Here is a 133,056-nt window from a genome sequence, read left to right as displayed (position 1 = left end):
GAAAAGATACTGACCTCTCTCCTTCAGCTGCAATTTAGCTTGTCCTGGAAAAAAAAAAATAACAAGGAGGAAAAAAGAAAAACAACTCACAAGTGAGATCTGCCTCCTTCCCTGCCGGCCTCCCGCCTCCCCCCGCCCCAAGTTCGCACTGTCATCTGAACAAACTGCTACGCCGATCTCAGAAGGTGAATAATTCTCAATTAACTAAGTAACTAACTTTCTTTGTGCCATCTTGAGTCACTCACTTAACTAAATCTTAAGCCTTCGAGACCCTTCATTATTGCCTTCCCCCGCCACACTATTTTCAAAGTTCAATAGCAAGGCAACAAAAAACACTACTGCAAAATAAGAGTCTCTTTTAAAATTAAAGAACTGGTCATTTGCATCGGAAGAAGTTATTCTTCCCCCTCCTCTCCCCCCGCCCCACCCCCCTTTGAATTATTTGGGAAAAAGAAAAAAAAAAAAAAAAAAAAACAACAACAACAAAAAAAAACCCACCCCACAACCCCCCCCCGCAGTCCGTGTCAGGATCAGTGCCACGGATGCTCTGCGGGGTGCGAAGCTACTGTGACCAAGTGAGTAGGCGCTGTATCAGGTGTGCTGTTGAGCTGTGCGACTCGGGGCATCCCGCAGCGCCGGGAGGTTGCTGCTGCCCATCCCGCAGCGCTCGGCCCCGCAGCTCCCCGAGCACGGGCGGCCGAGGGGGCGCGGGGCGGGGAGGGGCGAGGCGGCCGCCCCGCGGGGCCAGGGCCGAGGCCGGGACCGCCGAGGCTCCTGGCCCCGCCGGCAGCCCGGGTCGGCCCGCGACCCGCTCTTATTTTGGTTGGGAGCGAGGAGCGCTGCCGGCTGGAGCCGGGAGAGCGAAGGGAGGCGAACTGTGCTCCTCTGTTTGGTTTAGGGTCGGGTTTTTTTCTTTCCCTTTCCCTCCTCTCTCTCTCTCCCCTTCCCTCCTCACTATAGCAACCAACGCCAGCCTGACAAAAATGCACCCTCTGTGGACAATGGCCCAGCCTTCCTGCTCGCCTCACTCCTCTTCTTCCTCGCCAAGCGAAAGAAAGTTTCCAGCCCCCCCCCGCCTGTTCTCGCCTCTCCTCCCACGGCAGGCTCCTGCTCAAATCCTGGCATGGAGCGGCCGGGTCGCGCTCAGCCCCGCCGGGACCAGGCCGACCCCCACGTGGGAGGCTGGGGATGGGGGGGACACACAAGTCGCCCCCCAGCCGGGGCCCCAGTTCCCTGAGCCGCCCTGGCAGCGGGCTGGCAGAGCGCTCCTGGGCCACCGCCAGCCCCGTGCCCGTGTGCGGGGCCGCCCTGCGCGGCCGGGGCCGGAGCGGTGCCGCCCTCTGTCCCGGCGGTGCTCAGCTCCCGGCACCCTGGCTCGCCTTTTTTTCTGGCGAAATACAGCATCCCCATCCTGGAGCACTCCGCGCCAGGGTGACGAAGCTGGGCAGCGGCGACCGAGAGCCCTCTGAGAAGGCTCTTCTCAGGGAGATGAACGGCAATCATACCCAAAAGTGCCCTGAAGACTGTAAGGAAGGAGGAAGGATCATGTCACCCAGTGAAGCAGGGACACCATTTATCTGAGCTCTTCCCGGGGGTGTCTGCTTGTGTCCATCAGGCGTGAGCACTGACAAGACGAACAAAAAAGCAATTGTTAGATTTGTCAGAGAAAGCTTGGCACTTTTCTTTCGCCTTTTTTTTTTTTTTTTTTTTCTCCCCCTAAAATCTGTTGCTGTGTTTTGTCCTGCACAAATCTCGGGACAGTGCAGGCTTTGGAAAGTCCTTTCTGAGGCCGCTTTCCCGAGCCCTAGAGACTGGATCGCCTCCCCTCTCTCCTTCCAATTCACCTGCTTTTCACGCCAACAGAAACGCCCCTCCAGCTCCAGCGCTGGGCGGTCATTTCCCAGCCAGGCTTTTGAACACTAAATTGCAAACTCCGCTGCACCAATCGCATCTGGGTCTGTCTCTGAGAATTCAATAAACAAGCTGTATTAACTCCAACCAGAATTTATCTCACGGAGTGATGGAATTCGTCTTTTTCTTTTTTTTTTTTTCTTCTTCTGCTTCTTTTTCCCCCAAGGCCTCATATTCACCACTCAAAATTTAGCAGCCTGCCTTTGATAAATTACTCAAAGTAATCCCTGCAACAGCTAAGTCTGACTGGTTGACGTTGTGTTAGAAGTCTTCATAGCGGTATCTGTCTATAAAATATTCACTTGCGGACTACAAAGGGTGGATCATTTTTAATGACAAGATTCAGAACCGGAGGATGAAGGGAAAAGATTAATATCCGTGAATTCAAATAATTTAATTTCAAATACCGAACTTAGAACATTATATCCCACTAGTTTAAACAGTGATGCTGATAAAATAGCAGAGTCTCAGAAGAATGAAGAGGCTGGAAGAATAGAGTTGCGGGGAATGTTGGAAATGAGCATTAATACAAACTTTACGGGAACTTTTTTCCTTTTTTTTTTTTTTTTTTTTTTTTTTTTTTTTTTTTTTTTTTTTTTTTTTTTTTTTTTTTTTTTTTTTTTTTTTATTCTACACCTTTCTGCTCTCTATCTTCTGGGATAATCAGTATTCTATCAGGGCGAAAATATATATAATATTACGTGTGTATATCTACATACGCAGGGAGGGAGATTTTCTTTTCTCTAGAGATAGGTGGAGAAATCTATTTAGATGGTGGATTTTAATTTCAATGGGTAATTTGAGCTTGTGCAATCAAAGTTATCAATTTCTGTCCTTTTTGTTTAGATTTCTTAGTTAAATGTGTTTGTTATATCTACCCCGAGGAGAAGCAACTTGAAAGTGTAGCTTTTGAGTCATCTTATAAATACATCCCTGAGGCTGCGGTTCTTGCCGCTTTAAGCAGTTTTCATTAAAGCAGCCAGCTGCCTCTTTGTGTAGATTGGATTTTTTTAAAGCAATCACTTGTGAAGCCCCGGCCTCAGTTTTGTCTCTCCGCAGGCCCTTAAAGTTGAAGTTTCATTCATGTCTTGGGTCTCTCCGCCGAATCAGACTCCTTGGAGCAACACTGGAAAGAGCCACACGAAAGCGCAGGCTTGAATACCTCATAGAGAAAGGTTAAAAAGGAAGCAGAGATCAAAACAATCCCATCTCACAAAAGGTGCATTAAATGCGCCCCAGCAATAAGCACAAATCTTCCAAGTTGGCCTTTAAAGCGAGCACCAGGAGTCTCACGTTTATTGCACCCAGCAATTCTCTGAGCGACTCGCCGCGTCTTTGCACTCCTGGCACATTTCCTCCTAAAACAACATCTAATGGGAAGATAATAGAGACGCGGAAAGGAGGCGCGGGGATTTCTCCCCCTCCTCCTTTCCTTTTAGCTGCGTGAGTCTGTCTCAAGGTTTGGAGACCAGAGTTCAAAAAAAAAGCTTTTCACCTCTAAACACGACAGGCATATGCAAACACATATTCCCCACCCTACAACCGCACATCCAAACGCAGGCAGGAGCGTGCGTTTGGGGAGTGCTCCCCCGGCCCCAGGAGCCGGGGAGGCTGACGACCGGCGGCTGGAAGCCGAGGCTCGCTGGGAACGAGCTGTGCTCTTGTTTTCCTGCTGGAAATGCAGCTTTCTCTCCGGCACGCACGGAGTTGAAACACCAGGGAGCCCAACATCTCGTCAGTCGGAGCCCGCCGCGGCAGCTGGGGGCGGGCGGTGGGCAGGAGACCCCCAAGTGGGGAGATGGGGAGGCTGGCAGGGGGCGGCCGGAGGGCTCCCGCAACCCGCCCGCGTCCTTCTGCATGCACCTGATGTGTATGCAGCACCTCGCCTCCCAGCCAGGAGTCAGCTCCAGTTAAGTGGCGCTCTATGTATTTTATAGCGAATATTCTCGAGTAGCTGCACTGCAATGAAGGAGATATCAAGGAGGCCTGTCAGTTCAAAGCTTTTGGGGTTGTTTGAAAATCTCCGTCACGTCAAAGTAAGCAGCCCTAGTATTTGAACAGCTGCTTTGAACAGTGAAAAGGGCTGAGCTGAATCAAAACACTGCAGTGTCTGCCCAAGACACCGCATCACCTTCAACCTGCTTTTATACGAGCAGAGAAAAGGAAAGAAAGGCTGGTGAGACCTTTAATCCCGCGGGGTCAGCTCCGCCAGAAAGGGGCCACATGACTGTCTCTTTTACATCCCGAGCGGCCCGGACCTGAGCGGCGGCCGGAGCCGGAGCCCGCGGCGGGCAGCGGCGCGGCGGCAAGAGCGGCGGTCGGGCGCTCGCTTCCCGCTCCCCGGCGCTCCGCTCCACGGGGGGAGACGGGAGCGGAGGATGCTTAAGGAGCGGTATTAATGACAGAGCTAACAATGATGGGGAGGACGAGGAGGAGGAGTCTGCGGCGGCTCTGAATGCACCGGCCGCGCTCCTCGCTGCTCCCAGCTGCGTCTCCATAGGCGTGCGCTCCGCCGGGGAGGGGACAGGAGGGACGGCGGGGGGCTCTGCCGGGGGGCTGGGGTTTTGTCCGCCTCCTAAGGCCGTAGCGCTACTTCGGTAACTGTGATTACCGTTAGCCCGTGAGATCCGCCGCTGGGGCGGTGGGGGTGAGAGGCACGCAGGTCTCTGACCATAGGCATCGCCTGCCAGGAGGCCAGGCGGGACAGAGGGCCGGGGAGGAAGGAAAGGGGGGTCAGGAAACGCACGACCGGGGCAAAGCTGGAGGGGTTTTCCCCTCAGAAAAAAAAAAAAAAAAAAAAAAAAAAGTATTGGTTGGATCTCGCTGACACCCGTGTCCCGTCTCCTCGTCGCGGCGAGCCCCGGGAAGAGCGGTGCCGCCGGCACTCCACGGGGACCAGTGGTGCGTGGGACACGCCGTGGGGCTGGGGCACAAGGGAGGTCTCTCGGACGACCACCGGGGTAGGTCCTTGCTGGAGGAGCACTGCACGCTGAAGGCACCCACGTGAAAACCTCGCTCTGAAAATGACGCGTGGCATGGCCCCTCGTGTCTCGTCCACGCACGAACTTTTGGCAGCAGACCTGGAGGCGGGCTTGCAGGAAAACCGCCCCTGGCAGAGCCCTGGCGGCCCCAGGAGCGAGGCGGGAGGGCTGGCCCAGACGCAGAGAGCGGGGTGGCTCTTCCAGGACGGTCCCCGCGATGCCTTGGCAGAAGCCTGCTGTGGACTTGCCCTGTTGTTTTGTTTCAACTCACTGGTCTACACCTAATTGGGAGGAGAGAGACGAGAAAATGAGCATCAAATTATAAAATTCCTGGGTGCCCAGTTGTTTACACACGGGAAACAAAAGGCAGAGCTTCACTTCAGAGGCACTGACTTCCTTCTCCGCGACACTCGCAGAACAGGCAGTATTGTTCTTCCTTTCGCCTGCACCTCGAATAAAGCGGGGGCGGGGGGGGGGATAAAACCCTTAGGAAGAATCTTCACTCTTTCATGGACAAAGTTTGTGCCCCTCTCCTCCTCTCCTCCCTCCTTCCTTTCCCTCCCTACCCCCGGCAGAAGGAGCTCTTGATACGCCGCTAAACTAACGAAACGAGGTAACTCCTGCTGCGCCCCTTGTCTCAGGGCACTGGATATCCTGTTTATGCTGCTGCTGTGTATATGTTTATGTGCAGGAGCCCATCCCCCCGCTCCTCCACACCCCCACGCAGAGGAATATTTCCAGGCAAGGAGCCTTTCCAGTGCTCACGTTAAATACGATGATTTATAAACAACTCGCAGAAGAAAGCTGTTTCTTGTTAGTAGTAATAAATTCCCCGGTCCGCCCTATTGTGTTATTTCGATGAAGATAGCGGGAGCCTGCGACGCGCACCTACCCCCGTGAGCAGTTTATTTTCGAGACAAAGCTATGGCTTTCAGCTCAAAAATGGGCAGCGAACTCTTTTCGCGGCGGCCAGCCGGGCACTGCTCATTCCTAGGAAATCCGGATCCAGTTCCAGGGTCTCTTTACTTCCTGTCCGGGCCGCAACTTCTTTTTTTTTTTTTTTTTTTTTTTTTTTTTTTTTTTTTTTTTTTTTTTTTTTTTTTTTTTTTTTTTTTTTTTTTTTTTTTTTTTTTTTCCTTTTTCCTCTATCCCCTTCTTTTTTCCTAATTTTTTTTGCTTTTTCCACCACCCATTCACACCCAGTCTTCCGCACCAACGCAGAGTCGCCAGCGCCGCCGAGGCGGTCCCGCAGGCATCCCGTCCCCGAGGGACGGGACAAGCAGAACAATACCCTCCACCGCAGTCCCCGAGGTGCGAAGCCTCGATACCCCCGGAGAAGCGGGGCGCTCCGGCGAGCGCTGGGTGCCGGGAGGACAGGGCCGGAGGGCAGGGAGGGGGCCGCCCTGTCCCGGCTCCCCGTCCCCGGGGGCGCGGCGCTCCCCGGCCCCTCCGGAGTGGCTGGCTCCGAGGCGGCGCTGAGAAAGTTGGGGGCGGGCAAGCGGGTACCCCCCCGCATCCGCGCCGCCCGCTCCGGGGCGGCGCGGCGGGGCCGCGCTCCGCGCAGAGACCCGCGGTGGGGTGAGAGCAACAGGAGCCGGCGGGCGGACCGGCGGCGGCGGCAGCATCCTCCCGCCGGCAGGGCGGGGCGGGGCGGGGCCGTGGCGGCGCGCCCCCTGCCCTGCCCTCGGTGCGCTCCCCCCGCCCCCGGCCCCGCTCCCCGCGCCCCGTTCCCCCTCGGAGTTGGGCTCCGGGGGGCGTGTCGGGGGCGTGGCCGGGGGCGTGGTCCCGCGGGCGGGCCGCGCCAATGGCGCGCGGCGGCGGCGGCGGTCGGCGGGAGCGGCGCGTCCGTCAGGGCGCGGGGAGCCAATGGCGCGCGGCGGCGGGGCGGGGCGGCCGCGCGTGCCTTCGCAGTGGGCCCCGCCGCGCGGGCCGGGGGGGCGCGGGCGCCGCGCGGCGCCCGAGGCGAAAAAGTAGCTGTCAAATGCGCGGCGCCTTTAACCGGCGCGATCAGTGCGGCTCGGCGAGTCATGGCGACCGCAGCCTCCAACCACTACAGCCTGCTCGCCTCCGGCTCCCCCATGGTGCACGCCGAGCCGCCCGGCGGCATGCAGCCCGGCGGCGGCTACCGCGACGCCGGCGCCCTGGTGCAGGCGGACTACGCGCTGCAGAGCAACGGGCACCCGCTGAGCCACGCTCACCAGTGGATCGCGGCGCTGTCCCACGGCGGCCCCGGCGGTGGCGGCGGCGGCGGCGGCGGCGGGGGCGGCGGCGGCGGCGGCGGCGGCGAGGCGCCCTGGTCGGCGGGCGCGCTGGGCCAGCCCGACATCAAGCCGGCGGTGGTGCAGGCGGGCGGGCGCGGCGACGAGCTGCCGCCGCCGCCGCAGCACCCGCCGCCGGGGCGGGCGCCGCACCTGGTGCACCACGGCGGCGGCGGCGGAGGGCACCACGCGGCGGCGGCGGCGGCGGCGGCGGCGGCGGCGTGGCGGGCGGGCGGCGCGGCGCACCTGCCGCCCGGCATGGCCGCGGCCAACGGCGCGCAGGCGGGGCTGCTCTACTCGCAGCCGCCCGGCTTCAGCGTCAACGGGATGCTCGGCGCCGGGCAGCCCGGGCTGCACCACCACGGCCTGCGCGACGCCCACGAGGAGCCGCCGCCGGGGCCGCCGCACCACGGCCCCGAGCACCCGCCGCCGCCCCACGGCCCCCACCCCGGGGCGGCCGGGCCGGCGCCGTCCGCCGCCGCCGCCGCGCCCCCCGGGCCGCCACCGCACCACGACCCGCACTCCGACGAGGACACGCCGACCTCGGACGACCTGGAGCAGTTCGCCAAGCAGTTCAAGCAGCGGCGCATCAAACTGGGATTTACCCAAGCGGACGTGGGGCTGGCGCTGGGCACCCTCTACGGCAACGTCTTCTCGCAGACCACCATCTGCCGCTTCGAGGCCCTGCAGCTCAGCTTCAAGAACATGTGCAAGCTGAAGCCTTTGTTGAACAAGTGGTTGGAGGAAGCGGACTCCTCCTCGGGCAGCCCCACCAGCATAGACAAGATCGCGGCGCAGGGCCGCAAGCGGAAAAAGCGCACCTCCATCGAGGTGAGCGTCAAGGGCGCGCTGGAGAGCCACTTCCTCAAGTGCCCCAAGCCCTCCGCCCAGGAGATCACCTCGCTCGCGGACAGCCTACAGCTGGAGAAGGAGGTGGTGAGAGTGTGGTTTTGTAACAGGAGACAGAAAGAGAAGCGCATGACTCCCCCGGGAGGGACGCTGCCGGGCGCCGAGGACGTGTACGGGGCCAGCAGGGACACGCCGCCGCACCACGGGGTGCAGACCCCCGTGCAGTGAACTCGCGGCGGGGGCGCCCGGCCCCTCCTCCTCCTCCTCCTCCTCTCCTCCTCCTCTTCTCCTTCCCCCAACTTTTGATTGTCCTCCTTTTTTGTTGTTGTTGTTGTTTTTCTTTTTTTTTTTTTGATTATTTTATTTTCTCCTATCTTTAAAAAAGACAAAAAATCAAAAAAAAGAAACCCAAACAAAAAACGCGAAAAAATAGAAAAGAAAACAAAAAGCGAGCGAGCGAGAGGGCGAGCGCCAATCACAGCGGACAGACAGACAGACAGACAAAGCACCTGCACCACACTGTCCCCTTAGACGGTAGCAGGTGCGATGCTGTGTTTTGACCTTTCCAGACGAGTGCCCGTGCACCGGAGTGGAGTGAGTACCGCGCACGGGCAGGCAGGCGGGGCACCGGCAGGGCAGCGGCAGGTACCGGCAGGGCAGCGGCAGGTACAGGCAGGGCAGGGGCAGGCACCGGCAGGGCAGGCGCAAGGCGAAGCGGTTCGCACAAAACTCTCGCTTGCTGGCAAAAACATACGGCGCTGCCCTGCCGGGGAGGGGCGGAGGGGAAGGGGGGATGCAGCCACCTCGAGTCCCCTCTGCAGCCCCCTTCCGCCACACAAAGGCAGACTGCATTGTGGAATGTCGCTCGGTGTTGGCACATGCTGCTGTGTTTATTTTCTGTGGATCCCCTATATGAATATATGGGGAAAAAAAAAAAAAGGAAGAGAACAGAAAAGCTATCCCTTTTGATGTAGACAGTATTTAACCTTACCAATTTGCACTGCAAGAAAATCGAAGTTTACATAAACAAACTCTTTATTTTTTCTTTTTTTCCCCTTCCTTTCCGACCTTAATTTTGCAAATGACTTGCATTTTCCACGGTGAGCATTAGTCAACCAGTGACCGATCTACGATATGTTAATGTGTTTTAGCCTTTGCTTTATGTGTATATGTGAACTTTTGTTATAAACAAGTCTTCTTAAATACGTGTAACGCTTATTTTCTCCTTTTACTGAGGCAAAAAGAATTAGTATATGTGTATGTATGTATGCATATGCATGTGATGTGTGCGTAGACTTACATATATACACATATGTAATTTCTATATAAACAGATATATTTGCACCTCAGCTTCTGTTCTCCAGAGACGCGACTCTCGTAATTGCTTAATATATGCCTTCAGTGGCAAGAGTCGAGTTTGGAGAAGGGAGAATAAATGCAAATCAACAAAGTAAACTTCATTTTCAGGCAGTGTGTCCAGGGGCCGAGGCGCAGCCAGAAGGGGAGTAAAAAAAATATGTGCAATCCTTCCAGATTGTGTCAGTGTGGATGATCAAGGCCCAGTGTGGGGAAGGCAGAGAGGGAACTACATGTTTCCAGGGTTTTCCCAGAGAAAGTGGCACTTCCTTGAGAGGGAAAGGGGATTATTTCGTTTCCCCATCACCGCCCCCTCAGCGCCCTTTCCTTCCCCTCCTCCCCCCGCAGCTCCCGTGCGTTCGTGCCTTTGGCATCCCCAGTCTCACAGCCCGGGTAACCGGGGCTGATATCAGCCTCCAAACTTTCTTTCATTGAGCAGTTTCGCATTAAGGCAGAGCCAGGGAGAGCCTGAGGAGCTGCTGGGCCCGAGGTGGGGGTCAGGTGCTTACAACTGCCTGTAAACACACGCTGCCCCCTCCTCTCCGCAGAGACCGTGTGCGTTTCTTTCCCACTTTTAATTTTCGTATTTATTTTATTTTCTATTCGTATCCAGCCCTTCTCCCTCCCCATCCTCCCCTTGTCCTTTGGTCAGATTGTGGTATAATTTATTGAAGGAAAGGACCAGTTATAACTTGGGCAGCCTTGTGTCTTTCACTGGGGAATGAAATGAAGTGGGGAAAAAAAATGCCATTTTTCAATCCGTGTTTTTTTCCACCCCTTTGTTAATAGTTTTAAAGTGCATTTCGTGACATTATCTTAATGGGAAATGGTTAGCTTCCCCCAAAAAAAAAAAAAAAGAGAAAAACCCACGGGGACAAAAGGAAAAAAAAAAGGAAAAAAAAGGAAAACAAAAAGCTCTGAAGGGAAGCAGAGGAGCGGGACCTTGGAGCAGCGCATGTATGTGCGTGTGTCTGCGTGCGTGTTTGTGTACTTATGCACACACACAGCTATGCATATACATTAGAGGAACTTTAAACTATGATAGTTATAAATTCATAAAGGGATCGTTTAGTCAGCACAAATGGGTGCTATAGAGACAAAGCATTTTTATAATCTAAAAGTTTACTTAGTTGAGTGTTGGACAATTATGGAGAAAAAACAGTAAAGCATTCTCTCGCAGAACTCTCCTATAAATATTGCATTCAGTAGCTAAGGCTTTAGAATATGTTTCTCATTGTCTTTCAAAACGCCTGTGACATTGGGTTTTCTTTCCTTCTTTCTTTCTCTCTTTCTTGCTTTCTTTCTCTTTTTCTTCTTGGTAAGACAGATGATGATTTCTAAGAGGCACACATGCATTAGCCTTTTTCCTGGTTTTCCAACAATTGTTACAAAGATACGGGCACCAAGCTTTTCTCTTTTCTTTCTTTCTTTCTTTTTTTTTCTTTTTTTTTTTTTTTTTTTTTTTTTTTTTTTTTTTTTTTTTTTTTTTTTTTTTTTTTTTTTTTTTTTTTTTTTTTTTTTTTTTTTTTTTTTTTTTTTTTTTTTTTTGTTGTTGTTGTTGTTGAGCTGCTTGTTATTTAAAGTGTTGAGGACTAGCACCTAGTGAAGTGAATCAGATCAGGGCAGATCCAGTGGTAAAGGGAGGAAATGAACTTTCAGACACTTATTAATATGTGCGTAAGGTCAGAAAACGGAGTCAAGAGGATGTTTGAAAAAACCTCAAACTCCAAATAGGTTTACTAAAAAAAAAGTTACCACGCAAACCTTACCACTATGTATATATGTTTAATATTTGTCCTTTGAAATGCAGAAATAGTTTCAATGTTTTCTTTGTCTATTTTTCTTTTTTTTTTTTTTTTAAATGCTACCCAGGGAAATATTTTCATATCATTTTTAAGTGGCCTGCCTCAATGTATATTTATTTCTTTTAAAGCAAACAGGTTCTGGAAACTGTTTTTCTGTAGCTTTAAATGAGTAGGTGAACAAAATCTATATGGGATGTAATTTTTTTTGGTTCAGTCTCTTTAAAAATACTTTGTTTTGGTACATTTGGATGTGCTTGTGGGGAAAAATAAAAACGCAGAGATCCTTATATATTTATGTTAAAGTAATATTTTATTATCTACATAAAACAGAAATGCACAATACCTTCATAGTTTCTTCTAATTATTGAAATATCGTTATTTTATTTTTAAAGATAGCACAGATTTGCATAGTTCTTAAGATTTGAAGGGAGAAGACCCCAGTACTTATACTGAGTTGAGTTCTGTGTAAAAGCACCGCCATTCCTTTATATTTCATGGAATTTTTGGAATAAATTTGATGCCTATACTGAGAGGTTCCATGCTCATAACTTTCAGGGTCTAGAAGGAGAGCCTCGGGAGCTGTGTTCATTGTGTCTCTCCGCAGATGAACCTCAGCCGTGTGTTTTGGAGCATTGATTTCTGTGCGAGTAGGGGTGTCCTGCCTTTGATGCTGGTGGGTAGATCTGCTCCTCAAGTTGGTTGCATATTCTGGCGGAAGGCATGGAGGAGAAGAGACTCGATTCTTCTCGGTCTCCTTGATAATTTAAGGTCTAACTCTTAAAAAAAAAAAAAAAAAAGAAAAAAAAAAAGGAAAAAAAAAGAGAGAGAGAAAGAAAAAGAAAAAAAGGAGAGAGAAAAAGAAAAAAGAAAAACAAAAAGGCGGGGCTTAATGATGGTAGTACCATTTGCAGGAGGAAGAATGCGGCTGCCCAGCGGGGCTGCGCACCCCCGGGCCGAGCCGGGCCCCGGCCCCTGCGGCGACGGCCCCGAGCCGACAGGGCCGGGGCTCTCACGTTATGGGCGGCTGCGGCTCCGTGTGTGTAACGACCCGGTCGGTTTTTCCCGGAGGGGTCCCAGCTGGGCACCCGCGGGACTTGCGCGCTGGCAAGTGACATCCAACAGGGCAGTGTTCGCATACGCGGTGGAGTGTTCAGGTCCTTTTTGGCTGGCTCAGTTTCTTAAGTGCGATATCCTGCTCTTCTCCTCCCCCCCACCCCGTTCACGATAGTTTCTAGGCTTATTAGATTTAATCATCTTTTCTAACTTCTAGTCAATATTACACTCATCCTGAACAGATTCAGCTAAATGATCTTATCAATAGTTTCGAAGAGAAGTGACAGAAAGAAGAAGTGTTTTGTGACCGCAGACGTGCTGACGGGTAAAATGTTGAAGCCGGGTATGGATTTAAAAGTCCTTGGTCAATAGCCCGCGGAACGGGCTGCGGAAAGCGAGCAGCCTCTGCCCTCTGCAGGACACTCGGGTGGGCGCCCAGGGAATATTTCGCCTTTGACGATAGGGGCCCGCTATCGGGGAGCGCTCCCGTGTCGGGTGGACAGAAGGTGACTTGGATGCATGGTGATGGCTGCCGAGAGCCGGTGGCGGGACGGCGTGACCGGCCGCTGCTTGAGGCCGAGCCGCTCCCGGCGGAGGCCCCCGGGCTGCTCCTCCGGGGCTCTTTGCCCGGCAAGGGGCTGACCTTATGCGAGCGACTTCGCTCACCCTTCTGGACTGGTCGTGGGGAGGTCGACCGATGCGGGCGATCATTCTTCCTGTTTCCTTCAGTCTCTCTTTTAAGGGAAAGGAGGTGGAAATGGAGCAGCCATAGGATACTCCTTCTGCAGGTGGATGTCAGGGTGCGCGGTCGCTTCCCGGACTCCCCTGCTCTCATCCCCATCAGGGACACTGTCATAGGTCAGATGTCAACAACAAAAGCCCTACTTCCTCGGTTCGCGCTCTCTTGTGGAGGCCGAAACTGTAGGGCGGAAGGAGACTGTGTATTCCCAAACATTTTAGTTGTGATTGTCTCCCACCCTGTCCCCGGCTCCGCAGGGACGAGAGGCAGTGGTAGGTGCTGCCCTGCCCGCTCCCGCCGCCTCCCAGCCCCGCCGTCTTTCCCGAGGGTGAGCAATGGGGGCCGGGGTTTGGAAAGAGAGAAGCAGGAGAAGGGGAAATAATGCGGCAAATCCCCCCCCGGGCTGCGGGGCAGGCCGGAGTGTTGTCTGGTCAGGCGATTCTCGGGCTGGACAGTTTGTGAGAGCCCCGGCGGGGGCAGAGGCCCCAGTTGGCCTCGGCTCCGCCCCGTCGTCTCTATCTTTCTCTCTTTCTCCCTCGGGTTTTGTTGACGACAGTTCGGGGTCCCCGCAGCGACCCCTTCTCCAGTGCCCGGTCCTGCGAGCGAGCTTCTGGCCCGCGCCGGGACGCGGGGGTGCGGCGGAGCGGGCCCGGTTGCCTGCGCCTTCCCGGCCTCCAGCCCCGCCTTGGACCCGACCCTAGCCTGGGACTGCCCCCTCCTCCGGCTGATTCAGTGGAGGAAAACCCCCTCCCGCGGCTGCCTACCCTTGTCCACCGGGCGGCCCCAGGCCCCGGGGTTGTCCCAAGCCGCGTTGTTAGAGGTTAGGCGGCTCTTTGTTGTGGTGCCGTCGGTGTCGGGGAAAGAGGACGGGTGACCCTCCCTGGGAAGGTCTCCGGTGGGCGTTGAGGCGGGGGGACGGTGGGGAGAGCAGTCACCGGCGGGTGGGCGCTCTGGATTTAGTCCGACTGAAGCCTCTGGGCTTAGATACAGCAGTGGGACAGGGTGGCGGGCACGGGGAGTCCCTCCAGCTGGAGCCTGGGCAGCGCCTTGCGGGGCAGGGGCTAAGGAAAGAAAATGCCCGCGGCTTCTTTGCTGTGGACGGGGCAGCGGCGGCCTTCTGCTGCCTCCAGATCGGAGGCTGGGCGTTGGGGTCTGTCTTGGGAATCGTGGCTCTTCCGCCTCCCCTGCCTCTGCCAGGGGTTGTCTATTTATTGTGCGTTTCGGAAGGGTCAGGGCCTGGGCTGCCTCTCCGTCTTTTATCTCGAGACGGAAAAGATAAAAAGCAAATTTTCAGAGTTGCAGACCTTAAGTTGGCAATCTGGGCTCGGATCATGGCGAGGTTGCCGTCGGGGATGTAGGAAGATGCTCTGCAAAAGCGAGTTTCCCCCTGGCCCGGACAGGCGGTGCTGGGAAAATTAGGCTCTGGGGAAAACTAGTTTGAGCAAACCCAAGGAGTGCTGTAGCGGAAACGGTAAAACAAAAAGCAAGAACTCTTCCTCAGACGCGACTTCTCATCAAATCATAAACCAAACAAATGGGCTTTTCGGCAGGCAAGTCCCAGCTACAGCTAGTGGATTCTCATGCCGCAGCCGGTCTCAGCCTGTGGCCTGACCCGCGTTGTGAATCTCTTCCCTCGAACCGTATATCCCTCTCTGCAAACTCCCTGTAAATACCTCCGATATTCGGCCAAATGTCCTCTGTATGCCGAGGTTTCACACAGGGCCCACGGGGCCGGGGAGGCCGCCTGTGCCGGTGGGGAGCCCCTTTCCCTCGCAAACCCTTTTCCCGCAGCGGCCCACCGCCCGCACCAGAGCCGAGCCTGTCCGCGGGACGCAGGCGTCGGATCTTGCCCTCCCGTCGGTGGGCAAGGAGAGGCATGAGGCGAGGGCAGCAGCGAAGGAGCGGCCGAAACTCTGCCCGCACTGCCAGGAGGGGCGGTGGGCGGGCGCTGAGCCCCTGCCCGGGGTCTGGATGGCTGGAGAGGTGGCGCCGGGTCCCCTTCGCCCCAGAGAGGTGCCGGGTTGGTCGGTGTCTGCCTGGCCCCGTCCGGGGCGGGAGGTCTGCCTCCCTCAGAGAGTGGGTGTGCAGGGTGTGCGGGGCCAGCCGGGGGGCCCCATCGCTCCCACGGCGGGGCCGGGGTGGTGCGGGCCGTCCCGGCTCGGGGCTCCCGCTTACCGGCTGCAGCTCTCCCGGCGGCCTCACAACGTCTCACCCTGCCGGGCTGAGCTGTACCGCTCCCTGTGTCCCCAGGCCTGACCGCACAGATGTCATTTTTAAGGATTAAAAGGAGAGCAGGCCGGTAGGAAATTGGCGGCTGGTGTTTCTCCCCTTCCTCCTTGCACGGCGGTAAATCCTGGCAGGAAAACACGGGCTCTTAAAAGTGATGATGGGACCGCTCTCCCCCTCCTCTTCCCTATCCCATCTCCTCCTGTCCCGGGACTTGTAAGAGGCGCTCGTCTAAAAGTTAGGACTTGTTTTTAGCCAGCCTGACTCATTCATTAATTCTCTTTCCCTCCTTGATTCATTCATGTCTACAGTCATTCATTGCCAAGTCCATGGAGGCATCAGCTCCTTGGTCAGTAGGGGAGACGTACAAACAAGGATGGTGCTATTTATTTCCCTCTGCCTGTGGATTTCTAAGACGTTCAAGCAGGCACAATCATTAAACTAATTTGTATTTGATTGTTTGGGCGGACGGGGGTGAATTTTATTGCACTAAGCATTCAAGCACGCACGCATCGCTGATTACCAGTATACATTAAATAAAGTTGTTTGTACACATTGTCTTACCACATATAGGCAGTCTTATTATTCTAATTACTCTAATTAGTGCATTGAAATGTTTTCTACTTGATTTGAGGAGACAGTGATTAGTTCTATTACTTCTTTTAACTCTTATTTCATGGAAAACTGTTGATGCATGTTCCAATTACCTTGTTTTTCTCTTTAATATAGCGCTGGCCAAAATTATTATGAAACTATACCGTTGGTGGGTAGAAGCATACATCTATTTTTCCTTTTTAAAAGAGCTTCTATTTTTTTTATATATATATAAATCCCACCATCAGAGAGAAAACCCCTCCACTCCCAAAGCGTTCACAAATAATTATTTCTAGCCAAAGCAGTGTGTTGCTTCTTTACAATTTCTTCTGCTAGTGCTTTAGTACTTTACGCTTGTAACATTAACACTTCCTAATTTTTTTCTTAAAAAAAAAAAAAAAAAAAAAAAAAAAGGAGTCTAATGTATACTTCATGCAAAGCTATTTCATAAGTTTTAAATTACGGTTACTATTAATTGATAGGATCAGTTCATCAAACATGTTACTTCTATAGGGAATTGTAATTAAAGCCTTAATCTCGTTTGAGACTTAGTTTTATCTTAAACACTTTCTTGAGGGATTTCCCCTCCTTTTTCCCAGGCGGTTGCTGCTTGAAGCACGGTGGGGGTGCGGACGAGGACCCAGACCCCACCAGAACAGGGAGGTTATTTTGTTATCAAAATAGCCATCTTCACTATTGAACCAACAGAGGTTTTACGTCGAGTTTTGGGATGTGTGTGTGTGTGTTGGCCTTTTGTGTTGATGTGGCGTCCACTTAAACCTAGCCAGTGACAAAGTGGGCGGCGGGGACGGAATCTCGCCTTCCTTTCACGTTACAGAACAGGGATACTGGCTGTTTCTCGGTCATAAAAACACTGTTTTTATTGTTGGTGTCTTCCCCCCCCTCTTCCCGTTAGTTTGTTAAATAAATACGAAGGGATGGAGGAGGGGGAACAAGAAACGCAAACTATCTCTTAAATTCTTAGAAGTCCAGGTCTGGAGGGAAATCTATGGAGTTACATAGGTAAATACTGGGCCTAGGCTGCTTATACTTTTAATATTTAAACGGGGATTACAGGGGATCTAAAGACGCCTTCCTAACCTTTGCCAATTGCCTGTGCGAGGAGAAATCCCGCAAGATGCACAAAGGGGCGAGACGATTTCCCACCGCCTCTGACAAACGACTCCGCCGCTGGGGTGGGTGAGGACCGACTGTCCCCCCAGGGCGGGGTTGGCGGGGGACGGACAGCGGTGAGGTTTTCGGGGGTTGTTTGAAAGCGTGGTCCCTGTTCCTCCTTCCCGCAGAGCACCGTCTGGCCCCGCCGCGCGCTGCGGTCGCGGCGCTGGCGGCGCTCCGGTCCCGGGAATTCGCCGCCGGCCGGGCCGGGACCGGAGCCGGGGCCGCGCGTGGAGTGCGGGCGCCCCCCAGCGGCCGCTCCCGCCGCAGCCGCGGGGACTCCCTCGGGAAGGGCTGAGGAGCATCCAGCGAGAGCCTCCCCTCCGCTCCGAGACCCCCCGCTCTCCTTGGACGCACGGGGCTGGGCTCCGGGACACCTGTCCGAGAGGTCGCTGGAGCCCGAGGTGCCTCTGGGCGAGGGAAAAGAAAGTCGTGAGTACGCTCGTTGTCTTCCCCTCGGTTTCTACTTTTTCTTTATTATTATTTTTTTTTTAATATATACACAGCAACAACAAAGTCCCGTGTTAAACATGCTGCTTCTCCCGCCGTCTGGATGGGATTAAAAGAAAGAAAGAAAAAAAACAAAACAAAAACAAGAAAAAAAACCAAAAAAAACCGACCACCAAGAAAAACCACGGTTTATTCTCAAGCCCCAGAAAATCGGAGGCGAAGATGTTATTCGGCTCCACTCCTCCTCCCGCTGAGGAGTTGTCCTGTCCCTCAGACTGGCAATCCCTCTTCCAGCTCCGGCGTGTTGGATAACGGGACCAAGCCATGCCACTTCTCCTCCGCGGCGTGGAAGAGGCCCCGCGTGGTGCCACCCGTGGAGGGGGACAGTTGTGGGGCTCGGCTGTTCTGACCCCGCTGAGTGGGCGCGGTGTCGCTCCTGCTGCTGCCCTCAAGCTTGCCGCGGGGTGTGAGCCCAGCGCCTCTGGGAGCTGTTCCCCACCCGCCGCGCAGCGCCCGGTAAGCGAGGGCACAGCCAGGGCAGCGGGAGTGGAGCAGGTCCCGGAGGGCTCTGAGCGTTTCCCACCTCTGCAAGCACCTTCCCCACCCGGCTCCCTTCTGGGAAGGCAGGGGTGCCCAAATCCCACCGTTTCACCACATGGCTTCTCTTCTTGCTGAATCAAACCATGCCACATGCCAGACTGGCATCACCATGGGCCTCCAAAGAAAACCCACCACCACCCCAAAAACACTTCTCAGTTGGACGAATTCCCCATTTTTCAGGAAGAGAGGACTAGAGGCAGCCCTGGTCTCCTGCAGGGCCTTTTGGTACTGGCTGGGTGCTCTATCTTTTCACCCAACACCATGACACCCTCCCCAGGCCGCCTGGCAGCTGTCAGGGGTTCCGCTGTGTGGGACCCAGGCCCCCGCAGCAGCATGGCCTGGTGAGACTGTACAGGTTTACATCTTGTGTTTATTTCAGTGCTGCTGGTTTTGTAATTACCACTTGCCACGCTGCGTATGTAGGTGATGAAAATGTTAAAATATTGTGAATATCAAGAACCCAAGCCATTCAGACATTCTGCTACAGCAGACTTCATTGCACTGAAAACTGATAAGTGACATATCACGATCTCAGAGTCTCTTGTTAACTCAATAAGCAAATTGAGCTGAAACAAAACAAAACAAAACACCCAAGACAGATTAAGTTTTAGGAAGAAATAAGCATTCTGCACAGAGCTAATCACACTACAGGCAGGCAATACTGTAGCACTGAGCAGACATGAGAGAAAATAACCTGTTTTCCAGCTGAACATCAATGCTGGACCTGTTCAGATAACAGAAACGAGATGCTACGGAAACGAGCTTTAGCTACAGACGAAGCCTGTGTCCATCCGACCTGCGGCAATAGTTTTGTTTTCAGTAGGCAGAAAGCCATGACAAAGGTTCTGCCTGTAAATGGAAAAGCTGGCTTTGTTCCAGGCACCTTTCCTAAACCAGTAGATAGGTTAGGACTGATTTATTTGCTAATAGGTCTAAGGAGATGGAGAATATTGGCCTTTTGCATACTAAGTTTGCATACACCCTCAGTGTACAATTCATATCCCAAACTAGAAGTTTTTAATTTTAGGAAGAATCAAGGCCTTGAACTTAAAAGCAGTCCCTCATCAAAATCGTGCAGGTCTGGCTCTTTGAATTGTGCAAGAATGAGGACGGACAACCTAGCCTGTCCACAGGCCTTGTGTAGCCAACCAAAGGAGATGGGTGTTTCAAGAGGACCTGCAGAGGGGCCTCTGGTCCCTTTGGCTTCAGTGCTGACTACTTTTCAGCTGACCATTCAGAAATAAAGGCCCACCAACAGCAGCAGCAAGGCCACTTTAGGTTTTATATCTATAGAAGTAGGTCAGATTTCACTTCCCTTCACTGCCACACACTCTACCCACAAAGCTGAAATCAATCTCCCTCTTCCCTGCCTGGTCCAGCACCTTGACTCCTGCATTCCTGTCACTACATCTCCAGTGAAAGGGCAGAAGAGGGCTCACCCTGAGAATCAACACATAACCTGGCAGCTATGCCTCAGCTACACCTTCAATTAATTCCCCTTGGCCTGAATCCAAGACTTCCCACATCCTAGAACTGCTCTACTGCCAGACTTGGACCTAACACTTACCAGGGCAAATAAGGTTAGATGCAGTAGGCTCCTATTAGTCCTAAACACAGAGCCTGAACAGCCACACGTTGTTAAAGGCAGAGGGAAGCCCCTTCATTTAAAGGTGACAAACACCTTCTAGTTAAGGCCAAACTCAGCAGTGACCAGAGAGTCTGGGATAAGGACACACTGTTCATCCCAAATACAGTAGTTTCCTTCTTGATCCTTCTACAACAGACCTCTTGTGCTAAACCAACAGCTGCCCAAACTGTTAACATTTATTATTGGAAACTGGTACTAGAAAAGAGAACGTGGATTGACAATCACATCTTTCTGTCGTGTTCAGTGCAGTTTTTAAATATTAGACTATTTAATGTCTATTTTCTTAGTTTTTTAAAAAATATTTCACCTGTGATGGACTTTGATTGAGCCCTGAGCTTGTAGCCAGTTAACAAGGCTAAAATCCAAGCATGATTTATCTTTTTCACAAAGAAACTATGCAGACTGTATCACTGGGCTCTAACTGCACTTAAAAAACCTACTGGCCTGAAGTTTGAACTTAAATTGTTTGTGCATTTGCATTCAGAGGGATAGACGTGACCTTGTAACAAAAATGCTGCTGCACTTATTTTAACTCCTGAAGATATGTGGCAGTTCAAAACTGCCTGGTCACTGCATCAGGGCATTTTTTTATTTCTGGCTATACAAAACTGTGAGGGAAAGCATTGTGTTAAAATCTGTTTGTAATAATAAATGCCTACATTGTATATAATGACATTTGATTTTACCAGTGAATAAACAATTGCAGCGTGCATGGTATCAGATCTACAGCATTCTGTTTAAATTTCAATCAAGACTGCCAATTGCATTGTAAAGTAAGAGGCGAGTTTGCATTTTTGAATGTTTTCACAACACTAAGCTTTCCCCCATCCTTCTGGACATATAACAAGTAAAACTATCTGAGTATGGAGAACACATAACTACTTTTACTTGCCCAAAAAATGCATGCCTGCCAAATAATAATGTAATAAAGTTTAGTACAAGTTCTCAGGCATTAAAGTCTGGAAATACAGAAATAATTTGAAATCTGGCTTTACCTGTGTGTTTTCGAACTGTTTGCATTATCAGAAGTGCCACACAGAGAAAGACACCTGACGTGCTTCAGATTTTTGTGTGAATTTTCCACACCATGAAACGGGTATTGGTCAGACACAAGGGCTGTCAGAATGATGTCCAAAACCTGTACTTAGCGTGTTTCAAAAGTCAGCTACATTTTGTTCAAGAGGCACAGAAGTCAAGTCCAGTCTCATCCTTACACTTCTGGATAACTGGAAGCATCAGCAGCTGTAAGTTGGTGCTAAAAGACAGTTTTAGCATGTTTGGAATGATACTGGCCTGAGGCAAAGTTGTGCTACAAAAGCTGAACACTTCAGGAGGTGCCGGGGATTAAAAGTCTTATTAAAAGTTTCTTTAGAGATGTAAGAAAACAACTCAAAGGTCTATATTTGTTTTAGCTAATTGTCTTGAACAATTAACAGTATCAGCCGAATCTAACATTTATAAAAGCTGTCTAGAAGAAAATAGGCACTGATTAAACCAATACCAATTTTGGAACCAATAAAAACACTTCAGATAATTCAGAAAAAAAAAAAAAAGGAGGACAAACTCTAGCAAAGCAGTTGCTCATTTTCAATTCAATACTTTGGTTGTTCTTGAGAAGTGGAGTCCAGTTGATCACTCGTCCTCTTCTGGTTCCCATTTTCAAAGCTGCAGAACTCTTAACATCTTTGCTAAATTCCAAGTTTATCGCATTACTTAAGTTCCACAACATTTAAAAGCAACTGTACCACTCTAATGAAAGGGTTTAAGAAATACCTTATGATAATAAAATTTGTGCTAGAGTAGGAAATTATTCTTAAAAGAAACTCAGCCACTATATTTTTCTTGGAGGTCTCTCTTGGTACATTGTAATCTCCATATTCTGCTTTATATCCCATCTGTCTATATACATCTGTCGTCTCTTGCTCTGTACCTAGACCACAAACAGTTTCAGCCAGCAAAACATCTATTTTTTGTAATGTACCTTGTATAATGTGCTTTCATAGGGCTATAGTAAGCTATATATTAAACAATAATAAACTTTTCTAATAATAAAAATTTTAAAAAGCTAGCTCACGAATTTGTATTGAAAAACATCCAGGGTGACTTATTTCAAAATGAACTGAGATAAAAATATGACAAACTGTTCCTCTGAATGCATCATATTGTATTTTATTTTGTTGGGGTTTTTTAAATGAATGCACAAAAGGTCAATGGATTTAGACAAATAATTTATTTTTGTTTTATTTATTCATTATTTTATGTACATTTGGCATTTTGCAATACTGTCAAAGGGAAACAAATTAAGTGCAAAGCAAGATAACTATTATAGGTTGAATATATTTTAACACATTTCTGTCATTGCTGAATTAGGAGACACTGACAACTCAGTGAGGACATTAATTTAAACTTCTTTATACATTTTAAATGATCCAACATGTCAACAGAAAAACAGCTTTAATTGACTAAACTGAAGTAATTGGTTAACTTTTTCAAGATAAAAAGTATCTTTGAGTTAGCAATATAAGGCATTAGATAATTTCTCCATAATAATTTAAATCCTTCATAAATATAGGGCTAACATCTCTGTTTTGTATACGTGTGTGTTCAAGTAAACCCCTACCTTATACCACAGAAACATGAGTCAAAGGTATTGAGATGAGGAGGAGCCAGGTATCCATGCCTGGGCTTCGTCTGCATACGCACAGACACCTTTGGGTTTACAAACCGCCCGCTCGCCCGCTTGGTTTTGCTAACCACTGCTTTCACCATACTTTAAATATGCTCTTATCAGCCTTTCTAATCTAAACCTCTCAACATCTGCTTCTCAAAGGATTTTTGTTAGGCAATTTGCTGAAGTCAGTTAGGACCTGCATGTTCTCATATATTCACAGCAGCATTTTATACTTTAGGGCTTGAACCACTATTATGAGGTGCAAATAAACAACCTCCCTTTGGACATTTTTGTGGCACAGTACTGAGATGAACTACGTAAAAGTTAAGGAGCTCTGGATCACGATGAAGAGTGGCTATCCTCCTTTATGCTAATTTGAATTAAAACATTTGCATAACCAACATACTCCCACCTGCTCCTTGTTATTCTTTTAATTGAAGATAAATGCCCCCTTTCTTCGTCAGGCTTTAATTACCCAAATTGGGAGGGGGGAAAAAAAAACCAACTACTAGAAAAAAAAAAAAAAGGTTTTCTAGTTTTAGCCAAGATATTTTGTAGGGAGCAATCAGATACAGTTCAACAACTAGAGCAAAGAAAGTTGTGGCCTTTGGTGGAAGCACGTGAAGCTAGGGGACTAATTGGGAGCACTGAAGGGTAAGCAACCTCTTACTCTGAATCCACTCATACTGACTTCCAACAGAAATTTTATATGGCCTACATGGACCCCTGGTTTTCCAGAGGTCAATTCAAGACACCAGTTTAAGATTAGTCTCCTAGGGTCTTGTCACTGGGTAGCTAGGTTCTTCTACAGGGTAATTCAGATCAGGAGATCATTTTCCTAACTTTAGTACCTACTCTGGATATTTAAAATTCAGTGATATAAATATCCTCCAGCTACAGAAAATGTGCTTAGAGGCAATTATCCCTTTTGTCCTTCTCAACTTCTTACTCCAAAAAGGCATAATTTGTTTCTGGTGATTACTAGCATAGCATGCACAGCACACCTATTTACAAACAGTGTCCAGAACTATTCCCTCTATTGCTGCTCTTTCACCTTTTAAAGCAATTAGTCTCTTTAAAAGGTAACGCAGTAGGAGTTTCCTGTTACATTACTCAAACTCCTATTGTTCCGGCAGAAAATGGGGCATACTATTAAATCATAAGTACAATGTAAGTATTTTGTTGCTGGTTAATTGATGGGAAGCAGGGAGAGACCTACTATTTTTAAATTAACACAGGTGCTGCGTTTAGGTATTTAAATCTGAAGGTCTGGAGACACGATTCCTTCTCATACACACATAGAAATAAATGTGAGCAGGAAATTTCCCCAGGCAATTCAAGCACCTCACTTACAAACATCAGGCCAATCTCCACAACCCCCAACTCCATTATCTGCCTGGTAAGGACATGAATGCAAAACACCACAAGATGCTAAAGGACTGCAGTGGCTTTATGCCCACTAGGTAGATTCAATATGATCACCATCACACAGATTTCACTGAGATGGCTCAGGGGCAGCTGTAATTGTAGGCATAAGTTAAATCAGAAGGTGCAAGATTCCCATGTGAACACATCAATTCATGGTTGTTTTAATTCACCTTCAGTAACTACTACAAAACAACTTTAAGTATAGACTAGCCATTAGTTTCCAAATCACAACCAAACCAGGTATTTTTAATTCACCTCTATTACTTTCAGAACAGTGTATCTGTGGCACTGCTGTGAAGAAAATAAATCTAGAGCAACCAAGGTGTGACAGAAGGAACCCATCTCCTGATGGTGAGCAGAGGGCTGTACTACCCAGCAGCTCTTGTCAGTAGTAAAATAATAAATAAATACACAAAAGATGGAAATTCACCACAATTATACCCAGGATCTCCCTAAAATGCTCAGACAGCTCAGTGTTACGTAAACTTGATCCTCTTTTTCACCTGAATTTAAACATTCGTGTTTAACACTACGAACAGTTAACTGCTGTACTCAGTTTGCAACAGAGTAAGCAGGAATAACTGGCATCTCAACCATGGTAATATATATAAACAAATACATATAAACAAATACTAAAGATACTCAGACTAAACTGTTCCTAATGTATTACATAAACTCAGTTTCTAAACAGAAACTATTGTCAGTACCCGAGAATAGGGTTATTTATCTTAGTCCTTGGTGTAGCTTTCAGACTTTGGAGTGATCACACTCCTGTAAACTAATTGTGTGTTTTGTATCTTATAGAACTGTATGTTGAAAACGATACCAAAATTTTACTTCAATAAGTCACATTTAGATTTTCCTTAAACAGTGAAAAATGTTACTTGTCTTAAAATTACAAAAAAGGAAATTAACAAGATTCTTGTGGCTGTTCTTAACATCACAAGTTCCTTAAGATATCCATTCTTCCTTTTCCCCCTCCTCCCTGCCTTCTTCAGCAATCAGTACACTGAAGCAAACAAAAACATGTCTCGAATCACAGAATGGCAGAATGGATGAGGTTGGAAAGGGACCTCTGGAGGTCAACTAGCCCAGCCTCCAACTGCTCAAGCAGGGCCACCTAGAGTCAGTTGCCACGATGATGAGTATATCCAAAGATGGAGACTCCACAACCTCTGTGGGCAACCTGTGCCAAGGCCTGGTCACCCTTAGCACAAAATGTGTCATCTTGTGTTAAGTTAGAGCCTTCTGTATTTCAGTTTGTGCCCATTGCCTCTTGTCCTGTGCATGGGCATCACTGAGAAGAATCTGGCTGTCTCTTCTTCATTCCCTGCCCTCCATCAGGTATTCCCACATATTAATCAGATTTCCCATGGGCCTCCTCTTCTCTAGAGCCTTCACTTTTAACATATTTACATCCAAACTGCAGTTTATTTGTCCTCAGAAAAGGACCAACAGCAAAAAACCTAAGCAATTAAGCACCTGGGTGCACACGCAAAAAATAATCTCAGATTCTAACAAAAAATGTGGCTGGGCAGTGGTAGGCAAAGGAAAAAATATTTTTATGTAGTTCATAAAAATGAAATGAAGAGACATCATGAATTACTGCACAAATATGTACACAAAAGGTCAATATAAGGGCCTTGAAATGCTAGATCTTGACTTAAAAGTATGAGCATGTGATATTATGTGGGAAGCTACGTTTCTGGGAGAGAAAACAGCTGATCTGGAGCAAGGCACTTACTTTCCTCACATCTATAAATAGCTCTGGCCACCCTTACACTAGTTTCCAGATAAATCTTTCTTTCTTTTCTCAACTTTCTTGACATTTGCATCACTTCAGTAACCAATGAAAATGAGTTTTCAAATAGTTGAGGGTATTTTTATTTGTTTATTTTTAGAAAAGGTGAACGAAACATGCCAGAGAAAAACTTCATTCCTCACAATGGATCCCTTTCAATTTAGGACATCTGCCCCAACTGTGTCATTTATCATTCTTAAGTGAAAACAAGACAGGGAGAACTCCATCAAAAGTAACAGTGCTTAGTCCATTAGCTGAAAAGCAAAATCTCACCACTGCCTGCTAGTACGGAGGCTGAATCTTCTTAAAAAGAGACACCTCCTGCTGATGCCCTTCTTTGAAACTTATGAGGATCTGTAACACTCAAGACTCATTTCTCAGCCCTTCCTAATGTCAGCTACCACAATTTGTCCCATGCCTGGGAATATTTAATAAAGAGCACCTTCTAGCATTTCATTTTCAAGTCAGAAATCTAAAAATCACAGAAATCACCACCTCAGTGAAGGACAAATGTCTTCATGTCTAACACAGCAAATTCAGATGCACTAAACCAGGATTCTTTAAGTAATTTCAAAGCTACAACTTATAGAATCATTATGAAAGATGAATAATGAATATATAAATCAATACATATAAAGTCGCTCCCATAGTTCTCATAATAAAATGCTACATTTTATCTATTTTTTTAAAATTTAATAGTCCTGCAGATATAAATGGGAAATATATCCCATAAGATGCAATAAGTACATACAGTAAGAAGCAGGACTCTACACACAATTTTTGCAAATGCACAGTGGGTAACATTTCTGATGACAGTAGAGCAATTAAACTACTCAGTCTTAATTATAGCAATATGAAAGATTACCAAAATAGTGGTAATATATCAGTTACATTTGCCTGTTACATTCATGCATTTACAGAACTTTACATATAGACAGTTAGATACATGAGATTTCAGAAGTGAGAACGGGGACTCATTTCTTAAAAAAAAAGAAACAAAACCCGACCAAAAAAAAAACCCAAAAGACATACCACAGGCATTGGCAAGGGGCAGAAGAAGATCCTGGCATTTAGAAACTTCTCAAGTTGTCAGAATTTCTTTAATTTGCTTCTTTCTGGATGGAATTTGAAAGGTTTTAAAGTTTGGGGATGGATGTTGTTTCAGTCTTGTTTTTCAAGACAGGTAGTACAGCACTGGATAGAATTAATCTCAGTTTAGTAGCTAACCTGAGCTAAATCACAGCTTCCACAGTCTCCAGAGAGGCTCTCCAGAACATGATTCATTCTACTTTCCTTAAATATCTATCTTAGGAGGTGATTAATAACTCTCCAGGGATGCCCAGATTCCTCTCTTGAAGGAGATGCCTAACTTTCAGGGAGCTAACGTTCAGTGAGATAAATTCTACTCACTGTGTACCATGATTACTGGACATCTTGTATCTGGAAAAGTTACTGTAAGAGCTCTAATGAAAGAATCAGACAGAAAATGCTAGTTTTTTAGTGGGTTTTGTTAGTTGGTTGGTTTGGTTCTTTTTTTTTTGGTCTGCAATTTGGACCTCCAAGTACATGGGGATTATAAGATCCAAACTGATATATAAAAGTCGTGCTCATTAATGTACTTAATCAGGTGTATAATTTAAAGAGCAGAAATCCCATCCATTTCAAGAGAGTTATGTAGCCAGACAGCTCAGAATTATGAATACAAGTAAGTACACTATTGAACTGAAGCCTTGAAGAGGCTTTAAACAATAAAGGTATCATACTAGTTTTTAAAATTACCAAAGGAATGACGTATTTACCTACATGCCATTCCCACATCAATTTCCTAGATGGTATGGAAGCCCTCTTCTAGTGTAAGAGCAGGAGCAGTTCAGAACAAACCTCTTTTTTTCGACATGTTAGCCATGTTTTTTTTAACATTTGTTGCCAAAGCACATCTTTTACAAAGCTTCAGAAAGACAGATGAGATCAAAGGACAAGATTAAACAAAAGGAATATCCTTAAAAGCAAAATTTATATAACGTGACTGAGGGACAGTCTAGTCATGGAGATGACAATTAAATTCCTCCAATGGAGGAATTGCCATAATTCATTTTGGATTAAATGAAACTAGATTATAAATTTCCTGCTATATGACTGCTTCACAAGTAGACAGTCCACAGTAGTTACCGGACTTTGCATTCACACTCTTCATACCCTGTAATACCTTTCATGTGTAGACAAACCAAAAGGCACTTTGGCAAAGCAACATAAGAAATCCAGCACATCTCTTGCCCAGGCTTTTTCTGCTGCATGGGTGGAGAGGAATTCAGTCTCCAGGTACAGTAAAACAACAGCTGAGAGTAGAATTGCTAAGAAACATTTTTTTGCCATTACACTTCACAAAAGTAATTCCTAAATGACAAACTCTGAGATTTATACATATATGTTTAAGTATGTACACATATCCAAAAAATTCATATATACACACAAACATATGAGTGTATATATATAATTTATGCATACATATGTATAAATAGATAGACACACTTTAGTATAAACCAGTGAAACTAAAAAGACAGTGATCTGTTCTTGCTTGTTTGTGACACTTAAGGAAGGTCTAAAAGCATGTTGTTTTCTTTATCCTACAAGTACCACAAATTTCAAGTCTGGTCTATCTCCTCTTTGCTGGAAGACTTCTTGGGACTTATAAGGCCATAGCTAAAAGAGCTTCCTACTCTCTGATTGAAGGTTGAAGTCTAGAACCACAGATGGAAGTCACTCCCAATCATTTCTCTGCCGTTTGAATTGATTGTATGTTGGCAAAAACTAAGTTTTAAACAGCCCAAATATAAAGCTGACTTCAATTTCTGACAACAGAGAATTCCTGAAAGAAACAATGCGACATAAAAACCAGAAAATCCTTCAGTATGAATAAAATGTCAATTTAAACCTCCTTTATGCTACCTAAAAAGCAAAAGAGAATTAAATTCTTCACATGATTACAAAACCACTTATTTGATTCACTGATGCCATAGAATTTAAACTGTATTATCTACCAAGTTAACCAGTTTGAAGGCACAATGGCTATCGCTTCATCCAAACCCCATTCTATTTACAGTGAAAAACAAACAAAAAGGATCTTTTCAGAAAAAAAAGGAGATTAACACAGATGCACCCCTGAGAAGAGAAATTTTACAACAAAAACATTTCTGTTCTTTGTAAACTCCCATTATCTGAACCTGTGTTCTCCTATAACTAGAATAATAACATTTAATACTCAATTTCAATGAAAAATATTACGTATAGATAAAAAAAAGTTTAAAAGTTCCAAGAACAATAAATGAACCCAAACATAATTGCAAGAAATGAGGTCTCACACAGAGTCACACCAAAGTTGACATCTTTCAGTGCGGAAGAAAAGTAAAGCAATCTGAATTTCTCTGACAATGCCCAGATTTCTAAAGGAAAAAAAATGGAATGGTGTAATCTAGTTGGAAATCCCATAGTGCCATCTGTGGGGAGGAAAAAAAATCAAAAAGTCAACTGTGCATGTCCTTCTTTGGATCTGGAATTCCCCAAAGATTCAGCAAAATTTAAAAATCTGAAGAAATAGGTCTTTCAATAAAATCAGATATATGTTCTGTAGCTGTTTCATGACATGGTTTATAAAGTCTTGGCACCAACACAAAGAGTTCAGAGCAGTCATTCAGGAGTCAGAGAGATTGTCAGATTTTTAATGATTCGTAGCAGTCCTCTAGTAGCAGTTTGGTTATTTACTGCATGAATGAAGTGTTCTTTGCCACTGATCTTCGGTACAGTAATGTACTTCTGCCAGACAAAGTATTTTTCTTCTTAGTCCAGTAGGTAATAAGTGCCATCAATACAAGGATAATAGAGCCAATATCAAATGACAGGCTACATTTCATGGTCCATATTCATCAACAATGGCTAAAAAGGTAAAATTTTAAACTCAAGCTGTACATAGTGACATATTCTAGTGGTGGTATTCAAAGAAAAAAAAGTGAAAAGCTTCATCCAAGAGAGTGCAAAAAGAAGAAACCTCCAGAAATTGTCCATCAACACAGTTTTCCTTCTCCAGAGGTTAAGCAGTGCTAAAGAGAGAGAGCAATAGTACTTTGAGCTACCATCTCTTAAAAAAAAAAAACCACAAAACAAAACAAAAAACTCCAAACAAACCAAATTCAATACTAAGGTTTGGTGATTAAAAAATCACCAGATCAACATTGCCTGTTTCAAACCCATTATATTTCCATTGCTGTTTTACTGAAAAAAGATGCTTGTTTTCACACTTGACAGTAAATCTGATGCCAGTGTAAGGGACAGTTGCTAATGCATTACCCTAAGTTCTACTTCTTGTGATACTCTGCACAGTAATCAGATGTATCACAAATCAAGTCTTGACCACGTCAGAAATTTGAAAAAGAAAACTACACTGGAGTTTTCTACACATTACCAGCTACAACATTAGGTACCTGGCTCAAACTTTGTATCTCAATCCCAAGAAGCAGATGGCAATTTTCTCTTTTGCTTCTGCTCAAAGTTCGGGTGGTTCAGGTTCTTGCATTTATCTGCTCTGTTGCTTAGGCTGGACTGTAAAACATCACTACATCTATTTCAGGTGGAGGACAGGAGAAAAATGTATCGGATACAGATCACTGCCAAACAACTGAAGAGGACAAAGTGCCTTTTTGACCTGTTCTTACACAAGCTTAAACAGGTTTTTAAAGAACTAATTATAGGCCAGATCATAGCATCTTATGCTGCAGGCCAAACTAGAATGCTACAATATCTGTGTATGTATATACAAATACACCTGTATAAATTTATATATACACACACAAACACATAAAAAGGAAGCACCCATATTTTCCTTACTGCTCAATATTGAACATTTGCTTTCACCTGGATATTAACATAGTTTACTGTGTGTAATACCCTATGAAAGGACATTTAAGAAGACATTCATTTGCTTTTCATTAAAGCCAAACATATGGCTGGTATTTAAAAACATGCAGTGTTACCAATTAACACAGAGCAAAATAATTCTTAGGTACAATATCAACTCTTTAAGAAACATAATACATATTAATGTATTTTACCCATTTGTATAGGTAACTAATAGTTTCCACTATTTCACAGCAGACTTATATTCTTCTTTAAAAAAGTCAACACAAATTTACAGGAAACAACTCTGTCAAATGAGTTCCACAGCAGCATATGTAGGGAGTCACTGGGTGAAACTCTTTTTTATGAACACATTAGGAAAGTTGGCATTCAGTTCTAGCACAACTCTATTATCAATCTGTGAACAGAAGGACACGTCGAGTAAAGAAAGATCTTTACAAGATTCCAGCAATTTTCTTAAAGACGCGGGGCTCACCATCCTTGTCCCTGTTCAAAAACAAAACAGAATTGTAAAGTTACCAAGAATAGTGTTTTAAAGCTGTTAGTACTGTGCCATGAAAAAAATGCTACTATAACACAACTTTTATCTAGATTATTTCAATTAGTTTTCAAATAAAAAGCTTCTTAGAGACTGTGCGGAACTTTTACCTTTATAAAGCCTATTGTATTTTCTTAACTGCTTAAGTAACCATCGTTTTCTACTGGGGGGCAACTTTACAATTTCAAGGGGAATCTTTAACTGCAGAAGCCAGGTACCCAAAGCCACAAAACCTCCCAGTGACCAGATGGTGGGCTTTAGCAGCAAGCAACATGGAATGCTACACTCATGTTCCCATGACCCTCCTGCTGACTGCACTGACTAGCACAGCAGATGAGCTACTGGGGGCTCCTCCAATTCCAAACACATCATCAAGGCCAACAGGGCTCTGGAGTGAGGGTGGGTATTACACACACACAGAGGCAACTGTTTAAGAGACTATTGATCATAACTATATCTATACTAAAAAGAAACACACTATTTAATCTTGCTAAAAAACAGATCCCAGTGAATGAACTCCAAAGTGTCACCCAGGGTCAGATGAAGCATGGGATTCAGTCAGAAACCAAATAAATGGATGTTGATAAGCATGTATCCACACTCATTATAGTTGATGGAAATCCAGTCAGTACAGTCCATAGTGCTTAGCACGAGGAGATGCAGCAGACTGGGCACCGGGGTGTGAGTCAGTATCCAGCAGTACCTAGCGCTCCTTGGGGTTCCCTGCACCTTACAGGACTCCCCACAGAGCTGGCAGACACTACACTGGACCCAGAAGAGAAGATTCATACCTTACAGGAATGGTTGGAAGCCAAGCAAGTTACTCTAGGCAAGTGAACTGAGTCTGGATGTCTACAGTGGGCTAAACTGTCCATCAAGCTCTCCTGCTAAAAAGTCTATATAACCAACACTACTGCTGATACCTGCTGGTAGACACTTCAGCTTACACAGATCCATCTTGAGCTAACTGCACCCCAAAAAAACCATCTAGTCCAGGATCTTGTCTAGGGCCAGGGCCAATAATGTTCCCTTCCTGCCCCCCTCCCATGAAAAAAAAAAAAAACACCAAAAAAAGAAAAGCAAAAGAAGATTTTTAAAGCAGCTTTTCATTGGTTAATCTTCTCAATTGCTAAAAATTATAATTTTAGGGTTTTTTAAAGCATGAATTGTCATGAATTCTACTACTTTTCTGAACTTCTTCATACTTACAGCCCCTTCATAACTTTCACAGTTTAAATATATAATGTTAAAGAAATAAGCAAAAAACCCAGCCTATTAATTGCAATAATTAAGGGGCAATGAAAGAAGCAGTGAGAGATCATTCCCAGTTTGCTACTTCTATATCACTCATAATCCCATGGACATCTGTTCTCTCAAGGCTCTCTGTTTTCCAGACTCTCTTGCATCTCAAAATGACTCCTGTTGTGTTGCTTCTGCCCTAATTTAGTGCTTTTGAAACTGGATGATGAGAACTATATAGTGCATTAAGTGCAAAGTCAGCAATTTTATAATAAGGTCTTAGTGTGTTTTCTCCATTTCTTGCCTAAGAAACCCTAATCTTCTCTATGCCCATTAGAATGGGACATCAGCAACAAGCTGACGTTTTCTAAAAGTTATCCACGGGATGTGTTTCCTACAAAGCAGTACCTAATACAAACCCAGTCCCCCATATGCTTAGTTAATGTTATTTTGCCTCATGCAACCACTTTGCACTTGACTGAATGTTTTTTCTCCTGTTTTATCACCTGCTCAATAAGAATCACAAGATCATATTGTCATTTTTCAGTGTTAAGTTCTTTGGTTTAAGATTTTTCTACCCTGAATACCTGTGTTTTGCCCTCTGGTATTATTTACCCCTTTGCCTGGTTTACTTATAAGTAGATCAGTGCAGATCACTGGTAACCACAGTAGTGATGTAACTTCACTGTGAAAAGAGATGATACACTCTTGTCCTCTGCTGTCTCTGAAACACTCATAATCCAGAAGACAGCTGAGTTACAGAAGCAGGACAACTTTGGCTAAAGCTTTTGAAAATTCAATCCTCTATGTATTGGAGCAGTGCTCAGGATCACCAAGAACTCAAAGGAATTCTGAAGGACTGGAGAGGCAGAACTATACTATCCTTGCAGGGATGCAGCTCTGCTTCAAAATATGGTAATGGCCTTCTCTTGTCCACTGACTGACTTTCTTATGGTTGCAACTGCTTTACGCAGAGAAAAACATAATCCCCCACTGTTTTGTAGCTCCTAAACTGCACCCTTTACAGAAAGTTGGGCCATATTTGTAACCCTGCATTACTCTATTGCTGAGGTTGATTTAAGTGACAGATCACAGACCAGAAATAAGATTTCAACTGCCCTGTATTTGAGCTCATTTAGAACCCTTGCATAAATACCATTTACTCCCAACAATTTATTATTGTTCAATGTATTGATTTGTTCAAAAGCTTTCTATATTGGCATTCCAATTCAAGGCAGCTCTCCAGGCTAATCTCTTGGAAAGAATGGCACTGATGTAGCAGCTTTCTTGATCCCCTCCTGCCATGAACACTAATGGACAGACAACAGTTCTCCTGCAACAGCCTTGTATCTAAGCAATCCTTCACATCCAGACTATTTACCAACCTCAGTAATTCCCCTGTAAACTTCTACCATAGCTGAAATACAACTTTAGCCAATGGTTCCTTAATATTTTATACTGCCATAACTCAGATTTTCTTTCACTTTCTAGAGTTCATCTTCCTATTTCATCCGAACAGGACTAATTTCCAGAAAGACAGCAAATGATTTCAGTAGTCTCCAGTACTCTTCTGCAAAAACAAGGGGGTATCTAAATGTGGTCTTCAATTATCCTGTGTCAGGCTCAGATTGGTTGCTTTGAGACATTACTGAACATCACCCAAAGACAGTCTTTGCTATCGTGCCCCACATTTTACCTCATCTACACAGAGAAAGCTTGTCATTATCATTGTGATTTTTAACTCCCTTATCATATGATCACTGTCATCACAACTGTCTGCTGGTGGATGAAACAGCCCCTATGGCTTTACCCAGAAATTCTGTAATATGTTTTATTTATTCACTCCACTTGACCATAAACTTTACCATAGTATCACTGTTCTACCATAAGGACCTGCTCTACCATTCCAAATGCGACTCTAGGAACAACACATTATGCTACTTATCTTTTTTTTCCACCAAGCCTTAAAATTGCTACTACATCAGCACCTTCATCTAAAACCAGTCTCATTTATGCATCACAGCTTTTATGCTTCAAGATCCAAACGTGTGTTTCTACAAAAATGCTAGATCTAGATGCCTAGCCATAGATTTTTTTTGTGTAGGATGTTCTTCATTCCTTCCTACCTGAACTTCGACAGTTCTCCTACCGTTTCATCTAAGACTAAGATTTTTGATAGATTTGCAAGTAAGTAGGTCATCCTAAATTGTACCTGTTTGGTTTTGTTTGTTTTTTTTTTTTTTTCCTTCTCAGACTTATAATTTTATGTTAGGAAATACCTTTATCTAAAAGCAATCCAGTTGGGATTTGGTTATTCACACCTCAGGATAAGCAAACATCATCTGTAATCTTACTTTCGTTTACACAATGTACAATTAGTGATGCATGTATCTTAAAAGTCCATTCAAAAGCATTTTAGAATTTTGATATAGCACATTTTCCCTTGCTTTTGAAAGACTGACAACATATCCTGCCAGTTGCCTATTATAGTGCATTTCTTCTAGAGTTTGGAGGCTTTTGAACCTTTGTTATTTACTACAACTTCTCCTGCCTGGACTAATCAGCCATTTCTCAGAATACAAACATAACCAGTATATTAAATTCTGCTATTTACTTCTGCTGTTAATTCTCTGAAAAAATTCTCTGACGTCACCTTTGTAAAAGGCACTTCTAAATGATTTAATTTATATCTCTTATATATCCAAGTCTTCAAATGCTAGAGCTGTTCAGGAGAGCTGGGCGCTACAAAAACTGCCAGAGCCCCCCGTTTCTAGGGCAAGGGATACTACTACACACCAAATAATATTTAAGAGCAGAGACCTTGAAAATAACTAGCACTCTTCCCTCAAACTTACTTACTTTTCTTCTTTCCTTCCCCAGACCAGCCAGACTAGCTTTTGATTCTTTCCATTTTTTCCAACCTATTCCACACAACTCAAATTCAAAATTTTAACATGCTACACATTTTCATGTTTGAATTGACTAACTACGTGTTGATGTTCTCAAGATAAAGCTGAAAACTTTGACAGCTGGCAAGGGGGCAGTTGGGTTTTCTGTTGCTCAGGAAGGTGTGGGAGGTGTTGGTATGTAGATAGGAATACATGAATTTTTGCGGTAACAAGGGTGTCTATTTTTCATTACCTTTTTGGTGCAGGACAGAAGCAGAACTTTTGGGGAGCAAGATTACTATGACTTACTCTTCACCCTTGACAGCAAGCTGGGAACCCCCACAGCAGCAGAACAAAGCAGCTGATATGATGTGCAAGAAAAGCTTTTGGCACTGTCAATTCAGGTTGATTCGCCACATTCTCAACGCTAAATCACAGTTTGAAGACTAGTTTTTAACTACAGGTCTGGATGTGTCCACTCAACTTTTGACAGCACCGGCTGATGCACTGCATTACTACAAAACTGCCAGATGACCACAGCTGGATCAACCTACCACAGGATGGAAACACGACATGTCAGTCAATGGAAAAGGTGTGGGCCACCAGGGAAATGATCCGTGTAAGCAGGCAGCTCAGTATGGAACAGGTAAAGGAAAGCTCAGAACTAAAACTTCAAGAGAAGCACATCCTCATGTTCTCAGGGACAATTTACATCACACTTCCTCTTCCAAACTTGTAATACAGCAGATACGGACCCAACTCATGACCTGTTTTTTTAAAGTTTACTTTCTGATGTATGTTTTACTCAGCACAAACATAGCCAGACATCCATGTTGTGAAACATGAGTGTTTTAAGGTCTCTCAAATCATAATGCAGCCCTGGGGGAGCGGGCAGGGCAGGGGATGCACCACCACAATCCAGCAATGCTTTACAAGAGCCATACGTTTATGGAGCCCTTGAAAAACAGCAATTTTCATCTTCTACAGAGTCCTCTGACTCCGTAACAAGGAAATTGCCAAACAAATATGGTAAAGGAGAGATGGGTAGCAAGCTGCAGGACCTATCACCTTAAAACAGCATCCAGGCTACAATAATATGCATTTTGCACCACTTACAGCTCAACAAGATTTCTTTCAGAGGCTTAGACTACTCCACCTCTGAAGCTATTGTGATGATAAATAATCCATAACTGAAACAAGAGGTTTTCCTTAGCCAGTTTATAAGTTCTAGCAACTGCAGAGCGACACCAGTGTAGTATATTCAGTGCTGGTGACTACAGTGCAGAGTAAGACATTCTGACCTCTTCTAAGGTAAGTGCTTATACACAGAAAAAAAAAAATCTTGCTTTTATGCAGCTTTGTTGAAGCAAAAGAAGTTGCCTTACAGCACACAGTGCTAACCTAGCCACAATACTTCTACACTCTCCACAATGCATGTACAAGCCAGGCATTTCTGTACTGGGAGATGACAAAGGATATAATGAGAACACCTTTCATTCGTTCACATCACAGAGAAGACCCACTGTTCAAGGTTACTCTTGCAAAGCTGAGTGTTGACCTCAGGCCTCTAACAGCTTCAGACCTGTTGTCACGCTTCTTCTAAAGGACAAAAACATATTACACATTTATGCAGCTTAAAGTAACAGCATGGCCCTACATCAGATGCCGAAAGTTAGAGATACATAGAGAGATTTATGACTTTCTTGGTACTCCTGCACAGTAAGAGACTAGTTCTTCAGTTCAGACAACAGAGACTTCTGCACTTACATGAGTTACCTGGCAACTCTACCTCCAGATGACCCAACGCTGTTCTACTTGAAAGTTCTTTCTTTTTACCACAGACAGTAGTGCTTACTATATTCAGACAAAGAAATTAACATAGTTTTCTTGCTGTTGCCAAAAAAGTGGGGTAAGTCCTTCATATATATCGTATCACCTTGTACTGACTCGTTCACAGCAGAAGACAACCTTCTTTTCACTCTACTAAGTATTTTTCCATAGGAAGAAAGTGAGGTCTGGCAGGTGAATACTACGGGTTTTGGTAACATCTTGCAGATAATTCAACTGCATATTCCCTACAGAGCATTTATCTGAACCCAACACGCAATCTCACTGAGGAAGTTTGATTACAAATCCACTTCACTCAGGACCACTAGTAAGCATCTGGGGAACAGAACAAACTCCTTTTCCACATTCACATTTTATTAAAAAAAAAACAAAACAAAACAAAACAAAAAAAAAACCCACCACCCAAACATGAATAAGATGTTAAACAATTAAAACATGAATTCAAATGCTGAAGAAGTGTGGCAACAAGCCTTCACTGCTGGCAGAGAGACAACAAAACTGGCAGACTATCCATAGGCTTAACACAGCCAAACTATTCATTGGGGAGACCCTGGTGCAGTGAAGAGGTCTGACCAATTCGTGGGCAGACACAATGCCACTGCAACAGAAGTACATGGAAGTTGGTGGTCAGGAGCACATATATGTTTGTGAAAGACTTAACTGACCAAGCCATTCAGAAATTTTTCGTATCTGAATAGGGAAATGTGCCCTTGAAAATCTAGCTACAAAACAGATTCTCTTAAGGATACACAAAACACAGCAACTCTTGTGGACATATACATCAAGTCTCCACAATTTGTACTAGGTGGAGTTAAGTTTTTATTTATTCTCCTTTCCCATGTTGGTCAGGACACAATTTTCTCAATCAAAGATGAATAACCTCTATTTTACAATAGAAGAGTGTACTACCTGTACTGGAGGGACAATCTGAAACCATATGTTAAATATTTTGAAATGATAAATGCTGATAGCCTTCAACTTGCTTGGAACATTGTTTGAGTCGAGGGCTCACAGCCTTTTGTAGCGTTTCTCTCAACCTAAATGTGATATTTTCATTAAAATTATTAAATATTAAAAATATACAGTGCAGCTAGTTTTTTTCCCCCTTTAAGTCTTCTTTTTTTAACTAACCCTATGAAAATAGGCTGTCAAAGCATAAAGAAATTTCTCTCACATTGATGCCACAATGTCTACCCAGCTGTCCTACACTATTACAAAGGGAAAATCTTATATTTCACCCTATAAAGAATAAATTCAGTATTCCACAAAACTACGCTTCTCAAAGTCCTTACTCAAGACTCCAAAGTACACTTACTTTAGATTTCTAAAAATACTTTTAACTATGGAAGCTGCAGAGAATTAAAAATTTCAGGTTTGCTATGCTTTTTGCCCCTCATCACTTCCCACCTTTCTAGAAAGTGCATGGAAAGTTTTGCTGGTAATTACCTTTTCATCTTTAGTAACTCAAAGTCCCTTCCTGATAAAAGTGACAAAGAAAGCCAGTATTGCATAGTGTATCTGTACAGCACAAAAGCAAAATCTGTTTATTGATCACAGACTCATACTATAAATATACTTTGTCACACTTCACAGAAAGAAAATCATAAACAAAAGCAGAAAAAGGATAAGAAATTGGATCTTCCTACAGTCAAAGAGAAAGATTTCATTAAAAAAAACCTAACGGTCATCAAACTAAAAGTTATTGGAAAAAATCTTGCACTCTCAGTTTAGGCAATTCATACAAAACAGTCAAAGTACACAGTTGGTGTAAATCCACTGGGTTCTGAGTCAGAAACCTACTGCAGTGAGTAAAACTTCCTCTTTTTATTTCATATGCTAAACCATAATTTTAAGCAATAATTATTTTAAAAACATGTCTAGAAGACAGTTTTGTCTTAAGGCCTCCTTTGTAACCACAAGGCTTTTGAGACACCATAAAATAAATACCAATATTGCTGTATTTTCTTACCCAATATATCCAGCTGCCGCAAATGTGTGCAGTTAGCAGCAAGCTCCTCGATGTCTGTGTCGCACACAGACCTGTTGGCCGTAAGGAAGAGCTTTTGCAAGTTTGGGAGTTTACGTGCAAGGTTCGTGAAGCAGCCTGTGCTGCTCTGTAATGTAGGGCACCAACCAAGATCAAGTTCTTCCAAAAGCTGGCAGCCTGAAGCCAATTCCGCAATTCCACTTTCAGTTATGTTTTTACATCTCCACAAATCCAGACTGCGAAGCTTTTTGCATTTTGCTCCCATCATGCTTGCTATAAGGTCATAATCTTCAATCTGCAAGGAAAGCAAACACTCTGTCACGTGTGCCGTCTTTCCAGACGTACATACATGTTTCAAGATTTGCTTCCTAACACCTACAGATTTGTCCTAACCATGTAACTTCTAAACAGCTCTGAAAATTGTTCATTGTAGAGTACAGTGAGGTCTGCTTTCACAAAAGACAAAAATAAAATTAATTTCCTGTAAATTCCAGACATAAGTGTTTTTAAATTCACTTAAAACTAAGTATCAAAATGCAGCAAAAAGTTTATTTTCTTTGAAAAGCATTTTTTTCCATAATTGTTTTTCCTTTGAAAGATTACAGCTGTTTTTATGACCATAGGTACTGCAACCATAAGCACATGCAGACCGAAGAACATGTTTATTTTCCATTTTAGGTTGATTAGTTGCTCCATCTCTTTATGGAAGTCTTATTAATTACTTTGGGCAAGCCAAAGGGACTTTTTACAACGGCATGCACTCATAGGACAAGGGGTAATGGTTTTAAACTGAAAGAGGGTAGATTCAGGGAACAAAGAAAGTATTTACTGTGAGAGTGGTAAGGCAATGCAACAGGTTGCCCAGAGAAGTAGTGGATCCTTGGAAGTGTCCCAGGCCAGGTTGGATTAGACTTAGAGCAACCTGGTCTAGTGGAAGGTGTCCCTGTCCATGGTAGGAGGGTTGGAAACAGCTGAACTTTAAGGTCCCTTTCAATCCAAACCATTCTATGATTCTTGAACTTTGAGGAAGGTCAACTAAATTGCCCCGATGACCGATCTGCTACCACCAGGGATAGCAGCAAGCCAGAATCCATCTACACACAGCTCTGGTGTGCACATGCAATACAGCTCAAATGAGCACCCTGCAGGAATTGCTGCTGTCTCTGTATTCGCTTTCTTCAAATCAATGAATGTGCCCATCAAGTCCACAACTCAAGTGGCTTTTGCCAAAAGATATTGCTCTTGTGGTTGTAACTGTAGGGTCAGACACAAGAATTAAGCTGCTAGGAATGACGATCTGGGCTGAATAAAAGTAATAATTATTAACTTTGGATTATTAGCCTTGGAAAGAAAAAGCAATTATGCATATAAAGAATGTCCAAAAACTGCCAAAAAGTTCCTGAAGAACTATGAGAAAGCCTCCAAGCTACACTTTAGGCCCACTAAACTAGTATGTAACCCTTAAGTACATGACCAAGTTGCATTCATCTTGGACTTTCCAGGAGAGTAGAGTCTAACATCAGCCTAGCATTTAACACACTGTTGTGAAACAAACCCAGACTGAGTTCCAAAGCGAGCAAGTGTGTGCACACATACACCCCAAGCGGCTCCAGTACTCACCATGACGCAGCTGCCCAGGCTGAGGTGCTGCAGCTCCGAGCAGAAGTTCAAAATACTCAGCAGGGCTGTTTGCTGCCATGGGGGAACACATCCGAAGGAAATATGGAAAGTGAAACAAAGAGGTCAATTAGACATTAAAGGCTGCCACCACATTTCCTGAAATACAGCTCAAAATTCTGTTACGGAGGACACAAAGGCCACTTAATGAGTCCCCAGGTACTTTACCCATTGACTGGCTTAAAGCAAAGGTAATCATTACAAACCTTTATGCAAACCACTTTGGATGGGGGTATGCACTGCCCTGAAGATACCCACGTACCGCTGACCTATCCGCTCATTTCCCACAGGAAAGCTGTAGAAGCAGCGTGGCAAGATCAAATAACAGGCAAGGCCAGCCTGAAAACACAAGAGAGCTGGCGACACACCAGAAGAAGAGCGGAGGCTCTGACATTCACTGATCAGCTGCAGCCTGATGGAACTGCCAATAGAGCTGCACAGCATCAGGCCTGGGTTGGTGACTTTAATGTCAAAGAGTCTCCGTGCTGACAAGGATGCTGACAGCCACTGAGCACCTGTCACTACTAGCGTGCAGACTGAAACATGTAACATGTATTTTACAGCCCTGTTCCTGCCATTTAATGTGGTCATTCTTTTCAGAAAGTACTGCGTGCTGCTCAGCCTGAAACTGGACTGAAGCATCAGAGGCATCTCATAAAATGTAAAGTACATGGCCTGTCTGTTCCACGGTAAGTGAAACTTTATGAATTTTTATTTCTGTTTCTAAGATACAGAAAAGACCCTCCTGCATTGTTTGTAGCCATATTTTGTTTTCTTGTTGGACACATGCACAGTGCAAAAAAGAACACAGTCTAGGATTCACATCACAAATAGTTGTGCATCATACTTAAAACATCACTTTGTTAGGACTTTGTATTCTATATGGACTGAAAACAGGATTAAGCTTCACAACATAGTAACAATAAAAGTATGAGGATTTCTACAGGATATTCAACAGTTTTTAGCAAAAAAAAAAAAAGCCCAAGCAATATACAAGTGACAAATAATCTACTGCTATTAAGTGTAATTCCAAAAAGAACACTAGTAAAAACAATGTCTGTATTCATGGGTAGTATAATTTATAGATTTTTAAACATAAATTTACTTATTTGCAGGAAGTTTGCAGCTAAATGCTTTATGCAGTTTCCTCAGTTTGTCGCTTTCTAATGAAACTTGGCAGAAACTCATCCTTTGTCCTATCACCAAAAAGTAACATGTGATTCCTTGCACAGAAAGACTGGCAGACACAGAACAGGGACAAAGCACAGGGTATTCACAGAGACCATTTCAGACATCTAATTTAGGTGTCTCCGGGGAGCAATTATAAACACCCAACGCTTGACAGGTATGGAATCTCGATTCCAACTTGGCCTTACAAGATCTGATTTCCCAAAGGCAGCCTAAAAGTAGATGCTAAGAGTAAGCCTTCCTCACATATATCTTGGTAGAAGTCTCACAAAGTCCCTATTCGCTTGCTTGCTTAACCTTCATTCATGTTTTTAAAGGAAAAGGTAGCTAGGGAATGGAACACAAGAGCATTGAAAAGCCATTATTAAAGATGTTATTAAGAACACTTTAAAGCCCATAAATGTGTAAATATCCAAATCATTTTAAATTAGTCACTAACTAAGCAAATGTTTCATTTGGATCACTAAACATGAATAAATTACTAACTCAAAGAGAATGAGGCATAGTCTTTACTATTTAACTCAGTGAAAGCTATGAACTTTAGAACCTAACTCAGGTGCAAAAACTAAAAGCAAAATCCCCAAATCCCTCCCTACAAACCATAAACACTGGAGATAAACAAAGCAGCCTCTGACAGTTCTAAACTGGGTTTCTGCAGGTATTCAGGTGAGTCCACAGGAAAGCTGGGCACCTTGCTGCATTCCACCAAGCTTTTTAGTAATGGTTTCCAGACTGGAATTTAAACACTGGCCTGAAAGGAAGGGAACCAGCAATCTCTTTCCTTAATTGACACAAAGAGCACAAAAGTGAACAGTCACTCTGAACAGCTTGTAGGGTGTGAGATCAATTCCATACTTCTTCAGAAAGGGGCAAAATAGATAGGAAGACTAGTACTCACAGTTATCTTGATAGATAATGGAGCTCCTTATGTTAACTTCAACAGGAATGTGATGCATCTCTCAGTACCTTTTTCATCTCTCTCAATTTAAGACAGTCCCTGTACTCACATGCACTGAGTCCACAGGTCTTTTCACAACCTGTGACACCTAAAGTATTATTTTAAATCATTATTTAAAAAATCCGAACAACTTAAAAAAACACACTAGAAATCTGGGTAATAGAAAGGAGCTTGGTAGAATACTGTGTCATACCATCAAAAATCATGCCAAGTCAAGCCCAAGAGTAAACAACTATATACTCAACATTAATTATACTGGTTATATTAATTCCTCTTCTGGGGTGCATACATGCCCACACACAGCAAGCCAGATTTCTTTCAGACGCAGTGTCTGTTCTTCTGTAACTGAGGTGGGCTTTGCATATGTCACGTAAGAAGAAAAAAAACCTTTGTGCATGCCTAGCTGTGCCTCAGTCAACTGAGAATCCAGGTGGCAAAAGACAAGAAAATAGCAGGAAAGAATGGCAGCTCACAGAATCCATATGCACTCCATATAGAAGGACTATCATTGTAATAACCTGTCTGTTTCAAGCCATCTGTCTGTACAATTCATCTCTCTGACTTGAAATACAACATGAGCCATAGCACTCCAATCCAAGCAAAGGAAAAGAGCAAGGCAATCACCCCATCCTGAAGCTGTAGCACAGGCCAAACTTCAAATGCTAGAGTGCTTCACAAGAGGAACTAAGAGGCCACCTAAATTCTGCATCAGTAAGCTTTAACTTGGAGTCCAATTTCAGTTTCTCAGCCAAGCAGAGACAGTCAAATCAAAGACTATCCATCCAACAACATTCTTGAGCCTGTCACCCAAGACATGTATAACAGTTTGAAGATTTTTTGAGTTTTCCCTGATCCAAAACTAAAGTTTAGCTTCATACCTGCTCCCTTTTATAGAGATTGAGAAAAGAGTAGATGAATAAAAATACAGCAAAGCAAAACAAAAACCCACTCTGGAAACAAACTTAAGATTTACTTTTTCATCGTGGAGTCACAGCTTCAGTGGTCTATATTTCTTTTGCCATCCAAGCCAAAACAACACCTACTAAAATTCTTAATTTTTGTAATATGGCACAGACAACAGGAAGAGTTCAAAGGGGGCAAATAAAATGGTCTGTTCTATCCTCCATTCCCAAGGAAGACGTTTTTAGATGAGGAAAACATACAGTGCAGAAGTTGCTTTCAGAGAGAAGACTGATGTTGAACTGATTAGAAGGATATGAATAGTGTTGCTAAACACATTATAGAGCAGATTTCGCAAATATTGCAGTTAGTCCTAAACCCCAGAAAAAGGGAAAACCGCCTGCAGGTTCTCTGCAATCTTTATGACAGGTCAGAAAAATGTCTTGTCACAAAGGACAGAGTTGATCCTGTCTTGGACAAGGGATAAGATTACTATTTGAAATCCTAATTTACTCCACACAAGACAGGTGACAGGTCTGCCCAAACATCAAAGCCTTCCACTCTGTAATACATGCCAGCCTGGAAGACAGTTATGTGTTGTGAACAGTGCAACTAAATAGCTGATACCGGACTAAATTGTATCTTACCTGTCTTTGTAAAGGCCTTGGCCATCACACGTAAGTTTTGACTTAGATGATGCTTTGCATTGTTGTTTTAAACAGACAACCCATCAGCAGAGAAACCAAATACTGGTGCCAGAGAAATACAGTTGGCGAGACAGAAACTTGTTTGACTTTTTTCAGGATTTTTTACATTCATGATACAGCAGGAAGTGTAAATCATTTCTAATGTTAGTATGAAAGGAAAGCATCCAACAGATAGCCTGAGCTCAGTATCTGTTCAAATAGAAAACCCTTCTGTCTGGCAGATGTGATTCACCTGTGAAAGATGTACTTTGAATATCTGACTATTTACTCATTGCAGTTTTATCATCAAGTACTCAGAGATTACAAAAAAATAAAAAGGGTTTAAAAAATACAAATGATCCACTATAATACGGCTATCACATAATGGCTGCACTATCATACAAGGCATGAAAATAAGTGCACCACAGTGTGGTTCTGGAAGATTAAAGGATGAGCTTAAGAAAAACAAAGTTTTACTTTGGGGTTGGGTTAGGGAAGAAATAGGCTGCACCTTTTAATAAACTTTCTTTCTATAGAAAAATCTGAAAAGCTGCTTTTAAATTTGTTACTTTTTTTCTGGAGACAAACAACAGGCTGTTTTTTCCTTTCTCAGAAGAACTGTGTATGACATAAGTTGGGAATTCTTCCAGCCACTCAGTGAAACGAGCCTAAATCTTTTACAAGACCTTTATTCTTCTGCAATTCCTTCTTCAAATTTTTCATCGAAGTGAATGCTTACATAAAAGAATCTTAGGGTTCCACTAAAGACTGCTTCCTCCCTTCTTTAAGTATGGTTACCTTACACACACTCCAATGTAGAGTATCCTATATATAGTACCATACATGTCAAAGAATCTCAGCCTTTTGTGTATCTATCCTCATACCACAGCTTCAAAATCACCAGTTTACTACACAAATTTTACTGCTGGAAAAAGCCTGGAAGTTGTCCTGGTCACACATGAGGAAAACAAAGCTCATGGGTTAAGTCCTCAATTAGTACCATCAGCACGGAGTCACAGAATCACAGAAGAGCGAGTGTGGAAAGGAACTTCTGGAGATTGCTTATCCCAGACCACCTGGCTCCAGGTCAGCTGGTGTCTCCAAACTCACTGAAAAAAGCTGTCAACGGATGAAGGAGCCAATTCCTTTCACAGTTTCTCAAGTGATGTTTGAGGGGATAACCCTCAAGCCTGCCCTTTATGACCACAATCAAAGCATATTTGAGTGATGCCCTCTGACACTAACGCAGACCATTTTCATTTATAGATTCAAAATAAATATGTTGGCAAAACCATTTTCCTATACAGTAAAAGATGGCATTGGAACAGGAAGTCTATTCTCCCTCAAGCATCCATCAGCTATCACCCCACAAGATATATCACAGAAACAAATAATGAAAAGGGAGAGAATTGGAATGTATTTGCTAAAAAATACCTCCCCATCTCCCCCTAATGCACTTGGATTATTGGACCATTTTTGAGATGAAGAACTGGACAGTGATTAAAACTTTTGCCTCCAAAACTTCATGACACAGGTTTAAAAACAGATGCAATATGAACATTGTATGAGCATCAGTAAGAGAAGAATGAGAGTATATGCAAATGAAGGTCAAATGAACTTTATTACTGAGTGCAGGTGTAGTCTTTCAAAAGTCAGAACGTTTGCTTCCTCACAAACAGGTACAGTGTAATTTGCAAGATGGGATTCAGGATGTACAGGGGCACCTTTTTGTTCTCTACAGCTGCTTGGCAGCATCAGGGATACAGCAGGGACTGGGACACAGCAACATGACAATTACTGAATTAATTAAATGAAAGTAATAGTCTCTGTAGTTAATTAAATTACTGTATTTTGGTTGTGCTTCATTTGGTCAAATTATGTCCTCCCTTATGTCTGTAAATCTGTTTTACACCTTCATTCTTTCCCCTCACTCTTCACATTATAAGCTCAAATGACAGACTTCCATCCTATGAGCCCAACATGAAATCAGAAAGCACCACCAAGGCCCTTTATTGCACGATTATTTGTCACCAGCTCAACCTACTTCCAAACATCCACGTTCCAGCTAGAGGTTTTCACCGTTTTTTTCCCCACTATTTGCTCGCAACTCTTAATCCTAAAGGGCTATACCCAAGCCAAAGGAATTTTGTCCAAACTGAAAAAACCTCAGACAACAGCTCTCAAAAGTATAGCATGACCCATAACAGGTTATTTCTGAAAACTCTGTAGAATGATTTTATGGCAGCATTAACTCTGTTATTGCTCATGGCATAAGAAGATAAGAGCTATTCCATTTACTGCTAAGATTCTTATGCTTCTCTTTGGTATCCAAGATTTCCAGCATCTTTTGTCACAGCTGCCCAAGTTCCAAATTTGCTTTTGGTCAAAGGTATCAGAGATAAAATTTATAAATAAAACATTTGCTTAAAAGTGTGTGAAAAAAACCAAAGTCCTTTGCCCACTGCAATTAGATTTAAATTTCATTTGTTTAGTATTTTAAATATAATTGCAATACAAACTTTAAAAACTTTACATATTTCATGTTGCATGATATTCTGAATTCTTTATAATACGTAATCTTATGTTACAATTTACACCCAGCAACAAGGAGACTGACAAGTTCTCCTACTCTAATTGTGGCTTCAGTTTCTTTAAAATACAATTTTGGCTGCAGTATTTATATGGATTGAATATTTCATGATAAGCATTAAATCAAGATAATATTAATGTTTAAAAGCATAAAGATGTGCATTGCCAGTTACTGTATATAAAATAATACTTCCATTGTTCATTGTAATCTTCAAATGTATCAATGCCAACAAGCGCTTAAATTATGCTGTGAATACACTTTCAATGAATAAACACTAAGGAATTATGTATCAGTAAATGCCAAAACCACCAGCACAAAAATCCCACAAGTATAATAGTGGAATTATATTTATAAAATGTTGAAATTAGTTTCTCAAAGCAAGTTACAAATTATTTCAAACATACACATTATCAAACAATCTTTAAGAATTAAACCTTTTAAAACTGAACTTAAGTACTGGGAAAATGAGTTGCATTTTGTGGGTAGGACTATAGCAATGCAGGACATTTTTTTTTTATAGTTACTGAAAATTTACGGAAGGTCACTGGGTTTTCCTTCTTCTATCAGAAAGGCTGGAAGAATTCACAGCCATTGGCAGTTTCAACTCAGAGGTCTGAAAACAATTTTACACACACAAACTCGCTCTCAGCAAGCTAAGGAAAAAACATTATACATGGCTTTGAAAATCAGCAGGTTTAGGGTCAAAGAACATGACCTTCTCCAGATAGGACAGCCATCTTCCAAAGTGGCAGTGCAATAAGTAGCAGAACACCCACACTGCCCATTACATTTAAAACAGACACTTAAAAATTGAAGCTTTGATTACAGAGACAACGGCAACACTTTTAAAGCCAAAACCTATTCAAAGGGAACAGCTAAAATAACAAGAAACTGTAATAACAATTGTTAAGATGACAAACATGTTATCAATTTTATTATGTTTCCACTGTGCTCAAAATCTATGTACCCAACACAAAAATCATTAACAGTAGTCAATTTTCTGTAGAGCATTTTCTTAGAATTTATCTATTAGTGTCACAGTAATCATATAAATGGGAAAAGTACAACAAATACTTTAAATTCAGAAGTCGAAAGAACTTTTTTCCGCTTCTTTTTTAGCATTAAAAGTCAAGAAAAATAAAAAAGGAAAGACTACCACATGAGTTAGACTGGGCAAGGAAATCCTGTACCTGGGCAGGTATTTGGGAGTGTATATGGGAGAAATACAATTTTTTTTTAATTACAATGTTAATTGTGTACTTTTTATAAAAGCATAATGCAAAACCAGGAACAGCTTTATCATTTAGTGATAAAAAGGATGGAGAATCTTTATCTCATCTTATGTTATTTAAACACATGTCCAAATTCACAACCAAACGAAAAAGTTGTACTATTTACCCAGGTGTGCTCTAAGACATGGAAATTTGATGGTTATTATTTGGTTTAAGAAAAAAAGAACAACCCACTGAATTATTTAGGAAAACAGGCTAAATGAAACGAACAGATTTTTCTTTTGGTTTCTTCTTCTTGCATTTTGAGACAGAACTTTAACATGGGGCTGTATCAGCTCTGCTGTTCTCACCTTCTTACTTTCTCTCAATAAACAAACACACACTTGATATCGGTTCGAGTTTTCCTTTGTGGATTCACAGCTTCAGATTCTTTTCACTGATCAGACCCAGTTGGCTACAACACAACGCCAAGCTCCTGATTAATTATTAGCATTGTTCCTTTGTTTGCTCTTTAGAAGCTCCAACAATGAAGACAGTAGTAGAAATTTCACAAAAATAAAGAACACAACTATATTACAGCTCTTTGACAAGTTTTATAGAAGTCTCACTCACTTCACAGCATGCTTGATCAGCCTATCCTGTTTTGTGTATAGCCATCACTTACTACCAGGCATCTCTGTACCAGCTGAAAAGTACAGAAGGAATGGCAGCCTATTTTGTGTAGAAATCCAAAGACTTGCATTAAGAGAAGCTACTGCTGAGAAAGGTAATGTTCTTTCTACAAATCTGTGTGTTTTGTAACTCTAATGCTCTAATTCAAACCCTATGCCACATCTTCATTCTCTCCACTTTACTGTTCTACCTGGGATGCACAATGTATATTGTTAAGTGGCTTCATATTAGCAAGTAACACAAAAGCATCCTCTCCAATTTACCTATTTAAATTTCTAGAAATTTCTCTTCCACGGTTTGTTAGGAACAGTGCCTTTTGTTTACACTTATGTATAAAATGCAAGCACAGTCTTAAGAAAACTTGATTATGAATGAACGTTCTTGGCAGCTACAAGCAGATGCATGTCCATACCCATGAAAGGCAGAAATAAATCTTCACAATTTAAGGGCTTCAAAGTCAGGAAATCTTTACCACCTATATTCAATCCAATTTCAAGCTCTGTTCAGCAAAGCGATAGAGGAGAAATGAGTTACCAATCACTTCAGAGTATATCTCAGCTACTGTGCTATTACAAGCATGAAGTCTCAAACTTCAGAAGTTACCTGAGTAGAATCAAGAAGATTCTAATCAATCAACAGTAGAAAATAATAAAATTATACAATCGTTACCTTTGATACAATGATATTTCCTGTATCTGAGAAAGCCTTGTAAATTGGAGCCAGTGGTCAAAATAAAATAAAGGAGATTTACCGAAGCTTTACAAAAAGATCAGTGATATAAAATCAGAACAGAAACACACCCAAGGCACTAATTCAGCTCTATAAAAAATGTACTTAAAAGCACCCTCACCAATTTGTTTTTTAGACTGAAGAAAATAAGAATTGCTGCAGAGCAACTACCACAAAGTAAGAAGTAGTTCCTGAGAGGAACTGGCTTCATGGTGACTATGGCATAGCCACAGCAAATGCCAATCATTCCAGATAGACTACCCTTTAATCTAACTACCTTGCGTTACCAAATCACCATCAGATACCTTGCTAGACCTTCTAATTGAATTCTTCATTACTGAAAAAAATATACAACTTTATCCTCCCGGGATTGAAAATATTTACTGCAAAGGTTAAAAATACTTGTTCCTACCTCCACTTTCGTTCTGTAGAGAATGAGACGCTTTAGGCTGCCCACTTTGGCTATATGGTTGAAAGCCTGAGGTGGTATTTTATCACATGATGAGAGATTTAATTCCTGAAGATTTGGACACATTTCAGTGATGACCTCCAAGCACGTTTCATTGAGGAAATGGCCACAAGACAATTCAAGACGTACTAGTTCCGAGCCACAAACTTTCAAGAACCTGTAAAATTAACACATTATAAGCGAAAAATAAACATACTTACATGTGAGAGTCTGCATACTGTCCAAATCTTAAACATGTAAATCAGGAAATAATTCCTTTTGATAAAGAAAAACCATTACTCTTAACAATTCTGTTTTGTTTAGAAAGTTGGAACAAGCTTTGTTCTTAGCATTTACTCTGAGACAATGGACCAAAGTACAACACTGATAATGTCTGAAATGCTTCTAGACAGTCAAAGGCCAATTTTGACAATGGCTTGCAAGTTTCCCCCAATAATTTCATACTTATCTGAGAAAAATCTTCAAGTGTAAAAATGCGGTTAAACCAAGCGTTTTAAGACTTTCAGAAAAAAAAAAAACAAACTTTCCTTTCATTAACGAGTAACTCAAAATGAACATTTGGCAGCTGTTCTAGAATAGAAATTTCTGAGGACTATTTCACTTGATTTTCAATGGAATTGTAAAAATTTAGGATATAAGATGACTAAAGATACAAAATTTAGAAACTTTGATGGTCTCCACATGAATTACACTTCCTGTCAGAGATCTTGTGTTAGAAACTCAAGCTCTATCATCTCTAAGCCCAGCTTTAACTTAAAACACACAAGCTTATGTGACAAGCTTAAGTCCCTTTTTATTGCAAAGATAACCTTCAAACTGTAAATCAATCACTGGACTTGTAAGTTTGATATATAATCGGATAAACCCCCCCCACGTGCCATGCTTTTGTTGTATTTTTATGGTTTCTCCAGTAGAAAAAAAATCTAAGTTCTTAAACTATAGGTTGCAATGAGTTTCCCATGTTACTTTGTAGAATAATGGATCTACTTGTGAAAGAGCATGAACTAGTTTCTCTTAGTAAATATTCTGACCCGCTCTATTACCAGTTCTATCCTACAAAAACCTTCATGCAGACAAAGCAGAGTCAGGTTCTGACACTTCCACCACAAAGTCACTTCTTGGGTTTAACTGATACAGCAGAAACAAGGCTTCTGCTTGGACAAAAACTCCTATTGCTACAATTAAAGAGTTATTAGCCTTCCCATGCATCTGCTCCTGCTGAAACTTGTGATGAAACTGCTGCTGGTCTTAGAAGCAGACACATTCAGGGAGGCATTCCTCAAGACACCAACAGTAGCACAGGACTTGAAATCCACCTTTCAAGATTTCAAAGTTTTCAAACCTTCTCCTTGTTTTTTCATTACTCACTTAAGTCATACTTGTCATTCATCATCACCCTTCTTTATTCCTTTCATCTTGCATATTACATGGCCTTAGTTTGACTATGCAGATCCTATGCGATACAGAGAGAGAGACTCCAGCGTGGCATCTCCACACCTGGATGTTTCTAAGAGTCACCTGAAACTTGACTGACCTGATCTAGCACTGGGGACACTGGCACTTCAAGTGGGGGCCTAGACTAGACGACCCTCAGAGGTCCCTAACATCCAACATTTCTATGAGCCTATGAGAACAGAAACAAGGAAAGGGTCTGAGACATGAAAGGGCAGACATAAGCCCCAGAGCCACAGCAGTTCTGCCATGTATCCAAATCTACGCCTCCACTATTTTTGCCTCTGAAGTCCCCCTGCAGAACCTATTTTAGCCTGTAAAAGCAGTTTAATCAAACACCAAGCACTTATTTGCTGTTTCCATACTGGTGAATTGGCCTAGACTGATGAGCCTTCCTACAGGAATGCCAGAGCTGAAATGACATGACAATTCACAACAATTAACATTGGGTATTTAAACATTAAGCTGCTATTTTAGACTAGCAATAGAGTTCAACACTGTCATGGAGAAATGCAGGATGGAAATCAGAGCGGAGATATACGGATACACTGCTGATTACCAATTAGCCAATTCCTCTATTTAATGAGTGCTTTAACAATACATTCACACAGCTTCTTTCATCAACAAATTATCCAGTTTGTTTGAATGGCAATATTTTCCATAAAACTTTGTCAGTTGCCACTTATTATACATCTAGCTTTTAATATGGCAATGAATAAATATTTTATGAATTACACCATTACAATAATGGATGTTAGTTTAACTGCCACATAATTTAACAGGGCTTGGCTGCTATAAATATTAGTACAGATCAATGCTTTTCTCTTTCTAGGACTATTAAAAGTTAATATTACCAGGTCAGGGAAACACTCAGTTAACCCCCTAGACTTGGAGAAGAACTCCAGGCTCACCAGCTTGAGGAGTTATTATCCTCATAATGTTTTATTTAAACTCATTACACTTGAAACACACGGGCAGACAGCAAACACAGCGACAGCAACAAGCATTGCCCTCCATGGCTTTGCTGCCTTTTTTGGAAAAGGTTATTTAGGAGACATCAAAGAGAAACACAAGGGGGATAAGGGACATAACAGCAGGGTATAAGAATGAGCAGAGGCATGTAGAAAAGAGATGAACAGAAACAGAGAAGGAATCTGAGGAAGTCACCAGGCAGCACAGAACAGAGACCACTAGGGAGAAATGCAGAGTTCTCAAAATAATGGAGACACCCCAAATTTTGTTTGCACTTAACAGACCAATCAGAATAGAGATTTTTGCGTATGTCTTTCTATGTGGATCTCCATGTAGAGCTATATGGCAAGGTAGAATACAATTCTCATGCTTTCAAAACAAATGTGGTATGGTTTTCATACCTCCAAAACTTAGCATACTCTGGATGACTGGCTCTGACTTAGCTAATTTGAAAACAGCATCTAAAAAATACCTTCTCGTCAAATCAAAATTTCTTCACATACCTCTCCTTTAATCACTGAAGATTGACCAGTGTCTGATTTCAGTCTCTCCTCTGTTCTACAGTCATCCATCCCTTTAGTTTTGCTTTTATTTTCAATACTTTATACACACAATTTCTCAAGTGCTTTCATCCATTCATGTTTGTTCTAAAATATAACTAAACAATCTAAAATAACATGAACACATACATTTCTTTTGCTAGACACTGGATTGGGTCTTTCCCTCAAAGTTTATCCTCATTCTAGACTGCAGTATTTCAGGTTTTTTTGTTGTTCAGTTTTGGGTTTTTTTATTGTATTCCCAAGTTTTTGGGGGGTTTGGGTCTTGGTTTGGTTTTATGGTTTTGCGTTCTGTTTTTTGTTTGGTTTTTTTTTTTTTGGATAGCACCCTTCATGTCAGAACATAAGACTTCTCAAACAAAATTCTCAAAATACCTTTAGACATATGCTTACAAGGGTACTGAAAACATCATGTTTGCTCCAATGGTTCCTGGTGGAACTGCACTGGATCCAAAGCCTACAGTTCAGTGTTAGCTTAATGATCCCCACTTACTCTGTATCCCCTAGTTCAAAATTACTGAAAACTCTACAGCAAGCAGGGATCACAGTCCAGTCCTCTTTCATCTATTCATCCTTCTTAAACATCCTTCTTAAATTATCACAACAGTTTTCAATCATGCTGATTTTACCACATTTATTTTCAATTAAAATCTTCAGTACTAATTTTATACTCATTGGCATATATTTGAATCTGTTATCCAAGGGGGAGGGTAGAGAGGGGAAGCAACATCCATTTGTGAACAACAGGGTTGGATAGATTGGTTTTTTCCTTTAGCACTTTCCTTTGTAGTGTTACCTTATACCAGCATCCACCTCAGGGATGTTACCTCCATTACTTAACATATAACACTGCCCCATTTGCCTGGCCTGCCTTGGTATCAGCCTGCTAGAATTAGTATTTCCTGAAAACAACCATCTGGGTTTGCATCAAGCCAACTGCACACTCCCTCCAGCCACTCAGGTCTCCTATTTCCAGAGCCTGCCACCAGACAAGAAAAATGTCAAGAACCCACTGGGATTTTATTCTTTCTCATTTCTAAGATTCTGTCTCTAAGATCCTGAGGTCTTCTCTTTCCTACTGTAGTTCAATCTATATGATTACTCGCACAAACTCAGCAGAGGACTTCCTGTCTTGCAGTTACAGTCTTGCATTTAATACAATGGTTCGTAGAATTACATTTTAATATGCTTCTTAAAAACATGTTTAGGTATTTTTATATTCACAGTGATGGTATTCCTTTCAAGACTGCTGTGTTACATGACAGTACCAGCATTTAGTACAGGTAATTATAACGAAAGTGTTAAGATTGGTATGAGCAGAGAACAGCTGGGAACATCGAGGTGTAGAAGCATGAGAAAGAACAAATGGCATTACAAGGGCTGAAACAGAGGTGTGTGTTGGTGGAAGTCAGATTAGCAGGTTGACAAGACCCTTGAACATATGTATGAGCAGTTTCTCAGGACACACAGGCTAGAAGATGAAGGACAGAAGCAGCATAGGATGGTGAGACCACATACTACACAAATTGATTTGGACACGTCTTGGTTGTCCTGGTGCATGCAAGTATGCAAGCTCGAGAGTGAGACTTAGTAAGATGATTTTGTTTTTAAAATGAAGTCATCTTCTCTTTCTCTAAGGTATTCTAATTGTTACAATGGTATTTTCTACACTAGCACATATTACACATTCTTTTTGGTAACTAAATTCTAAAACATTGCAAGCAAGTAGGAAGAATATTGAGTACCTATCTTGTGCTTTTCTCACCGCAGATTTAACTATTTCAAGAAAAAAATGCAAACCAAACATTATTACTTAATCTCAGTTACAGTAACCCTAGTTTTACTAAAAATCCGTGGAAACTAAAGCAAGAGACATGATTTTTAAATTGAGAATCCCTGTAAAGTCACATTACCCCTATTTCCTGTGACATTTCAGTAATTTCTCTGACCTTCCTGCTAGTCTGATTTGTAGCAAAGCCTTGCCAAGTTAAACATTGTTGAAATACACTCCTACTAAAAGCAACTAAAGCCTTCAAACGTGAACAACAAAACTGTTAAAGAAATATTCATGGGTGTGCTTGACATGCAAACACTCCACCACTAACCTGAAAACAAAACACTATTAACTCATTTTCACAGTATAAAATGTCAGATGTAAATAAAAATCCTAATACCTCAGATATTTAAAGCAGAAGAATTTAAACAAGCTAATGGCACTATCAGTGATCCAAAGAAATCTGCATACAGCACTCTGTTTTTAAACTGTTCACTGTCCTTGAGCAGTTTAAACCTCAGAGCATTTATTCAACTCGATATTTAGTACACCTCCAGTTCGACTTGCCTCACTCTTCTTACACAGGTCTTACCCTCCCACGCTGATATTCCCCCCTGGCATGAAGAGATCCACCACACCTTTAAAGCCAAGACAAGCGCAGTGCGGCTTATGTAACGACTGCTGTGAAATCTTTCCTTAATCCCAGTCATTTTGCAATCCAGACTCTTGAGACTGCTCAGATAATCATTTCGTTTGTCTTTCACTTTTTGGTACACTTTCAGTCTAATATAAAGTTTAGGTAATTTACATTATATGCCGAAATGAAAAATTTATGATAGTAATATTTAGCCCTAAGGAGTAGATGCTATCAATAAGTTAAAATACCCTCAGCTTTGCCTCAGGATGTTCATATGCCTGAAGCATTCTGCCTTCTCATGATAATACAGTATTTGCTTCAGTCACATTTTTAAAAATTACTCTTTAAAAACCTTTCCACTTTAATACATTATATAAGAAAATATATATTTCCAATAATTTCATGCATATATGAACATTTTAAAGTAACACACAAATTTATACAAGTTACTACTTTTAAGACTGTCATAAGAAATTACAGATGAAAATGTTTTCGAAAGATATTTTCCAAAAAAGGATTTGAGCAAGAGTAGCATTTAAACATGTCCTGACTTGCAGAAATCATAACAAACTGTAAAGTTTTGAATTCAACAGTGACGACTGTAACACCAAATGCTGATAAAAATACAAAAATATAGATGTCCTGGTTTTGGAGAAAAGGAAAAATTGTGGGAATTCATGGTTATGTGTCCAGGATCCTGTAATATCCCCAGGGTGGTGGTATCTTAATGACAGCCAGGGCAATAGAACTGTCATTTATTGACAGATTTTTCTGCCAAGGAACAGTATCTCTTATCAGGAAGCTGCTTTTTTGACAAAGGTTACATTAATACTTTTGAAAAGTGAGTCTGATTCTAGTAAGAATCCTCTATTAGTAGATACTTTCATAGCAAATGAGTAGTAAATTATCTTCTCCTGAAGGCCAAAAAATTCGACAAATATGCTGATGAAGAATGTCAAAAGAAAAACTTGTGCCAGAAAATTTTACTAGAAAAGACACTTTTACAGAACAAAGAGTTTTAAAATTATTTCTGCAACAGAAAAAAGAAAAGGTTTAAAACCAGACGTAGTTACAGTAGAAAAGTCCTGTTTCAGAAGGAAAAATTATAAGTAGAATTTAGACATGAAAATTACTTAGCTTATAACTTTGCTTCAAAAATTTACAATTGAACTGCATCTCCCATTCCCAGACTGCATGTGCCTCTTCCAAGAAATACTTTTTCCTAAAACTGCAGATAACTTCAGACTTGCATCAATGTCCAAAAACATTTTTCCCCTTTGTTACAAATAAATATAACTCCTTATAAGAAATATAAATTGAACATGTTTATTCACAGATTATTAATAGTCAAATAATGAATATGTATTATTTTAGAAATGCTGAATACACATAAGTGCTACTATTTGTTAAGCATTGAAGTAAAAGAAAAAGTAATTAGCAATAAGGCTATTTTCAACTAACTGGAAGTCAGAAATACCAGAACTATAAAGTTTATAATTCTCTGAATTTGATAATAATTTCTTTTGAGAATACAAAAAATTTTAGCGGTACTCAGTTAAAAAACCCAAATTCATGAAAATGAAAAAAGGTTGCCATGAAGATGCACATATGTTTTCAGAAGACAGACTTAATAGCTAAGCATCAGAAAGCAAGCACTTCATGATTTCAGAGTTGAATTCTCAATTAAAGTTTGCATATTTATCCTCTGCATAATGTATCTAATATAAAATCCAAATTTAGAAGAAAGGTTTGTACTCCATTCAGCAACTAGCTGATGTTTATTTGCGTCTTCTACCAACAAGCACAAAAGAGCGCAGGGTTCTTGGATTATACTGGAAGGTCAGGAAAAACAGTAGCAGCATTCTCATCTTGACAAAGTATTTCTTAAAAATATTTTACTTCCTCAGGTAAGGCACTCAGGCACAAAAGGAAAGAAAATGTCTGCATTTAACTTGATTTAATCTTTTTATTCAGAAAAGTTAAGACAACCTTTTCAGATATATTAAACATGTCTGTTTCTTATCAGTCCATTTCTGCTTTCACCTGACATTGCTGATTACCCCTTGGTTGAAGGGGTAATTTTTGCTTAAATGAAATGCATTGATAGAAGCTGTTTAAGTAATGCTAATGAGCAAAGAAGCAAGAAATGATATCTTAAAGAAAGCAGAGAACACGGCTGTTAAGCAGAGAAGAATCCCTGCAAATTTGCTATTTTAATGACCTACAGCAGTCGTATTTTCCACTCAATGGAATATGCACATGCAACCCCCCTGTTTTCCAAGTGGGCTAATGTTTTAAATCATTTTTATGAAAATATTTGCATTTACATTGGACTCCAGTGATTACTTGGCTCATACCATACAAGCATGCAATCAGTTTATTACTACAGCTGTTCTAATGCAGTCCTACTGATGACTCATCCGTACAGAGAACAACCACAAACGTTTTCCTCTCGAGAAGGATTTTTGACAGCTCAGTTCTAGTGGAGTGTTTTGGAAGCCCAGAAGAAAGCAAAACACTGCGCCCCCTGGAAGAAGCCTTTCAGTCACAACGAGCTTGGAACATGCAGACTATACATACTGAAACGGACTTCTGCTGCTGTATTTACTATCTATTACTGTTTTAACTGATGTCTTTTTCTACATCACAACAATCCCCCCCATTATAGTGAATATTTTCTCTTCCAATGAGATTTCAACTTCTGTACAACAGCTCTGTAAACAGAGTTTGTCAAAACACTTCTGTACATTTAACACTGACCTGCTAAATCCAGAAACAGAGATGGCTCCCCTGTTTCCAGTCCAAGATAAATTCAGCCATTGGATGAGAGTGCAGCGAGACTGTAGGTATTCCAGAGATGTGTCATTAATCCTTGCCCAGTAAGGTTGTAAACTGAGATGAATGTACTGTAGAGGATCACAGCAATGTTGATAGAGTAGCTTACAAGTTTGTGCTAGTCTACACAGGTCTGGTACTGTAAGGTGACTCAAAATCAACTGGATGAGCTATATTAAAAAACAGAAAAAAAAAAGTCACAGGTGGTCATATAGCACTGGAGATGTTAAGGGAAAACTGTAAAGGAATAAGAAAAGATGTTCTAACTTCAAAGAAAAGTAAAACCTTTTAGTTAAAAGTAACTTTTCAAATAAATCATTGATTAACTATTAAATAGGACTGCACTGCCTTTTCAATTTGACAACATACTAAACAAGAAAGGAAAAAGAAAATCAGCACATGAAAGTGACAGGAAGCTTTCAAATCAGAAGTTTCTTTACCCATGCTAATTTAAACAGTGATATATATGTAAACACTATGTTTACATATTTCCCTTCACAATGTCTGCCCTGCCCTTGATCAGAACACAGAACTGGCATCCTCTTTCTTCTCTGGATTTGGTTTTAAGATGGAAGCATATTTGCAAAGTACATGGAAAAGCCATACCACATCCCAGTTTCCCCACACCTTAAACTGATTTCAGAGTTATTCCTCTTCTCCCTGATCTAAAAATCAGTGCTTTGTCTTTTATCTTATATTCTCTCCTCTGGACTATGTAACCAGGTAAAAAATTTAACATATTCATATCTTCTTTCACAACATAATCTCTTCCTTGCTGTAATACTTCGACAGCATTTTTGTCCTACTCTAGAGTCAAATCTGAAAGGCAAAACCCCTTTTTATCTGTATCAGTTGAATCATCTCAGTTTCAGAAAAATCACCAGCTCTTCTGACTAGCATCACTATAAACATTTTCGTAATGACTTATGTCACACTCAGAAACTAAGAAATATCTCTCCTCTCTTATCCTCCTCTGTTTTCCTTTCCAAAGAAAAATCAACACACAAAGAGACATAAATACTCACTTTAGGAAATAAAAAAAAAAACCTATCTCCTTTAGTTTAGGAACTGAGACAAAATGGACTTGAAAAATGAAATCTAAAAATTAATGTTTACTTTACCAGTGCTAACTCTAACAGATATAAGTATCTGCATTCAAGTTATATAACTAAAATTGACTGTTTTCAAGCAGAGTGGGAAACAATAACTTGCTGAAATGAATCAGTGTAAATTAAAAAAACAAAACCACCCACAAATCAACTTTAAACTTAATCAACTGAAACTGAAGAGAATCCTTTGGTCCTTTCAAAATACCAACACGTTTAATTTTAATGTCTTAGAAGGATTCATAAGACAAATCCGCCAAAAATAAGAATAAAATGCTTGACGTAAAACAAAAATGGAGCTTTTTGTGAGATCCAAACAGATTGTACTTCCAGTGCACCAGTTTATGATGCAGCTACCTTCCACCTCCCCTCCTCCCCACTTCATTTTTGGAAAAGAAGAAATAAGAAAACAATTCAACTTCCTGCAAAATGGAAAATGTTACTTCCTACTCAGCTCCAGATTTAGCATTTGGATTTCAAACATGATCTACGACTCTTAAAAAATTTAACTTCAACTCCAATGCCAAAATAAAGTGTTTGATACACTTCAGTTTCTCTCATGCTTGATTTCCAGCCTTCCCTCTTCCCTTCTCCTTGCTGCTCGTCTCCCCTAAAAACAGCCCAGGTTTTTTTGTCTCTGCAGGTGTCTGGAACTAAGACTCAAACTGATGCAGAGGACCTGCAGAGCCATTTCAATGTAACAGCAATATATATATATATATGCACTGCAGTTAATATATGATAATCAACAAAGTTTGCACCCAACTGACATTTAGGTTGTTGACATTTTGGAATCTGAGAAAGACCAAAATAACTAGGAGCTAACATAGATATAATCCCAAGTTAGTATCTCGATTTTTGCTTGGCTCAGTCCCATACTTAAGCTTTGAAGTTGCTCAAGACAGCTTTGTTCATCATTCTAAACAGTAGATACTTAAACATATAGCTATTTTTTCTAAGATCATCAATTCACTTTGATTTTAAATATTCTGAAAGACAGTTTCAAACTATTTTGCAACCTTTCAGCCATTCCACACTCTGTAAGCCACCTAAATATCTATTTTATTACTGCCTTTTCCCTCAGACTTTTCTCCTGTGTTACATACTAAGATTTCTAGAGTTGAAAACTCAGCAAAGGCTGCAGTTAGCTGAATTTATGTCTACAATTAATGTGACATAATAATGTCCGATAAAAGCAAAGTAACACATTTTTTTCAATGAGAAAAAAGTTATTTTGTAACTTCTGAGCAGTACAGACAACGGTGAATGAAACTATAAATGCTTCAACAATGTCCCTTTACACTAACTGACGACTTCAATGAGTATTTCATAACATATGAGGTTGCTGCAATCTTTCCATGTGCGAGATGAGAACTCTCACCACACAAATGTCTCAATCAGAAAAAAAAACACCAATGTGTCTTTATTTTTTACTGAAATTACGCTACTTCATAATATCTAGAATAAAAACGTGCAATGAAGTGTCACGACTATGACACTACATTATAAAGTGCTATTTTTCTGGCTCTTGATTAAGAAAAGGTTCCAAACGTGCAGGCTAATAACCATTAATCACCGTTAGCCTGGAGTCTGGTGTCTGTCAGAAACCTGATTTTTATGTATGTGCATCCTAGCATAACATACAATCTGATACCATAAGTATGTGACACGATAGGCTGTATTGTGCTAGGTTGTGTTTATGGCAATTCCAAGAATGCTACAGAACTATCTGCTTTGAAAACTAATTTCATAATGCAGTTTCTTACAGTTTTTACTCTGCTTTTACGAAAAATTATGACAATCATTATAATTTCACAATTTCTTATAAATCCATCAATAAAAACAAAGTTTATTGGAAAAACAACAAAAGGAAGTATAAAAAGAAACACAAAACGTAATTTATACAACACTGATTGCCTTTTTAGGCTATGATGGACTTAGAATACAAAAGTACTTTCTCTCCCATTTCCAGGGCAAACATGGCACATGCCAGCTTTAAACATGTGGTGAGATCAATGGCCACTAGAATGAGAACCTCCAAAAACTGGAGGCTTCCAAATCAGAATTATCCACAACAACTCAACAAACAGCAGTAAAAAAATCATTGTGTTCTAAGCACAGAAAGGATCCTGATTCATATCCAACCCATGTGTGTTTTATCATTGCCACAGTCCCTGATTGCAGCATCTCACATATACGAAAGTTTTTTGAATGATAAGTTAAAAAATGTAACATCTTGAGGGAAAAAAAAAAAAGACATCTCACCCACTGCAAAGCTGCTTATAAGCTCAGAGAGGATCTCCGCTCTTCAGTACACAGAGTAAAATTTTACTGATGGTGTAGTTCCTAATAACACTTACTGAACCAAAAGCTTCTCTAGCGTTTTAAAGCTTTTTTGCTGAATAACAGAAGGCAACAACTGCTTGTAACTAATAAAATATTTTCTGTGGCTATAGCACAATAGTGCAGAAATTGACTTGGTCAGAAAAGAATGCCTGGATGCTGGTCAAATCTACAATATCTGCACTTTCTACAAATTTCCTTTTTCAGTTCTCCAACGTAAAGATGAAATGATTTTACAACACAGAAATACACTGGCTTAAGCAAACCACTCATTCAGAAGCACAAAAATGAACAACTTGAAATTTTTTCATTCTGCAGCAAGAGCTGCTACAGCTTGGACTCCAATTAGAATTGATACTAAAACATACTCAGATAAATGACAAAGGATACGTGCATAAAGAGGAAAAGGCAGGAAGGAGAAGATGGTATTCCAGAGTTTTTGACATTTCTCAGCGTAGTCTAAGAAAACACAGAAGCCTGGTTCCACAATCGTATGGCTTGCACCAGCAAATGCATGCACATTCAATACTGCATGCATTCAATACACATTCAACACCTGAAAAGTGGATCTTGCAACTGTTTCACAAAACACAAACATTTAAGCCTCTTTTTTCCTTATTCTTTTTTTCCTTATTCTACTCACATAACATGCTTTGGTGGAGCCAATTTTGCATCACCAGGTCATAGGCTCTGATCCTTTCAGCAGTGGAAGGTTGTAAAAGTTTTAAGACCCTTCTTGATCCAAAGAACAGAAATGGATTTTACTCTCAGACTGCACAATCAAACAACTGTGACTCCAGGAAGACTAAAGCTGCAGGGACCTTCTCCACGTGCCATTGTTCAGTCTTGTCTGCTACAGCAATTGGCAGTATGTTGGCTATCAGCTGAAAGGAATCTTGTGACACATCGTCATCAGCTGTTAAGACAACTTATAATAACCTCATGAATTTCCTTTTGCAAAGAAAGGCATAAAATCTGGAAGCCTACAACAGTTTGTTCTGGAAAGATTCAAGAAGTTTACTGTTGAGGGGTAAAAAAGTGTATTGCACTTAAAACTGCTCTTGCTTATTGCTCCGATTCTTCTATCTAACTCTCATTTAAGTGATGCAGATCTTACTTTTGGGACCCATTTCACGGAACAGAGGTGCCAAATCCACATTTAACAGTGAAATTCACTTTCCCAGCAGACACGAACAGCTCATAAATCTTATAGGCAGCTTTTGGAAAAATTTGCTTCAAGGAATGATAAAAATGTCATTTGTATCTTTTTATAACAAAATTTATATAAAAAAATTATTTTGGACCGCAGCATGCAGGATTTCTCCTGACTGTCCTCTGGAGAACTAAGGCTGCGTTTTTGGTACTTGGCACATCTTGGTGAGTCTCAAACTGCACAAGATGTATCCTGTGGCTGGTATTCTTCACCTTTCCCAAAGGCTTTGAATTTGTTCAGGCCTTCAGGTCTCAAGCATTCCTGCAAAGCCAACTAAGACTTAAGGCCGTACTCCTTCCACTTTACATGCAGCACAAGTTAGTCAAAGAACTAGGAAGAAAGACAAGGACATGAAGTGTCTCCTACAAAATTCTTCCTCGATTTTAAGGTAGTTCTGGAGAAGAGATGATAGATAGTACAAGTACTTCACAGCTATTTAGGGTTGGTTAACACAGTTCATAATCAGGGAAGAAAAATTCTCTCACCTAGGTCATCCAAGAATTTACACTTTTTTCTACAGGAAGTCTGTGCCCTGTAAGTCAAGCATTTTTCTCAGGTTTTTTGGCAGGAGCAGTCCATAATGCTTCTCTAGAATTCTTACAACGATTTTTGAGCTCACAATGCACCAAGCCATTCCTAATGCCATTTTGAGGAACACCACAGTCTGTGAAAGGATAGTCTATGGAAGTTTCAGAAAGACAACAAAGGCAAAACAAAGACTGGAGGAACTGCTGCCTACTTAGCACAACCCACTCAGCCTGTGTGTTTTGTGAATTACAGAGAGTAGTATGAAAAAGCCTCAAAACAACTTCAATAAAGAACAGACAAATGCATGAAAACTTAGGACAGCTACATATTGATAATCAATATGCCCTTACAAAGAGATACAATTTTTCATATACCATATAAACGAAAACTGGAAGGAGTCAGCAGTTGCCTTACTTCATTCCTACACAGTTCGAACACTTCCCAGAAAACTCTGACACTTGTCAGTCTTGAAGACAGCATGCAGAGCATTGTTCCCATATCCAATGTGATAAAAAACTGTCACACTACAAAGTACAACATTTTTGTTGTTCTGACGCCCAAACCTTCCAGCTGGACTAGAAAGAAGTAGACTGGGATTTCTGCTGTCACAAAACCAGTCCAGGAACAGTCTTTTGTAGTTTTCTGACAAATACTCCACCCATACTTTCAGTTTCTTTAAATCAAGGCAGAAGAAAAAAAATGTTCTTGATATTGATAGACTTATTCATGAAATCAAACATGTTAAAAAATGGATAAAAAAAGGAAGCTGGTAGACAAACAGGAAAGCAGAAAAACACAAAAAAAGTACATGAAGACAAAAGTTCATAGGAGTAACAGGACTACACAAATATTTCCTAAATTAAAATTTTAATATGTATAATCAACAATTATTCGATGATCTTCTTTAGAAGTCTTTTCCAACCTATTAATGATTCTGTGATCCCATGAAACAATAAAGAAATTGATTAATCTCCCTGGTATTCTTCTATACTGCAAATCAATTTAGCCAGCTTTTTCAAACAAGAGAATTTCCTAGATTTAAATGAAGTTTTATCTACAATTAATTTCTTTGAATTATTAAAACCAACATATTTGCAAACAGCTATGCAAAGTACTTTTTTTACTTTAGAACTGATATTCAAGCACCAACAGTAAAATACATTAAACACTACACTGGCTCCAGGGAAAAAAAATCAAAGCCAAACCACTACTAGAGCTAACTCAGAATGAAGTTAGTATCCTCATTTATTATTCCACAGCAGCAACAACAAAGACGACCCAAACCAAACTCAAGAAGTTTGTTTTCAAGAGAAGAAAGATAAGAGTTGTTACATTCTCTTCCTTTCTCTTTCCTCTTTACAAGCACAGCAAACTTCTGTAGGTTACTAGGACACGTGGTCACTCAACCCTGGCCTTCATGAGTCAAATTGGGGTACTTAGAGACAAAAGATGTCATAAAACCAACACAATGTTTGATGTGAACAAATATTTCTGCAAGGGCCCTTCAATCAGCGGCAGCATCTCACCACACTCCCTTCACTTTCAAAAGCGAGTCTGGTTCAAGCGATGAGCACTCTGAGCATTGGATGAGTTACCACAGTAAATAAACACTTGCTGCTTTTGTCACACTGCAGCACACTGGAGAGCAGGAACAAACTCGTCTCTACCCAAGCCCTGAGGTCTGACGGGCAAGTAAAGGCTCCTTTCCATCATGTGCAAACAGTTTATTTCAGGAAAGGTGAAGGTAATTGTTTTGTCTCTCAATTCTTATGCTATCCAGGGTACCAGCCTCCATAAACAGCTACATCCCACTGAGAATGGCCTGGTCTGCACACAGTATTCAGCAATCATACTCCAGAATCTCATTATACTGGAAATTACAGGAAAGAAAATATTTATCTACTGACTCTGAGCACAATTGTAACTGCCATGCTTCCAGGGGATCTGAAAGGAGTTTATTCATAACTGTTGTCTGTGCTAATGATAGAACAAAAAGCAGCAAGCACTGAAACAAGACAATGTACAGAAGTCAATCTATAAGACATTTTACCTGCACCATGTTTCAAAACTAAGCTGGCTGGAAGATGTTTATTTCATAATAATATAAAAATATTATAGCAGTCTCCAGTTCTGTAAGTTCTGTAAGTTTTGTAAGAGAAAGAACAGGAAAACAAATTTTAGCCTACCAAAAACTATTTCCACTTCCAGATGTTGACTCAGTCTTTTCACATCTCTTTTGTATATTTTCTTTGTCAAGCATGAGGGCTAAAAACTACTGGAAAGCTGCTAGAAGCTTCAAAGTTCAAGAGTTGGAAATTAAAGGCAAGAATAACTTGTGTAAGAACTGTGTGAATGCATATATTCTTGAGAAATAAGAGTGGAGTAACTATGCAAATATCTAACATCCACCCATGGGAGTAGATAGACTTACATAACTCAGACATACCTATACAATAACTTCAGGAAATTCACAAGGAATTCACAGGGATTCGCAAGGAACTGTAACTGAGAAAAAACCCAACTTGACCAACACCCTGTAAAGCACCTTTGAACCCTTAATGATCAAGAAAACGATTGAGTATAAACATTCTTTTCTTACCTCGTAAGGCAGTTTATCAAAATATCCATTAGTTGACCATTCCCTGAGGGTAACGATGCTGAACTGTTTATTAAGGGTGTCCATTCCACAGCCATACTTCTCTTCATCCTCATCTTCATCTATATCGTTCATATCAATCATTGAAGTCTTTAGTGAAAGCACGGGTCTCTCTTTCACACCATGCAGCACTACTGCATCCAATTCAGTGTAATAGTCCAGAAGAGAGCTGTTCACTTCCAGTCGGATTAAGTTTGTGGGAAAGTTTATCTGTTTGATACAAGGTGTGAACTGCCGAGCCTGAGGACCATTCACCTTTGTAGGTGCCTCAGACCAAAGTACTTCCCATCTGTGGAAAAAAAAAAAAAATTACACACACACACAATACAATATAGGGATTAAAATCAAAGTTACTAAAGCAATTCCTGAACACAGTAAAAGGGCAGCCTCTTCTGTCAGAAGTATTTAACAAGTGAGAAATACAGCTAAAAAGACAACAAAATTTATGTTTTCCCTAGATTTGATAAATATTCTAAGGATGAATTAAACAGGACACGCTAACCCATGACCTTAGCATATTTTTTCTGCATTGTTAAACAACAAAACAAGCTGTAGACTCATAGTCACACACTAGTTACTGTTACTGGTGCACAAGTTTTTCTAACATCTCACAGGTAGGATAATCATAACAAATGGATTACAGATGTCTTCGCATTGATGGCATGTTAGTCTAAGTATAGAAGGAACAGTCTTGTCATATAATCAAAACGTACAGTCATCTGACCTCTCTTATTTTCCACAAAACAAAATAAAAAAACCCCAAACCCCACAACTCACTCTTGAACATCAAGCCTGTCTAAATTACAGTATTGCAAGTTATTAAAAAAATAATCTAAACTTTACCTTATTTACCTGTCTAGACAAGCAAAATATTCCTTACAAAAGTAGTTCACTGTCAAATTAGCAAAGAAAGTAGAATCTTCAAGTCATTTTTGAAAGGGACCTTTGCAAAAACTGCTAGAATTTCCAAACTGCACAACTGAGAAGTTTTTCTCCTCTTTGGTCCAATGACAGAAGGAGGTTCAGGGCATGCAAGAGATTACTGTACATACATCTTCACTTGCACACACAGACCTCAAACTTCCTCCAGTAAGTGAAAGGGAAACCTGTCTCCAACTCAGTAATCTGGAAGAATCGAGTCTTATATTCCTTAGGCCTTCAGCTCTTCCAAACTTGCCAAAAGGCCTGAAAACAGAAATGTGCTCTTTATATCCGCATGAGTCCTCATCCAGTGAATGGAAATCCTTCAGCCACTGATGCCCATGTTTTTCCTCCCTCGAGTCTAGTTAATTCCTAAAGAAGGAAGCCTCCAGCAGACAGTGCTGCTACTCCCTTTGACAGTATGCCTACCTTGATATCAATCCACACACTTCCACACCTTATTCCATACTCCATCTCCTTTTGATCACCTTAGTCCCAGCTTCAAAAATTTCTCTAAGACTACCTGTCCTGGCACATGTATCTCAGAAGCACTTTATCTGCTCCCCAGTATCTCAGCATCTTGGCTTTTCCTACCAGATTCCACGCAAGGGCGAGGGAGAGGAGTGGAGAGGAAGATCAATTAAAAAATAAAATAAAATCAAATATGTTTTATTTGCAGAACAACTTGCTTAAGCCTTTTCCATCATGACAGAAAGCAAAGTGGACTTTCATGAAAACACTGCACACGGTATAAGATGCAGAAGCTTGATATTTGTTACTAGGAAAATTAAGAAAATTAATTAGGAAAAAAATAGGAAAATTAATCCATATTGGCTGAAAATTCCATTTCACAACTGACGTTTTCAGGTATGCACAGATAAATTTTCCTATCCTATATCAAGCTGCTCTCTAAGTACCTTACAGTAGAATGAGAGGCTTCCATAAGTCTTATCTCAACAGAAAAAAATAAGTCACGAACTAAAAACAAATATGCAAGACATGAACATAATGGCACATCAGAAAGTACTTATGTAGGAGAGTGGACAATTCTACCCTAAAATTAACAGTTTTCATAAGAGAGACTTAGTCATGAGAAAAGATTTCATTAGTTCATGAAATTAATGTAAACTCATGGCAAAATACCAGACGTAGTCCCACTGTCACACCCTCTCACACAGGTCAATTCTTTGAGCAAATACCTAATGTCGGCAATGCACGTGTGATGTTTCTTGAACACGTTCATATCACCACCACCTGAAATTTTGCTTAGACACTTCCATGAACCCACTCAAGCCATCCTTAGGGAAACTCAAGGCTATTTTTTCACTAATTTAGCACAAGCTGGACCATCAGTTTCTAACAGAACGGGTCTTAGTTACTGACTTTTCCTTTCATACCCTGAAGAGAGGATTATCTAGCAGTAGTAAAAAAAAAAAAAATAATGCATCTAGAGATCTAGAGGCACTAAATTGGAGTGCAATAACCAACTTCAGCTAGCAGTATCTGTTTTCCAGTCTTTGCAACAAACTAGAGAAAATGAAAGACATGTAGGATGACTTTACAGTCTTGTGAAATTCCACATTACATACCAAATGCTGACGAACAACAAAACCAGTGACAATTTTCCACTGTCCTTGTCATATTCTTCTTTTCATCAACAGCCTACCAATCTAACTTTAAAGGAGTTAGCTCTCGGTTTATCTGGAAAACCTCAAGTCAATCAGGTTGATTTGATGTTCTTCTCTGCCTTGGTGGCACTGCACACAAGAACAAGCAACAGCAATCGCTCTGAGTCAGGGCTGGTAGGTTCTTTCCAAGCGGAGGTACAGTCAACACACCCATTACTGCAACTGGAAGTGATCTCTTCATCTAGGATCACCGTGTGATACTTAATATACATAATCTGAATGGGAGTGAAGAATTCACAGTGGGATCAAAACTCTCAATTTCCAAGAGGTTTCAGTAAGAATTGCATGTCTTCTGTTCTGGAGCATTCTTTTTTTACGGTTATCCATTTAAAAATCTTCCATAAGAAAGGCATTTTTACAGTTAATCCTGGCTTGAGGGTACATACCAAAATCAGCTTCCCTAATAAGGTTGCCTGCATTTGTTCCAAACTTAAGGTGCTCAATGAACTATTTAACTCAAAACAAAGAGAAACTGAATCTCAATAAATTACATTAAGTCAAAGGAATCTTGCCCATCCCCTGCCCCAAGTTAATTAGGTAGCTCTCAAAAAAAAAAAAAAAATCAAGCAGCATCAAATGACTGCAGGTACCACATTGTTTGTCCTCACATCTCTCAGATATACAGTAACAACTGATCAAAAATGTTGCAATGAGAGTGCTTTGATAAGAAGGTTTCACCAGCACTGTGCTAGTAAGCCTCAGTCTTTGCAGTGTCATGCAAAGCCTGAGTAAGAGTCAGCAACATCTGTATTATTTTCTCTAGTGGCTAAAGAAAAGGAGGACTTTATGTGAGTTTCTCCATTTAGTTTTAATGGAGTCGCTTTTCCTATTAAATTTCTCTCTGTCTCACGAAGATAGACAAGAACTCATTCTGCTTTGATACTAAAGACTCCATACACCTATGAGATTAAAAAAAGAAAAAAAAAAAAAAAAGATTCCCATTTCCCTTCTCTCACCAGAAAGGAAAATACAGTCTAGTGATTTCTAGACTGAGAATCATATTTGCAAGGTTTACATTAAATGAGAATACGTGTTTAATGCTTGCTTAACTTTTGTTGTCCTAATGCTGTTGGAAAGGTTTTTAATGGCTAGGATGATGCCTGAGCAGACCTGGTTACTTCTGAAGACATGTATGTAATAAGAGAGAGTATTTGGAAAAGACTCTAGGAAAAGTAATCAGATTTCTCCCTAGCAAGACAAGATTAAACTTTGCTTGCAGTCTAACGAGATTTCTTACATTGTCAAATTGAGACTGGTGTAGAAAGAAGTTTTCTACTTCCTGTTTCTTTTTCCTCCTTATTTATCCAGAAGGCTTACTCTTGGTGATTCCCTAATGGCTTCTTCAATGTAAGCCCTTTGAAAACATTTTGATATTCCCAATAGTTAGTTGTTGTTAGACAGTGTTTAAATGGGAGCTGTCAAGCAAAAAATTTTTTCAGAAGTTTTTCAGCTTTTTCCTTTCTTAAAAATAACTTTGCTTTTTAAATTTGGAATATAAAAGAAAAGGCTCATCCTTGTTTTTCTGTTTTGGTCTTTTTTTATAACTTAATTTGACAGTTTCTTTTATATCATATATTTTACAGTGACACTGTATATTAATGTGCTTCTATAAAAGCTCAAAACCAGAGATTCCTAACTAGTCTGGAATGTGTGGCCATGCTTGGGGTGATGTTTCATAGCATATATCCTTATTGCTACGTGACAATTACCTCTTCAGTAGGTTAGAGATTTTGTCTTGTGATTAATTTTTCTTGTTTTCTACAGATAAAACGTAACACTGATTAGGTTGTTTCTCACCGGTGAGATACCACAGTCATTTGTCTGGAAGCAGTTCCATTCTGCCTTGTGTGTTCCTGCCATTTATTTCTAATTTATTTTATTTCATGTCATTTAAAATTTTGCTAGAAAATTGAGTGTGGCTCAGCATTTCCCAGCTTAGCTCTGTTTGCTGTATGCAAAGTTTCTTTCTCTTTCTGAAGGTCTTGAAGCCTGTAGAGGCAGAAGCTGCTGCAAAACAGAGGATCAGGCTAATGAAGATGGACACAGTAAAAGGCTCCCGCTCCTTCCATTAGGAAGTTCATTGTATTTAACAGTAGAATTCTAATTCAGATGGGAACTTTGCAGATTTGTTTGCAAGCAGCCAGGAGAGGGATCAAAATGTTTGATGAAAAAAACTATCCCCCCTCCTAAAAAAGGGGAGTGAAACCAGAAAGGCAGTGTACGGAATGTAAAATATGATCAGTTTTTACTTGCAGAGAGCAGTGTTCAGATGGTTCGTTCACTCTACCTTTTATTCCCTGTGAATCTCAGATCAAAACACCCAAAACACTGCTGATACCATCAACACATTAGAGTGTGATAAGGAACCTTCGGGGCTGTATCTCACCTATGTGTAACACACAACCTAAGTTCTAGGCATTTGCATCCTTACTTAAAACTTGTTTTGACATTTTCAGGGAAACAGCTTCTTCTTGTCCAGATGCCTGTCACAGAAGAATGAATTCTGGGTTCATGGAATACAGTCATTTTTGAGAAATCTCTGAAAAGCTCATGTGAACAGGGTAGTTATTTGAAATATCTGGAAAAATTTTTTTCTCATCACTGAGGCTAGTTGTATCTTATCTATCAATCTAATAACACCATGAGAAATAAAGTCAAGTCTCTTGGTTGGGGTCAGCTCACGCCACTGTCAGGTGCAGTTGTCACCACTACACCTTTGCAGAGCTCTGCCTCTTCCACTGGCTGAAGTTTGGTGACAACTCATCGTTGTCAACAAACCCTAAGCATACATAATGTGCACCACTGTACAAAATCAAGGCCATATTAGTGGCCATCATAACACAACACAATCAAAAACAGGGACTGATTTCTTCCCCACATAAAAACTGAGACTTTATGTTACAATATTCCCTCAATCTCACGATATTATTTTTTTTCTTGGGCTTTCTGCACTCTGATAATTCATGTAACAAATCTGTATATTGAAGGCTGGTATAGTTTAAGGAATTACCAAACACTTCTCACCAATCAAGGTCTGAGTGGTACAAATGAAAAGCACAAAAGGTCTCCATGTGTTAAAGCAGCAATTTTGCTGACATTTATGATTTTTAAAAATTGTTTTATGTGAAGGAGATTGATGTAGTGCCTTCTGTGTTTAAAGCAGCAAAAAATACGAGGACAGAAAATCCTCCGCTGGATGCTGGTTAAACCACAATGAAAAAACTTCAAATTAACTGTCATGTTTTAACCATTAGGATTACTTAGAAACAATTACAGGCCCTCCAAAAAATAAATGCTTGTTCTCACCCATGAAGATCTGACCCAATCTCTACAAACACTCCAAATAAAGCTCACCTGAGCCAGCGTCATACAATGCTGTGACAGCAGTATTCAGCGCACCAGCAGCAAAGAACCACGACCAAAGGCCTCTTTCTGAACACCTGCATGAGTCCTTCTTCCACACAATTGAAGCACAAAGTGAATACATGGGACAACTATGTGGGTGTTAGCCATTTTTCAACATGCTTCCCTGAGCAATGGGGTTCCTTCCACTAGCCAGGACCAAGCCAATTAGGAGTAACGGTAGCACCTCTGTGATAACATATTTAAGAACTGAAGGTTGTTGCACAGATGAAAATTCCAGCCAGGGAAGAGCGAGTGAGAACTTGGAACAACAATGCAGACACCAAGGTCAGTGCAGAAGGAGGGGCAGAAGGTGCTCCAGGCACCAGAGCTGAGGCCCCTGCAGCCTGTCATGAAGACCCTTGTGGAGCAGGTGGATATCCAAAGGAGGCTGTGACCCTGGGGAAGGCCCAGGATGGAAAAGAGTTCTGTCGGGGACCTGCAGCCCGTGGAGAGGGAAGCCCACGCTGGAGAAGGTTTTCCCAAGGTAGGACCTGTGGCCCCTGGGGGGGACCCATGTCCATACAGCTCATTCGTGAAGGACTGCATCCCATGGAGGAGAGACCTATGGGACAGTAGTTTCACAAAAAACTGTAGCCTGTGGGATGGACTGACACTGGAGAGGTCCATCAAGGACTGTCTCCTGTGGGAGGGACCCCACGGGAGCAGGGAAAGGACTCCTCTCCCTGAGCAGCAACAGAAACAACTGACCATAATCCACATTCCCCATCTCCTTGCACTGCTGGGGGGGAGGAGGGAGGGCATGGAAGGAAGGAGGGGGGGGGGGGAAGGTGTTTTTAAGATTCTTTTACTTCTCACTCTTTTGCTTTGATCCTGTAAGTAAAAAATTTAAGTAATATCCCCACTTTGAATCTGTTTTGCCCCTGAAGATAATCAGTAAGTGACCTCTCCCAGCTCTTAACTCATGAATCCTTAGCTGTTCTTTTTCCTCTCCTCTGTCCAGTTGCAGAGGGGAGTGAGAGAGCAGCTTTAGTGAGTACCTGGCATCTGGCCAGGGTCAACCCATTACACCTGTCCTTTCTATACTGGTGTTCAGAAACAGATCCATAGTCAGCTGATAAAACAAAGCAGCACTGGAAGGTTTTTTGGTAACAAGGTGATCTAAAAATCAGTATCAAAATAGTCAGAAGAGGAAAACAAGGTTTTAAGAGCCTTTGGAGTAAGTAGGACATGGCCTTTTTTAACAGAAGAAAATAATATGCCAGTTCTTCAAGACTAAAACATCAGTTAAACAAGGAATCATCTGAGATTACAGCAGCATTCCATCTTCAAAAAAAATCCTATTCTTAGCTGACATCTCAGAGAACTTTTGGAAGTGAGAACAAGGGACCAAGAACTGAAGCAGAAAAGAGACCGCGCCCTTGCAACTTTTCAGATTCCCCTGATAAAGGTGAGCAAATGAACAGAGAAAAAATATTGCATACCTCATGTGGAGAAAAGGTCCCTTTATCTTCCCTTCAAGACACCATGCATAAGACATGTTTGTCTCCTTCCGAAGAAAGGAGACAAACCAAATGGGCAGCCCTGAACAGACAAGTCCTGCTGAGGGAAGGTAAGCCAAAAGTCCCTCTAACACTTCTCTAGTATCAGGACTAACAAGTACTGAAGAGGCAGCACAGAGAACTGGTTCCAAGGATCCCTGAGACAACCTTTTTCTAACCAAAAATGTTATTAACCCGTGCAGAGAGGCAAGAAGGTATTCTTGCCTACAAATTAAAATGCAGGGTCCTACAGAAGCTTCATCTTTTATTATGAAGAAGGGAGTCTGAGCTCTCACTACTCACACCTCAAGAGGAGTCATAAAGCACATACCCCAAAGTTTTATATTAGTATATTCACTTCCATCTCCTTTTACCTCTCTGAACAATTTTCTCTTCTTTTTTTAGTACACCTTACTAAGTATCTCCTTCAGTTAACATTTCTTGAGCTTTCCTCCAACACCTCTCAGTCTTTACCGAGGCATACTGTTTCAAGAACCTAAACAGACATAAAATAACATTAGCTTATCAATCAGAACTATATCTTTGCAATGCCCTGAAGCACCCTGTGTTATAATTAGCCTAATGCAATATTATCAAGTTACAGAAATAATCTCTATACAATGTGCTACATCATAAAGAAGTAAAAATCTACAACATAAAATAAAAAAAGTAAAAAGAAAATTCACAGACTAATCGCCCAAAAGTTATTTCACATTAGGTTCTAAACGTGTAAGTCTTAAGAGCTGCCTTCACCACATACCATCCTGTAAACAGGTTCTGTGTTACAGTGCCAAATACACCCGTTCTTCTGAAGTTAGGTGGCCTGTTACTATTAGTTTGACCCATCACTGTTCCTTGAATTCATATGGTTTTGAGCTATACAGAATATTCTCACTAGAAACCTGTAAAACAAACAACTGCTCTTAAGAACAGTATACGACAGAATCATACATAAGATATTAACTGGGAATTTTGAATACATAAAATAACATCCGATTTTCCAAGAGTTTTCCAATGAGCATCAGTGGTCTAGTATTAGGAAGCAAAGGGTACTAAGTTAGACCTGTAAGTATGCTCTTTAACTGCATCTGTAAAAGGCAAGTCAGGAAAAAATACCCAATATCCAAACCAATACTAGTTACACCACCAAAGTGTGCATTTCAAAGTAATACAGTATTTGCTGGCATACTATTTTCTACAAGATACATTTTCTTTTATCAACTCTCCCTTCCTTTATAGCTTTGGTATCATTTAATCTCTTCTGATACGGAATACTTTGATTGCACATACTGATAGCTTTTCCCAATGCTTTTGCCCACTATGTACTTTGACCTATTCTCTTTCTCCTTCCATTTCTATTTCCTCACCTCCTCACTAAGAGCTTCACACCTCATACAGAGTATTTTATTTTACTATATTACCACTCCCCAGGTCACCATCTTCCTGACCCCCCAGCTGAAATTTCATCAGGACTTTCCACTATGAGGAAAACCCACAGGATCAAATCAGCTTCTTTTAGCCTATGCAGTGAGTGTAAAAACAAGGTGCAGCTCACACCCTTTGATCAGACCAAAAATAAAGATCTGACAAATGGCTTCACCTTTTGTCTGACTGTTCTGTGCTTCTGGTTTTAGTCTCATTTCCATATGAATAGTTACAGTGCCTGATTATACTATACACCCAACCTAAAGCATACAGAGAAGAAAGTCTACCGCGTGAAGCAGGGTGATACAGCAGCCGTGAATCCTCAGCTTCTTTTACACAATTTGCTCCTCTTATTGGAGGAAGAATTCAGACCTGCCATTTCAAAAGTGTTTTCTGTACAGACATAATGATTACTGCTCATAAAAATTCCAACACAAAAACTATCATTACACAAATTAAATTCGATATTAGGAGCTGCATTAATTCCTACAAAACATCCACATCTCTGAAGTTGTTATCAAAACATGTCACCACAGTTTTAAAAACACGCAGAAATAAAGTAAATGTTAGTGGGTCGGATACAAAACAGATAAATACTAGGAAGTAAAGTTCACTAAACAACACTATTTGTAGCATTTAACATCTTACAGGAAAACATAAGGGAGAAAAGAAAAAAATTACCTTACTTCAGCTGGTGGATTTTGAGAGTAAGGATTTGCAGAGCATGCTAAAATCCTGACTACAGCTCCAGGATGGTAGGTTTCCAGAATGTGCACTGCAGTGGGATAAACCGGTTCTTCAAAAGCAAGTTCCACATAGTCTTGGCTGCAGAAGGTGGATGGTGTCCTCTTGAACGGCAGCCGAGCGCTGGGGCAGCGATCCCACCAGGTCCCGTAAGTTCGAAAGACAGCAGTCTGAGTAAAGTCACCAGAACTAGGGTACACGTTTGGAATACCCGCTAAATTCCACATGGTATACGACATGCTGTTTTCACTGCCATAGTGAGAGCTGAAATCCAACACTTCTTTGGCATACTGAACTATTTCAACGTTGATAGGTAAGGCTCGGGTGTTTGATTCAATCGCCCTCCGACTGTTCATTTCTCCTCTCGTCGCTGTCCTAGCTCGGCGCCGAAGGCACATATAGTAAAACATGCTCAGAACTGTTAACATGGGAAACACTGGTGGCATCTAGATATGACTTAGGAAGATGCAAAAGGTCAGGAGTCCTTTATAAGGTGCATTAACTGCTTGTGGTGTTCTGGAAAAGAGCTGATAAAACAGAATGAATAAACGTAGTGAGTGGATACAACATTCTTAGAAAGCATTTTGTGCTCTTTCTAATACCCTCTTAAACAAAGAACTGCCAGTAAAATACTAATAAACTATTAGATTTTATTTTAAGGTAATTGTTTAGTTGGAGGTTACTAAGTGTGGTTTCCCATTTACTGTGTCTAAAAGAAGAGAATACTGTGAAGAAACATTAGACAAAACCTGCCCTCAAGCAACAAAAAAACTAATGGTTAAATCAAGCATTATTTTCAGGGATTTATAAGAGAAAAAAAAACTTGCACTGACTTAGGGAAGTGAAATCAAGTATGAAATGAAATTTGGTCCTTGCCGTGAACAACTGTAAAAGAGTATCTTAAGACAGAACTTCACATTATGAAGATACAGCTTCTCCAAACCATTGTGAAAAGCATTTTCTTAAAAGCACTGTGAATGGTTTTAAGAGGGAAAAGAGCAAACTTTGGGCTGTTAATCTAAACCAAAAACTTGAAGCACTTCTTCCTTTATCAGAGTACTAATCTGAGAAAGACTCACAAAATACCATCTTTACCTATAAAGTTGTCCATGACAGCATACACCAATGATAGAAGGGTCACCAGTCTCCTGAAGGATGCTCAGAATTCATTAACAACATCATCTGCCTTTAAGCCATGCAGCAAAGTAAGTCTTCAAAAGAGTCCTGGCATCAGAAGCAGAAGTTCTCACAGAAAGCATTTTACTTCTGAAGAGAAAAAATTTTTTTCACTTATGTAACAATTCCATCAAACATTAAACACAAAATGTACTAGATTTGCATATTGTAAAGCTAATCAAACAACACAAAACATACTAATAATTACGGATACTAGTGTGTTTTACACAGCCTGCACCAATATAAGTAAAACAATCAAATAAGCAAGTTTAACAATTAAAAAAAGCTTAATTCAAGGTAAATCACTTTACTAAAGTTTTCTATTTACAACAGTAAAGAAACATTTATAGCTGAATGTTGGCTACAGGACACAGAAGTATCATATTTCCTGGTCATAAAGGTCCTCTTACATATGCTGGTCCCATATTTAGCAGCCGCTCCATACCTGTGTGATGTAAACCGTGGGGTTTACCAATATACAACAAAATATGCAGCGTATTCTCCAGTTTCCACTGACAGTACACAACACACTTGGGCTATGAATTCACACCCTCCAGTAGCACAAACCATTTATCACAAACTGGCCTTCTGATTACCTTGTTCATCAGCTTTAAGAGCAGCGAGTAAGGAGTAACGCCTGTAACCTGTTAAGAGGCCAAAACAGGGATGACTAAGCATGTCTCAAAATAGAATAAATGTTTCTTCAACAGCCTGTACTGGAGTTGCCAATTAGTTTATCACAGGATTACATGCTGTGGTAATCTCTGAACCAACAGACGTGACTCTCCTATTGCAGAAGACGGCTCGAACAACAACTAACACGCCGCCTCACACTGCCAGGAAGACAAACCACATATTCAGTGTTTGCAGTGGGTACAAGCAAGACCACACTTTGGAGTTTTTGGAAGCATAAGCTTAAAGTAGGGCAAATAATTAAACAAATGGAGACTTTTGTATGTCTCTATGCACATCCACCGTGTGTGTTTCTCGGGTCAGTTGCTTGTTTCCCATACTTAAACACACACACACACACACACACACACACGTACAAACAGCTCTCTTTCATTTGAACATTTCCAACAAGGTGGTGCTTGTGGTAACAGATAAGGACAGGCTGAACTATTTGCCCCTCTTACCTATCACAGAAAGAAAGTTTACTAAAGTGTTCACCTCTCACTTCCTTGTCTCTTCTATTATTAGTCTTTTGTTTAGTTCCTGACCTTCCTTTTCACATGTTGACACAGCTGTTAACAACATGAATTACTCCTGAAATTCAGTGCAGAAGGGAATGCATAAGACAATATGCTGGATCTACTTCAAGCTCCCCTGGAATATCAACAACCAATAACGTCACAATTCCCACAAACCTGAACCATCTTTTAGAAAAGGCACTGGGAAAAAAAGCAGCACAATCCCTAATCTCTCCTTCTTAAAAAACAAACAAACAAAAATTCACATCCAAAACCCCAAAATAAACATCTTGAAACTGAAAACTGCTATTTTATTTTTTTCAAAGCAGAGATGCTGTAAGATGTAAGTGAAGATTACAAAAACACTGTTCTTCTAGTTTTTTCCTTCTTATAAAGAAAAAAATCTATTTACAGAAAAGACATTAAACTTCAACAAACGTACTGCTATCAAGCCCTGGAATCATGAGTAGATCGGCATATACATCATATTCTAACTCAAAAGTTAGAACTAATTTCACCAATTAACATGATTTGAAGGCTGCTCCATGGAAATTATGGCTTTCCAGATATCAATTTCAAGAATCATTCGGTTGGGGTACTTCAAGATCAGGTGGGAATCACTTTATCTCACATACACAACTTACAAAACTTCGTGTCTGCAGTGCAAACTCGAGGTTGCCTCTGGCCACAGCCCAGAGGTCCCACAGTGCTGCTGTAAAACCCAGCTGTGCTCCTTATCAGTTCGTCAAAGAGTAGCATAATCGTGGGGTGGTTCAGAGCTGTACCTCAACAAGCTGGCCACTTGTCTAACATAGCAGGTAACTTGAGATCATGCTGCAGATTTTCCATTAGCACAAACATTAATCTGGGTCATTCCTACTCTGGAAACGTGATGGTTTCATAAAACCTGCAAAAATTTCATATCCTTGACGCTGACACAACTTTACCAATTTTGGCTGGTACCAGTGAACAAGCTCAAAAGTAAGTAAGTAGGAATACAGACCTTTCATAAAAATGTATTAGTTTAAACAATAGAAGTGGAGGTAAATTAGTTCTAAAGAGTTTAGAATAATAAAGGATTTAGTCGTTTATAACAAGTAAGAGGAAACAGAAAACTATTCTAAAAGAGGATTAAGTAAGTATTAAGACTACAATACAAATAGGAAGTCTTCTTCTGGCATTTTAAAACAAGCATTAATGATTCTGTGGAGTTAAAAGACCAATGAAAAATTGCTCCAGAGGTTAAAGGATAACAAGCTAGTGAAAGAATTACATTAAATACAGTTCAGTAGGGTCAGATGATACACAGAGATTTTTTCAAGAAACTAACACAGGTCAAGCCAATTTCTAATTAAAAGGATTTACCCTGGCAAAAAAAGATTAAAATGCAGACTCAGATCTGTGCAAAGCATCAAGACAAACAGTTCTAGAGCAGAGCAGTTCATGTACATGTAGATTTTATGTGGAAAACTAAATGTCTTCCAATCTCTGGCAGCGTCCTTGGCCTGTTGCATACTATTGATTTTCTTTTTACAGGCATAAGTATGCCAAACTGAAGATTAATAAAGGTTTCTTTTAAATGCATCTTTTTATCCTCCTCCCAAGCAGCAGCCTTCTACTTATTTGGTTTCTTTCATATCATAATTTTTTCTTTCAATTCCATTAAATTGACTGAAATGTTGCTACTAAACACTAGAACCATCAGCAGCCACCAAAGACTAGCACAGAAGACACCAACAGTTTTATTAGAAACAAAAAGTAACATGCTGTGAGCATACAGGAACATTGTCAGGTGCTATCCTACATGTCCATTTTGCACTTCCAGGCTGGATCCAGTTCCCAGCCTCTCTCCGGGGCTGCATCAGCTCTGCCCTCCCATCTCACGCTGTACACAGACTTTTATCACTCTCTGCTTCACAGCCACCTCTCCAGCCAGCACTGCTGGGGAGTCAGATGAGTCCTGGGGCTTGCCCAGGCAGACACCAAACACTCCTGCAAGCAAGTCTGTTCTTCTCCCTGAACCAAAACTGAAGTCAGTGCTGGCTCGAGGGGGCAGTAAGACTGCAAGGGCCCCAAGTCAGACCAGTTCAAAGGGCCACTGAAATGTTGTTTCTAGTTTTAGACAGGACTCCAGAGAACCACACTGGACTAGATCTGGAATACAACTTTTTTAAGAGAGATAGAAGCTACCTTCTTTCAAAATATATTACAGTACATCGCATCATTTACAATATCTCCTACCCAGAATATTACTTGACAACTATTTCAATTATATTCCCTTTTTCTATTATGAATAACTCTTCTTCCCCTCATGATATACAAAGTTTTCCAAGACTATAATGCAGGATTTGTGTAAAAATGTAACAAGTAACAGATACTAGATTAATAAAAAAACAAAGGATGGCATATTTCATCACTGAGCTACCCCTCAATAAGCACATGATAGACAAGAGTTCATACTATTTCAAGAGAAGCAAAAGTTGTACATACAACATGTATATGCCAGGTTTGATTCTTAAAGCCAGAGAGGCAATAACTCCTGTTTACACCACTGTGGGAAGATGGCTGGGGGTAAAAATTAGAGGAAACTGAGAAGTTATAATCACATCTAAGCAGAAATTCTAACGGTAAAGAAATTATAGGGTAAAATGCAGCTGCTGCTCCCTGGATGGAAAGCAGCTGGCAGCTCCACGATGATTCCCCATACAACAATAAGCACCTGCTATGGGGGATGAAACAGAGGGTGGAGGGAAGACACCACATCCAGGCTCTTCAGAAATCCTTGCAGGGAGAGGAACCAGACAGCACTTGGCAGCTGATAAACCGCATAGCACCTGTCAACCAAGGGAGACAGGAGATGTCCTGCTGATGAGCCAACAACGGTGGCAAAATCTCTCTCCTCAGATGAACGTGATTAATTAAAGCCTAACTGTAATATTAATGCACATTTCCATCCCAAAGTTACCTGCCTCCAAGGTATGACCATCCCCAGTGGGCATGCACGCTGTATTTTTTTGACTGTATCTTTAAAAGTGAAGCAAAACAATTTTACACCAATCAGTAATAATGGTATTTATGACTAAATTCACTCAATCTCCACCTAAAAATAAAGAAATACTATAAAAGTAAGTTGAGAAGGGGGGAAAAGTTACAGAAGACTCCACTGTAACTGCCTGAATTAGTCAACAGGCTGAACCTGTCTTCCCTCTCGTAGGGGCACCTGTTGGGTAAGAACCACTCTGTGCGTGCTGAATACTTTTATTGGGACTAGAGCTTGTCTATGTATTGCTTTGAATATGTTTTTTTGCAGTCAGATACTATCACTGGCAATCTTTGAACGTTAACCTGTCACAATCTTCTATTAATAAGACCATTTTCCCATAAACTGCTACTGTGAGTCCTTCATGGGTGTTGGCAGCCACTGGCAGCGGGTAACACACCCTCGAAGTGTGAAGACCCACTGCAAGGTCTCCCTTACACTGCTGGCTGAGCCCCCTGAAAAGGACAGTCAAATTGCCCTCTGATCCAGACAGTTCAGTGAACAAACCCCATAAGAGGACACTGACACACTGGTTGGGCATGAGAGTATCAGCTTTCTTGGGGCATTGACAGGCTAATAAATCACGGATGAACTCTCCCTAAGGGTAGAGGAAATCTCCCCTTTTCACACGACACATGAGTTTTGGTAATCTCACACTTGGGAGCACTGAACAGTTTTCTTTCATTTGACTAGAAAGGAAACAGTAACACTGACAAATTACAAAGAACATATAAATGACAAAAGCAATAGATTGTACTATCTGAAAAAAAGACTAATGCACTTTAACATATGCATCTTAGATAAAAGATGGTAAATGGGAAATCTCTTAATTAACTTTGTACACTAATGCACAGAGGGAATACTGGATCCTTACATTACAGTCTAAAACAGAATACTTTTACCACAGGTTGGCATCTCTTGCTTTTAATTACCTGGATTATACCAACATCTATATTCAACTTGTTGAAACTAGAAGCAATTATTAATTAAAAATTAATAAGCTCTTAGAGCATACTTTAAACTCAGGCCTTACTTGCTGTGTTTTTTCACGTAATGTATTCTGGCACTAAAACCAGCCATTTTACACATTTTTAACTTATAAATTTATAGTTTGAAGAAAACTGGAATATATGACAAATTCCACCTCAAATGTTCTTTGTGTTGCCATCATGAGCAGTAAAACATGCAAAATCCAAGAATTCCACATTACTTCACTGCCTGCCTTCCTGCTAGGACCAGACTCTGCGTGGTTTAGCATCGCAATATAATGGAGACAAAAGTTCCTTTGGCACCTATAACATGCTCCAGGTATCCATCCTGCCTTCTGGAGGCTGTCTTCATGGATAAAAGAAATTATTTCTCAGTATGGGTAAATCATCAGGTAGCCATTTCAATTCACAGCCTAATGTCACCAGCATTATACCACTTCATTTCAACCAACTACCCTTTCAGCTATTCTCCTCTTCATGCCAAAAAACTAAAACCAAAAAGTCCCCACTGAGTACTACTTTCAAAAAGGATTTTGAGTGCAGTTGTCTTATTTGTCTTCTCAATCTTCTCTTGACATTTCCTCTAGATTCTGTATAGCATTTACTTGCTGGTCAGCTGCTTCCTCACTACATTGATCACAGCTATTAGGCCACATAGTTGTTATCTCCCACTGTCACAAAATCAATTAGCTTGGAAAAGCCCTCTGATTGACTCCAACCTTTGACCTAAAACCACCATGCCAACTGGACCATGGCACATCCAGTCTTTCCTTAAACACCTCCAGGGACAGTGAATCCAGCACCATCTCGGGCAGCCTACTCCAACATCTCATCACCCTTTCTTTGAAGAAATTCTTCCTAATGTCCAACCTAAACCTCTCCTAATGCAGTTTAAGACTGTGTCCCCTCGTCTTAATCGTGTTCATTCACGTCCAAATGACACTCGTTCATCAGCCTGCACTGGTAACATAAACAATGCACAAGAAGTGAAGCACCCCAAAGCACGTAGGCGGGGAAAAAAAAATAAAGAAAGAAGGATATCTCATTTTTCAGCTCCTACCCTGCCTTATGTGGTGTTGTGATCGGGCAACTGGGTCGAGAGAGGTGTAAGTGTGTAACATGCAGGCGGGACACCCGCAGGGGAGAGGAGAACAACCCGCTCCCAGCCCTGCCCGCTTTGTCCGCTCCCAGCACTGTTCCTCCTTGCCTGCTCCAGCCCATCCTCACCACTTCCCACCCCTTAGGGGCCCGCGCTCTCTGAGGACGGGGCTAGTTCCCTTTCCCCGGGGGAGCTCCGGCCGAGGCCCAGGGGCAGCTGCGGGCGGGACCGCTCGGAGCCGCCGCCACCTCCGCGTCCCCTCCCCGCCATCCGGCCGGGCCCCGCCACCCCCGCCGGGCGGGTGCGAACACGCACGCACATACATACATACACACATACATATATTCGTACACACATACATACATACATACATACATACATACATACATACACACACACACATACACCCGCAGCCGCCCGCCCCCGCCGCGCAGGGCCAGCCCCACACGGGGGCTCTGCCGGGCCCGGAGCCTCAGCCCCCCCCGCACCCGCCCGGCGGCGCTGCCGCCGCCGCCGCCACCCTACCCCGTCCGGAGGGCGGAGCCGCCCGGGCCGCCGGTGCCGCCGCCGCGCCGGGCGCCGCCGGAAGCCCCGCACGGAGGGCGGCGGGGGCGGGAACCGGGGGAAGCGGCGCGGCGGGGGCGGGGCCGCCGGCTGCGCCTGCCCGAGCCCCGGCGCGGGGCGGGCCCGCACCGTCCCGGCGGGCAGCGGGAGCGGGAGGGATGCCACGGGATCGCGGAGTCGGGAAATTTTAAGGGTGGGAAGGGATCATCTACTCCCAACCCCCCTGCCATGGGTAGGGACGTCCCCCGCTGCGCCAGGTTGCTCAAAGCTCAATCTAGTCTGGCCTTGAGCACCGCCAGGAATGGGGCATCCCCAACCTCTCTGGGCAACCTGTTAGAGTGTCTCACCACCCTCACAATAAAGAATTTCTGCTGTTTATCTAACCTAAATTTCCCCTATTTCAGTTTGTACCATTACTCCTTGTTCTACCTTTCGTGTTCCTGGTGAAGAGTTCCTCTCTGTCTTCCCCGTAGGCCACCTTCAGATGCTGGAAGGCTGCTATGAGGTTTCCATGCAACCTTCTCTTCTCCAGGCTGAACAGCCCCAATTTTCACAGGCTGTCTTTGTAGGAGAGGTGCTCCAGTCTTCTTACTAACTTTGTGGCCTCCTCTGGACTTGCTCACATAGGTCCACATCCTTATGTTGGAGGCACCAGACCTGTTAGCAGTACTCCAGATGGGATCTCACAAGAGCAGAGTAGAGGGGGAGAACCACGTCCTTCAACTTCTGACTGCACTCCTTTTGATGCAGCCCAGGACATGGTTGGCTTTCTGGACTGCGAGTCCACACTGCAATGGTGAGTTTTTCATCAACAACCACCCCCAAGACTTCCTCTGGAAGGCTGCTCTCAATCACTTCTCTGCCCAACCTGTAGGTGTGTCTGGGGTTGCCCTGACCCACATGGGTGCCTTGACCCTTGGGTTTTGCTTTGTTGAACCTCGTGAGATTCTCATAGGCCCACCTCTCAAGACCATCAAGGCCCCTCTGGATGGTGTCCTTTCTGTCCAGCATGTCAAATTATTGCCGTGTTGTGGTTTGTGACTCAGGCCTGCTCTGGCTTGCGTCGTCTTACCTCTGCAGACGTGAAGGCTGCAGTGATATGGGCACCTGCCCATGAGACTGGTTTCTCCCAGAGCTTTTTACCAGGCAGCATGTAAGCCTTGCCCTAGCCCCACCCCAACCGGGTTATGCTTTTGACATTGTGCTGGAGTCCCCGGCATATCGTAAGGCAAGCCCTGATTTTAATTAATCTTAGTGAGTGTTTGCTCCAGCAAACTGCAGTACCTCTTGGGTTCCCACCTGGCGTATTGCAAAGGAAGTATCATGGTTTGCATCCGTATCCTTTAATTTGGTACATGCATCCAAGCATTTGTGCTTTCTCTCCCAACCTCTGCTTCCGATTAGAGCTTCTGCAATGACTGCCAGAATTGCTGTCACTCAGTCTAGTCTCCTCAAGTCTCCAGTGATGCTAGTGGCCTGTACCTAGGACTGTTCCGTTACAGTAGAAAATAGAGCTGCTAGTAGTCAAATATAATTCTGAAAATCCAGAAAACATTCAAAATACTTGCTAAGGTACTTTTTGTATAATGCTTTAATATAAATTCTATGTATTTATAATAAGTTGCAAATATAGAAATTTTTAAGTTTAGCGTAGAGTGCTTGTCGGTTGCTAACTGCAGTGGCAGACAGGCCACCACACAACCCTGTTTTCCACAAGCAGACATGCCAGGATGACCAGGCAGTTCATACCCCTGCATGCACCTGTGTGCACACATACAGAAATACATATACATACACACGTGTTCTAATGCCTAAGATGCCACCATCCTATTTTAAAATGACAGTTGAAGCCCCAACTTTTAAGGCACTGCTCCTATTGAAGAGGAAGGCAGGCCCTTCAGGTTTCAGTGCCATCAGTGTAGTATGTTTCTTGGCATCATTTAGACTCATCTCAATCCTACAATCATGTGCTAGCTACAGAGTGTTTACGAAGATGCTTTCAATAACCACCTTCCTAGGAAGTGGCCAACTTGAAGTTTGAACTTGTAATACAAAATAAAACTGAAAACAAGACTCTGAATAAGTTTGATGAGTCAGAAAATAAGTTAGGCATGAAGCTGAATTTTTGTAGTTTATTTTGTTTATGTTATTGTTTTCATTTTACGTTTTGTACGTATCGTGCTATCCTCCCTTCTTAAATTAAATGAAGAAAAAGGGATCACTTGGAAGACACAATTTATCGAACCAGTTTAAGACTTCTATCGTGGGATAAAATGTATCATCTAAGAACAGGAACCCAAAACTTTTTATTTCTTTCTATTGGCAGCTTTAAAGAGAGAGCAAGAAGGAACTAGTTCAGAGCTCTCTGTTTGGCCAAATCATTCCTATCCTGTGTTTATTTTCACACTGTATTGAGGTTGATTTCTTTGTCAGTGCAGAAGATGAATATGAAAAGTTTTTCTGTAAGTCCACTCATCTGCCAGCTCACAGAGGCTGAAACAGATTCCTCCTACTTAAATTTAGCATTGTCAGAGTTCTGTGTTTGGATAGTTTTGCTGTCATGGGGAGACAGGGACACCTCCAGGTGATCCGGCCTATCCCATTCACTCCTATGGCAGGTGCCCAGGAGGCACAGAAGGTATCACTGCTTGGAGATACACCTCTCTCCACTTAGCATAGACCATCCCCAAGCTTTCAGACAGCAAACAGGATGTGCTATGTCCGAACACATCCTTAACAAGCCAAAGAGATTGCAAAACCAACTTCATCATTATTCACAGAGGTTGCCCAGTGGCAGGTAGCGTTTTAAAACTGCAGAGAGACTAGTATTTATTGAAGGGGGGAGAGGACGTTGGGTGACAGTGTCCTTTTTGTCTAGGCTGCTGTCTCAAAGTCATGCTATGTGCATTCAAGATGTGCTCCAAATTACTGTCAAATTGTCATTCTACGGCCTTTGCAAAAATCAATTGATGATCTGTTTTTATTCAACAGTTATCCACATCTGGAGCTGACAGATAATTTTCAGTGAGCTATGGCACATAAACGCTTTATACATATTTCTATATCCACATCATCAGTAAAACTAGGCATAGAATATGTTCCAGAAATGGGCCTCTGTGTTGAAAGGAAATGCACTGGCAGAGCGGTACAGGAAGCCACCTGTTTGTAAAATGAGAGTGAGACTTGTCTTCTGTGTGTAAATCCGACTTTGTAATCACCAAATTCATGTCTTAACAGCATTCTGCTTCTCCTTCAGCTTTTCCTCGTTATTATAAGCAGTGCTATGTCTTGTTTATGAGGGGAAATCTCAGTAGGAATATTGTTACTTCAAAATTAGGTGTAAAGAATGGAGAGGCCATGTAACCAGCATGGATAAATGAAACTAAGTTATGTCTGTGTCGGTACCAAAGGTACATAAGGGGGTGATATGGCTAGTGACATTTCAATTGCTTTTGACTCCCAAGACAGGTGACTACATCACCTCGATCTGCAGTCTGTTACTTTAACTCACTTGTCACCCCAAGGTGCCCTTGTGATTATTGATAAAAATGTCCAGAGGGAAACTTTGCATACAAGGAGGTAAAGATCACACACATCAGCTGTTGGTCAGCGGAGGTCCAAGGCTCATTTATGTTCTGCATTTACCAAAGATGTCCAGGTACCCTTTTCCAGGCAAGGTGGTTGTTGAAAAGGCATATGTACCAAAGGGATTTTTAGTGAGAACAAAGACTGCTGATTAAGAAGCGAAGCTTACCTGAGCCTTGGGTAATGAGTTAGGAGACAGCTCCTATTAAAAACAGGGTAACACTTTAGTTAAGGCTGGAAAAGAAAGAGGCCTGTCTTGATATTTCTAACATATTGGTTGAGAAAACATTTTGTAAATAAACAATTCATGCGGGAAAACTACCTGACTTTTAAGTCTACAGATCCTACTCCCAGCAGGAAACTGATCTGGATTTTGCTATCACTTTGCAAAGCTTTGTATTTAAAGTGCTAAATTGAACCCTAGAAATAATGAAATCATTTTAATCAGTGAGTTTTTTTTAATAAAACAAACAAGTATTAACTGCAAAGCAGCACAGACTGCATAGGCATAACACCATTGCCACTGGTGTGAGTTGTTCTTCCTGGCTTCCTCTGCATCCCAGGATATTAACCCAGCATGAAAAACATCTCACTGCCTCTTGGACCAGCATTACTGTTTTTTGATATGTGAAATTACATATATTCTTTGAAATGGAAGAGGAAGTATACTAAGCCAGTGGGATCGAGTAAATTTGAAGATGTTTGTAGGTGTTTCCATAAGCCAGGTCGAACAAGTCTTTGGCTTTTATTTCAACTTGAAGTCTTTTTTTCAAGAGGAAACTTTTTACTCCCTGTGTTTATTTTTTTCCACGTAACAATATTTTGTGTAACACCTTCTCTCTCTGCTGTGCTTTATGAAAATGTATTGCGTAGTTCATTGTATTTACTGCATTTCATATTTATTTTCATGTATTTTTGTTAAAAGATAAAGAATGTGCCACAGTAAAAGTATGTGCTTAGATTTTATATACTATTAAACAACAGCAGTATTTCACAGAATCACAGAGTCACAGAATATGCTGAGTTGGAAGGGACCACAAGTATCATCAAGTCCAGGATGACTGCCCTGCACAGGACCACCCCCAAGAGTCATGCTATGTGCCTGAGAGTATCATTCAAATGCTTCTTGAACTCTGTCAGGCTTGGTGCTGTGACCAGTTCCCTTGGAAGCCTGTTCTGGTGCCCAACCACCTTCTGGGTGAAGAATCTTTTTCTAATATCCAACCTAAACCTCCCCTGACACAACTTCAGGCCATTCCCTTGGATTCTGTCATTGTTCACCACAGAGAGGAGATCAGTGTCTGGCTCTCTTCTTCCCCTTGCAAGGAAGTTGTAGACTGCAGAGGGGTCTCCCATCAGTCTCCTCTTCTCTAGGCTGAACAGACCAAGTGACTTTAGCCACTCCTCATTCGGCTTCCCCTCAAGGCCTTTCACCCTCTTCATTGCCCTCCTTTGGACACTCTCTGAGAGCTTCATATCTTTCTTATATTGTGGTGCCCAAAACTGCACACAATATTCAAGGTGAGGCTGCACCAGTGCAGAGCAGAGTGGGACAATCCCCTTCCTCGACCAGCTCATGGTGCTTTGTCTGATGCCCCCCAGAACACGGTTATCCCTCCTCCTCCTGCCAGGGCACTGCTGACTCATCTTCAACTCACTGTCGACCTGGACCCCCAGGTCCCTTTTCCATGGCACTGCTTTCCAGCATCTCACTCCCCAGTCTGTACAAACATCCAGGGTTGCCCCATCCCAGGTGCAGAATCCAGCACTTGCCATTATTGAACTTCATGTGGCTGATGATTGCATAGTCCTCTAATTTGTTGAGGTCTCTCTGAAGGGCCTCCCTGCCTTTGAGGGAGTCAACAGCTCCTCACAGTTATGTGTAATCTGCAAACTTGCTTAGTATCCCTTCCAGTCCTGCATCCAAGTCAATTATGAAGGTGTTGAAGAGCACGAGGCCCAAGAGGGAGCTCTGTGGAACCCCACTAGTGACAGGTCACCAGTCTGATGTCACCCCATTCACTGTTACCTCTGTGCTTGACCCGTGAGCCAGTTGTTCACCCACTGCACACTGTGTTTATCCAGCTGCATGCTGGACATTTTGTCCAAAAGGATATTTCTGCTGCTTGGCACTGGCTCTTGGTAGATCGCAAGGAATTTAGACTATAGACTCTCTGGGGCAAGGGCAATGTCTTGCTATGTCTCCTGTGAAGTCCCTAGTATACATTATTATATATATATATATAGAATTTATATATAAAAATTATATAACAGTAAAAAATTCAGCATTTGAATGTCTAAGCACTGCCTTTAGTGTGGAAACACTCTGCATGATATGTAATTAAACTTTAAGAATAAAGTGTAAAGAATGAGAAAATCCTAATTTACCAAAATACAGTATTACCTGGACATATTATGGTTAAACATCTTTCTCCTTTCTGTCTTTGAGCAAAATATGAGCAATAATCCTAAAGCCTGGAAAGGATGTGCTGACTGAAGTCTTTGTGAGGTTTTTAATGAGGATTAGGGAATCTGAGATAGCAAAATCTACTGTATACGAGGAGGTTGTTGCAAGAATCTTCAAACAAGTTTTAGATCAGAATTCTTTGTCAGCAGCAGTAGGATCCAGTAAGGATAATATGCTAATATTAACCAGTGATAGGTTTCATATAGGGATCTAAAGACAAAGAGATAGATACAATCTCATTAAGCTTTTGTGTTGACACTGCACAGCTTGTTATTGCATTCAATTGAAATTTAAGAGTAGGAATGAAAACCTGTATAACATTTTAGCAAGATATCACAGTAACATTGAAACCTGAATAACAATTGAAAGAAAAAGTAGGATATTCCCTTAGCCCTTGGGCTAGCACCATTTTTCTGTTCCAGCAGACAAGTAAATGCTCTAGGTGTCTATGCCATAAAAATTTTCCCAGAGGCAATTCTGGCAAAGCACCTACTTTCTTCAAACCAGACCTGCTGCTTTAACCTTCTGAATGTCAGATTTCTAAAACTAAGTGCTCCTGGTGCACTGCTGGCTGCTTCTATTCTCTAGGCTTCCCTTGCAGCCTGCTAGGAGTGCAGAGAAGTATCACAGGCAGGTGCTCTCAAGGAACAGGGACAATTCATTCCTTCTTCATAACAGCTAGAGAGCTGCAAGGTACGTTTAAACAAGGTCTCATTGTAATTTCATGATGAAAGGAATGCTCTAACAATTAGCAGGACAATTAGTGTTTTATCAGGCTTATTATATTGATTGGTAGTAATTGTTAATTAGCTGAAGTCTCCTTTATCATGCCAGTAATTTTTCTTTAGAAATTTATCAACCATTTCATATTTTATAGCATAATGGCTGTATGAACTGTCTGGCAGGAATGAGCAAAAGACTGGTAGTTTTGAGATAGGTGTGTGTAATGTCCACACTGTGCATTTTTTTTTTTTAGCACAAAAACCAAGGGAATAGGTGCAGCTGCAGTGCAGTGCTTCAGTGTTTGCACATCTGAGCCATATTGTTTTCAATAGAGATATGTCATAAAGCCTCACAAAAAGACATTGTCAGGCTCTCATCAAGCATCACATAACTGTTTTAAACTCTCTACAATACGTTCATGTGACCATAGATATTTTTATAGGTCAGTTGTGTTCCATGACTACAAAACTGACTGTGGCTCATCCACTGCTGCCACATTGCACAGTGGTACCATCAGTCAAATCAGAACTCAGCAGAGCTGAAGAGTTACGGATACTGAACAGTAAGGTGATTCCATCCAGGGCTTAGAAACCCCAAAAGCATTGAAAAGTAATGTGAAGTTCATATCACTGTTCCAGTGAGCATTGTTATCAGTGGCAGTGAATGGAGAAGCTGGTGGTAGTGCTCTGCAACTGTCTTAGGCTTCCGATAGGATGGGTCAGATATGCAAAAGTTTTCTTTTAGAAATAGCATGTCCATCCACTGCATGCAGAAAAGTGACTTTCAGACATGTAAGTAAGCCAACAGTAAAGCCATATGGTTATTTAGTACCTTTCTCAACTGCTAGAGACACCATGCAAGTATGAATAGTCAAATTGATATATTAAAAGACAATATAAGAAAGTATACCTATAAAAAATTAAGGAGGCTTTAGTGCTTTCTGTGTTTTATTAAAAAAAAAAAAAAAAAGGAAAAAAAAGGAAAGGAGAGGAAATATACAAAGCACATTGCAAAGCTTATTTTGTGATGGAATAGTTCCGAGTGTATCTTAGAATTCAGCGTCTTATCTAGTTGCCTTGCTCTAAAACAAAATTATTCCTGAATGTTAGTGAGGGAAAGTCTAGAAGCTCTAAATGTATGCAAGCTTTAAAAAGTCATGGGAAATCTACCACAACTTGGGCAGTTAATGACCTAATGACCTCTTGGTTAACCTAATGAGTCTTCTTCAGCAAGCAAGGGCATGGAAAAGGAACCTATCTTCTCAAAGAGATGAGGTCTATTCGTCAGCAGAAATTCAGTCCTCTCAGAACTGAGGATAAATGATTTCCGGTTGTCCATCTGAGCTTGTCATTCAAGCATTTTTCAAGAATGTAGAGCAAACTAGGGAAATGGATTGAGAAAGGAGGCCCATGTTCCTAGGGCAGGTGTGTAAATCTGGCAAGAAGCCTCTAGTTTTGTTCTTTGTCCTTTTTGTTTTGAGCAGATAATGTGTAAGTAAAGAAACTGACACTTCCCTAAATATGTAAGCTTTTAGCAGCCAATTTCAGGAAAGACTTAATGAGCTTCAGCTTCTAACTAGAAGCTTGTATCCACGTTCTTTTCCCTGCTATACCAACAGCTAAAGGGTATGTGTGCTTGTAAACTGTATATGTGTACACCCCTACCCCCCCACCCCCCCACCCCCCCCGGAAACACTTTTGATCTCATTAATTTGTGAAAGTCCCTTGAGTATAGATACGGTACAAATTCAAAATAGCTCAGCCAGATGTCTGACCCAAGCATTCTCTGGTTAGTCAGGCGTTTGCTACAGCAATGAAACCAACTGGACTAAGTCAGTTCTGAAGTATGCTTGGGTACTGTGTTGGCATTCAAATGATTGGAATATAAAAACCCCGTTCTGGGGTGTTTTTCATTCTTGTCTAATTGTACTAAAATTTTCTATCTTAGTGAGCTGGATGTTCTATTTTTGTCTTACAGCTAGTCAGAAATAAGCAAACTACAGGTTACAAGTACTCCAACCCCTGGGTCTTGGTTTATTTAGCTATCTCCTTCTATTTTCCATATTTTAGCTTTGGAAAGTGTCAAATTTTCTTTTAAAAATTTTGCTGGTTTGCCTAGTTCATAAATTAGGTTTCTGATCTAGGTAATATTTATAACGAGAGGTTTAATAGGAAGCAATATCAAGAAGCGTAGTGTCATACTAATACACAGAGAAATTGTAATGGGCAGAACATCTACATATAAGTTCTCCATTCAGCATTGCTGGGGAGAAATACAGGGAAGTGACAGTAAATGCTAGCTGATCCCAAACAAGAAAAACTAGGCATCATTTTAAAATAATTCCTTCTCTACGTCCATGCATTCTCTACGACCTCTCATTTTGGAGAGGTCTCAAAACATAATATGAGGTTTTGGTTCCTAGATATAAAATTACCAGCACTGCGAAACTTTAAAGACACAGATATGTCCAGGCTGAGTTAAATACGATGGAGTCACATGCTGTTAAACCTGCATGGTCTGGGATTTTATCAGCTGTGAGATGATTCCCAGTATGTAATAAAGACCTATGTACAGAGTTCTTGATTAACATAAGGTTTATAACTTGTTACTTTAGCACTAAACAAGATTTAGTTTTTTGAGCTGTTGCATCTGATGCCTCAATTATTCATCCTGGGAATTAATGTACAGTTAGCAGGAATTCCTGCTCTGATGGAAATAGATGGTTATGTTAATTTGGATGCAGTTTTTGAAAGAATTCTGAATAATGAAAAGACTGATATTAATAACTTTTTATCAGATACAGCTCAGACTGTGTCAGGAACAATTTTTTTTAATGTAGAAATGTCTTCACAGTTTGTTTTATTCGTTCCATTGTCCCTTCAGTTTCTGGCTATTTGGCACATGTGACAGTGACTTCACATAATTATGATTGTTAAATAGTTTTCAACTACAAATGTACATAACAGACTTTTCTTGCTTCTGTACTGATTTGTACACTTTGAAGTGACTGGAATTAACCCATTATAAAGTAGCATAAGGAAGATTGTAGGTAGGTCAGCTCTTCATGGAGCTTTCTCCTCCAGAGTAGCACGCTTGAGATTTGTCAGTGAGTTACTAGTACTGCAATGATTAGTTTATCCAAAAACAAGGTAACAGTGTGCAGTTGCTAAGAACACATGAATATGTTTTTCAGGGCAGAGCAATTTTATTCTTAGTTTTTAAATACAGCAGTTTCATCAGAAGAGTGGCGTTTGGTTTGAATCTGTTGGGATTTTTTTAGTCTATTGATTTCCTGTTCTTGGCACCAAAAGCTTTTCTTACTGTTTAGAGGACATAGCTAGGGATCATTGGTCCAAGCCTGAAGCTGCAGTGACATCTGCAGCTCCTGCACGGGTTTGGGATGCACAGAAAACTGCTTATGTGCGTGCAGCCCACTCATCTCCACGCAGGGGACACCAAGTTACTTGGAATAACCAGCAAAATTAAACAGGACGCTTTTTTTTGCAGCCTGCTGTTAGCTTTCAGTATTCATTAATGAAAGATATTCAGCATTGTTAGTGAAATTTTTCCCTCTTCTATTATAATAACCCTTTACATTGAGTGTTGTTCTGTCCCTGGCTTCCTGATGATCACTTATTCTGGGCACATAGTTGGTCCTGAAGGTGGCATTGTTATTGACTGAACCTCCTAACTGCTTGAGAAAATGTTGATTACTTCACATTCCTGAAAATTAATCCTGAAACCTTCCTGAACTATATTAATCAACTCCTTTAACTTTTTCTCCTGTGGAGAAGGTGGAGGCCAGCAATGTCATTGAAGAGCAGGTGCTCCTCCCTGACTCATTAGCACCTTGCCTTCTTCAGTTGCAAAATCCTGGAAACCAGGAATGCTATTTATAGCTTTTACAAAGCTCGATTGGCCTGTCCTGTCTCTACAGATAACCATTTGTCTGCCTCTTCCACCATGTGAAATCAGCCCCTTGTGGCAGCACCCTCAAGACCTGCAGAAGCGATGACTCTGGAATGGCATGACAGGTCTGAAGGAGGTTGATGGCAGCAAGAATGAAAGGCCAGTGGGAGCATTCAAACACAGCAGCTTCTGAGAGACTGAGGAAGAAATCAGTAGCATGAGGATGATCAAAGGGGAACATGAAGGCATACGAGGAATGGGGAGCAGGTATTCCCGTGAATAAGAGCTGCCTTGATCCCAAGACAGGAGGGTAATCTCAAAATGCCTATAAAGCTGATGCTGGTAACAGATTACTTTTCAATTTTTTAATATGTGTATCCAGAATACATTATGATAAGAATGAAAGGGGGCACTTAGATCTAATAATAGAAGCCATGTTAGAAAAAAAATGGGAATGTTTTCTTCCCTGTATTTGCAATAATTATCTTCTGACAGTTATCCTTGCATGATGTCTCAAACTGTAATACTACTGTGGGATTGTGATGAGCAAAAATATTTGTAGTCCTCTGTCTGCAAGGTATATCTCAACAGTTGTCCTAGTGGTTTCTATAGATGATTTTTCCTTCCATATGCAAGGCAGCACAGCTTGACTGGCCAAGGTTACTACTCTCAAGGACTAAGCCTTCCTAACTCCTGGATACCGGATACTAGGAATAAGAATCAGTATTTCATGTTGGAATGAAAAACTCTCTAAGGACAGTAGTGGTAGCCACGATGACAAAGTCCTTTTTTTATGATGTTAAAAAGTAGGAACCTTTAAATGTTGATAGCAGAGGTGAGCAGTACAAGTTAATGCTGTGATGATCCATTTTCTGCACGTAGGCAATCTCTCCATACATACTCCTAACATACCGTAGTAGCTATGCACACAAGTGGAAATTAGGTGCTAGAGGGAGTAACACCCAGGTCTGCTGCAGCCAGCTGAGTGACCTTAAATATCTATAACCTATCCATGTATGCAGATGCTCTCCCATCACAGAGGAGGATTAATGATGTTACTTCGCAGAACTAATGAGAAGATTAATCAGTTAATGTTTGATTCACAAGAGCCATAAAGCATTATATAGACATTGTTTGTTTTTAATTCCTCCCTCTATCATGCTGGCTAATAAGTAGTATTTTTCATAATACTACCATTATTAAAATCACATTATATTTCCCAGATAATCCAAATAATCTTTTTGATACGCTTTTTCTTCCTTCTTTTCTACTTAGTATTTCTCTTCCCGGCTGCACGGTTTGCAGAATCTCAGTTCAACAGTATGCATAGGTTAGAGGATCCAGGCAGGTAGGATCGTGTGTGTGGATGTGTCCCCTCTCCCACTTTAAAGTCACAATCAAAGGGCTTTATTCTCCTCTTAGAATACCTAATGATCTCTGATTTTTCCTCAGTTTCAGGATCTCATTCTTGAGACCCAGTTAACTCTTCTGGATGTGTCTCAGAGTTTGTCCTCCCACTTCATAGAAGTTGAAAGAGGTCATTCTCAAACAGTCAAATGAACATTCACATTTGGATAGAACATACATGCTTTTCCATCTGGTCCTCACACCAGCTAACAAACGTGAAAACATATCATCTGCAAATAATATGAAGCATCATTTAACCATGTGTCATTTCTTTCTTGTTTAATACCAGAGGATTTATGATTTTGCAAAAATTTCTACAGGGTCTTAGAGTCACCTATGTAATAATTGGTTCATATTCAGTAATTGCAGATCACCTGTGCAAGCCTGTCATTGTTAAAATAAAAAGTAGCAACGATTACACACTCATAATACAAATAAGAATTCTGATCTGTGTTCTTGTTTGCTTCTTTTTTTGTTTGTTTTTATTTTTTCAGTAATATTTTTGGTTGTCAAATGCATACATTCCTCAAACAAATCAGGCTATATCCTGTCCTAATACAAGCATAAGTGTCCTAGGAACGTAGTTTGAGGATGAGGCAGGTCCTGTTTAGATTTCCCAAAGGACTCTTGTATTTCCTTTAGGAAAAAAATAATAAATCATTCTTTTATTTCCTTCTGCTACATGCTGTTAGACTTGCCGATACGAGATGCTTTTTGGTAGCAAGTGAGACAGCAGTTCATTTGAAGCCTGCACAAAAACATCTTTCTGCACTGCTCTGTGAGTCTTTCCAGTTCACCCAGTTAGAGAGTTTCTTTTTACTTCTAGCTTTTCGTCTGGATTCAGGCATTCTGAGAAATCAGTTCTCACTCTTCCAAGGGTTAAATTTCTGCTAACAAATATGGACTATTTGATATGAAAACCATTATTGTTTGATATGTCAAATAAAACATTTGTCAATCAAAAGTCTTTAAGCACTGGGCTATGTGACATTTACTCTTTTATAAACCGACAAAGTCCCTGGTGGCATGCCTTTCTTCCTCTCATTTAAATAGTGGTAGGAGAACAAATCACACTTCAGGGCAAGTTGATAACTGCCAGTCACGATTTCTGCCTTGTTTACTATAATGAGGAGGGTAATAAATGCATCTGACCATTTCAGCTGGCATTTGCATAGATGAATGATTTGTCCAGTCAGTCGCTCTCCAGTGATTTGGGCCTTTTTGTCAGCACAAAGAGCATTCAGTCTCCCTGGAATTTACAGCAGCCAAGCTCTCATTAGCAAACATCCTTTACCATGAATGATTCAAATAATTACCACTGAAATAATAAACTGTTTCACAAAAACATTTTATTTGATGGCTCCAAACATCAACTTTTCTGAATTGTTGACATTCAAATAAGCCAGAGAGCTTTATTGTTGAGCAACAATGATCCCCTTGTAAAAGGGTGGGCATTGTTTTACCTCCAGCAGACCTTTAAACTTGGCCAGATATCAAATGTGTCCCTCAAACAGCTAGCCAACGTGCTGGATAATTGGAGGGCACGTACCAGATGGAGCTATAGTAAAGCTGTATGTTCAGGCTCCCAACTAATTTTCACTAGATTTACTTAGTATATTGTGAGCGTAAAATTCCAGACTAATTAGCAGCAAGTTATCTCTTTGCTTCTACAGGAATTGTGTAATTATTAAAAGCTTCTGCTTACACTGAGCTCTCAGTTCTGAGTTCTCTTCTGTAATGGTATTCTATGTGCATAATTAAGTGTTATTTGATGTAGTTTTGGAGTTCAATCAAATGAGCAAGCAACAATTATATCCCATTATGATCTCCTCTAGTGCCTGGCAATAGGAATGATGTCACTGCATTTTCAAACCCGTAGCATGAGGCAAAAGGAATTTCCTGCTATCATTCTCCTTTACCCTTTTGCCATGCGTAATTAGAAAAGTTTTATTAGTTAATTTAGAGTAAGGCTATTTACTACAGGTTTTCATAGGCTGCAGGAATGTATTCAGCTTTCATCGCAGCATTGTCTGTATGGGTATGTGCATGAAATTATTATCTTAATATCAAGCAAACGGGATTCAATTGCACATTTTATGCTTCTCTTAACTGCAAGGAAACAAAATAGAACAACAGAAGGGGGAAATATTTCACTCATCCTAGCACATTCTTCATTGCATGATTTCACTTTCACATTAAGGTCGGGTAGGTAACAATAATCTCAAACAGCCTAATACCTGAGACCTTGATGTTCAGAAATAGAATAACTGAGCCCTGGTTTTCATTTATAGACCCTTTATATCCCTCTGGCAAGATAAATTTCTTACACTGCCAAGGAGAGGTAGAAAGCTCTTAAAATATGTGAAAGTCAGGCCAGTAAAATTAAATACATTAAAACATGTGACTGTTATTTGCAAGCCATAAAGTGTACTCCCTAAAATATAATGTCTAATAATTGTCCTGAGTCAGGAAGGCAAATATTTAGAACCCAACTTTTCATACCTAGGTATTTGCAATAGGATGAACAAAATCTGCCTCATTTTTATTCACCCAAGGGTAATTGCCCATTACAACATCCAAATTTGGGACTATATATCCTATTTAAGCGCCCAGCTTTGCAAGCTGAATCCAAGGGAACAAAGTTACAAAGTTACAAAGATAAATTGAACACCATCTTTGAGCTTTCCAAGTTTATCGATAGGCATTTCTTCTTCATCCAGCCAAGACCATTCAAATCCAGTCTTAGTTCAGTGTTATTTTTTATTTCTTCCTGCTGTTTCTCTAATCTATAATCAGTACCTAGATGAAACAGACTATTTTTTGTTTTCCTTTTTGGCTTTTCAGGTGCAACATCAGAAGAAAATTCAGAAATCCCTCAGTAATTCGCTTTTGACAGGTATATAGATTTTTAAAAAATTTTAGTCCATTTTGGTGTTGATAGAGCTAAGGAAGAAACCGAGTTGGCTGGAACCATGTGCAGACGACCCTGTGTGAAGAACATTTTCCACACCTTCTGGTAGTACCATGTTCCTTTAGACTGAGAGGAGCTTGCTGCCTTGCAATGAACAGCAGTAAAAGCTCAGTTAAAAGCAATGCTGCTTTCTAGAGCAGTCCATTTTACATGTCAGCAGGAAGAGGACCTGCACACTTATATTTAACTCATAGTTTTCTCTCTGCAGTCTTCTGTAGTGAGTAGTTTGCATTGTTACCATCTTGCCATTGTGCCACCAGTGAATGTGCTGTTTCTGCCACCACCAAGCTAGACTTTAAAGTTGACTTAGTTAATGAGCTATTCAGTCTCAAACTGCAGACATCTTAGACATCAACACAGTTGCAACAGCAATAAAAAAATGTCCAGTTTCAATGAGAACAAAAATCCCCAGAATTTAAACCAGAATTTAGAGTGGGATTCATCTCCAGATATAGATGCATGTAGTTAGATGTCTATGTGGGAGGCAGGTATCTAAGATCTCATCTCAGTAAATTGAAACCCTGCCAATACTGTCAGAGGACCATAGAGAACAAACTCAGGTCTCTGTTGACTGTAAATAGAACTCCACATGTTACAAAGGAAGATATCTTGTTCACCTTTAGAAATCTCCATGTGGATACCTCAGTCTCAGTTTAGTTACCAAAAAATAGTCACTTGGTATTATTTGAGATATTCTGTGGTATCTAAGGCATCTGCACAGGGCTAGGAGCAATTTCCACCCCTCTGGAACAGCAGCTGGAGGTTTAGTGCAAGCAAAATACCACTAAAACTCATGTCTGTAACTCTTAAAAAAAAAAAAAAAAGTATCTTAATATTGATCTAAATCCTTCCTCGTGTCTCCAAATCCATAAATGCTGAAAATTGCAGCTCTGACAAAACTGGAGCACCCTGTGTAGAGTTAGTTTTAGACCCAGGCAGAGTAGGTGCCTACCTAATGCTACACACTGCTGCTGACAAGGAAATAGCTTGCAGAGGACCATTTATGTATATGTCAGCTTCTTGGGAATCTGGCACCTTCCTTGCATCTCCCCAGCCAGCCTCCACTGCTGCTCCCATTTCTACCTTGTAGTAGATTATGAGGTCTGATCCCAGTACAAGAACTCTTTACAGAAAGCAGTTGTATTTTTATTTTTCCAGCTCACCTCGTGCTTAGACAAACTACATGATTTAGCTCATCAAGACATTGCAGTTCCTTGTAATTGTAAAATGCATCTGCAGTTCATTAGTAAAACGTTTTTAATTTCTTACTTATGTCTTTCCTTATAATTAGGAGATTTCCAACATTATTTATGACTGTTGTTCCTTTTTAACAACAAACATAGAAATATTAAGTAATCCTCATGAAATTAGTAAATGAGGCCAGTAGAAGTAGAGGAAGTGCCATCTGTAAGAACAATAAGGTGGATTATAAAGTTTCTTCAGATTACCTTCTGTGTTACCCTTCATTGTGACAAGGAAACCTCAATTAACATCCATAGAACAGAAAATGCACCCTTTTTACTCTCTCTTTTTTTTTTTTTTTTTTAAATCCACTGCTGTGACAAGGTTTTCACCAGTAGATTTAAATTTCTAAACGCAAAAAGCTTTCTGTAGATGGGTTTTGTTTGCAGTTATATTATCTACAGCAAAACTGATTAATTAAAAATGGTCTTACAAAGTATCTGAAAGCTGTCAATCTGGAACTGTTGTTTTTAGACTATTTAATTAAACTGTTTAATTCAGACTATTTCAAGTCATATTGTAGTGAAGCAGCAATGATATGTAGCCTGTAATTTTATCACAAGAAGATATCAAAACATTTTCTGTCCCATGTAAAAGAGGTTGTTCTGAAGATGGAAATGTTACATAACAAAAGACCTAACAAATTTGTTATATGACTTCTCAAAGGGAAATAAATACCAATTTATTTTAAGCCATTTCCTATCCTTTTAATTAGCTGTGGAGGTTCTTCATGAAAATTGTATAATATAATCACTTCCAGATATTATGGCAAAAGTAAAATTTTCATTAGAATTATCAGATATTATAATATCCCAAATTTTACGTAGGCAAACATGCCAGTTAATTTTCAGTGATATCCAGAGTAAGCTGTGTGTTTATCCTGGCATATATAGTTCATGCTGCAGTAAATGCTTGAAGGACTTGAGGGATAAATTATTGCGCAAAATGTGAAGAATGTCAAAGTAATGCAACTTTAGAGTTATGCTCCAGATAGTCCATTGTATTATTTGTACTGGATGTTCACATTTTTATCAGTGTGGTCTTTTCCCGAACACTCTGATCCTTCTCTAGCAGTATATTTAGAAACCGTCAGAGTTATGAATGCACTAAGTACATTAGGTGACTCTCAGTTTTGTGAGACCGCTGCCTGCTTGAACTCTTTGGCAAAGCTTCAATGAGAAACAAAGGAAAAAGGAGACAGTTCTCATAAGAAACAAACTCCTCTCTTTCAGGATGGATGCTTTCACAAATGATGTGTTTATAACCAGAGACAAATGCTCAGCTTGCCATCTTCACATAAACAAGCGTTAGGGTCTTATGATCTGGGCAGCAATAAGATACTAAAAACCTGCTTTCTCTTTGTTTGTGGGTAAGTCACAACAAGTGACCATTTATGAAATCTGTCCTCAAACCTCGTGACTCTGAAGTCTATGTTCTTTGTGTATGGAGATTTACTATTTAAGAGCTAAAAAAAGCTCAACAGGCCCTGAAGAATAAATAAATCCCAGCTACTGAATTTCCTTGTAAGTCATGTCCTCTGAAAAACTGTCTGGCTCCTCCAGAGGTGAGTCATTTGGCCTGAAATCTTTTTGTCAGTGAGCCAGGTGCTAGTTCCTGCCTTCTTTTATATCACTTCTGTAATGATCCCTGGCAATTCCCCAGGTGCAGAAGGAGTAAATCAGCCCCATGGCTGTGCCTTTGCCACAGGGCAAGTGCTCTCAGAGGCACTGCTGGAAGAGCATCATAGCTTTCTTGTTTCTATGCAGTCCAGACTTCAGTGGTATGCTAAGCCAGTTTAGAGCTGGGAAGCACTCTCTAGTGCTGCAGTCTCAACATTTCCCCCATTTTTACTGCTCCTATGCCTGTGCCGTACAGACTCAGATGATCAAACATAATCAAGAGAGGGATATGGTGGCCCACGAGTGGGAGAAAATGTATTTAATGTGCAAAGTGTGCATAGTGGTACAGCCCATAGCCAGTTCACAAGGTTGTCAAAGCAGAACAGCTGCAGATGGCAGAGAATGAAGGAGCCCATGTGGTCCCCAAATCAACCAGAATTAAGAAGGTAACAAAATCACAATATTGCTCATTTTCATTTCAGTCCAGCACTCAGTATTTTCTCATCAGCTTCTACAGATTTTAACCTGACTCTGGAGTCAGAAAAGTACTGGAAAATAAAAGAGGATCTGTGTAAAAAGCTTAGCGTGGAGATATTACACCTTATCTGTAAGATCTATAACAATTGAAAATGCAGCCTATTAAGCTTGCAGTTGCCTTCAGCCTCAGAAAGCTAAGTGCTACCAGGGAGTCCTCCCTGTCCAGCACTAAAGTTATAGCTGCTGTACAGCTGTTTTGCAGCTGTGAGAGTGGTGCTCTGCCTTTCTGTGACACAGCACTGTGAGCACAAGTAGAGCTCTTCTCCTTCCTGCCCATCCACCCTCTGCCCAGGAGAGTAGCAGCTGCTGGGCTTTCCCTTGAAAGCTGCCCCCCACACTGAGCACCTACACTGCAAGTTCCCTAAGTTTGACCTAATTTTGCCACAAACAGCAAGGAGTTAAACTCCCATTGTACTAAATGAAACTGTACAAAAAGGATGTGACTCCCACATATCCCAAACTTCCAGATGCCGAGCATATTTTCTTGAATGAAAGCCCTTTTGGTATTTTTCAGTGGAGGAGAAAAATGCATTTCAGAAGAATCAAAATCAACAAAGAGATTACAGATAGCAAATATAACACTGCACATATTATAAGGGATAAGTACAGTAAACACGGATGGCTAATTAAGGAAATTCTTGAGAATGTCTTGAAACAGGATTGCTATGTACATTTCTGATGAGCCATCCTTTAAAGACATCACACTCAGGAAGTGTAATGATAAATCTCTATCAGAAGTGCTTTATCAAAAAGCTAGCTTAATTTTTATTATTTACTAAGCTTGCAGTAGTGCTTAGAGTTCCCAGATGTTAACTAGTTGCTTAACAGGTCTTGGTAAAGACAGCTGCTGACTCAGGTTTCTTAGAGAAGAAACCACAGGTCTGTGTAGCACCTCTACAGATCTGAGATTTTAATCATTACTTGCTCCATGTACTTCTTCATTTTGAACTGCTGGAATAATATGAAACTTGTGCTACAACTCCCTAAAGAAGTGACTCTATGAAACTGAATGCAACGTCCTCCATATTGCCTTTCAGGAACAGACCTAGTGGTGAATCCAGCAGGGAAGGTACCTCTGCCTGGTGTGTGAATGGCTTATCCACGGTGATCCCAAGCAAAGTCATCGGTGGGAAAGCAATTAGCAGGGTGTGTATCTGGAGCCCAGAGAGAAAACTTCTCTCACTAAGTAGTATGGATAGACTCCAATAGAAATGAGAGAAGTTGCTGGGATAGGGTAGAAACTGAAGCGGCACGTCTTAAATCTCAGCACAGTTACGCATCTACTCGAGAATCTCTTCCTCACTTCCTCTACTGTGAGAAAGCACCATATATATATATATATATATATATATATATAATTAAAAAATAAAATCCTAGTTTCTTATTTAATATTTAGTTCTCTCAAAGGAATAAAACTCTCTCCCCCTTGCTGCTGTCATTTCTTTCATTCTTTCAGCTCCCCATTTCTGTCTTTCAGAGTTATAGAAGAAAATCCATGCTCAGAATGGATTCAGTAAAGGTAAAAATTATACTTGACCAACCTGATTGCCTTCTGTGATGAGCCAACCTGAATGGATGAAGGGAGAGCAATGGAATTTGTCTACCTGGACTTCAGCAAGGCTTTTGACACTGTCTTTCACAACTTTCACGACATTCTCATAGGTAAACTCACCAAGACTGGATGACTGGATGAGTAAGGTGGATTGAGAACTGGCTGAACAGCAGATCCCAGAGGTTCATAATCAGTGGCACATGGTCTAGACGTAGGTCTGTCACTAGTGGTGTTCCCCAAGGTTTATTACTGAGCCCAGTATTGTTTAACTTATTCATCAATTACTTGAGTGAAGGGACAGATGCCTCTGCAGTGAGTTTGCTGATGACACAAAGCTGGGAGGAGCAGCCAACACTGCACAGTGCTGTGCAGCACTTCAGAAGGACCTCAGCAGGTTGGAGAATGGGCAGAGAAGAACAGTCTGAAATTCACAAAGGCAAGTGCAGGGTCCTGCACCTGGGGAGGAGTAACTCCATGCACCAGTACAGGCTGGGGGCTGACCTGCTGGAAAGCAGCTCTGCAGATAAGGAACTGGGGGTCCTGGTGGACAACGAGCTGTCCATGAGCCAGCAGTGGGTTCTTGTGGACGAGAAGGCTAAGGGTGTCCTAGAGTGCATTAGGAAGAGCATTTCCAGCAGGTCAGGGGAGACCCTGCCCCTCTATAATCAGCCCTGGTGAGGCTACGTATGGAATGCTGTGTCCAGTTCTGGGCTCCTCAGTGCAAGAGAGACATGGAGCTCCAAAGCAAGGCTAATGAGTGCTGCAGAGATGACTAAGGGCCTGGAGCATCTCTCTTACGGGGAAAGACTGAGGGAGTTGGGCCTGTTCAGCCTTAAGAAGAGACAACTGAGAGGGGACCTTGTCAATGTATATAATTATCTGAAGGGAAGGTGTCAAGAGGGTGGATCCAGGCTCTTCTCAGTGATGTCAAGCAATAGGACAAGAGGCAATGGGCAGAAACTGATGTCCAGAAGTTCTACCTGTACATGAGGAAGAAATTCTTTACTGTGCAGGTGACCGTGCACCAGAACAGATTGCCCAGAGAGCTTGCGAAGTCTCCCTCACTGGAGATATTCAAGAACCATCTGGACACAATCCTGTGCAATGTGCCCTACAAAGACTCAGCTTGAGCTGGGAGATTGGACCAGATGACCCCAATGGTGGTCCCTTACAATCTTACCTATTCTGTGATTCTGTGAATAGAATGGAACATGCCAGATTGATGCTGTGACAAAAAACAAAGTGCTAGTTCTTCACAGCAATAAGAGGCAGGGACAAGGGCCATTCTGAGTAGGAGATCTTGAACAGGCTTTGCCTGTTTACTCATCATAAATTCTGAGAAAGGAACACAAACACATACTTCCAAGGAAAAGACCCAGGGTCATTAGAAAAGAGCAAAATGTCACTATCAGAATCTAATGCACTTTCAGAATCAGCAAACAAACCTACTTACAGGAAAACTTGGAGAATTTAGAGTGGTTGGGGTTTATATTTACTTCTCGCTTACTTGACTCTAATGAGTATAAGGTCCATCTAGCCCAAGACACTGTTTTCAGCAGTATTGGAGGACAGATGGATAGAAGAAAGAATGAGAATATAAAAATCACATAGTGATACTTCCCAAAAATACTCATCTAGCAACCACAAATTTACATCTCAGGGGCTTTCTGAACCAGAGAGAGTGTTTGGTTTTTAACAACCCTTGGTGGATTTCCCTTCCATGAATGGCTCTGAAACAGGAACAAGAAACAAGTCAGAGACACTACTATATTTACCTATCTGAATGCAGGAGTCAGTGGAGGGAAAATGTCAAGAAAAAATTTCAGGTCTTTTTTCCTGGTGTAAAATAGAGCATTTTTTCTTGCTGATGGTACCACAGTACATACTCAGCTGAAAATTTAAGTATGTTTTGTTAATCTCCATAGTGCAGATATACCAAATGGTCTACTAGTATAAATCATGAGGTCAGTGAGTTTCTTCATGTAAACCATGAGAAAATTTGGCTCACCATAGCTTCCCCTGCTTGAAATTCTCTTGATAAACAATGCTGTAAAGAAATATTGCATTTATTCTTGAGTTGTAGATAAAAATGATGAAGGTTTTTTGAAGAGAACTTGCTCAGAAAATGTCAAAGAGAAAAAACTGCATGCTCTGTGTTGTATTTAAAGGGGTTAAAGAATAACTTGTATGATGTTAGATAGTACAATTTCATTGTGTTTAGGAAAGTTTGCTATCCAACTTTATCAGGCTCCATAAAATTTCAGTATAATATTTTAAAATCTATCTAAAACAGCAAGAACACAGATATGTGCAACACCATGAATATAAATGCAAGCCATTTAAAATATATCTAAGCGAGCAATCCAGTAACAGTCTGATCATGCAGGAGAAAAACAGATAATCTGAATTTGTCTATATCCATGTCTCTCTCTGTAAATATCTTTCTGTGCATACTCATAAATATTTCATCTGGATCCAGTTTGAATTTGGATTCGGCTCCTAACCTTCACATGCAGAGTTCACAAATTGTCTGTTCAGTGATCCTGCTTTGTTTTATAAGTGTGAAAGGATGGGATTCTCACAACCGATATAGAAGCAAAAAACCTCACAGAAGAAAAACACATGATGGACAATGCCTTCAGTTCTGAATAGTGGAAAATCCCGGATTCTTGCTGTAAGGTGCATCATGAAGGGTAGTCATTTCGCTGCTCAATTTTGTATTAGAGGAACTGAAGGGACTGGTTTTTAAATAGTTATTTCTGTTGACCTTTGCAGAAGACTATCCGGAGCACTCAGTTGTAATGCTGTTGAGCACCTCGCATGACGTATTTGTCCTGTGCTTGGGAAGACTTTTCTTAAATTAGGAGCAATATACATAAGATATTTTTATCCCTAGAGAGGTGTTTGGTTGTGGGGTTTTTTTTTTAATACCTAAAAATTAAGCACACAAGTGGCATTTTTTTATTTGCTTATATAAAGTTAGTTTTCATCAACATGAATTAGAAAGAACCACCTATCTTTACCTCATCTCTTCTATTAGATTTTTCTTTGAAAAAAATTTCCATGTGCAACATGTATGTTCAATTTCCGTATGCAACATGTGAAGTGGGAATAAGAGTATCTAAACATTGACATAAAATAAGTAATTATCATGCTTCCATGTTTTCCTGTTTTCTCATTGCTATGATTTACCTGAAAATAGGAAATGCTCAGTCTGTGGATTTTGTTTGGTTTCTAGGGAAAGGGAAGATGACGTGCAAAGGTCATCTGGGAAAAGGAACTAAATTCCTCCTGTTAATCTTGATTCACATTAAACAATTTTTTCTGAAGTATTCCATCAGATCTATTTTTTGTGCATCACCTAGATGTGTAACACTAAGCAAAAGTATCAATATCTGTGAAAAAAAACTTAATTTTGTCCTCATATTGCTTCACAGAGTAAAGCACTTGAAAAAATTGCCCCGTCGTCTTTTTATAGACCAATTTTTAATGATCTTTTTTCTCTTTTTACACTTTAAATCAGTGGAAAACAGACTGTGTGAAATGTACCTCCTGTTACAGAGTAGTACCAAGCTCTCGAGTAGCTGGAACAACAGCAGGCACGGGTAGCTGCAGCACAGAGAACTCCAAGCAAATGTGCACACCTCACAAATTTCACAGATTTAGGTCCCGATTCAGCGAAGTCCCTAAAACATGAACATAATATTAAGGATACAAATAGTCCCAGTGAAGCTAGTGGAATTATGTTCCTTCTAGTTCAGCGCCGTATTCTGAGGCACATGTGCACAAACAAAGCCATATAAACCCCCATCTATCTTTCGAATAGCTGCTGTTGACAGCTGCTGAATGCGGAAAAGTATGCCCAGTACCATTCTGGCTTCTGCCAGCGTTATTGCTCGTGTCACCCCGGCGTTAGGCCAAGGGAGCACTGCAGCTGCTCTCGAGGGCCAAAAGAGACTGTAATGAACAGGAGGGAAGCAGGCAGAAGGGCCACGTGGAGCTGTAAGGATCAAGGGAGAGAGATGTGTTGGCTGCAATAAATCCCCTCTCTGGAGCCATAAAACTTGGATTTTTCTGTTAATAGGGCTCTGAGTTCCTCTGTAATGTCATCAGAAAAAAAATACAGCATTGGAGATGAAGGAAAAGAAGCTTCTTCATGATCTAGGTTGATTCAAACTAATTTGACCAGACTGTTTCTTCATTAAGAGAATATACTCTTATATCCATGCGACAATATTGATTCCAGTATTCTGTTCCTTTAAAAGCGTCCAGTCTCCTCCTAAGCTCATCTATGCACACTAAGAGAGGAGGATTGGAACAAAGACCTATCGTAGTAATCTGTGACGAAATACTTGATGCAGGTTGTAATTCACCACGGCATGGAGCAGTTACCCATGTGCCTCTAGCATCCCTGTCCCCTCAGGGAAGAATTAGATAAGGCTGCCAGGTCCTCTACACTCAGACTCAATCTAATCTGAAGACTGTAGATATATGTCTTGAAAGTATGGTGTGAAGAAACTCCACCCTTGCTGTATTACCCTTGTTTTCAAAGGAAATGAGATTTATGTTTCACACTCTGCAATTGCATGTGCATCCACACCCTCTCTCCACACCCCAGCATTATCTGAACTTAAACTTTTGGGTAGTTTTGACCAAATTTGACTGAGGGGGCAATAGGCCCAAGGACACAAACTTATGCAGATCTGTGAAAGCAGGCAGCTGCCCAAGGAAGAGAGATCCACCTGAAAGAAAGGCAGGAGTGTGCAGTCAACCCTTCTTCAACACTGGAGAATCCCTGTGGCAGAGAGAGGCTCAGTGTTCAGCTGTGGCAGAGGCTCACTCAGTGCAAGTCCCTTAGTAGACACTTGAGAATCCAACCAGAGATACCCACTGGTCTGTAGGAAACCAGGCTCTTTTAGTCCCACCAGCGAGGGAGCCACTCTGCTTCCAAACAAGAGCAAAGCACTGGTTGGAAGATAACAATACTTGTCAACAGTTTTAGTTTATTTTTACAGGTAGAATCTTAGCGCTCGTCACAGCTTTAACTTCCTAAGGTAGGTCCTGTGCTCCACCTGACAGTGTTGCTCAGTCTGCCCACTGCACAGCCCGGGGAAGATAAAAGCAAGCATATTCTGCACATCAAGCTGGTTCAGTTCCAGTGCCGAGCGTGGACCTGCCTGAGTGCAAGTGGAGCTGTCAGCTCACACAGGCTTCACTGTCAAGGGCTGTGTCATCTGTCAGTGTCGGTTCCAGCTCAGTGTACCACATAGAGGCGATGCACTGGTGCCTCCCAATTGATAACACGCTGCCAGAAGCATGTTACTTTCTCATCTGTCTTCTTGTAGCTGTCAAAACTGGAATCCATTAATTAGTTTGTTGTTGTGAATTTTATTTGTTCTGGAGACATGTAAATTTCAAAGTAAGACACGGAAAAAAAAACCAAACACAACCAACCAACAAACCACGATGAAGGTGCCAATGGGGGGTTCACAAACCCTAAGTGGCAGCTATTATGAGTGGTAAGTGTTGGCTACAAGAGCTCCATCTAAGTGAATATAATGATGTGGCTAGTTTCACCACGCTGCTTTTAATGAGACTGAGCTGCTTACAGAGGGCGAGATGTAGTGACAGCTAAGGAAAGGGAAGAAAACAAGGCACAAACTGGGAAAGTCAACTGGGTCAAGAAGGCACTGCTTATTGTTTGTGTAGGTTTTTTTTTTTTTCTACTTTACATTCTTACTTACTGGAGGGAATGTTTGACTGAGCTTTATTTCCCCATGTATTACATGCCATAAAAGAAATACTGGGATTTCTGAATGAGATTTTACCAGCTCTATGCGTTAAAAGTGAGGTGCTTTTCACTCTAGCACTTGAGTGGACAGTGCCATCTCTAAGCAGAACAGGGGTTCCACTGAAATTTCAGATATTAAATAAGCGCATTTTTATTTTACATGAGTGCTTTTGTCGACTCCCTCACTTTCTCATGGTGTCAGCGAAGAGAGGGAAAAGTTTCAGAAGCTTTCGAAGCGAGTCTTCAAAAGCAGGTAAGGCACTGGGGAGCCTGCATGAATGTAGAGCCAGTGGGACCTTAGTCTATGGTGTAGGAATCCCTGAAATGGCACTACATGAGCACAGCCTTGAAACCAACCTTGCCACAGTTACCAGAAGAGCTTGCTAGCTCCGTCACAGGCACACTGACACCACCAGGCAGAGGCAGACTCAGGCAGGTGCCACCCCAGCCTGAGCTGCAGCAACCATCAGGATTTTCCACACCATCGCCAGCTCGCGCTGCCACGTGCTCTCTTGTTTTAAGCTCAGTCGCTTTCAAAAATGAAAATTTAGCTCATGTACCGCTTAGTATTGCTGAAGTTCCAATCCTAAGGAATCACACACAAGCTAACTTCAGCTTGGCTGTCTTGCTTTCTGCAAAACCATTTAAGGTGGACTATCTATAGGAAGCCACGTGCTAAAAGTTTTGGTACTCTAATTCCTTGTACTGGAAGGGCAATTTGCTAATGCTCTGACTAAACATGATTTGTTTCAACATTTTCTTTAAAGAAATGATGGAATACTTTCCTAGAGTTTGTCCTTAAAATAGCCGTCTCTCTCTGGAAAATCAAGATATCTCCTCTTTTTGTCCCAAATTATGCCAACCAAGGGCATACAAATATATTCACCTATGTAAAAGGTGGGACTATATATTAACAGATAAGACAAACCTGCTTCCAGGAAATCAGATCCTTTCTTTGCTTTTGCACTGGTTACATAAAAGGAAATGAAGCCCAAATTTGCAATTCAACAAGGTTAGTTCAGTGTCAATAAAATACCTTTCATCAATGCTTTATGGCCATTGTACTTGGATATCTTCATTTGCATGCATTTGCCTTATGTGGCAACGCACACTTTCCTAGGTATGTGTTCATCTCTTTTAATATCCACTGAAAATTTGGCTCAGAATCAGCTGTTTAGTGGTTTAAGCTCATCCACTTACACAGGTAATCCATGAAAGAGCAAGTATTTTAAATGCTCCTCAGAGAAATAAATAGCTGCTTTATGTGTGTTTTGGGTGTTTTAGGTACTCACATAAAGAAAAATAAATACTGTTTATGATCACTGATTATATACTTGTAATCACCCATTTCTGAAGTCCCAAAATCTCACAGCCTGGCACGAGGATCTCTATCCTATATGCAGGAGTGGAGATCCATGTTGTTTAGCAGTGCTAAACAAGTTGCTGCTGCCTGAGCCTCCAAAGCCACCCAAATCTGCCCAGAGCAACAGTTTGCGCGCACAGTCAGACCTGGGGATGGAGGAAGAGGGTTGAAAAACAAATATTTACACCATGCCAAGAGGGAGGGTACAGCCAAGTGCAGCCTCCCTGATTCTGCTCTTTGCTTCTGCGCTCTGAGCTATCACTGCTCCCCTTTTCCTTACCAGCAGCCCAGGAAGACAAGGAAAGTGCTCACCTGTCTGTCTCCAGCAGCTCAGCTCCAGGCAGGCTGGCAGGCAGGGTCCTTCCCAGGCTATTCATCTGCCTGAAAGAGGGACCTAGAAGAAGCAGCAAGCTGCATCCTCCCTGGCTGGGGGCCAGTGGGCTACCTCTGTAGGTGAGAAGAAAGCACTAAGCACAGCTGGGAGACTGTGAGGACCAAAATGCCTCTCTGAGGGGCTGCCTAGACTTGGCCTGTTATAAGCATCTTCATTTCTATGCACTGCAGTGATGATGTGGGGCCTCTGTGTTGCAGGTGCTCATAAAAATAAGGAACAGCTACTGTGGATATTTATGACCTTATTTTGGGAATCTTATCTCTCGAGTATCAGCAAACACAGTCATTTAAATACAGTTGCTGGCTGTGAAGCACATGAAATCAGAAGTATTTGTTGGACAGACTATAATTTTCATAGCACAACAGGACTTTCTGGAGAGGAATGGGGCAGAGGTGCTCTTGAGGACTGGCTGGTGAGCGGTCGCTCTGATGGGGCGAGTTGCTCTGATGGGAGCCCTCAGCCCTGGCAGGTGAGACCCAGAGCTGTGAGGCTGTGTCTTCATTCCTCCTGCAAGGGGTAGTCACGAGGGCAGGACACCTTACTTGCCCCCACAGGGAGAGTCAAGTTTGGAAAGGTTTTGGTTCTCAGTTAGGTATCACAGTGGGTCTAGATAGGCTCTATCACATTTGGGAAGACAGACAGTCATTTACTGTGTAACCATCCTTTCATCCCATTAGTGGCCACTCACACCCCACCCATGTCAGTCTGTAAGGAAAAAGCAGGACTGAGCAAGGGGAAGGTCAAGGGTAAGGCTGGGAGGAACAGATGTCACCTCCCAGCATTGAGTGGAAGCTTTTGGTTTCAGTTCTCTCCCAGGATACCTGGTTATAGTTTGGGATACTCTGGCAACATGACTCTGCTTTGTCACAAAGCTGCCGTAGCCAAACGAGGGACATCAAAGTTCCATCCCCACGAACACCCTTGAGCTTCCTATAGGTCTTGTAGGGATCCTGAAGTCCATGACCATCTTTGTCCAGAGTCAGTGTCAGGCTTTGCCTCTCCGTGGAATGGAAGATTTTAAAGAAGATCCTCTTCAACGGGATTACAAAGGACATTCTGCAATATGGAAATGATAACATTTACAGCTAGATTAGAGATAATCTCTTTATCGTCAAGTTGTATCAAATAGGTCAGCTATCAATGATATAACCAGTTATTTTACTGCAGAAGGAGGAAACTAGATTGCCCTAAACCAGCACCACCTCACTTGCCCCAAGAATAGAGAAGTATATGCACCCAGCTGTTCGTTTATAATAAAGTCCTTCAGGAGTACATTTGTCTATGAACACTTAACAAAAGCTTCTGCTTTCTACAGTGGATAGAAATTCATACTTTTACTCACACTTTTTCTTAATGACCTTCTGCCATAAGAGCAATTTGCTTAGTCCACTCCAGGTGATTTTGCATGATTTGCAAATCTAATTTTTATCTCCATGTCTCACATTTGAAAATCTTTTGCCACCATATTAATTTAACATTTTTATCTTTTACCTACCCAGACAGCTCATTGTGACCTTTAAATTCACTTACAAAGGATAACCCATTGGTTAATCTAGACCAATTGGCCTCAGTTACACACTTGGTGACAAACCATTATTTCTACTCCAGTTCTTTAATTGGCCAGAATGCTCTTTTTTATCAGATATATTAGCTGTCAGAAGTGTCTGCTAGCCTTTGCATACTTCCTGGATAGTGTCCAGGTCATTAAAGCAACATCTTCTGTTCAAGTCTGGAATATTTATCCTGTGCCAAAATCCTAACTTTCTCCCTGCTTTTAATTAATTAAAGCCTGAAGAATGCTGCATGGGTCATTCTACAGGCAAGCCTTTTGAAATGGGAAAACTGATGTGAAATGTTTCATGCTCCTTTTTCTTTTACTCATTCAGCAGTTTTGCTTCACAAATCACGATTTTATACTATTTAAATTTCATCTGGTTAAAGTATTTTACTTTTATTTCTGCTGAATTACTTTGCATTACAATAAGGCAGGCACCGTTTCCTGGGCAAAAGGGAACAGCAGGAGCCAAAGGGGCTGTAACCCCCAGCATATGAAGGGAGAGCAGCATACCTCTCCATAGTCATTCCCCCAACCCCAAAGGGATGAAGTCTTAGGAGGAATAAATCCTCTGAGAATCAGAACCAGCTTTTGAGAAAAAATAACACTCCACAACTCTGGCCAGCATCCCCACTAACCTCTACACACTTTCCTGCAGGGAACATCCAGGCAGCTGAATCCCACCTAATCTGCTGTGGTGGAACAACTGATACATCTCTTCAAGGTGCTCAGGCACTAGTTGTACAACAGGCAGACATGACCCACGTACCTTTCTGTATTTAATGTCTAGCAGAGATGCTGGTAACTTTAACAGTCCTTCATCCCTTGTGCTCGCAGAACAGTAACGTCAAGATTTTGACTGCCCTATTGCCATAAATATTCTATTCACCAGCCAAGAAGACCTGGTTAAAATAATCCTTTACAATGAAAATTTATTATTTTGTACCACTGTGTTTATTGCCATTCATACTCCGTGTTCTTTGTCAGTGACTCACAACAGAACAAAGGATTTCTTGAATGGAGATGTGGTAAGTGTGGCAATTTCTTCATATCTATGTAGTAAAGTATTGTTCATTAAAGACATATCTTGTAATATCTCTTGATATCTCCTTTATGCCAGTCTTCAATATAAAATTCCAAAGTCGTCATATGATAAAAATGGATTGACAGTCTTTAAAATGTTGGAAGTTTACTCCAGTTTTTGTCTGTGTAATGGGAGTTTGAAAATAGACCTACCTTGGTGAAAATCTCTTTTGTTATAAATACTTCTTGCAGCTTCATGTTCTTCTAGCTATAATATTAACACCCTGTGAAGTGTAAGACTAATGTCTAAAGGTGTGCCAAATGGAGTTATTATTTGAATGGCAAATGATGAAAAATTAATGTAGTACTTCTATTCTTGCTTTGTGTTATTGGCTTATGAAGCAAAATCAGCGCATTTTAAAGTAATTTTTTTTTTTTTTTTTGGTTCTCTATTTCCAATGCATGCTCCTTTTCATACTTATTTCATATTTAGATTTCGATGATCTTTGAATAGTTGAAGAACATTTCTGGGAGAACAATGCTCCTGCTTTACTATTTGATCAGGGATCAAACTTCACTATTGTCTGGATTTTTCCCCACAAAAAGAAATGTTTTTCAGGTGAAACAACAACCCTCGAGTAAAGTCACGGGGGCCACATGTCCTGAATGAGGCGTGCTCTCTATTGAAACCTACAGTGTCACCTATCAGCAAGCCGCCCTTCAATCTCCAGCCTACAGTATGTTTAAGTGCTGTGTAAATACAGCTTTTGCACTTCCATTTATCTTTGTCTCGCTTCTGCCGTGGCGCTGCCAAACAATGCCGGGAGCACCGGGGTGGGGGAGAGCATGCAGGCTTGTACGGGAGCACATCTGCCAGCGGGCTGATTGAAACGTTCAGGAGGTGAACGCTGGCCTCGCTGATGAAAAGCGAGTCCTGCGGTTCACAGAGTCTGTCTCAGATGGACTGGGATAGGCTGCTCAGATTTTTAAGCCTACTATATTTTTTTTCTGAGCTGAGGTCTCGTGTTTGCAAAGGGTCAGAAGATGCAGTTGCATAGATCCCGTTCAGCAGGAGGCCCTTTCTGTGCATTTATTCTTAAGGAATGATTCTTCAGTACCTCAAAAGAAACTGTAGCTTGGTCATGTTTTTTATTTTTTCCCCATATATTGTAGTAAATGTAAGTCTCTCAGGACTGCCTTTCATTTTGGCATCTAAACCCGGTACAGACATTTTTTCTGAGGACTTGAATTTTAGACCTCTTCTGTTTTCTGATTTTGTTAATGTGTAAGCAGTCTTCTTAATGAGAGTATTTCAAAGGCAGGAAGATCAGACTCTAAAACATAAGTGTTGCAAAAATTAAGTTTGTGTTTGGAATACAAAGATACACCCATGACGAGCATCTCACGAGTCAGGAGAAAGTCAGAAAATTTGTCTTTGGACCAGAGCATGAACAACATTTAGAAAATACAACAACATATAGAAAATAAAGCATGCCAAACAACGGAAAATAAATTTAACTGCACATAGTTACTGAGAGAATTGGTCTTCTTCACCCAATTTCTTATGCACATTGGGTGGACGAGGGGAGATTAAACTATTGCCTAAATTTTTAATTCATAGCTTAATAGTCTTTGATATATTCTCTTCGCAAGTAAAATGTACGTAACATGAATGCTCTTACTCAGTGGTACCCAAAATCCAAATAGAGAATGAATAAAAAAGAAAATTAAGAAGTCATAAGGAAATGCCCATGTCAACATGCTTAACAATTCAGTTTCATAAATCCAGACTTGTATATTAGAGGGCATGAATTAATTACAGCTTTTAAAAGATTTTGCATGAGAATATTCAGATTAATTGCAAAAAGCAAATCTTGTGTAGAAAAGTCACACATCCTGCCAAATTTGAAGGCATCACTCCAGAGCATTTGCATTAGAGAGTTCCTCAAATAAATGGGGGGGGGGGGGGTTAACATAGGGAGACAGTCATTCTACTAACTTGTCCTCAGAATCAGCTGAGTCATTTTTAATTGAATTCTTTCAGCTCAGCCATCCTGAAATAAGCCACTGCATGAAAAATTTCCACTCACATGGTTGCAGCTTGTCAGCTGAAAACAGAATCTGTCTGTAGAGAGGATCAACGTACCCTAAGCATAGAAGGGGCTTATACTGTTATGTTCCTGCAGGTGGTGAGCATGCAGATCAGATCCACCTGGCTCCTGGGACACAACCCTGTTTAGCCATCATCTGTAGCATCTTGCAGAAGCTGAAGAACAGTACTTTCAATGGCAACACCTTTGCTTTCCATGGCGCTGAATGTGGTGCTGTGTTTCTGAAACAAGGGAGAGGGAGGACTATGACTCAAAATGTCCATTTTAGCACCAAATACAGAATTCGAGTTTTGGCTCAAACTGAGTTATTCATTACTTTCACTACACAAGCTGATCAGAAATTGAATTGATGACACTCACATAGGCAATTATAAACTATCTTCTGAATTATCTTTGTGCAAAGAAGGGGAATAAATCTCCTTCAGTGAAAGCAAGATAAAACTAGGGTTAATTTCATGCCATCTGAGTCCACAATAGTTTACTCTTCTGCTTGTCAGCTGAACTGCTATGTTATTTGTAATGTATTAGTTCTGCAGCCTCACAGGATAGGTAGGTGCAATGTGCTGGTATTCCAGCTCTGTGTATAAAACCATCTCTGGATAAAACCAGCACTAAAGGTAGAAATGACAACAGTGTTTGTCAATGCCAAGCTCAGTGTTTACAGCTTCCTCAACATTGTTAGCTGTTGAGCTCTTGGCTTGTTTGGCTGCTTTTTAAATATGTTCAGCCTGTGAACTCTTCTGGATGTCAAATTGCAGCCGATGATCTGCCGCTTGGAACCGGAAACATTTGGTGGGATTTTACAGGGACCTGATGTAAATAAAGTACCATGGAAATCAGGTGCAAACCACTGACTTTGCCAAGAAAACAGCTTTAAAGCCTATTGTAAGGCTGAAGCAGGGAATGTAATCCAGGGGCAATCTTTGTCCATTTCTCTGTTTGTCATTTCTGATCTGTATTAATATTCATCCTAACCCGACCCCGGTGGGAAATTACTATGCATTTGTTCTAAATCGGTCAAAACTCCTGAACCAGCCATATGGTGTGAATCCCTGTTTGTCTGGTAGCGCAGAGTCTATCTTTCACAGCCCTGATGCACATACAAAACTGTCTGCTTTCACTGCTTCATAGCAGTGTTGTAAATATAACTGAACTTGTGAAAGAAACAAGGTGTTAATTGATGGTGTACATATTCGCCCTCATAAACGTCTGCTCCTAAACTACTTTGCACTGTTTCTAAGGAAACCCTTATTCTTTAAAACAGCCGAGGTTCTCGTTCATAATACAGTTTAAATTCTTAATCATCTAAAGCACTTTTTGCTGTGAGGGGAAAGGTGTAGATATGGCCCATCTGTATATTCAACAGTTACTTTGAACTTGGAGGAACGGAAGATTTTTGTCAGCGCTGACTGTACAAAATCATCAATTTGCACATTATGGGAAATGTGACACTGTATTTTCGACTTCAGCTCCTGACTTTCTTAATTAAGACTGTGCTAGACATGCCAGAACAAGGGCTCTGTGTGTCTGATCATGTGCAGGCAGTTAAAAACAGTTGTTTGTGGTTGCTTCGTTGTACCTGTTCGTTCTATCTGGCTATACCGAGATGGGTTGGCATCACATAAAGGAAAGGCTATTGCCAGTAACCACAGTGCCTTCCTTTATGTTGCACCTTGTCTTGCTTTGCTTCCCCACTGCATCCCACCAGCCAGGTTGAAGCACAGATATCTGGAGACCAGCTGCCTGTTGATGCATTCCTGGGCAGTGGATCCTCCTGGGTTTTTTCCCCAGCCCAAAGCAAACTAACCTAATAAACTCCCTAGGCTCATGTTCTTTTTCTACAAGAGCAACTGCTGTGTTGGTCAAAACAAGATTAAGGTTTATAAATCATAATATGTGTCTATTATGCTATGCTTGATTTACATTTAAAATGTAAATGGGAACCTTTGTAACTCAGAGAATGCTACCACTGTAGTAAAAGCAACATTAAAAAAAACAAACCAGAAAAACAGATCTGAACACACCTGGTAGGACACCGGAGCTGGTGAGTATGTGAGTCATGTGCCAGCTGACTTACACACTGCAATGCAGCTCTCTGCCCCCTCAAAACACTTCATTTCCTTCCAACTACTTGGACATGTGCTGATCCCCTCCCTTATCAGAGGCAAAATGGACAGATGCTCAGAAAAGTTACTGAGGGTTTTTGCTGTCCAAAAGTGTCCATTCATGTCATATCAATCCTTCTCCTCACAAAATTGCATGACATAGTTTAAGAATCATCTCTTTATTATTGCAAGCAAAGCTTCTGAAAAAGAATATGACTATTTTCAAATCATCACTAAAAATCCAGACCTGTGGGTCTGCCGAATTCTTGCCTCTGCTAACATCCTAAAGCTTCCCAGGGGTGTACAATGGTGAGCAATGTTCACTGGTCCTTACAGTTTCAAGGAATAAGGTGCCCTGTGTTTCTGAGGCACAGAATTCAACTGCTTATATTATTCCCATGAACTGCTACTACTTCCCAATTAATTTTTAGATTAAAAAATAAATAGCTAGCCAGTTATTTTTTCCTGGGATTATGTTTTCCCCCAGAATGAAAAGGGAATTTTCTGGACTGTATTGTAATGTCCGAGTCACTACCGAGAAGGTTACAAAACCATGTGGATAAACCTGACCCATTGCAGGTGGACAACTTGTTGTTATCAAATAACTCTCCATCAGTCTTGTCTTTCAGCCACTCAACAGCTGCCTTAGTAGAAATTACTGAACACATTTTCACTGCCATAAAAATTGGCCAGGGCTATATTTCTGGATTCCAAGAAAGCTTCTGACAGCCAACCATGATACTTTATGTAATAAGTTGTCAGCACACTGTGTATCACCTAACGCTGTCACTTGGCTTAGGTCAAAGCTGTCAAATTGCCAACAAAATATTGTTACTAGAAGCACTAAATCTTCTTTTCAGCCTAGTCCTGTTGGGGTCCCTCAGACATAGTCCTTGGCCTGTTATTGTTTATGCTGTGTTTAAATGACCTACCACATGAATATGCATGAAAAAACAAAGCTCACATATATGTAGACAACATTGCCAACAGATGCTGCAGTCACATTTCAAAGAGATCTGTGAACCAGTAGGGGAGGACCACTTATGGTCTGCTTATGGTTTTAAAAGCACACATATAAAATGTTTCAGGTCATCATCATCATCATCATCATTAAAACTCAGACTTTGAGCTTCTCTGTTATACTTACTGTTTACATTTATGTTGTACATTAAATTCACGTCTGAGTTATAGGTTTGTCCCTTTGACTTTAAAATAAAGATGAATTTCTGAAAACTCATGCAGCTCTGGGATGAGAGGCCAAGAGATGAGAGAGATATCTGAGAGGGGAATCTGGGAGCTTCCCTGCCTGGGGTGCAGCTGTGAACTGCCTGCCCCAGTGCAGCTGACCCTAAGGATGGGGTAAGGATGGAATGAGAAGAAAGAGTCCATAACCAGGACAAGGTCTCAGTTGAAAATATGACACCATAAAGCCTGAATTGTGGGTGCGATGCTCACAGTGCAGAGATGGCTTTGGTGAACAAATACAGTCTTGTCTCTGTTATATAAAAAGAAGACTTGAAGGGAGCAAAGCAGTGCATTGTTTTCTGTTTTCTCAAATATCTTTAGTCACCCTTTTAAAAACACAGCCTTCCTAAAGCACTCCATACAAACAAGTAGACTTCAAAGCACTGAGGTGTTTTAAGAATGTACACATGTCCGTCACAGCCAATACACCCTGCAAAGGGTGCAAAACAATATTGCACGCTCTTGCATGCCAGTTTGGCAGCAATAGAGGGAGGTGAGTACCAGTGTCAGTGAGATTTCCTTTTGACCCCTGAAACTCCATCTGTCTGCTTCCAATTTCATGTGCATTGGTGCTGAAACTGTACATTAATGAAACGCATTTAGCATTAGTGGGAATAATTCTCCTATACTGGAATGAGCCAGAACTGAATCAGGCCTTTGGAGAAAGTAGAGCACTAAGACACTGTTACATATAATAAGGTATCATGAAAGAGGAGAGGGGAGAGGAAGAGGAGGAGCGAGGCACTTGAAAAGGTTGTCCAGAGAAGCTGTGGGTGCCTCATCCCTGGAAGTGTTCAAGGCTGCATGGGGCTTTGAACAACCTGGTGTAGTGGGTGGCATCCCTGCCAGTGCTGGTGGGGAGTTGGAACTAGATGAACTTTAAGGTCCCTTCCAATTCAAGTCATTCTTTGGATTCAGTGAGCCAAAGGTTCAGACCAAGAATTTCAAAAGTAACCTATGAGCTGAGGCTCCTTAGTTTCTAGATGCCTTGTGTAAGGTTCTGGGAAAGGTCTTAGTTTCCATAGTGCTGAGAATAATTAAGTTCCTTTAAGAAATCAACATTCCTTACTGAAAGGCTGCTGGCTTAAATAAATGTAAAGCTCAGACACCTTTGCAAATGGTATGAGAGGGCTCAGTGCATCACCATACACTTCATGTGCCCTTGCAGAAGCACCTCCACCTGAGATATTTGCACTCCTGGTCACAGCAGCTGTATCTGTACTGCTAAACTAAATGGGTCCAGGAGCTGTTCTCTAGCTCCGTGGCTCAGAAAGGCACAGCCTTACCAGCTGCATATCACTAGGCTCTGGCTCCCCCTTGGGCCCTGCAGGATGCTCCCACAGGCCTGTGATATAAATGTGACATTCTGTATTTGTCATTGCTGTATTTGGCACTGAATCATAAGGGTTGCAGACCATGACGGTGATGTTTTTCTAGCAGGAACCCCAGGCACTGCGTTGCAACTGCGTGGGATGAGACTTTGAAGAGAGCATCCTGGATGCCTGCAGGACAGAGGTGGCAAAACCTGGTGTGCCCTCCCTGATTGCGCCAGCTGCATCCTGGTGCTCCCTGAGGGAGAGAAGTCGGCACATATCAAGACTGCCCTGATATGTGAGCTAACAGCTAATAGCTAAGTAGCCTAGATGGCCAGCAGTCAGGCTTGCTCCCTAGCCCAGTGTTATTTAGCAGCACAGACACAGCCTGTGACAACTTGATCTTTGTTTTGAGAGCAAGCGCCAGTCTCACAAAAATGTCCATGGGGTGTGACATGTGACTGTGGCTCCTGGATCACTCTGCCAGTGCAATCCAGGCGCGACATGTCCCACAGTTCCCCACGCAGCTGCCCGCCACTTTCCAGGAGCCCAGGCTGACACTTGGGGTAATTTGTGCCTAATCCTGGGGTTGCTCAAGAGATGAACAAAAGGATTAAATCATCTTATCTGGCAGCTTTGTATAAAACTGGGAGGGAAAACCCCCCAAATTGAAGTCCCTTTTTCTGTTTAATATGAAGCAACTATTAGGACCATTTACAGATCTATGCATTTAGGTTCTTACTGCTTTGGTTAATTTTTTGATTTAAATGGCAGCAAAGGTTCAACCAACTCTGCACTATTGATTATGTGATCAATAACTGGATACAATTATTGCACCAAAGTGCGTTCTTATATTAATGCTGATGTGAAGGCATTTCAAAATATAAAGTGGCAATGGATATGTTGTGACTCAGAGCAGAGAATCAAAGTCACAGCATGGGATGGCAGTAAAGAAAAGAACACAGTAATGAGGAGAAAAAGAGGCAGCACTTGACAGACTCTTTGCAAGTTAGAAAACAAGCAGTTCTAAGAGCTGCATCGTTAATGAAGCCTAGTTTACTATGAAACTGTGTCCTATATTCCTGTTCCACTCCTCCCCACCAGCCACCCCAAATCCTCACCGTGTTCCCTATGCACTCGATACCCTCCCACAGCTTCTTCCCCTCATACCCTTGTCCTCCTGCAGCACTGCCATCTCTCTTCCATTCCCTGTGCCACCTCAGCGACAGCATGTGCCCTGGCCAGTCCCAAGGGATGAGGGTGCCGGCTGTCTGGCCAGTGAGCACCTCCTGCTTGGCCAGCTGGCAAACAAACCCCGCAGATATCTGCTAGGCTCAGGCTCCTGCCACTGAGCTCCTCCACGAGGAAATCTCCAGCACAGCATTGCCTTGGATCCTTCTTCCCTTTGCAGATGCTGCTTTTCACAGTTTCTAATAGGCTCACGTATCTGTGAGCTGCAGTCAGTAAAACTTGTTTACATCAATCATCAGTGGATTAAAGACGTTATGAGCAATTGAGACATAGAAGTTTAAGTCCTTTTTTTTTTTCTTGCAGAACTGGAAAACTTTATCAGAATTCCTGTCCTGTATCTACTTCTCCAAATGAGAGCTACAGCAAACAGCTCTTATCAAAATTCTCGGTTACAGCATCTCTCAAAAGCTCATTTTCCCTTTAAAGAAATAATCAGATTAGCTGAATTCTGGCATAATGTAAAATCCACAGAAATAAAGGCTAACAATTAAAACAGCCTCGGTTTCCCTCATCCAGCTGTATGCCATAGGAAAGTAATGCTGCCCTCTAAAAGAACTGCAGCTGCATGTATAGCTCAGTCCAGACCTTGGCTTGTAGCCATATTCCTCATTTTAACTATGACTTTGGAGTCATGAGGCTCCCGCTCTTTTCTCGCACAGTGTTTGGGGATAACTGAGACAGATACAATGTGAGGAATAATCAGGTTTCAGCATTCACAGCAACCTGGGATTCTGCACAGAACTGCTTGATGGCATAATTGAAAGTCGAAGTCAGAGATCAGAATTAAAGTTTAGTTGATACTTTTACCCTTTTTCCCTGACTTTGGAACTTTAATTTTACTATGTTAATAATCTTCTAAGAGAATTCCTAAGGATGTTTTTTTTATTTCTTTTGAATGACGGGAATAGACCTACTCTGCCACATACATAGATTTGTTAGCACCAGGAGGTACAACCTGAGATCAAACTTTCTGCCTCATTTAATGTAAAATTTCCTGAGTTTTATGGATAAATTTCCTGAGTTGCACAGATAAAACTTGGACACTAGCATTGACAAGCATCTCTCTGGCAGCTTATCGGAAAGATTTCCATACAGCTCCAATAGCCATTGAGAAAAGCAGGGTGTGATTTATATACTCCTACACTAGGCATTCCCACAGAACCACTAGACTGTGATCACAGCACATTATTAAATGCAAAGAGCATGACAAAAAAAGGACATTTCAAAAAAAACCCTTAACATTTTTTCAAGTCACAGCTAATTTCCATCAGCTGACAGGAAGCAGATTTTGCTCTCCTACACATCCTCTTTCTCAAAAATGTCCAGTTTATGTTTGTTTTGACAAATTTAGCCTCATTTTAAAAAGCGTTAGGTTTTTATAAGGTTCTTAAAAATTACTAAGCTAACTAACTTTCCACATAGATGGATAAAGAAATAAATACAGAACTGAGAAAGTGCTGGCAGTTGCAAAGGAAGAGTTAATTAGAAGCAGGTGAGAAGGTGAAAATGTCTATATGGTCCTAACTGCAAGCATTGCACATAGTTTTGTTTATGAACATGTTCAACATCCATACATATCACGCATTTAGGGTAATGACAGCCATATGGCACAGCGTGGAACTGCAAGGAAGGACAATATGACTAAATCATGCCTGTGTATTTGACCACCTCATTGACTCCCTGACCATCCATCCATCTCTGCTGATGCTCTTGAGATGTTCCAAACCTCTAAACAGATAAAGGCTTTTCTTCCAGACTAATTTACTAGATAATTTCTTTTGTAATTCCTGCTCAAGGATCAGGACAGATGCTTTATATCATTGGAAAGGAAACCTCTCCTTCCCAAAGATACAGAGGTTACCAGAGTCACAGAGGAGGTTGAGGCTCCCTCTGAGCCTGGGAGGAATGTGAGAGAATGGACTTTCAATGCAGTACAATTTTATGTGCTTAAAGTCTATTGTAGGCCATTTTAAGCAGCTTTTATGGCTTCCTCTGGGTTGTGGATCCATATTACTTCCTTCCTGGCAAAAAAAGGGTTCAAGGTTATGGATCCACATTGAAGTTTAGTAGTTACTTCAACATCAGAAATATTTGTTTGACTTGTATCTCCCAATGTCATAGAAGTTCAAACACTGCTGCAGCAATATTTTAAGGGAGAAAACTGACTTAAAAATTTGAGGCCAACAGGTCAAATATTCTATCATTAAAAAAAATAAAAAAGGAAGTTGAGCATCTATTTCTTAAAAGATATTCAGAAGACCACCAGATCTTATACAGAAATTTGCTCTTTAGAAGATGTGTGTTTTAAAAATGCAAAAGAAGAATCTTAATCAAAGAAAGCTCAGTTCATTCTCTTTCCCCCTTTTTGAAAGAAAATAAAATATGAAAATTTGAAATGAAGAGTGTGTCTGTGAGACACTGGAAGATGCTACCCAAGGGTGTTCACTGTAGAGAGGAGGATAGCTGTATTAAAATGAATAATTTTGTGGGGAAAGGATAGAGAGTTGTTGCTGTAAGAAAAAAATCTTTTTGATTGACATGAGAAATTGCTGCCACATGAAACAGTTCATCTTCTTTGAAGGGCTCTTTTGTCAGTGAGGTCAGGTCAAAGAGGTTTGAAAGGTCCTCATCAAAGGAAGTTGCCCTTCTAGGCCCAGTGCATTCCCTTGCTGGAGTAGTCTTGGCTTCAGGAACTGTATGGAGATGTGGGAAGTCAGGGGATGGCAGCTGCATAGCTAAGCAACCAGGGCTGGCTGAGCCATGAATCAACAGTGTCACCTGCTGTGGGCAAGACAATCTCCTCGCCCAGGCTGGTGGATAACCGCTGCACACAGGCCAGTGGTCCACAGTTGCTGTCTTTCCATAGCATGGTCCTGCTCGATCTGTGCATGTAAGTACAGAGCAGGTGGGAGTCTCTGTACTCGTTGTCCTGCACCCCAGAGCCAGAATTTGGGTTTGCAGCTCAAATAACAATGTAAGCCACACAGCATGTCTGAAAAAACAGAATTCCCTCTTCCCATCTATCCTGTCTGGGAGTGGGAGAGTCCATTTTTTTCCCTCTCAGTGAAGGAGCACTGTCCCCAGGGAGGTCATGACACCTCTTTGCAATGTGAAGGAGCAACAAACGTTGAATTCCAGCCCTACCCCACTAGTCCAACATGTCTGGTCCAACATGTCTCTGCCCCGATGCCACTAGACACTAGTCACTAGTTTCGTAGGTGTGCCCCACTGCCCCACGTGATGATGGAGATGCTGAACTAACCAAACTGAGGAATGAGGGCCTCAGTGTTTCACCCAGCTGGTCAGCCAGGCAACGTGCTGCACCGGGCTCAGCTGAACAAAGCTGGTCCTGCTGCATCCTGGGTGTCCCATTCCCCACTTACACCCTGCTCCCACAGCCTCCCGCTCCAGCAGGACCTGATGAGTCTCTGCAGAAAGAGAGTATGGAAATTAGCATCTCATTGAGATGAGAGATGCAGTTCACACCTCCGCCAGTGATGTGCAGAGCCCAGCCCTGGTAAAGGTCAGTCCTTTTTTTTTTTTTTTTTTTTTTTCAGAGTAATTTTTAGGAAGGCTCAAAAATTTGGGGGCTTTTGTTTAAACTCTAAAATAGAGAGCTGCCCTTCTGATATAATCATGCAGCTCCAGGCTCCGCTGCCTTGAGCAAGAATTTCAGATGCCTTAAAGCCTCACTCAGCTGATTGCAGGCAGTTTTCACCACCGCTCATTCAGCCACATCTCAAGTTATGTGAAAAATCACCTCTGCTGATTAGGACAGGGCTTTCCTTCCTGATTGCGTTGCCCTGTTTACTGTCATTGAATTCTTGAATCGGGAGGACGTTTTATTTGTTTCTCAAATTTTAATTGCTGTATGACTTTCCTCCTCTTCGCTAACCTGCTTTTACGTTTTAGCAAACATTCCAAAGGTAATTGCCGAATTCATATATTCATGGAAACCCAGTAGATATGTACGATAATAGCACAATTTGATATTTATGAAGTGCCACTTTTCTATAAAAGTAGAATTTCAGTTAATTATCACCAGGCTGTTTATTAACACTTGGAAATGGAAAAATAATGAATGGGCACATCGTTTATTCATTAAAATGCTGATGATGAGTTGCCCCATTCATAAATTAGGCTTGCATTTCCCTTCAGCAAAGCACTGTGTGCTGGTGGATTTTGAAGGTCAATTGTACTTTAACCCACGACTTCCTGCGAAGGGGGAACACGCTGCCTTGGACTGTGATCACAGTGACTCTTGTCAACCAAACAGTCTCATTCTGTGAGCAGTTTGGCTGGCAGGGTGTGTAGGCAAAGAAAGAGAGCTGCAGCAAGCACCGCTGTTCGGGAGATAATTCTCTTTCACTCGGAAGCAGTGCATCCATATCTATCAGACAGGGAGGATTGATGCACTGGGCTGGGAAAGCACTCCTGTGGACATCCTGATACATCTTCTGAAATCAATGCCCTTCCCTCCCACAGCCAAACCCAAGCTGTTCTTGGGGAAAGTGCTGCTTTACTGCTGTCCCTCTGATGAGAAGTAGTACCTCCCTGACTGGCAGAGTACGTGGGCAGGGCATTTTAATATAGGCACAGGTAATAGAGAAATTCAGAGCAACTATCTGAATATTTTGAATACCTATTGCCCTTTTTCCATGGGAGACCCCTTTCCCATTCCTGGGAGGACTGTGTCATGTCAAGCAGAGCCCTGTGGGAGGAGAGGGACAGCAGGGGTAGAGCTGGTAGGAGAGGCTGGGCAGAGGACACCTCTTCACAGCTGTTTGCTATTCAGGGCAGCATTGAGAAGATGCTACACTAAAATGAGGTCTAATAGAGAGAATTTTTCCTAAATTGCTACAGTAATTAAAATTATCAAGAACTTCTTCCCAGGATACTGTTAGGCCTGGGGTCAATATAAAATTGCATATTCCATTCTGCCCAGCACGGGCTGGATGCTGCACGGTGCAGTTGAGGAACCACTGATAACTGCTGCCCTGAGGGCAGGTGGACACTTTCCACAAGGTTCGCTGGATGCCCTGGTGCAGGGGTGCCATTGAAATGTCAGCTGTTACAAAGGCAACAATTTTACCAGATGTGCTAAACACGACTAAGATGAGAAAGTAGGTGCTGAAATATTCTATGATGGTTAAATGGAGAAAATATCTGTGAAGCCATCTTGAGCTGATGCCCATTTCCAATAGGTTTGGAGTAATCCACAAAACAGCTGGAGCCTGAGAGACACCTGAAGTGTGAAACGACACAATGAATAGCTAATAGTGGCTGTTTCCTAGACAAAATACATGCTGATATCATGAGCAAAGCAAGCACTCCTGGCTGTGGGCTCCACTACTGGCTGTAAGCAGCTCTTCCTTCTGAGGAAAAAAGCCCTGTATCACTAAGAGAAGTTTAGCACTGTAGCTCCAGGTCTGGAGATGAGCCTCCCTCCCACATGTCTGGGTCAAGCTCTGCTACCAGCCCCAAGCATACATCCAGGTCCCCTGAGCATGGTCAGCAGTGACTTTAGCTCAATGCTCCTGTGAGTATGCCAGCCACTAAAGCATTTTTAGAGGATGCTCTTCCTTTCTGGTAGCATAATCACTACTTGCTCAGATAAGGAGGAGCAAGAGACTTGTTTTAGGAATGACAGCAAAGAAAAAGAATGAACCCAAAGGGGCACAGAAGGACAGATGTGGTTATCTAAACATAAAACTACCTATAAGCAAGGGGGGTTTTCTGAAAAACAGGTCTACAGTGACCTTGAATGGAATCAATATCTCTCAAGTGTTCATGCTGCACAGAACTGTTCAAAGTCCTCTCTGCTAACATTGGTTACCAAGACTGTATATTGGCTCATTTTTCCAGTGGCATGTTTGAAAACAAGAATGCAAGAATCAAATTCAGGGTGGTTTTTTTTTAGCTGTCTTTAAAAATGCATAAAGTTTTGCTTCAAGTGTCACTGTTGGAGTTTTACTATTATGCTAACAATCCAGGCTACCCGCTGAATGCAATGGGCTACAGGCTCCATTTGGGGATTTTGCCTACTGTGAGCATTTTTTCATTTCTTTTAAAATAAAATACCATCCTCAAATACCCACCTTTCAGAGTTCCTTTCATATTTTTTTAAATAAAAGGATGTTTAGAGAAATTATCTCTGCTTTCATACATGTTGCTTATAAAGTCAAAGGAAATTATTTTTGCACTGTTTTTTTCCTTATCAGCTACAACTAAAATGCAAAACCCACCAAACTTTTACTCAGGTTAAGGTGCACTACATTCTTTTAAGCACTGTGATCCTTCATGAAGTAACCAACTGAATTTTAAAATACACGTCAAATAAAATGACTAGCAAGGACAAACTAAAGTTAACATTTAACTTTTTCTTTTGAAGTACAACTCGTTTTCTTGCAGAAGTACAGCATCAGTTCCTGCAAAGCACTTCTTTTGTTATTGATTGGAGAGATATAATATATAAAGCTGTGCCTGTACCACTCTACAATAATTAAAAGTACTTAATCATGCAGCTTGGAGATTTATTTTAAATGCACAAAATATGTTCCTTATTGTGATTCACAGGAATTTACTGGTCTAATTTCTTTAGAGACCAGCAGGAATATATATTGACTCTGGTTTATTTATAAACCAGCTATTTAAATTACCAAGTTATTTACATTGTTATTGTCTCCATCATTTAGTCACCATTTGCAAAGATTTCACATTGCTCTTAATTTGGCACTCCCTAGTGCTAACAGTACTTATGGGAGAAGGTTATTTAGAAGGCTGTCAAGCAAGCCATCTTAGTACGGGTTGATCACCTTCTTGCCCCAGAAAGGCTTGTTCTCTTGGTGACCTGAAAGGGGACAATGTGCAGAACTGAGCCCTGGAGAATGTTGCACCTGCTTGTCATCATGGTGCCAGAAGAAAATAAGGCACATTTAGAGGAAATGTAGATCCAGGAGGTTCAGTTGCCCTCAAGGTCTGGATTAAAGAGCCTCTGGCCAGATGTTTATAACATTACCCAGCTGTAAATTGGTCTGCTGGGGAGAACAGGGACCACCAGAGGAGGAACGTGGTTGGACTGAAGTCCCCCAAGATCCTGACTTGTTGCTAGGATTACGTGAAGGAAGGAACAGTCTTTGGGTGGACTTGACTGACCCTGTTCCGTTTTAGTCCACCAGCAGCATATATAAAACATCAAGACCACAAGACTCTGAAATTCCTGTAAGAGTAGCTGAGGAAACCAGTTATTAAAGGAATATTTCATTCCTGAGGGTAAGGACATTACCTACTCTTTTATTTTCATTTCTAGCAGCATTTTTTTGGTTAAAGTCTTAAGCACACAGAGCACTACTTATTTTCACAGCACTCTCTCTCCCTTTCTTCTTTTCTTTTCTGCCTTAGACTCTGTGTGCAGAGGATTGAGTATAACAGCTATTATTTAACATGTGGCTTTTATCCCATGGCTGGTTCCTGCGCTGAAGGGCCTCCCTGAGTATCTCCAGTCGAGAGACAACTGTCGAGCGGATCGTGATGAAGAGCAACCCCCACGACCCCTGTGGGGAGGAGGGCGGCAGGTGCCCCAGCTGTGGGGACACCACGCTTTTAGAGGCTGAGGGGGGAGAGGGATGAAGTGCCCTGGTGAGCCAGCTGGCCCCTGCATGACAACAGACCTGCCAGGCACTGGCGGGACTGGGAGATGCCATCTGACACTGCGCCAAAAGCCTTTCAGTGCGGATGAAAGGGATTGCAAGGCAAGTGTTTGCACCGGGCTCTGTTTTCGGTCGGCTTTAGGGTGATTGTCCCCAGGGTAAGCCTGAAGAGGCAACTCATGTTTTAGCTTGGGTTGACCTCAGCACTGCAGGCACTGGGAGCTGTGTACAACTACACAATTCAGTTTTCATTTTCAACAGCAAAAATTTAATGGGTTCAAAACAACCAAATGGAAAAAAAAAAAAAAACACAAGCCACAGAAGTTTGTGATCCCTAAGGTTTATTTCCTTCGAGATGCTTCAAGAAGTTTATTCTCAGACAGAGGGATGAGCATCATGAATGCCACACCAACCAAATGTGAGGGCAGCATGGGAGATGCCTGTGGCTTCAGGGCAGAGTTGTCCAAACCTCAGTCTAAAAGCAGGGCTTGATATGATGCTGAACCAAAGTACCCACCACATGTGGTGGTACCTGCCACCCCACGTTTTGTTGTGACTGCTGCTGTGATGAAACAGCCAACAAGAACAAATAAACTCTCTGAAAGAATGTGGTCTCTTCTAGAAGGAGATTATTACCTCTTTCTTAAGGAGGAAATTACTGAAATGCGCCCTGCTTTGTTGCCTGGTATTTCTAAATAGCCCGTTCCACATAAGGGATTAATCCCTTTCCTTACACAATGCAGGCAGATCCAAAGCACACTTTGGAATAAGGAGATTTTTTTTTTTTTAAGTGGTCTTTGGATCACAGAATTGGCATTTTCACATTCAGAACAGTTTTAAGAGAACTGAAAAAAGTTTCAGAGGTATGGGTCCATTCCCAAGCCAAGAGATGCTGATCCAGAAATTTTACAACACTGTACTTTCTCTCAAGATATCCAAAACGCCATGAATTATGTATTCAACCTTGAAATGTTGTTAAAAATATAATAGAAAGTCACACATTGTGCATATTTGAGGGTTTTTTTCAATACTCATACTTCATAGTTTTGAGCCAGATTTCTTCTCCTCACTGACATTTGTCCACACCGAGAACTGAGTCCAAAATATGCTTAAAGGCAATTGAAAGTTGTTTGGATTTTTTTTTTTTTATTCAAAGCGTTTACTTGCTGTGCAAGCTGCCAAAAATCCAAACAGTTTAAAAACACTGGGCACCTCATTTTCAGTTTTTCTAAGCAGTCATCCCATTTATTTCTTTGGAGCTTTAGTATTATTACAGATTTTATTTAATTTTCACATCATACATTTCAAGTTCATTTTTGTGGAGTGCTTTTAATAGATATTGTTTTAATTCCCAGCATACAGATCTTCATCGTTATTTATTGTTAATGTTTTGTCTTGGACTAAACCCAAGAAAATGAAGAACTTGGCTCCAGAACACGGCAGGCACATAGAGGGAATGCTCTGACAAGTGAATTTGGGATTTAATTGGCTTGTACCACTAGGTGCTGGGTTTGAAATATATTGACAGAAAAGGACTGAAAGAGAAGCCTTGAACAGTACAAGCATTATTATGCTGATAAAATGGAGAGCAAAATGAGTAGCAACACTCCCTTGTCTCATTGTTATCAGCCATCCAGCCTCTCCCCAAACCAGCAGAGATGTTCTTCTGTAAATCTTCGGCTAAAGCAACTTCCTTCTCAAGTTGGGGCAGGTATGCCATTTTATACCACCTATCCATGTTTGCTGCCACCTTTGCAGAGGAAAAGCAATAGTGAGATAGATAATTTGTTGCATCTGGCAACAAAAGTGAGTCTTCAAACCCTAATGACCGATCTGAAAAAGAAGTATAAAGCAGCTTCATTTCAACCCGCATGGACAGCAGATACGGTCATTCACTTACAAGTAGGACAGGGGATAATACCTTCCCATTCTCTGAACTCTGTGGAAAGATAAAAAAGATAAAAAACCCCACCCCACCCCCCCCCCCCCCCCCCCCCCCCAAAAAAAAAAAGTCCCTGATATGTTAGGGGAAATTCCAGAAAAATCTGTACTTTGAGTACCAGTTGCCGTCAAGGATTCCAGTATTCATCCATCTTCCCTCTAAAAACCTTTTCTTATCAATAATAAAGATAATTCAAATATGGATAGATTCTATTTTACACTGAGAAGACATAACTATGGTCAAGGGCAAGACATGAAAAAATCTATTCTGAATTTTCAAATTGTGAGAAAAGGAGACCTTTTATCACACTAAAAAAACCCTTCATTCGCATAGGTATTGAAATCCTAACCTTTCCTGCTCTGAACCGTATTACTCAGATGGAAGGACGGAGGGAATGAGAGAGGGGCAGAAGATGAGAGGAGCAGATTGCCTTCTGTCTTCAATTTGTGCATTGTAGATGAAATTAGAATACATGCTTTTATGACACTAAGTGCTAATTCTTCACATCTTAATTGATGGGGGGGAGGCGGAGGGGGGATTTATTTGATTAAAGACAGTAAAACCCAAACCAGCAGAGATTTCTGCTTAAAAGGAGCATGCACGTTATGGTCTGCAAGGGAACCTGAGAAGTGGAAAATTAAATACACTACTATATTTCTTAGAGGAGATAAGCTTATTCCTACTCAGAATGTATTTAATTATTACCAAATCCATTTTCTCTGAAACTCTAAGTTTCAAGAACCTTTCTCAGTGAAACAACACCTACTTGAAAGAATCCTAATGCAATATGTGTTCTGGTGCAGCAAAAGGAAGTGCTCTCAGATTTAGCAAATGACTTATGTTCCCCCCCGCCCCTTCTAAGTCAAATTGATGTGCAGCATTTCTGAGAAAGACATTTCATGTACCTGGATTAGTATAGGTGTACACAGCAGATTGCCTTTGTCAAATATGAGAAAGCTAAAAAATCAGCTTTTACTTCTGCTATAGAGGGTATTTACCAGTCTGCTTTACAAAGCATGTTAATTCACTTACACAAGTTGCTGGAAGCACCCAGATCACCTGTCACTGCTGATCTATCTTTTCTTAGCCTTTCTTTTGACTCTCCATATAGGTTGCACAGTATGTGCTTATCACAGAATCATAGAATCATAGAATAGATTGGGTAGGAAAAGACCTCCAAGATCATCAAGTCCAACCCCTGATCCAACTCCAATTACTATATCATGGCACATCCAATCTCTTTTTAAAAACCTCCAGGGATGGTGAATCCACCACCTCTCTGGGTAGGCCGTTCCAATGCCTGATTACCCTCTCCGTAAAGAATTTCTTCCTAACATCTAACCTAAACCTCCCCTGGCAGAGCTTGAGCCCATGTCCCCTTGTCCTATTGTTGGTTGCCTGGGAGAAGAGACCAACCCCCACCTGGCTATA

The 133,056-nt window shown here is 41.5% G+C and overlaps 2 protein-coding genes across 2 annotated transcripts; one reads left to right on the top strand and one right to left on the bottom strand.

Annotated features, from left to right (window-relative positions):
* Positions 1 to 6,832: 6,832 nt before the first annotated feature.
* On the top strand, positions 6,833 to 8,306 carry POU3F2 (POU class 3 homeobox 2). The gene has a single exon (XM_027896257.1). The coding sequence runs from the start codon at positions 6,920 to 6,922 to the stop codon at positions 8,225 to 8,227; it is 1,308 nt and encodes a 435-aa protein (XP_027752058.1). The 5' UTR covers positions 6,833 to 6,919; the 3' UTR covers positions 8,228 to 8,306.
* A 15,748-nt stretch (positions 8,307 to 24,054) lies between these two features.
* Positions 24,055 to 83,900, bottom strand: FBXL4 (F-box and leucine rich repeat protein 4). Its single transcript, XM_027896252.1, has 9 exons — positions 83,833 to 83,900; positions 76,909 to 77,079; positions 75,751 to 76,340; positions 66,075 to 66,420; positions 58,211 to 58,455; positions 49,999 to 50,212; positions 40,575 to 40,646; positions 38,937 to 39,249; positions 24,055 to 30,940 (listed from the first exon to the last, which is right to left on the bottom strand). The coding sequence occupies exons 3-9, from the start codon at positions 76,257 to 76,259 to the stop codon at positions 30,777 to 30,779; spliced, it is 1,863 nt and encodes a 620-aa protein (XP_027752053.1). The 5' UTR covers positions 76,260 to 76,340; positions 76,909 to 77,079; positions 83,833 to 83,900; the 3' UTR covers positions 24,055 to 30,776.
* Between the last annotated feature and the right edge of the window lie 49,156 nt (positions 83,901 to 133,056).

This window comes from Empidonax traillii, unplaced genomic scaffold, assembly GCF_003031625.1.
Source record: "Empidonax traillii isolate 1590-97213 ecotype Southwest subspecies unplaced genomic scaffold, ASM303162v1 scaffold490:size896199, whole genome shotgun sequence".
NCBI classification, from domain to species: Eukaryota; Metazoa; Chordata; class Aves; order Passeriformes; family Tyrannidae; genus Empidonax; species Empidonax traillii.
The sequence above is the reverse complement of the archived record's forward strand: the minus strand, read 5'-3'. Positions and strand labels throughout refer to the sequence as shown.

Bases quoted from the DNA above. Each gene is read 5' to 3' on its own strand.
- POU3F2 (XM_027896257.1), top strand. From the start codon at position 6,920: ATGGCGACCGCAGCCTCCAACCACTACAGCCTGCTCGCCTCCGGCTCC.
- FBXL4 (XM_027896252.1), bottom strand. From the start codon at position 76,259: ATGCCACCAGTGTTTCCCATGTTAACAGTTCTGAGCATGTTTTACTAT. The intron at 66,421-75,750 runs GTAATTTTTTTC...TTTTTTCCACAG, and splicing joins AATCCACCAGCTGAAGTAAG to ATGGGAAGTACTTTGGTCTG. The intron at 50,213-58,210 runs GTCAGTGTTAAA...TTAATTTTACAG, and splicing joins TCTGTTTCTGGATTTAGCAG to GTTCTTGAAAGTTTGTGGCT.